General features: G+C 39.8%; 2 protein-coding genes across 3 annotated transcripts in view; both read left to right on the plus strand.

Annotated features, from left to right (window-relative positions):
* Positions 1-736: 736 nt before the first annotated feature.
* Positions 737-98,733, plus strand: LOC133421669 (alpha-1,6-mannosylglycoprotein 6-beta-N-acetylglucosaminyltransferase B-like). The gene is made up of 17 exons (XM_061711386.1): positions 737-918; positions 2,338-2,450; positions 27,812-27,956; positions 33,287-33,396; positions 38,005-38,081; positions 39,666-39,833; positions 44,468-44,632; positions 47,088-47,257; positions 70,592-70,723; positions 71,869-72,002; positions 72,764-72,903; positions 77,218-77,373; positions 77,483-77,629; positions 77,725-77,841; positions 85,490-85,564; positions 96,969-97,231; positions 98,001-98,733. The coding sequence occupies exons 1-17, from the start codon at positions 851-853 to the stop codon at positions 98,197-98,199; spliced, it is 2,379 nt and encodes a 792-aa protein (XP_061567370.1). The 5' UTR covers positions 737-850; the 3' UTR covers positions 98,200-98,733.
* Positions 98,734-136,834: 38,101 nt separating this feature from the next.
* The window catches only part of LOC133421913 (SEC14-like protein 1), a 16,487-nt gene continuing 9,142 nt past the window's right edge, over positions 136,835-144,179 (plus strand). Inside the window, exons 1-4 of one of the 2 annotated variants that reach the window (XM_061711710.1) lie at positions 136,835-136,994; positions 137,404-137,531; positions 143,287-143,436; positions 143,695-143,826. In XM_061711710.1, the coding sequence (XP_061567694.1) occupies positions 137,469-137,531; positions 143,287-143,436; positions 143,695-143,826 (345 nt within the window). In that variant the 5' untranslated portion in view covers positions 136,835-136,994; positions 137,404-137,468. The remainder of the gene's footprint in view (positions 136,995-137,403; positions 137,532-143,286; positions 143,437-143,694; positions 143,827-144,179) is intronic. The other variant, XM_061711711.1, reaches the window with a different exon arrangement.

The raw sequence follows: 144,179 nt of genomic DNA on the forward strand, positions 1-144,179 counted from the left end.
GCTCAATAAACCCAGCAGGGGAATCTCTGCCATCTGTGGGAAGAAATACAACTCCACAGAGACCCCTCCCCACATCCCACAGGATCCATAGCAGCCATTGTTAACATCCCAGCACCACAACAGGACACACTTGGATGGTTCTTGACTGTTATGGTTAATTCTGTTCAACTACAGAAGAGCTCGCTGGGACACTTCAGTGATAGAACAATAATACAGTACAAAATTAGATCTCCATTTTCCAGGAGCCTGGTAGGATCATGTCAAGAGGGATAATTTACTCACTTTATGCAGCTTCTATCATCCTGTGTTACTCCTTTTATAGATCTCCCTTGTATTGCATGACTTATAAATGCTTGAAAATCTACACTAAATCTTGATTGAGGCTCTTTTTTAAATTGGAATCACTGCTCTGTTCCTTCGTCCCTGATCTATGGTACTGTTAGTGAATAAATCAACTTTTGCATTTAAGAATGAACCCATAGATGGCGCTACGGGTAAAGTAACCACAGCCAGGGAACTGCTCCTGTACTGGGAGCAGAGATCATCCACTCTGTGGATTCACTGAACTCAGTCCAGAGACACCACTGCTGTGTCCACGACCACAACACATGTGACTGTCATTTGTTAAGTTATTAAACAACAATCCCCGTGTGATTCCCGTCTTCAGAGTGTTGGGGGTGAATGAGCCACTCCAGGGAGGCACCGGCAGCGTTCCCGCTCAAGTTGCAGTTGTGGAGATCAGGAGTCGCTCTCTCGGATCCTCGCCTGAAACTTGCGTGCGCGGCGCCGGCGGACACTCGGAGATGAGCGCGATGCCGGTCGGAGCCGGCGCTTTCTTCACGCGTGGAAAATGATTGCGGTCATCGGCGAGCTTTCCATGATGGTGAGGAGATGCCCCGTCACTTTCAAGCCGTTCAGGTAAGCGCACACTGGGATTCACGCGGTAAGGCTGATTTATGGTTCCGCGTTACACCGATGCAGAGCGTACAGCGTACGGTGCGCGTCGATTTAACGCGGAGCCGTAATTCAGGCTTTACTTGGAGGGATATCTCCGCAGCCACTTATTATCTGAATCAGTCCGTTAAAACAAATATATATTTTATTTTAAACTTCATTTTCCTGCAGTCCAGCCTTTCTGGAAGCATTTGCTTCATTTACATAAATACGAATAATTAAATATACCATTAAATACGTTTCATCAGCCTTGTATTAAGTTGTGAAATGACAACTTTCTCTGGTTTATGAATATCATCAGTTATGATGATGTCATTGCGGCTTTAACTGATGGATTTTGACTGATCAGAATAAAAACACATTCATATGAGTATAGCCAAGGTTTTCTACTTTAATTTGATTCACTTTGATACATTTTTTGCAGCATCAGAGTATTGTGATTGATTGGGAAAACAGGGCACAGGGCGAGCTCTAATCAAGCTTTGCTTACTCAGCTACAGTATTGTGAAGAGCAGCAGTGAAACGGGGAGAGCAAACCAAGCAGGCACATCATTAAAACTCCTGTAAGCTAAACTTAAGAACTCCACCTCACTGGTATGAGGTTTCAAGTTTCCCGTGGAGTTGTAGCTTTTGCACTGATGTCAAACAAACCTTAAGTGCTCCCAAGCTACTTTAAATGTATAAGAAGCCAATGAGAAACTCACACATTCATATTGCATGGAGTTCAGTGGAGGGTACGGAGAAGATGTCTTACTGTGTAATCATGGCTGTGATTTCACACACATGCTTCCGTGAGCAAAAGCAACTTTTCACTGTTATCTCATATATTGGATGTGGCACTATCAGGCTGTCGGGCTCCACTGATTGCAGCCTCCCTGATGTTGTCAGCCTTCAGCTTTATAAAAATAAATAGAAGAATTAGAAAATGTGACAATCTGCCCTGCAGGTCTGGTCCATGAAAAAAATGTTCTAAACATTTTCTCAGCATGACTCTCTGACTGTGCGGATCACTCCACATGGTTTGAGATCTTAGGAAATATTTGCCATGTTCACCACTTCCCCCAAGATGCAGCTATTTGCCTGTGAATTAATACTTTTATTTTAGATGTTTGCCACCTTAGCTCAGTGCGATGCAGAAAACCTGACGTTGTAATGATTCAATTGAGATGATCATGTCATGATTTCTGAAGCCTGATTAACAGTCCTAACTTTGAGGAATCTGTCTTTGAGCTCGGCTGAAACTCATGTTGACCTTCTCCCGCTGTGAATTTATACCAAATGCTTTTATTTATCATTTTATTTTTTCCAACATCTGCTTGATAAACTCTAACATTGTCATTTTCTCTTTTGTGACTTCCTCATTCATTTCTCTCCCTCTTGCAGGATCTTTGTAGTGGGCGTCGGCTTCTTCAGCCTGTGTTTTCTAATGACCTCTCTCGGGGGCCAGTTCTCGGCCAAGCGGCCCGGGGACTCCCCCTTCACAATGCGAGCTGAAGGTAAGCCTGCGGTCGTGCATCAGAGCTGCTCGGCAGCCTGTGACTCCAGTGCTGTGTCCTACGGTGGTAATGAGCAGGTTGGAAACACACTGGGAGCTTCGTGGGGATGCATTGATTGCTGCTATCCAACTGACAGACCTGTTCACTTTTCCCATCAGGAGTGCAATGAGAGGGAGGCTCGGGGCATGTTGCCTGGCTGGCTCCTTTTATTTATTTATTTTTTTAAACCTACCTCAGTCCCTGGTATTATTTTTCTCTATTGCTCCTCCATGTCGCAGCCATGCACTGATAGAATTACCTGAAAGGGCTTCACAGTTTATTTATAGTTTATCATTGTCGTGATATCTATCAGTCTGCTATGTTTCTAAGTTCTATGCATTCACTCCCTGAATATAAGTAATATATTTTGCCAATTAGATAGACCATTACTGCCCCAGATGCTGAGCATGTGGGTAAAAAGGACAGATTATTACATATTACTCTACAACCTGGGGCAATAGAAAGTGTGTTGTGCTGCACTTGACAATAATGTGCAAATTACACAATAAAATAAAATAGAAGTAGACTCAATATGACTGAATATAAGTTCATTATGAAGACTTATCTGATACTTATCTTCACATTTAATACCGTCATGTACGCGTCGACAATTAACAAGGAAACTTCTTTGTATCGTTAAAATATTCTAATGTTGATCGAACTGTCTACATGCTTTTATTTTGTATTACTTGTGTTGTGATGGTGATTTTCATGGCCAGTGTTTGGTCTGATTAACTCATTTTCAGATTTGTATTCATCCATTTAGCAAAAAATGTAAATGGTAGAAGATGTTTTTCTTCAGAGTAACAGAAAATGTTTCATGGGTGCATTAAGACTCGCATTTAGTTCCACAGCTGCACGGCCTTGGGAGTTAGTCATAGAGCTGTAATGGAGGTGAAATGGGTGCAGTGTGAATTTGCATTGTAGAAAGGTGTTATGGGGGTGCGGGGATGGCTGCAAATTCCATGTAGAGGATGAAACCAGTTGGTTATGGGGAAGGTGAGACATGGCCCGGTGGGCTATCTAATAGAAATATTTCTTTTATTTGCATTTTTTTTTTTTTTTTACAGCACCATGTTTTATTCAATGCTGAGTGAATAAAGTACTCCTGCTGCTGGCTGTATTGAAAAGGGACTCTCGTTAGATTGCAGGACGCCATAATGCTTTGTGAAAGTGCACATTGGAGAAGAAGTACTTTATCCTTCATATCATCACGGTGAATGCACAGCTGAAGAGTGGAGGCAAAATGAAGAGGGCATCACCAGTATGTTTTTATAACCTGATCAATGTGTGACTTCAGCCTTGGCTTATTTGAGCTTGTCATGATTGCCGTTCCCTGCTCCTTCAGTAACTTCCTTAATGTAGTTATTCTCCTGACTATCTCCTGGTTTTCCTTTGGATATCCCACAGTATATATACATATAAAAAAAAGAAAAAAAGAATTTGGAATAGAAATAATACATTTATTTTTTTATTTTTACTTTCTAGCCTATAGATCACTGTCTGTGATCTATGTTAGCAGCCAACTTAATGGTGACCAAAAACACCATATAATGAAACTGATTAAATTCTATATCAGAAGTCACATGTTTGTTGCACTTTTCAATAATAGTACCTTACCTTAATCCTCTTTGCCCCGTCTGGAGCATAGGGCCTCAGTTAGGTGTCGCCATCTGCTGCGGTCTCTAGCGATGTTCCGCGCCTCATGCCATGAGGTATTGGCGTGTTCTAGGTCCTTTTTGACTCCTCTCCTCCACGACAGTCTGGGTCTACCCCTCCTTCTCTTGCCCTGGGGATTCCAGTCTAACACAGCTCTTGTGATGGATGATGGTGGTTTTCTCAATGTGTGTCCTATCCACCTCCACTTTCTACGCCTGATTGTGATCTCTACTGCTTCCTGCCCTGTCGTCTCTAGGAGGTGTTGGTTGCTGATCTTCTTGGGCCACCAGATGCCTAGGATGTAGCGTAATCTTGAGTTGATGAAGGTTTGAAGTTTATGAGTGTTCAGCTGTGTTAGACCCCAGGTTTCGCACCCGTATAGCAAGATGGTCTTTAGATTGGAATTGAAGATCCGTAGCTTGGTTCTGAGGGAGATGTTCCTGGCCCTCCAGACTGGTTTTAGTTGGGCAAAGGCAGCCTTTGCCTTACCTATGCGTGCCTCTACATCCTTGGATGTGTCTCCATCACTGCTGATGACGCTCCCTAGGTACGTGAACTCTTTCACTATCTCTAGCTCTGTATCTCTGCAACACACAGGTTTGGCATTCCCCAGAGTTTTTACTCGCATCTCCTTGGTTTTGCTTGCGTTTATGACCAGACCTACTTGACCTGAGCTGTGTTCTAATCTTTGCGTCTTCTGTCTCATCTGGCTGATGGTATGGCTCAGGAGGGCAAGGTCATCCGCGAAGTCTAGATCATCTAGCATGGTCGTCAAAGTCCACTGAATCCCTAACCTTCCCTCTTTGGTGGTTTCTCTCAACACCCAATCCAGCGCCGTTATGAAAAGCAGCGGGCTCAAGAGGCATCCCTGCCGCACTCCAGTGGCCATGTTGAATGGCTTTGTCAGGTCTCCTTCATGAGATACTTGTGCTTGGAAGTCGGTGTAGAATACTTTAATCATGTTGATTATCTTTGAGGGGATTCCGTAGTGAGCCAGGATGTTCCACAGTGTAGTCCTGTCGATTGAGTCGAACGCTTTCTCGTAGTCTATGAAAACAGCATACAGTTGTGAGTTCAATTCTGCAGATTGTTCCACGATAATTCTTAGGGTCGCAATCTGGTCACTGCACGATCTTTTAGGTCGGAAGCCTGCTTGGTTGTCTCTCAGTTTGGATTCCATGGCGTTTGCTGTACGGTTGAGAATTATCCTACAAAGTAGCTTACTGGCAACTGAAAGGAGCATTATGCCCCTCCAGTTCTTGCACTGAGTCAGGTCTCCTTTCTTGGGTATTTTTACTATGGTGCCTTTCCTCCAGTCTAAAGGTATCTTTTCTTCCTGCCAAATTCTGTTAAGTAACGGGTGTAGAGCTTCAACCGAAAGGTTTCCTGCCGCTTTCCATGCCTCTGGGGGGATCCCATCAGATCCTGCCGCTTTCCCATTCTTGAGTGATGAGATGGCTTTATCAATCTCTGCTTTGCTTGGTGGTCCAGTGCATATACCTAGCTCTTCTGTTGGAGGTTCCACTGTTGGTGGATCCAGTGGGGGTATGCGGTTGAGGATTTCTTTGAAGTGGTTTCTCCAGCGATCCATTTGTTGTTCCTTTGTTGCCAGCAGTTTTCCGTCCTTGTCTTTTACTGGTTTGTTCATTTGCCTTCTTTTTCCACTCAGAGTCTTGGTGATGCTGTACAGGGTTTTCAGGTCTTGTTTGGAAGCAGCATCCTCTGCTTCTGCAGCCTTGTCAGATATCCACTTCCTTTTGTCTCTCCTGCAGCTTTTCTTGACTTCCCGATCTGCTTGGTTGAAGTGTTCCATGGCATTGGTCTTCTGGTTCCTGGTTTTACAGGTGTCGATCTTCGCTTTCAGTTTGCGCCTTTCTTCCACTTTCTCCCACGTGTCATCACTCATCCACTCCTTCCGCTCTCTCTTAACCTTTCCCAGCACCTTTTCACATGTGCTTGTATATGCTTCTTTGATGATGGACCATTCCGCTTCGACGTCATCCTCTCCTTCCTCTTCTTCCTCGTCTGAATTGTAGCGCAGTGCATCAAAACGGTTTGCCAAGGTGAGTACAAATTTCTGTTTTATTTCCGGGTTCTTCAGCCTATGCACATTGTACTTAAATGTCTTCTGTTCTTTCCTCCTACAGGCAGCGAGACGTATTCTACAGGGAGCCAGGAGCAGATGATGGTCCGAGCCAACATCCGCACTTCTCTTTATTCTGCAATCTTGTAGAGTTCCTCGCCATCTTCTAAAAATCGCTATGTGGTCTATCTGGTTCTCATATGATCCATCAGGTGATCTCCAGGTCACTTTGTGGTTCTCCTTGTGTGGGAACAGTGTGCCTCCTATTACCATGTCGTTTACGGAGCAGAAATCAACAAAGAGCTCTCCGTTGTGGTTCATGGTTCCAACCCCGTGTTTCCCCATCACTCTCTCGTTGCCGCTATTTGCTGATCCCACTTTGGCATTCATGTCTCCCATGAGGATGGTGATGTCTCTCTTCTTGCGCTTGGCCATGGTTGCCTGTAGCTGTTCATAGAACAATTCCTTCTCTGCATCGCTTGCATCGTTGGTGGGGGCATATGCCTGTATGATAGTCGTGTCTTGACAGCGGGAAGTAAACCTTGCTATGATGATTCTCTCTGAGATGGGTTCCCATTCCTTCAGGCTCCTTGCACTTGTCTTTGACATAATGATCCCTACTCCTCTCACATGTGTTGGGTGCTCTTCAGGGAGGCCAGAATATATGATAGTTTCTCCGCTTTGTAGGGTCGTCTTGCCGCTTCCTAACCATCTTGTTTCGCTTAATCCAACTATTTCTATCTTCAGTCTTCGCATTTCTGCAGCTACTTGGTGAATTCTTCCAGCTTGGTAGAGGGTTCTAACATTCCATGTTGCAATGTTAGTACGGTATTTGGGGGACAAAAGCTTCGGTCCATGAGACGTCATTGGCTGTCCTCCTCCAGGGGTGTCATCAGAACTGTCAACACGCCTCTTCCCGCTCTGAGTTTGTGCTCTAGCAGGTTGAGACTTTCTCACTGAGGTTTTCGTAGCATATACTTTTTTCCAGAATAAGGTTGCTAGCCTTATGTCCAACCACTGACCATAATTGGTCGGATGTGGGGGGGGTGGAGTTGGTTTGTTAGTCCTCTTCCCCAGTCCTATTGCCCTCCAGGTAATGGATTAAAGACTCACACCACATGAGACCAGGCAGGTTTGGGGTTGTGTACAAGCTGCCCCGGCACGTCAAGCCCAACCAACTCCTGCTACCATGTAAGTGGTAGTCGCACAGGGGATCTACCACTACTGGCAGCGCGAGACAGTTCAATAATAGTAATGCATATCAAATGTTTCCCAGAGTACATAAGCCTTAAAACTGATGTCCGCAGGTTTTGGTGTCTTTGATCCCATTTATAGATGAACAGCACCGATGCACCAACAGTGCAGCGAGTTCTTGTTTGGAAACCTTCTGCAAACTCAATCAACCACAAAGGAATTGTCTCCAAAATTAATTAGTCTGGCCATGAAGATTGTAAATATGTAGATTCATAATAACAGCCCTGAATCTGTGATGTGGAACATAATGTGACAATGAGAGAGGATTTTCTCCACTAAAGCCTCTATTTTAAGTTGTCAGCTGCAGTTATTACAAAGCAATGCTAAAATAGAGTTCTTTTTACTGCTCGTAAGAGACCAGCAAATCAAAGGAACTCCGAAAGAAGTTAAAACTGCTGAGAACCACGTAAGAGTTATTTATTTTGTTGAGTTTGTGCTATATGCCACTAAAGACAAGCTTTTTCAGGAGGATCAAGCGTTTGGACGGTTGTCTCTCAACTTTTCATCACCGCCTGGCACATATGTTTTGCATGTTATTCTCTGCAGACACAGACACAAGCGGGGAAGAGAGGCAGTGATGCTCCTATCCATCAAAACCCATCCAAGGACACCAGTAGTTGCCAGCGTGTTACACTGTTATTTCTTTTCAAATGAGGCGAGAGTAATCATTTCATCCCCGCTGACTGCTGATTGTCCCAGAGCCAATCAGTCAACAGCGTGTCGCTGTGTGGCCGTTTGTTGTGATTGATGTAAAGATACTGGCTAACCGATGACGTGTCATTGTTAAAGATTTTAACAGGGAATCATTGCTGAAGCGGGTAATTGCAGCAGGACGTCTGGTCGTGAGGTATATCAGGTATCAACCTGGGAGACCGTTTCAAGGATCTTGTCCATTTATAGACGGATCTGCTCCAGGGTGAGGTGGAGAGGAGAAGGAGGAGAGGGGGCTGGTGTGAGACAGGAGAGCTGTCTGATTAATTAAGCACTCACAGCCTGCAGTCAAGGGAAGCCATCCAGCCTCAAGCTCATTAAACACTGCCTTGCTGCTAACCAGAGAAAGAGAGAGAGAGACCAGTGATGCAAATGCTCATTTTCTATGCAAGTCTTTGTGTTGATGTTCATGTTTTTGAGAAAGGATTAGGGGTACTGAAGTTGGTATAATGAATGAGTTGGGATGCATCGCTCAGTGGCGCAGCGCCTTGATGGTGTTCATAACTGAACCCACCCACCTTGTCTTTGCTGCTGAACACTGTGCAGAGATGCATCAGCGCTTGCTCATGTTGTTTCCCTTAACAGCAATATGTAACAGCATAAACAAATGCTAAAAATGTTGTAAAGCCTTGGGAAACACCAGAATGGCCGGGTCGGTTGTTGTTTTGCAGTGTTATACATTTCTTTCTTTGACTGTATAGACCTGTAGCATCACCCATAGGTTTTATGAGGAGAGGTTTTGAGTCCCAGCTGTCAGAGCTCTGGTGGAGGCCTCGTTGATTGGACAGACAGTAAAGTTGAGATCATATCTCAAAGGATGTGCCTCCTTTATGTGCTGCAGTAGAGGGCCATGGGGTTGTGTTTGGATACAAGGCTGCGTCCTGATTTTGAATGCATGCATCCCCTTCATTATTTCCCTTTGAAGGTCCAGTAAACTAATGATGAGGAAAAGTATGTCGAGGGACAGAGAGAGAATATATGTCTACAAGAGTGGCAAGCTTGAAAGGGAGAGGTGTTTGATCCTCGATATCTTAAAGGCTCCAGAGGTGCACTCTTGCTCTTTAATAGGCTCTTTGAAGACCACCTTCATAGTCTGTCCTTTCGTTAAAGGGGTCTCAGTGCAGCTTAGCCATAAAGAGAAAAATAAACCAGGGCTGCTTTAAATTTTTACCCTGCTCAAAGGAAGAGTAAAAAGTGTTAACGTGCTTGCTGCTTTTTTTTTTCTGCAAATTGCTGCATATCTCTCAGATAATTTTTTCAAAGTCCTTCCCTGTAATTGAATCCATACCTTTGGCCTTATATATTTACTGTTGTGCATGCATGTTGCCTCTGAGTAATTCTCTATCAGAATTCTGAGTAATTCTCTATCAGAATTACTCACAGGAGAGCAAACGAAATAAAATGTGGTTTTAATGGCTTGTTAAGCTGCTTCAGAGCATCAGGTGCAACAAGGAGCATCGTGTGGCACATCATTCTCTGCAGCGTGGTGAACATCAGAGACGTTGACGGAAATCTTGTATTTCATGGCTCAGCAACCTTCACCCAGTGACGGATGAGAATGAGTCGTTTTTTGACATCGCTCATAACAAGGGTGGGGTGACTGCGGGTCCCCCAAAGCTGTGAATGCCAACTCTTCGTTTGAATGAAAAATTGGTTAAATAATGCACTTGAAATGGGGGCAATTTATCTTCAGTGCAGATATTATGAATAAAATAAAGCGACCTTTGCCACTGATGGAACTTCGAGAATTGAAGAAGTGGAAATGAATGTGCGGGTGACTGTTTGGCTCTGTGCCAAAAGAAAGAGGGGTGTGAATAAAAAGGGACAGTTTGTTGTGGACACTTTCACAATCTGCCATGGCCTGGGGGAAAGGTCGGAGCATTTCTCATAAACTCAGAAGCAGGTACAACAACACTGACAGTAATTTTAGTTTAGGTGGGCAGTTTATACTTCATAGAGTTTAACAGCTGACATGTTTCAGAGTTTCTTGTCACTTTGTAGTTTATAGTTTTGTTGCATTTAGCTTGTACTCACTCAGTCCTTTGGTATACAGTATATACAGTCTTGTGACACACACCTGGAATATTCAGGTGTAAGTGTTAATACAATGCCAAGAGGGAAAGACATAAGCAGTAGGGGTGTAACAATATATCGTGCCACGAAATTTCGCGATACAAAAACTTCACAATACGTGTCGTGGAGGTGACAAAGTGTATCGCGATATTGGGTTATTAATATTAATCTATTGTGTTGACTAGAGACGCGCATCTGACCGCGACCGCGCCTCAACCCGCGGACCAAAATCTTACTCCGCTCAGAAGTAACTAGTCCCATTTTGCGGTCCCGTTTTGAGGTCTGAACCTTTACTTTTGTAAGTCTGGTGTAGGGTTAAGCCTTACCTTATTAGATTAAACCTTTTTCTGGTCGTGAGTAGGATAAACACGGGGACAACTTCTGCGTGAGTTCCAGTGTACTTCAATGTCCGCTCAACAGTGTAGGATTTTAGAACATCAACACAGCACCTAGTGCTGTATCACTCCGCCCAATCTAAAACATACTAACAACTACAGATTAACTGACTAGTGTAATTATAGTCCCTGATTTACAGAATATAAAGAATATATTTATAAAATAATGAACCCTGAATTACCAAACTAACCTTCTTAACACAAATAAATCTCCTCTTACACTTATAAGGTGAGCATGAATCAATCTTTTTTATACTGTAAAATTGTATGTATTTGTTAACTTTTATTTATTTATTTAATTGTAGTTGTTTAATTTCTGGAAAAGAAAAAAGTCAAATCATACATGAGGGAAACTATTCAGTTTGTGGCAAAATATTTGTACTTGTATGAAACTGAAGATGCATAATGCAAACCTGACATTTACTTTTAGTTCAGTTTGTGGAAAATGGTTGGCCTGGCTTTCTCTTTAAAACTTAAACAGTTATAAAGCATTACAAACTGTAAAAATAGGGCAAACGCACAGCATTGTTTTGTATTTTGTGTCTTTCAAATAAAATACATTTTTTTCCAGTCATATGTTCCTCTATCAAGGTTGTTAAAAAAATACTGCTATAATATCGTATCGTATCGTTATCGTGACCTCAATATCGTGTATCGTACCGTATCGTGAGATTAGTGTATCGTTACACCCCTAATAAGCAGTGGTCTAAAGAAGCAATTGTTTCTGCACATCAATCTGCAAAAGGTTATAAAACCATTTACAAACAACCTGGAGTTCATTGTTCATCTGCGAGAAATATACTGTAATTTACATGCAGGAAACATGTAATGCCCATTTTAATAAGGTGGTGTTCAAAGAGAAGCTAACAAAATTTTATTAACATTTTATTGGAAGCCAATGAAGAGGTGCCAGATCAGGGAAGAGGGGAAGGAGTAATGATTGTGAGATACATTTTGTTGCTGCAGGACCTGGACATCTTGCAGTCATTAAATTGACTATGAGCTCCCGTATATACTAAAGCTACTTGTCCATACTCTAAGCCTTGGTCAAAGTCTGGACTTCAGTTCAATTAAAAGACAGTGGTGGGACCTAAATAGCACTGTGCCTAAATGTCGACGTTAAACACTGTTGAAAAGAAGAATGGTGCAAAATTCATCCACGATGCAAGGTACTGACACAATCTTACAGGAAAGAAATACTTGAAGTTTCTTTTTGGCTTCATGTTTCTTAAATGATTTATGCTGAGGTGGAAACGGTTATATATTGTGTTTTGTCTAAGGTTTGCCTAACACTAACACGATAATCAGACGATTTGGAAAAATGTTTTTCTGTAAAAAAACAATAGAAACAAAAGAAAAAAGCATGGGTTTAAAAGAGGTGTTTAACACTTAGACATGAGCTGATGCACAGATGGTACTTTATTTCAGTTGACATACTTTTAACATGAATCATACATCTGTAGTGTTTATGCCCTGGGTTATAAACAGATCTGCTTGTTTTAGTCTTCAGTAGACCAAACTGTTGAGTACTACTGCTGCTGTTGGTTGCAATTCATCCCATCAGTTAATTCATAGGAATAAATGGAAACTTTGTGGCTATTAAGTCCTACAGTTCTATTTAGGACTTTGTAGAAGGAGCTTCTGATAGTGAAATGGTTGTCAGTGCATGTAAAATAAACAAAAGCAACATATCTAAAACACACAGAATGCAAGATTGATGGCAGTTGTATATTTTTCTATCAGACTTTACAGAAGTAAACTGTAAATTGGGTCAGGAAAAAAATCTTCCATTCATGGTTGAAGATGCATTTTCTATTCTTATTGTTTTTTGTTTTTATGCAGATTTTTCATACACATCCGTTTTTGTGTGTAAATAAATAAAGAAAAAGAACGAAATAGTGGAACTCCCATCTGGGAAAATGATTTGACAGTCAGAATTTCCACACTTTACACTTTATTTCCAGGTAGATTGAGTCCTGTTTTTGAAGGTGCATTTCACACGTTAACATTTGAAGAGTAACACTTTTATTTTCCTGAAGTGTTAGCTTCAACACTTTCAGTTTAGAGGCTTGAGTTTAGCACCCTGGGATCTCTCCTCCTGGATCCCTGGTTACCTTCCTTAACCAAATGTGCTACAGCCAGTCACGTTAAGCAGATATTTTATTTGCGATGGGAAAAAAAATAAATCTTTGGAGGCTCTTGACTGCTCTTTTAGCGCCTGTATTTATTGGTAAATCAATCATGTGCTTTTTAAAATGACAACAAGACAGCCTGGAATCAGTTTTTTTGACAGTTTAGGACAATTCTAAGCCTTTTAAAAGTCAGTAGGAGAATATGTTCCCTTTACCTCTTAAAAGTGCTGTGTCAATGAAAGTCTTGCAGCAAAAGCTTGCTAAGTGTTTATCGATTTGGAAGAGGCACCTTTTGGGGGTTTGTGGTGCTGCCTGAAAAAACAACTGCAAAGCTAATGTTTTTCATTTCGTGAAAATGCCACAAAAGTTACTATTTATCACATTTATTTGGAAACGAAATTAACATTTGTACCGTGAAGAGTTGGTAACGGAGTCTAGTTTAAGTCAATTTCCAGAAAACTTCAAAGTAATTTCCTTCAAAACAGATTTATTTTTTAAATTTTAGCTGGTGTTTAGTCAAATTTAATATAATATTCATATATAATGTTGTTTAAAACTACACCTTATAACACCTTCTCCTTCTCCACCTTATAATCCACTATATTAATAGATTCGACCAAAACATCCGTATAACAGGATGTAATTGACACTTTCTGTTTCATGCTTTGCTTTGAAACCAGGTCGATACTTCATAAATAGTATTTTTATTTCTTTTTTGTCTTCAGTTGAATGTACTTAAGGCCACCACAGGACCCAAAACGAGTGTAATTGTCTAAATACACAGTCTATACAAGCAGACTGTGTGTTGTATGCTGTTGGGAAAAAGATAATTACGTGTGTCGCAGATCGAATTGCAGTAGCTTGCAGTTTACACCTGCTGTGAAGTAATAACGTCAAAAAACAGCAGTGTCTCAGATGTGTGCAGTAAAACAAAACATTACGACGGTTCTAGCTAAGCAGTCTATCTCCATATTATGTGCAGGGAAAGGAGGTTCACTAAGGAAAGAAGTAGATCAAGGTTGAAACTGAAGGCAGATAGAGCCATGTTTGTTTTTTTTTAAAAAAGGTGCAGGTGGCTTCCCTGTTTCTAGGTTGTTGAGCATGATAAGAGGTGGGAGCTGCACACAGGATAAGTGACAGAGGTTTTTGGCTGTGATAGCTTCTGGATCCATAGGCTCCCTCATAGATGCCAAAAAGAGGAGGGCAATTCAGTTTCAATCAGCCTTCTCTGTGATGAATATTTATATTGGGAGCAATGAGGCTTGCTGAGGATAGCGGACGTCCGAGCAGGAAAAAATGCACAATTTCTTTACTAGTGCTGAGCAAAGAGCAGAGGTCTGGTCCTCATGAAGAAAGCTTGGGATGTTTTTTTCTGTTGCTTTCAGTGGTCTAATTAGGAAGAAATAAGGGAGAAATTCTGAATACTAATCATATAAAATATGCTGCAGCAATCAAGAGCTAGGTTGAAATAAAAGTTACTTCATGTGGAAATTTGAGAAAGACTGATATTTATACTTTTATAGCATTGATGTTTATTCTTTTTTATGTGACATGTTATCTATATTTAAATAACCTATCACATGCATACATGTACATTGTGGAATCTGCTGCAGTCACTCTCCCAGTCTGCTGCAATTACCTCTGGAATCCCCGCTACCTTCACTTTCTACATCTTTTCGACTTCCTCTTTCAAACCTTGGCATTTTTCAGCTTATTCTTGATGGTGCTGTCACTTGAGATTGCTACATCTATCACTTCTGCTTTCTTCCGGTGTTCCATTTTTCACTTCCAGCCAGAGGCGGATCTAGGGGGTGGCTACTTGGGCTCAAGCCCCGAATGTTTTTCCAAAAGCCCCGGATCTGATAAAACAAAACAAAACAAAAAAAATCGTCTGGTCTAAATGTTCAATTCGGCGCAGGCGCGGCGCAAACACCGCGGCAGGTCCGTCTCTCGCGCCGCCGAGCTCGGTGGGGAAGCGGTCGCTCTGGGTGCAGAGCGCAGACCGCTGCCGGTGTTCTGTCGATTTCTGCTGCTTCGTCGAAAAATGCTACCACGGCATAAACAGATAGCGTCTGTCTGTCGATTTTTGCTACCCGATCAGAAAAAGCTCCCTAATGGTTTTTTTTTTTTTTTTTTTACCTTTTGTAGAGATACAATTTTACTGTGTTTTACTCTCTAAACCACTTAATTTCCCCCCAAGTGGTACTTGTCTCTTGCCAGGCTGTTATTGTAAATAAGAATGTGTTATATAAAGGAGAATGACTGAATGAATATCAAATAAAGCATTAGAATAGTTTTTTTTCCTCTTTATCGTATAATGTTCACAAAATGTAATGCAATTAATGTCATGGGTGTATTTTGAAGGATCAAATACTCAAACATCCCATATTATCAATTTTAAATCAATATTTCAGGGGTAGCATAATTTGATAGTCTAGTAACATCCTATCAAATAATGCTCCCATCACTTAATGCATTCAGGTAAGATACTAATCACCTCACTGCCACTGCAGGATGAATCTCAGCATTCTTATACCTCAATTCATCCATTTTAAATCAATATTTCAGGGGTAACATAATTTGATAGTCTAGTAACATCCTATCAAATAATGCTCCCGTCACTTAATGTATTCAGGGCACGGGAAGCATCTAAAATGATCTCTGCTGGCCTGATACTGCGCCACAAAATTTCTAAAATTATCTAAATATCTTAAAACATTTGCCTGCGCCCAAATTGAACATTTTTTTATTTCACCGTGCTGCGCTGTGACGACATCTCGGCGCGTCCAAAAGGAGAGAAGGTGGTGGAGGGTGAAAAAAAACTTGCAGGTTGTAGATCAGAGACGATCAAGATTGAAGAAAAAATAATTATGCTGTGAGTCTGTGTGAGGAGCTGTGGGATATAAGACTGCAGGCCTATCGTGACCTCAATAAAAAGGGACAAAAGTGAAGAGAAATCTCCCAAAATTTGGACATACCAGGTGTATTTAAAAGTGGTAGAAAAATTTTGGTAGTGGTAGAGAGCTATTGCAAATCGAGCTGTAGGCTACTGTACGTCCAAACGAGTGGGAAAACGGCGCCAGACCGGAAAATCTTTTTTTTTTTTTTACTTTTTCTGACGAAAGAAACCAGTTGAAGCAGCTGCTGACTATATTTTTATTGTAAAAAGGTCTGAATTTGTTGTCCAGTGCTTTTTGTTCACATTTTCACCACCTGAGAAACCCCCCGGCCCCGCCCCGGGCTAAGCCCCGGATCTCCTGACATCCTAGATCCGCCCCTGCTTCCAGCTCAGATGCAGCACAGATGATTTTGGAAACTATTCCAGCTACATTATGGTTAAAGCATTTCATGTTTGCTGTAACTGCCTGAGTCCTATAACCTGCAGTGATTATCTGGATTGGACATCTTTTGAAGGGAAAATTGAGGGGGGAAATTAATTGTCAAGCCCACCAAAGTCTCCTACAGGAAAATCAGAGGGTTGCTTTCTACAAGCTGAAGTTCAGTAGAAGCTGGGTGATGCAGCAGGGCAATGATCCTATGCATCAAAGTATATCCACCACAGAAATGGCTTTAGTAAAAGAAGAGCTGCGTCTTGGCATAACTTATGCAGAGCCCAGAACTGAATCTTCATAGAGATGCTGTGGAATGAACTCGAGAGAGCAGTTCACACTTGGCATCCTACAAATGTTGCTGAGCTGAAGCAGTTATGAAGAGGAATGGTCAAAAATTCCTCCTGAAGGTTGTGCACATGTGATTCCAGGATACAGAAAACATTTGCAAAATGTCATTGCTGCTTAAGAAAAAATGTTTCATTGGGACTTAGATGGGGAACAAAACACTTTATATGTCACATTAATAGAAAAAACAGCACATTTCAAGTAGTTACATCCTTTTTTTGCCTCTGTATATTCTTTACTGACAGTCCACACTCCTAACCCAACCTTGGGTTGGAAAGCCTGATGATAACAGCATGAATTTAATTTCTTGGTAAACTTAGATTTTTAAGTTTGTTTGTTTCTTTCATTTAGTTTTTCCATCTGACTTTTATTTTTATATAGATCTTATGTTTTGTTGTGTATGCATCTGTCAGGCCTGCATTAAGATCCGGCTTTATATTGGTAGCCTGTAATATAAGGAAAGGAGGTCATAAATTCGTTTAATTAATTAAGGACATTTTTAGCTCATTATTTTTAATCGCTTAATCTATTTTTAATCTCTAACTTTACTTTTTCTGTTTGTGAGTTGCCTTTATTATGAAATTGGTGTTTGTGTGGTGGGTTTCTCGTGCTTGAGTTGGGGGTGGAAAACAATGGTGAGTCCCACCTTGAAGTGGACACTGATTGGCTGTTACTGTGTGTGGGCGTGGCTAACTACGCTGGTAGACTCCCGTTGTAGCTGGACAGGTGAGGGAGGGGGGGAGTAGCGGAGAAGAGAGGTGAAAATGGAGCAGCATGTGAAAGTTGATGGTCCAGTGAATGGGGAATTTACATTTCTAAAACGCCCCGACGGCACCTTTGATAAAAGGTAAAGTGATTTATGTTCTTTTTGGAAAGGACTTTGCTCACCACCGAAGAAGCTCAAGTTTAGCCACATACAGGGCCGTTCCGCCCATAGGGCAGGTTAGGCAAATGCTAGGGGCGCCAGCTTGCCAGGGGGCGCCATGCAACCAGCTGTTTTTTTTTTTTTTTTTTTTTTTTTTAATAAACTTTTTAAAAATTAGAAATGAATACACTAAAAAACAACAACAGTACATATACAGCCAAAAGTCTTTAAATAATAATGAAATCGTTTTTTTAATTTTAATTTCTGCCTGGCTGCATCCTTCTGCCTCTCTGGCAGCCACAATTAATTTTGCTGCGGTCCCTCACCTCAACTCACTCGCGTGAGTCTACGCCGTAGACTCTGCGTTGCTGTAACGCAGAACCATAAATCAGCCTTAGCCAGTTGTCGCATCAGAAGTGGAGCCAAAGCAGGAAATATGTTTTGTTGTAGTTTTCTGCCCAACCCTGGATGAAACCATCATTGGTAAGCTGTCATTATATTAATTATTTCTGATAACATTGTCATGACCCTGAATATATGGCCTGTTGCTGTTTGACCGCCGTGTCTTATTGTGTTAAATACATGTCGTTGCACATTGTAAACTGTTGTTGTGTAGGTTGAACAGTGTGTCTGAATTGATCTATTCAGCGAATCCGACATCTATGGCTAAGATGAAAACTTAGCCTTAAAAATAAAAATATCCCCACGATAAGTCATAATTATGAGATAGAAAGTCAAAATTATGAGATAGAAAGTTATGATTATGAGATAGAAAGTCATAATTATGAGATAGAAAGTCATAATTATGAGATATAAAGTCATAATTATGAGATAGAAAGTCGAAAATATGAGATAGAAAGTCATAATTATGAGATATAAAGTCATAATTATGAGATAGAAAGTCGAAAATATGAGATAGAAAGTCATAATTATGAGATAAAAAGAAATTATGACTTTTTATGTCATAATTATGACTTACCGTGGGGATATTTTTATTTTTAAGGCTAAGATTTCATATTATTTTTTTCTTTTACTGGCGGAAATGGGCTTCCATAAACATCACTGGATGTCATTAGATTTTTATCTCCAGTTTGATACTTATATCTTAAAGTCTGCATTAGGCTTTTAATTAGGTTTGACATAATGACTGGTAAATCCATGGTGCTGAAACCTCAGGTGAATGGTTCTGACCATGTCGCTGCTGCTGTTGGAATTGCGGTTGGTTGGGCCTGATCTGTGGCATTTTTTTAGCGATTATGTTTTAACGGAGATGTTTAGGCCTCAAGGGCCCATCTAGAATGCTTCACCCCCCTTAGGCTGGGACCCCTGCTCCGCCCCTGACCTTGACAATCATGTGCATTTAAGTAATCCTCACGTTTTATTGTTAAACTTACTTCTGATTGTCTGCTGAAAATCTAGATAATTGTTGGGAAAACGGGAGCGATGCTTACATGTTAGCCGGTCAATGGATATAATGCTGTTGTTATTGTTGTTAAAATTGTTATTGTAAGATGTTGTGGGCTAAATTGAGGTTTTTACAGGGTATTTTGTATATAGTTATTATTGGTAGTAGTTGTTATTATTTGTGTGCAATACCTTTTACTTGACCTATTTTACTATTTGAAATTTTGTTTGTGTTTGCACTTGTTTCTTTATTTAATTGCTGCTCTGAGTTGTTGTATTACTTATTTATTATATATTTAATTATTTAATACATCCTAAAGAAATTGCCATTCCGTGTGTGTGTGTGGTGGTGGTGGTGGTAGTGGACGGGACGGGACAGGAACGGGGTGGGGGGGCGCCAGCAAATATTTTGCCTAGGGCGCCAAATGGGTCAGGAACGGCCCTGGCCACATAAACGCAAAGCCCCCGGTCATGAGCGCAGCCACAGCTTACGTTAGCAGCAATGGTGTTGCCACAGCAACATGAGAAAAGTTCTCAGCAATTTTTAGGTGAAATTAAAAAAAGAGATTAATTACAGATCTTAATTAATTAATCACTCAATTTTTTTAATCGCTTGACAGCACTAAAATTTGTCAGGGTTTTGACATTTCCCCCAGTTTTGAGTTTTCAGTTCTGTCCCTCCTGTTTCCCATCTGCCCTGATTGTCTGCACCTGTGTCTCGTTATCCCCTGTGTATATCTAGTCTTGTCTTTCCCCTGCTCCCGTACTGTTTGCTCCCTCCATGTTCTCCTCGTCAGTTTTCCTGTTTGTGTTCCTAGTCCAAGTTTTGATCCTGCTCAGCAGCGTTTTTGGTTTTGTCTTTGGTTAATAAATCCTGCTTTTTTGCGAACTCCTGCCTCCTGCTCTCCTGCGTTTGGGTCCTCAACAAACACCAATCGTGACAAAAATTAATTAACGTGGCCTTTTTAACAGTTGAATAATTCAGTTAGATTGAATTCAGTTAGGGCAGCACGGTGGCTTAGTGGTTAGCACTGTTGCCTCACAGCAAGACAAATGTATTATCAAGGCACTTCAACAATACAGTACATCTCATTCCACATTAGTTGAATTAATAAAAAGCCAATATAATAACGGTAATAACTATTGCTTCGCGAAAGAAACCAACAGATTGCATCAATAATTTTCTTGACAAAATCCCCCCTCCTGAGCAAGCATCAGGAGAATGTGGAATGGAAAAACATCCCTTTAACAGGAAGAAAACTGACAGAACTAGAATCTGGAAGGGCCGGGCGGCCATCTGCCTCGACCTGTTGGAGGTTGAGAGGACAGGAAAGAAGAGAGAACAGCAAAAACAGCAGATCAGGAGCACCTGCTGGGAAGAAGGAACATAGAAGGAACATGTTGTTAGTAAAGTTATGATAATGTTAACATCAGTCTTGTTAATAACTACAACAATATTGTCATTAATGGAGATGGAGTACAAGAGATGCATCATGGGTGGTCCCCAGTCTAGGCCTATAGCTGCATAACTAAAGGATGTTTCAGGGCACCTGAGCCATGTCTAACTGTTCCTAATTTTGGCAATATTATGAGGGTGAAAAAGGCGGTCCAGGAAACCTGTTTAATATTCAAAATAAAGGACAGATTCTGGTTAGAAAATAACTGCCAGGTTTCTAACTGTAATACCAAAGGCCAAAGTAATGTCAGCTAGATTATCTATATAGCCAGACAATATGTCCCTGAATCCCTTCGCCTGGTATCATCGACAGGTATAACTGAGTATCATCAGTATAGCAATGGATATTCATGAAATACTGTCTTACTATATATTATTACCGAATAGAAGCAATATAAGATTAAAATAATCTGTCCAAGCACATAACCCTGCAGAACTCGGTGGCTAAGTCTGGTATGTGAGGACCTTAACCAGTCTAATACAGTACCTTAATCCCAATAACATGTTCACATTTCTGTAGTAATTTGTAATTTCTGTAAAATGTTGTGATCAGTTATAATATATATAACAAAAAGAAAAAGAGACATGGATGAATTGAGAGAACTTTTTGACTTTTTGAGTATAAACATAAAGAATTATTAACCAGAATCAAACAGTGAATGTTTTTCTCCATTGAAAAAAAAAAAAAAAAAAAAAAACTTCACAATTACAATGATGAAAGAGCCCTCTAAAAAATCAGAGGCACTATTAAGAAAATTGATTTAGCATTTCCGCAGTTTAGAATGTTTATTTTACAATAAACTTTGGAGTAATAAAAAATATGAATAAAATAGGCTTGAGAAGAATTTCAGTTAGTGTAGAAAAACATTAAGTCTGCAAAGCTCAATGCTTGTTGTAACAAAAGTCTTCAGGTTGAACTGCAACACTATCTATTCAGGGTACTGGAGAGGAGGGTCCATCGGATATTCAAATCTCAGATTCAGGAATAGCAGTATGCTTTTTGTTCTAGCTGTGGAATGATGGAGCGGCTGTACGCCTTCAGTAGGGTCCTGGAGTGGGTGAAGGAGTTTGTCCAACCAGTCTACATGCTTTGTGGACCTGGTGAAGTCATTCAACCATGTCCTTCAGGGACTTCTGTGGGGGATACTCTGGGAGTATGCGGTGCCTAAATCCCTTATGTCCTGTCTCTGTATATCTGGTGTCAGAGCTTGGTCTGCATTGTCGGCAGTAAATTGGAGGGTGAGGGTAAGACTTCGGAAAGGCTGCCCTCTGTTATCGATTCTGCTCATTACTTTTATGAAATTAATTTTTCAGCTCCAGCCGAGGAGTGAAGGGGGTCTGATTTGGTGCCCTCCAAATTAGGTCTCTGCTTTTTGCAGACTATGTGGTTCTGCTGGCTTCCTCAGGCCATGACCTGCAACTACCGCTGGAGCAGTTCTCAGTGAAGGGGCTGGGATGAGAATCAGCACCTCCAAATCTGAGACCATGGTCCTCAGCTGGAAAAAGGTGAAGTGCACTCTCTGGGTCAGGGATAAGCTCCTGCCACAAGTGGAGGAGTTCAGTAGCTCGGGACCTTGATCGATCGTGACGGAAGAATGAAGCAGGATATTGACAGGTGGATCGGTGCCGCGCCAGCAGATGCGTCAGTTTGTTGTGGTGAAAAAAGAGCTGTGATTAAAATGCAAAGTTCTCGAATGAGATTGTGGATACAAGTGGCCTTTTCCTGCAGGGTGTCTGTGGTCTGTGGAAGAAAACAGATGGACGGACGGGTAACGGCCAAGAAGAAACAAAATGGAGCTCATTTGAATGCTTAAGCTTGTTTAAGGGTGACAAAATGAAACTTATAAATAGAAAGTAACAGGCCCAGAGTAAAACATAGTGGTGGTGGTTTTAGGCTGCAGGTCTCCTTTGTTCCTGCTCTGTCAGGCCTGTCTAACCAGGTGTTACTGATGTTAGATAAAAATGCTCTACTTTGAGTAAAAAGAAAAATAGAAATTAGATGAAAAGTCTGGAGTCTTTCAGTGACCTAAAGCACATATTCTGAAAATACACATTAAGCCTTATTTATGAAATGTGTGCTTAAGGAATTTTGCATAAACTTGGTGTGTTAATATGGTCTGTAATTACAGATCCCTTTTAAAACACATTTTTTAAACATAAAGAATAATACATTAAGATAATGTAACTTATTTATTTGAATTGATGGTAATTTCTTACATATGGGAGTTTCAGATTATGTTTCTTAAAATGTTGTTAAAAATCAATATATCCCCTGGCTGCCACAATGCATTGTGGTATAAGGCACTTCATCAAGCACTGACAAGGCTTTTTTGTTTGTTTGTTTTGTTGTTTGTCTCAAACTTCATACAGTATCAAGCCATTTTTGCTTCACTTCTTGAATACTTTGGACAGATGATGCAGCATTTCTCTCTTGCTGGGCCCTGTCACACTTGTAGGTTACTAAATAAAATAATTCCTATTTCCTCCACTTCAGTAAATGATCTCCATTGCAACATTTACAATGTTTTGATTCCTTTGTATCTAGTTTTAGTGCCATGTTCACAGGTGGACATGCAGGTTGAGGATACACTTTTACACACCTCTTTATATGGTGTTTCCTGAATGGGCACTTATGCTAATTAATTCATGGTGGGTAGGTGTTGCCAGTCTGTGATTTAATTGGCATTCACATATCGATCAAATGTTTTGCATGCCGTTTGTTTATCCAGAGTAGCTTTTCAGTAAAGAGAGGATTTATGTCAAATTGTACTCACAGATGTACAAGAACAAACTGCTTTGAACTGGCCATTGCAAAAAGGAAATCTTCCAGCCTAAGAACTTGAATGCAACACAAGGGAAGTGGGACAGAAACTAGCAGCAGGCAGGTGCCAGAAGCTTCCAGATGCTCACAAGCAACATTTACATGCAGTTATTCCTGCCAACATTTCTGCAGGCAAGTGCTGGTTAACAAAATATCGGTCACGAGTTCTGTCCAGTAACCTTGGGCATTTTAGGAAAATACTGCATACTATGCAATTTATTATATTGAATATATTCCAAACTTGAAGTTCAGTTGCTTATTATTCTGACTTGGTCTCTAAATCATGGCCTTTTAAAGATAAATGTGCTTTTTCTGACTCTGTTTGGAGGTTTTAATGAAAACTCAGCTATGCTGAATCTTTGATAGTAATGAGAGTTTTTTCATGTAATTTTGTATTAATCTTGAATTTGGTGCTAAAAGGTCTTGCATGAACTGCTGAAAGACTTCTCTAAAAGCACAGGTAAATCCTTCTTTTCAGACTGGATCCCACACAGTCAAAGACATGCATTTATCAGCACTTAATAAAGACCTGAAGGGCAAGCTTCACATGGCAAGAGTCATTGCTTTGTAGTCATAAAAAGGAAGTCTTCAACATAAGTTCAACGTAACATAACATAAGTTACTGGGGCTGAAGGAAAAAGATCTAACCTTTATATATCGACTCTCTGGTGAATACTTCTGAATGAATATAGGGCTACAATACAAATTGTGATCTAATTAAAATTAGTTCTTATCATTGATTGTTCTGTGACATGTTCGAAATTGAATCATTAAAGGAGATTATCTTCTGCTAAATGAACTTTTACTAAGCAGCTGATGAGGAATGACACAGAAGAAGCTCTGGATTTGAACGTGGCCACCATCATGTCCTCACCAAATGTCTCCTTAGAGACAGGCAAGAGCAGGAATAAAGGGATGTCTGACGAGCCGCTGATTGCATTTATAAGGCTCAGTTCTAAACCCACTTTGTAAGATGGGTGTTCAGTGTCAGTAATAGTGATTTACTAGCACAGTGTCTGTAGGGGCCATTACTGTAAAGAATGGAGTCCTCCCCACACATCAGCCAAGAGGCTTCTTTTAGGCTGCAACGAGATGACTGCAACTCAAGAAGGATTCTCAGAATGTATCAATTTAAGGTGGTAAACTGGTTATAGAGAGTTAAATATGAAAAAATGGGATGTTCTTTAACAGGGTTTGGGATATTTCCCCCCATAAAACAGTCTAATCTCTCCCCATTTATCATTAGCCTATAGCCAAAATGTGCTGTTAAAAACAACTCCTAAGGAGGTGCAGAACCAAGTTAGGACTAATTCATTATTTGTGAGTATGGTGTGAACATTTGTTGTCTTACTGCTGAATTATTTAGAGACTAAGGATACGAGAATGACTGAGCCAAAGAAGCAAGCACACATGCAATAAAGAAACAAAAATTCATGGCGCATCTGACTCAAAAATTCACTTTCATGTTTTTTTAAAGAATATCGTTGCATCATTGGTGGTGAATGCTCTTTTTTTTTTACGTCTAAAATACACAGCACAAAGAGTGGAAGGAGAAGGAGTTGTTTATTTCTTTCTCTCTCTTTATTTAATTTATTGGTGATGTAATACAATTTTTTTTTTTTCTGAGGGAGGTGACTTTTGTCCGGCTCATGATTAATGAACTCTGACAAGCAAGTAAAGTAACTGTGCACACACTGCAGTTTCAGAGGCCTGCTGAGATTGATGAGGAAAGGGTTAAGCTTCATTTTCACCAACAACAATGTAAGGCTGTTGGTCTCTGCTATTATTTGTTTTATTCTCAAGGAATAAGATCAAAATAATTCCCTCCAGAGTTTCAAGAGTCACATTTATCAGAGTCTTTAGATTTCCTTCATCAGAATCTACTTAACATCTTGTGCCTGAGGCAAAAAGCTAATTGTGTTCGCTTAGCAGCTGATGCGGCCACATGTTAGTACTGGTGATTAGCTCTGAGCTCAGCGGGAACAAAGAACATGGCACAGGGTCAGGAAGGATTTACTGGTGATGCATTAAGGTACGTGCTAGGGCCGTATTGTCTTCAGCTGGAGGCTTAGTAACTGACCAGGTGTTGTTTATGGCACCCTTCTGGTTTATCCCTAATCCCAGACAAGAAGGGAAACAGTGAGTGGTATTTGTTGATTCCTGTGTTTTCTGGCATCTCTCAGGACACTACTGGGTTTAGTAATGAGACAGATGAAAATTGTGTTTAAAGGTAAACCCCAGTCATTTTTCACAGTACCACTATCTCCTCCACTGCCGTGCTTGACAGTGGGAATTACATCTTTTTGATGAAATCTTGTGTGTTTTTAATCAAACACGGGCACTAGGCATTCAGGTCAAACAAAGACAGCTTGGCTTTGGTCTCACTTGTCAGTAGGACATTTTTCCACATTTCTTAGGCCGCGTTCAGACTGCAGGGAAATCTGATTTATATCTGATTCCTTCTCATATCCGATTTTCAGGGCTGACTGTCCACACTGTTTTTAGCAAGTGTCCATATCGGATCTGGCTCTGTTCAGACTGGGCCACATCATCGACTGATCTGACGGGTTGCCGTAGCAACGGTGTCGGAGCGGAGGCTTCACCCAGCGCGTGTATTGTGTGACGTCATTTAATTGCGACATCAAAAACAATAACAATATGGAGCCAGCTCACATGCTGTTCCATACCTGTAAAGCTGGGCATACACTGTGCAATATTTTAAATTGTTTGAGACTGCCCCATCTCACTCTAATCCTCCCGTCGGACCTCTGTGTGTACTGGAACTCGAGGCTGGTTTTGGGGCAGGAGTGGGCTGTGGCGTCCTCAGGACGCCACAGCCCACCCGATCAAAGGTAATGGGGATCCTTTATTTTTTTATAATTTTATTTTTTTTATATATATATATATATATATATATATATGTATAAAAAAAATATATATAAAAAAATATAAATATCAAAATATATATTATATAATATATTTCCGTTCCAAAATGGTCAGGTTAAGTAAGTTACCATGGTAACATAGGCTCTGAACCTAACCTGGTAAGGGGTAGGTTTTGTTCAGGTTTTGTTCAGATAACCCAGTTATGTTCCGGTATTTAAGCGCAAGTTCAGGAGGGCTGCTGCAAGTTACACATAGAAGCCCAAATCGTCCGTGCAAGCAACTTTAAGTGTAATTTTTATTTTATATAAACTTAAAACATTTAAGAATATCACTACAATATTTTTGGTTAATCAGTTACGAAAAACATTTTGGGTTCTGTGAACTTATTAGGGTTTACAGTGTATGGATGGAGAAGGTAACTCAAATAAATCAGGGATTCTGCTGAAAAACGGTAGCGCTCTCGCAAATAGCCTACTCATCGGGGAAAGATAAAATGTCATACCGTGGTCTTATCACCCTCTCACGGTGAATTTTACGCGGAACCATAATCAGCCTTTTTTCACCGCACCACGCGTCCGTGCGTCTGTGCGACCGTGCGACCGTGCGTCCGTGCGCTCCTGAAATAAACCCCTAAAATAACTCTTAAAAGAGTAAAGCGACAAGTAAAAGATGGGTGATTACTTGTAATCTTCCTACGTTTGTACTTTCTAAACAGAAAACAAGCTTATTATTCGGTGGAATACGTGGGGAAATAAGTGGGGAAAAAACCGAACAATTAATAACGGTGTGTGTGGTGACAGTGACACAATCAAACAGTAAACAGCGTGGAGTGAGCGGCATGTGGTGTTACATGCAGCAAACATGTCAGATCATTACTTGGATGTGGGGAAAAAGCAGAAGACACAAGAAATGATCCAGGCTGAGTTGGATTTGGGAAACCGCTTGGTGATGGAGACGGTGACGGGACGCACAGTGCAGCAGATCGGGGAGAGAGCGCAGAGAAAAGGGCCCTCTTCTCTTTTTTCAGATTAAATGCATCCGAAACCAACTGAGCGGGTTTAGTCGTCATGGGTTCAAGTAACCTAAAGATGAGACTTTAACTCAGTGTTTGTTGAACCTCCTTCTTGGAATACCCCCCGGGCGTCGCGTAGAGTGACGTCACGGACAGTCATATCCGATCTGAGTGTTTGGAGCTGTTCAGACTGAGACGCATCTGCCCAAATGCGATAGTGATCGGATATGAAACTACCTCCCGGAGGTGGTTTCGATCTGGTTTGCAAAAATTGGATATCATGCGGTTTGGGACTGTTCGGACTTCAAAAGAGTCATCCAGTTTCAATCTGGACGGGCTAAAAATCGGATATTTGCCTGCAGTCTGAACGCGGCCTTAAGGTTTGTTTGGATGGCATTTTTTTAACCTCAGTTGTGCTTCATTTTTAAACAGAATAGTCTTACTTTCTTGCAACCTTTCCAAAAAGTGCCATTCGTCATGATTTGGTGCTTTGTAAATAAAGTTGAACAGAAACAAACTGAACTTGTTCAGTCTTCTTCTTGTACCGTCATTGACTTTAATTTTGATGGGATGAGTGAGGCGTGTAAGGTACACTCCTTGGGTCTCTTCTTGGAGTACATTTGCTAGGACAATTTTTTCCATTTGTGAATAATCTTTCTCACTAAAAAAATACAACATAAAACACTTTTATGGACGGCTGCTGATGATCAGATCATCAAGCAGTAATGCCTAGCAGCACCTGTTTCCAGCTCATCCTCTTAAATCCTGCAGAAACACGCAGGAATACTTAATACGGCGAATTTGATTCATTTCTTTAGCTGAATTTTTCTTAAATAAATGACAAAACTGTGAAAAAGTTACATGCCATTTATTTTCTGCTTCTTTTTTTTTTAGTTCTTGGTGGTCAAGAGTCTCGTGGGGTGCTGAGGAAAATCAGTGACATGCTGGAGGTAATCATGAAGAGGATGGACACTCTGTCCAAACTGGGCAACACCACTGACATCCACAAACTTGATGAGCTCAGCACAGCCTTGGACCGGTACGGTATCACACCTGCAAGCATGCTGCTGTGTTTGTAATAAGGATATGTTCTGTGTGGATGTAATAAGTATACACACACCTCATGTATATGTGTTACAGCTGTGAGATAAATAATTAAATACATTTTTGAATCCTCTGACACTGCGGAAAACTAACATCAAAAGCAATGTTATTACTAATCTTTGGTGTGAGATTGATCTTTTAAAAATATCTCCAGCCTTATAACATCTATAACATGGATTCTTTTTTCTGAAAAATGTTACATCCAATTATCAAACTGCCATTTAAAAAGTTAACATCATTTTCAAATGTAATGTTTGGTAGTTTTATTAGGACTGAAGTTGACTGAAAGATCGTAAAAAAAGTATTAATCTGTAATTTGTTTATGGCACTTTTTGGGAGAGGACTTTTTGTCTTCTAATGACCCAAAATGGTTAAAAAGCAACCACAAGGGTTAAAAAAGACTAATTCTGTCCATGATTTAATGAAATTAATGTTTTGTTGAAGCATCCTTTGGCTCTATTGTAGTATTGATAACAACAAGGATCTGCATCAGTTAAATTGTGATGTTGTACCTACAGCGTGGACAGGTCTGTGTGAACAGAAAGGCAAGGCCAAGTATTGAGCCTTGATGGATCTCATCAAAGTAGATCAGAGTTGTGCAAAATGGCTTAATATTGCCAATACTGTCTCTAAAAACAGGCTTGTGTTAAAACAAACTGTAATCCTCTTCCTGGGCAGTTGGAGAAATCAAAGAGCAGGTATCTTGCTGGTTGAATCTTGCAGCCCAGAGTTGTGTGCTCTGTGGTTTCCTTGGAAACAGGTCTTCTGCACTGCTCGCACCTGCTCTAAGTTCAGTGGAAGCTCCCTCCTGTTTGCACTTTGCTGTTAGTTTTCACCCTCTGGGCTCCACCTCCCTCTCCTCTCCTTTTGTTCACAATCAGGAATTATCCTCTAAAAATGAACTATAATATCTGCACCATTACAGAGAAATATAAATACTGTACATCTCATAATGTACAGAGAGATAGTGTAGTAGATGTGTATCTGGTCCTACTGCAAATTATGAAAGCTGATATAATCTCAGCTGGACGGACTTTCTGCTTTTCATATACTTGCAAACATTTTTGTACCCTGGCTCAAAGTCTACAAATGAACCTCTCTGTCCACAGTTTGATATTGCACCTACAATTTAATTTTCTCTCCAGAAAGCCCCGTGGATACACTCTGAGCCACACACATTTAATTGGCCTCTCAGGGACTCACCTGGAAATGTTGCCGGGACAAAGGCCAAATAGTTTTACTTAGGTGTGAAAATATCTCACCTTGTCTGGCCCAGGGTCAGAGTTGACCCACGATATTAAAGTGAAGCTTCAGGCAGAGCACTTTGCTCACCTGATATATGGAAGAAAAAAGTAATGAAGTTCACCTCAATGTTCTTCAGTACAGTAGCTGTTCTGCTCTCTCAGCTGAGCAAGATTTGGCCGGTTCACCGTGGGGAAAGCTTCTGTGTTTGTATGTTTTGTAAGTACTTTACCAAAAGTGTACCGGTAAATAGTAATTAATTTGAGCTGGTTCGCGCAATCTAAACTCGAGAAGATGGTGTTTGGCTAGCTCTGGTCTCCCGGCTTCTGCATGGGAAGAAGGTAAATAAAACTGGGCTTTAGGATTATGTTAAATTATGCATTTAGATGCAGTTGGATTGCTTTACCCCAACACACACGCACACACGCACGCACGCACACACACGCACGCACACACATATGAAATGATGATAAATGGTAACATTGTGAAATCAGACTTTTATCCGCCTGTGGACCACAGCTTCATTCCTTTTGGTGAATTTCTCTACTTCAAGCATTCAGAGCTATTTTAATGAGCAATTTAAATTCAGACATACCACAATGCAACGGTGCTCATTAAAACAATTCATTTGAGTGTGTGTTTTCATGTAAAACAGCAACGATACATTGCAGTACAGCTGCTCCGTCACTAAGGATTACTTTATTACAATACAGACTGCAGCCTTTATTAAACTCTGGTGCTGATATGCAAAATTTTGAGGTCAGGATTTACATTTACATTTAGTTGTTGCGTGTGGTAAGTAACGCTGAGCTGAGGAAACCCTTAATCCCACTGCAGGGAGTACAAATATCCAAATGAAGGGACTTACGGCAGAAACTTATGACAGCAATTAACATAACAAGAATGGACAGCCTGTAAATCCCTCTAATTTACACCATTGGCTGAAACGGTTACTCTCTCAATCAAAACCACTTATGAATGTTCTCAAACCTGTCAAACATTTGATTGTTTTAGCTCTTGAAATAGGAACATTTAGTTTTTCTTTCATGTTGAATGTCTGACACAAAGAACAAATTGAAGACAAGATTGTTTGGGCATATGGGGAACCGTTATCTGCTGCTTTCAGTAATTTCTGTTACTAAATAATCAAAGGATCAGCTGATAATCAAAATAGCTGTTAGTTGTGCTGAAAGCTGCACTAATTAGCCATTTAATAACTATTTGAGTCGACAGCAGTTTCATAAAATGCAGCACAGCTTTCCACATGGAGCTGTCTAACTGCCTAGACCAGCCCTTTTATGATTTATTTATCTTCAATAGCAATAAAAAAAACTTGTGATGCTACAGCACATTTGGAAACATTTGTTTTCTTTCCTCTGAAAGTGTTTTGTGAAATAAAAAAAGATTTAGATGAACAGTGTTTGCTTCTTGAAAATCAGTTGTCTGGTTGTGATGATGTTTCCAGTTAAACAATTATAGCTTCCTTTAATTTCAGGACAGATAATTGCGACTATTTTCAGAATTAACTGTGACACAAAACCAAAAACGAATACAATGGGAAAAAAAATCAAAAGTGGAAAAAAAGACTGTGGTGAAACGAAAGTGCAAAAATAAAACACATCCTGGGCGCATTTATTGGCAGACTTAACTTAAACGGTTACAGATGCTTTTGCAACAACAACAACCTCGACATTTTTCATGTTGAAAGTCATGTTGAAGCTTCCTGGCTCAATTTTTGGCAATTTTCCCTGTCATTCATTTTCTTTTAAGCTTCTTCCAAAGGCTTTCAAATGGATTTAAAACGACACAATTGTCAGGGTTTGACATTTCCCCCAGCTGTGAGTTTTCAGTTCTGCCCCTCCTGTTTCCAATCTGCCCTGATTGTCTGCCCCTGTGTCTCGTTATCCCCTGTGTATATCTAGTCTTGTCTTTCCCCTGCTCCCTGTCTGTCCGTACTGTTTGCTCCCACCATGTTCTCCCGTAGTTTCTGGATCCCTGGTTCTGTTCTGCCTCTATTTTGATCCTGCCCAGCAGCACTTTTGGTTTTTGCTGAATAAACCCTGTTTTTGGAACTCCTGCCTTCTGCTCTCCTGCGTTTGGATCCTCAACAAACCACCTTGTGACAACAATGGAACTTCTGCAAATCTTATCTCACACCGTCCCCCTGTTCACAAGGAGATTGAATGCTTTTATGATACTGTCCGAAATTAACTCTTTGATCACTTGCTTTTTTTTTACTTCACCTTTTTATTCTGTCATTGCTATCAATTTCCTTATATCCACTGTGCATCTGTGCACTAGGCTGTTTTGAGAACAGTTGTACAATCTGCTGCATGTGAAAAGTACCTGGAACAAAGGAGTAGTACCTGCTTTCAGGAAAACTTCCAGTGTGCAACTAGGCAATCTACCATACATAATTACTGTAATGAAATGCACCACATTAGTGGAAGCGTTTGGAAGAGGTCATGTGACTGTTCTTCCGTTTCTGCAGTGGTATAGTTGTTCTACGACGGGCCATGACAGCCGGACCATTTTGGTGTAAGTTTCTTCACGTACTATGTAGCTGTGAACATGACCATAGTTTCATCGCTGCTGATGTGTCAGATAGTGTGGTGAAGTCATAAGAGTCATAGGAAATGACCGGGATGGAAATCAAAACACACTTTGGGTGGTTTTTGCAGATAGCATAGATGGGAAATCACAGGAGGCAAGTGGTACTTCCAAGAAGCCATCCAATTTTCCTTCAAATTAAACTGAAACTGATATTTCATTGTGAAAATACTCCTTGGCGTTTGCTGAAAGTGTTGAGGTAGAGCCGGTCAGCTGAAAACTGTGCATATTTTCTCTTTCAGCCATTTTATTTCATTTATTTATTTATTCATTTTTGTGCTGTTGGTTGCACACTTAGGGTTTGATAAGCACATACTGTGACACAATACCAACCCCGTTCTTTTGGGGGGTCATGGGTCAGTGTTGCCTCCGAATGGGAAGGTTGCCTAATCGATCCAAAGTCCTGTTACATGTAAAAGGGTCTATGGGCAGGAAAATGAACACACAGTGACGTATGAGTGTAAAAATCAAAACACGGCTGTGTAGAGACTGAATAATAATATAATACATCCTGTTATGTTATTATTGAATCCAGTTCATTCCAGTTCAGTCTGAGTCAGTGGGTGAATTTAATCAAAAAATATCGTCCAGCTTAATACAATTATTTTCTTTTTGATGTCTGCTATCAAAAACATATGCTGCTGCATTCCTAAGTGATCCTTGTTCTTCATAAGTCCCCTTTTTCTGTACATAAAAGACGTCTTTTTGGTTGCTGTTAGATAACTTTTATTAAATTTACACAAGTATTTAATTTGCAATTATTTCTGAGTATAATTTGAATTTAAGCTATGCTTTCAAAATTCAGAGCACAATCGGTTCTGACACACACTGATTTTAATCATTTTTCCTCAAGGGCGGGATGAATTTTTAATTATGACAAAATTTCCTTCCTGAACAAAGTTTGAGATAATTTCCTGTTTCATTGTATCCTTTTGACGTGTTACAGATGTTCAGAATGACTTGGGAGCGTAAAACTGCAGTATCATTTACATTTCAAACGCCCTCCTCCCTTTGTTCTCTCTCTTTTATTACACACATTTCCATAAAGGCATGCTTGATTGTTTTGCCACAAGCTTTTAGGTCACAGAGGTCAAATGCGGTGAATTATATCCGCCACAAACTTAACTGTCTTCTGTTTCATGTCCCTCACCGGACCAAATTAAATGTGCAGAGCGACTTTATCTAAACAAATATGTTCTCTGCCAGTGTTAAAAAGCTGTTTTCACGCCTCAAGTTCCTTTTAATAAGCATTTCCTCCCTTTATTGATGCTCACAGAAAAGGGAGGGGAACGAAGAAATGCTCCTGGTGCTGAAATAGACATATGGCTTCCACTTTCTTTTGAAGATGCCTCACTGCAGCTTGAGTAATTTGAACATGGTTGTGTGTTTTCTGTGCATGTGAACGGGGATCAGGATTCAGCCCATAGGACTGGTGGAGAGGATCCAGGCCATAGCCCAGAACATGTCTGAAATGGCAGTGAGGGTGGAGCAGATCCTGCAACGGAGCATGGCCGGTAACAGAGGTATGCACTAAAACACACTAAAACACGCAGGGGGATCCCTCACTACAGCTGTGGCTTTTCAGCCAAATTGTCAAACTCTGAAGTAGGGCTGTTCGATTAATCGATTTTAAATCGTAATCGCGATTATGTAATTAGAACGATGTTAAAACGTGAAAATCGTAAAATCGATTTTTCACTTTTTATTTTTTTTATTTTTTTATTTTTTATTTTTTTACCTTGTCTGGACACATATTAACGATTGATGGAAATACCTCTCAATAACTGCGACAAGTGCCCCATCGGAGAGGCTCTTTAGTGTAGGAGGGGGCGTTGTAACATGCCACCGGGCATCCCTCAAGCCAGATGCGGTAAACCGGCTCGTGTTCCTTGCAAAAAAACTTGCAAATGTGAATAGCAAATGTGTGACTGACATTACACACCTCTACCTCCTTCATGGGTTGCATTATTATTTAGCATGCAAAGACCCAGTTTAGTTTAATTAGAAAATGTCTTGTTTTATTTAATTGGAAATATAACTTACTGTATGTTTGCAAGTGCTGATTTGCTGATTTTTTTTTCAGAGATAAAACTTTATATTTTATTATATTTTTTAAAACTTTTTTCAACTTATTTTACAGAGTTTTGCACTTTATTCATTAATTTTTTGTTTAATAAGAGCAAAGTTTGCACTTAAAGCCCAATGGGGCAAATTTTCAATAAAAAAACAGCATATTTGAAATAATTTCTTTGCATTTTGTCAATTCACAAAATAATCATAATCGTAATCGAAAATCGGATTTTGAGAGAAAAAAATCGAGATTTTATTTTTGGGCTAAATCGAACAGCCCTACTCTGAAGTGGTTGGACACATTAATGCTCTTGCTGGTTGATCACGTACAGTCAGGTCCAGACGTATTTGGACTGTTTTGTAACACTTGTATAGCCCCATACAGAGTCAGAATGCATCTTGACACTTATGTCAGCAGTCACATCATCCATAAACACCAGCACCACAACACTGCCTCCACCATGTTTGACACTGGACATCTTGAATCATGAATTATCCCATTCCTTTGCCTGTTCAATGGATCTGAGTCTTTTTAATTGCTTTCTGACTAAACCGTGTTTCCTGTTCTTGGATGTTGCCAGTGGTTTGAACCTTGTAAACCCTCTGCATTTACTTCAATGGTGTCTTTTGATTGTGCATGTTGTTTTATTCACCAAGGAAAGACTTGTGTGATTATTCACTTTAGTTGTCTAAAATGTTTTTCCACCATATTTGCTTCATTTGTCTTGAAGAAACAAGGGAATCTACCTCATCTGGTCATTTGACTTCTTTTAATCAACTGTTCAAAGCACCATCCTAGGAAGTGGTGGTAATTTACTTAAAATGGCTGTAATTCTTAATTTGAGAATTTCTGTGAAAGCTCCCAAATTAAAGTTGAAAGTCTGCAGTTTGTTTACATTTAGATTGTTTCATTTCAAATCGATTGCGTTTGTGTCAGCCTCGAGGATCTCTGGTGCAACAAATACACAGCACAGCATAGTTGCTGCCATATGGTAGAGTACAGTCTCTACTGCAGGACTTTAAATCACAGTGATGAATTACTTCCTCTTTAATGGGATCCATTGGTTATGTCAACTCTCTTTAATAGCTTTACTGGGCACAGAGGACAAGTCAAGACGCTATGACTGAATTTGCAAATTCAGCTCCTCTGTATGGCCAATGTGCAAGCGACAGGCCACAGTTTAACACGTTGTCTGATTAAGACATGTCAGATAATGCTGCTGTTGTCATAATGTTGGATATCATTAAAATAAATCAGGAGACATGAAAAGTTTTGGCAGCAGCAGACAGTGGCATTTTTCATTGTGAGAGGTCTGTCGTTATCATGCTAATCAGACTGGCTGGCAATTATTTGTCTGTGATTGTGCTCTTTGACACTTGGCGGAATGCTGGTGGAGGAGCTGAAGCTCCGTTTAATTAGGCTTACTATGCTGGGCTTCACGATGAAGCAAAGGGAAAAGGAAGGGGAGCAGAGAGAGAGAGAGAGAGAGGAAAGATAGTCTGCTGAGTAACAAAGAGAGAGGAAAGATGTGAAGAGTGGAAAAATGAGGCAAGAAAAAGGAGGGATTATTGCTATTTTTATGATTTATGTTGATTCAGTGTATGTATTGTAAATTCATTGTGTGGGTTGGAACAGACTTGTCCATTCAGCAGGGGACACCGAGCTTTTATACAAGCTTGTTATCTGGCCTTAATGTCTAATTTACCTCCACTTACCCCAAAGGAGGATTTATACTGCAGCGCTAAATGCAGAAGCCCAGAGCAATCATTGTGAGGGCAGTAGATCACTGATCTTTTATTCCTTTCATACATGCTGTTTATACAGATTTCTAATACATTTCCACCTTATGCATCCAGTTGCTCCAGTTGTTGTTTGTTGAAATGGTTCTAAATCTTAACTGGACTCCTTCGCCGGCCATAAGAAACTACGTGCCTCAAATGCACGTTTGTTCCCGTCTGCAAACCTCTTTGTTTTCTTCCATTAAATGAATCCCATTCTTCAGTTTAACATACTCCCACGAAGAGTTGGATAAGATCAGGATCCATATCGTTCTTTTTCATCTGAGAATATATATGAGATATGTAGAAGGTGTTTGTTAACACTTTCCTAGACCTAGCCGCCCCCACAGACTGAGTAATGGGGGATGAAGAGGTTTATTTAGACAAATAACAAGTCCCTGGTTACTATGAATGACAGCCACTATTTCTTTATGAAGATGGGGGGGGAAAAAAAAGAAAAATAAACTCCATTCAAGCTTTTATGTTACAGCGGCCGGCAAGAAACCATTCCTCACTTAAAGCAACGTGACCGCTGTCTTGGATTTTCCAAAAATGTCTGTGGAGAAACCACACCTGAATCTTTCCTCAGTAACTGTAGTCAAGCATGGTGACGGCAGCATCATGCCTCTGCAGCAGAGCCTGGAAGACTAGAGGAAAAGATGGATGCTAAAAATATGGTGCAATCCTGAGGGAAAACCTTCTCCATAGTCTTCAGCATAATAGAGGCCAAAGTTAACATTTAAAGAGAAAGAAACCTGAAGCAGACTGCCAAGAAAGCACTTAAGGAAAACACTATGAAACCCCAGGAGTGACTCAGCTGGAGGCTGGACCTGAAATTGGAAAATGGCTGTGCACTGACACCCCAATTTCTCCTCACTCTCTCTTTAAAGTTCCTTGGAATGGCTTTTGTTGGGAATCTTGATCTTCTGAACCCCTTTCGTGGATAACCAGTAATTGTTTGAAGGTGATGCAGCTATGTTAATCGTGCAAACCCATAAGGATGCATTAACATCATTGCCAGATTGTGGAAAAAACTAATAGAAAAAAAGTCCTGCAATCATATAGACGAAGGCTGAGTTAAAGAAAGAGAAGCCAAATTGCAGCCCACGATATTTAAACAGGCAGCAGTGATTCTGAGTGCAGAAATGCAGCTTTACGGTGAGGGAGCATTTGCAATGGGGACAGATTTTTAAGGGAGAACAGCAGGATATATATTAGATATATCTTTGGAGCAGTCGTGTAGTTAAATCGCACAGGCGAGCTTCTGATTCGTGGTCCTACCGCTGGTGGAGCTTCTCATCCGTGTTGCGATTACACAGTAGGCAAAATCTAGACCCCTGCTCTCTCCTCTCTACACTGGCGTGCAATTCCTTTTTAGGATTGATTTACTGTAAACATTTTATGGCTTGTTTTTAAAGTCTTGGGTGGGGTTGCTCCTCCTTACCTCACAGAATTATTAAAGATATTCTCGCGAGGAGGGCTCTGAGGTCTGCTGATCAGTTGCTCCCTGTTGCTCCAAGATGCAGCCTGAAAACTAAAGGAGAGCGTGCTTTTGCAGTAGCAGGTCCAAAGCTGTGGAACGACTTACCGACCCACTTTACAATGTCAACAAGCCTGGGCATTTTAAAGCAGCACAATGTGACTTTGAGCTTTTGTTGAGTTTGGCGCCTCCTTTGGACAAAAGCGGTAGTGCTTTACCAGTAGTGTGGCAGGGTTCCTACCATCCACCTCCAAGTTACGTAGTGCCAGTGAAGGCGATACAGACCCCTCAGACCATGACAGAGGTGTCATTAAACCTGTTGGAAGTTCATGTACCATCACAATGACTCTGGAAATATTATATTACGGTGGGAAAGTTACATAGTGCTGCTTTAAATCAGTCAATTCTACTGTCATTTTAAATAGTTTGTGTAGCTATAACACTAAGTTGTACAGATGTATAGAAGGTCCAGGAATTATTTATTTGTAGCGTATATTATATGTGAGGGCCTCGAGAGCTCTGATAGTTTCCAAGGACTAAATCATGAAAGGCGTTACTATTTTGGTTTCACAAAGCGTTTGGTATTTTGGACATACCTCAGCACGTTTATCTGACCTTGCCGTGTATGTTCGAGGTGTCAGCCTAGACATTTCTGAAAAATACAGCTTTCATTCTTTTGCTGGGTTTCCCTGGCAGGTGCTTGAAAAATGTAGCCTTTTGTAAGTGTGTGTGCCTGACCGTTGATAAACATTATGTATATACACAAATACTGTATATATTTATATATATATTTGTTTTTTAGCAGTTAAGGACAGATCCTTTGGACAGTGTGACATTCCCAAGGATCCCCGTTATCCAGACTGCTCCAGCAAGATGGATGTGAGTCTTCATATCTCTCTGAAATGCAAACTGCTTCACTGGCATCATCTTAGTGAAACTTCTACAATATACAACATATTGAAAGATAAGAGTGTTTACAGACAACAGTTTAACACATGTACCGTAGGCTGTATTAACACATACACTGTATGTAGTAAAGTGTGTGTGTGTGTGTGTGTGTGTGTGTGTGTGTGTGTGTGTGTGTGTGTGTGTGTGTGTGTGTGTGTGTGTGTGTGTGTGTGTGTGTGTGTGTGTGTGTGTGTGTGTGTCTGTGTCTGTGTCTGTGTGTCTGTGTGTGTGTGTGTGTCTGGAGTAAATATACACATATTAGGCCTTCATAATATGTTTGTCAGTGTCACACATCAGGTTGTACAAAGGTTAGTACCTCCCTGTGTGTGTGTGTGTGTGTAAAACCATAAAGAAAAGGCCTTACTAGGCAGGTACAACCTCAGACCTACAACTTTTTATAACTTTTTCACATAAGGAATTTAGAAAAGCGAAGCCAAAAAGGAAAAAAAAAAAATGGTCTCAGTTGTCCCGAGAATACTTTTGAGAGGCTCACACTCACATTCAACTTCACATTCAACTTCAGCAGAACTTGCTGTCCAAGTCCTGCGACTACACAAGGCTTGACTCGAGCTCTGCGACGTTTCTGCTGCAGCAGTGTTTTTGCTTTTCTCCAAACATGCTGCTGGACCTCACGGCCAAACAGATGCACCGTGGCTTGTGCACATTCACTGTTGCATACCTCAGTCCTACTTCCCTTTTCTTTTTTTTCCTGGCGACCTTTTCAAACCAGCTGTACTTATTCAGTCTTCTTCTAATCGTGCTGTCATGGACTTTAACTGTTAACATGCTCAGTGAGGTGTGCAGGGTCAGTGATGTTATTCTTGGAGATATTGCGTGTTTCTCTCAGTGTTACAGGGTCTGACCTTCAGGTAAATTCTCTAATGCAGCTACTGTAGTCCTAAGAAGACTGGCTGTACTGGATGCTTTCCTTTTTGTAGATATTTTTTCCTCACTGTGCAACACTGAACTCAAAATTATTTGGAAATGGTTTTTGTAATCCTTTGCAAATTGATGTGTGGCAATAATTATTTCTCTAAGGCCATTGCTTATGTTTTTCCCTTTGGCATTGTGGTAACGCACAGCTGGATGCTTCAGACCAGGAAACAGCCATCTGCACATCTGCCGATGTGTATTTAATCAACACCTGGCTGCAACTTACCTTCTTGATTCTTATGGACGCACTGAGACTAAAAATTAACTAAAAATTGCAAAGTGAAAAAAAGCTAAAAGCGGTATGCTGTTGTATATAACTAACATCCTCGAAAATCATATGATTTTTTTCTAGCACACCCACACCTCACGAGTATGAAGCCTCAGAAACTCTCAGTTGATGGGGACCGCACGCATGCGTTTTCATGTCTTTTCATTTTAGGACCCATTAGACTAATTAAAGTAATCAAAGCTGCATCAAATTGAGGATGAAATCAAACACAGATGGAGAAGCTGGTTCATATTGTAATTATGTCCTAAGTGTTCACATCATTTGAAATAACAGTTTGGAGCTTTGCTTTCCAGTGGATGCGTGTTCGCTGGACCTCGGACCCTTGCTACGCCTTTTATGGCGTTGACGGCTCCGATTGCTCCTTTCTCATCTACCTGAGCGAAGTGGAATGGTTCTGCCCCCCGCTGAGCTGGAGGAACCAGACCGCTACACCCACCCTGAAGCCTCCCCCCAAGAAACAGGTGAGATAACATTTCCACATCATTAATTTTATTTTTGCAATAAAACAGTTAGTTGGAGGGGGGCGGGCACAGCGGCAGAAGACATGGCAACAGTGTCGTAGTGCAGACGAGGCAGCTCAATCCCTGGAAAGCACAGAGACCAGAGAGATAGTCGTTCCCTTTTCACGAGAGTTCATGATGAGCTGCTGCACCAAAAGATAGCAGTTTTCAGCATGTGCAATAATATGGGATGATTGTATAGGTATGAAATGATTTATGACTAAATTGGTGTGGAAATGGAATAAAATAGCAATTAAAAAATGTAATATTGAGAATAAGAGATGCACAGATGCTAGACGGTGCTTTGAATTTCAAGGGATTCACAGGCCCATCTTTGCCGAGCAGCTGATTCCAGCAACGTCTGGGTACCCAGCTGTACATTCTCTCTCACAGGGTGCTTGTTGTCACCCTCAGTTTCCACCGCTGTTTGCTTTTCTGCCTCATTTAAGTTTGCATTTTCAGTGTCAACACATGATGCACTGAACTCACAGTCTCTCCGCAAGGCCTACCCCACAGTTCCCCTCTGCCTCCCTCTTGACTTTTTCCCCAGAGTTATGTGCAGCTGGCGTGATGAGTCCTGACGGGAGATCTCCCAGCAGCTCTGCCTTCTGCTCTAATTGCCAGCCTGAATTTACTAAGGCTGATCCCAAGTCTCCACCAAGGCGCTGTGCATCTTGCTTTGTTGTATACAAGTTGCTCCTGGGAGCAATGATGCATCTGCATTGCGAGACTACGGTGCAGCCCTGCATGGTGATCTCACCTTTGTGAGGATTTAAATTTCTCATAATGCATGTGTGTTTGACAGATAAACTTTCAGTCGTGGGTGTCAGCCTTTCTCTCTGCAGTAACTCATTGATTAATCATCACATACAGACTTTTTGCTGTAATGCAGAGATTACAGTGAGGGGAAAAAAGGAAGGGGAAGATGTGAGCAGACTGTTTATGAGGTAAATCCAGGATTCCCTCAGGCAACCAGTCAGAGAGGTCTTGCTCCTAGGTAGAAACAGATAACATAATATGACAGGCTGTCTTGGCTCTACACAGTTTTAAACCCTCCCATAAAAAAGCAGTTCTCTCATAGAAAAACAGATTTATAATGTCTGTTTTGTTCTAGTCATTTTGGATCATTCTGGTTCTGCTTCAGGCTGAAATTTGTAACCCAAATACAAGGTTGTCCTTTAGTCTGTTTGAGATGTTTCCTTGCATCAACACGTCTGATTTTAATTAATGATCATCAGCGTGTCATCAAGGTCTGCATAGGTTACTGTTACTGGGTGTACTGAAGCAGGGGCAGGTCTAAAACATGCACGGCAGTGGGCCCTGCGGACCAGGGTTGGAGACCCCTGCGTTACAGGCTATTTATTATGGCTCATACTTTGTGCACAGGTCAACTTGCAGGATGCAGGTTGCATAAATGTGAGTTTAAAACAAACCGTTAATCACTTGAATATGTGTCCAGCCATGGAAACACCAGGAACAAGTCTCCCGAGGGTCATTTTGAGTTATTTACAGATTCTGAAGGTGTAGTCTATAAGCTTTCCAACGATGTCTTAAACATGACAATCTGTCATTGAAATCCAAGGGGCTCTAGCTTGCTAGTCTGACGCCAAAAAGTAAGTGCAGAAAATTACAGTTCCTTGACTGACCACTAGGAGCCCCAAAAGGGAGTCAACCTCAGTTAACCACCATGAAACTTGGTTACACAGCATTCATCTACTGCCTTCATCAGTGGCTGCTATTTGAGCTAGCCAGTGAGCAGCCTCCAGCAGCACCTGGAATGGGCAGATGCTCCAGTTGAGCTACCGCCAAGGTTGGCTTGCACCGTTTGGGACCGACTAGCAGCCTGGACCCCAAGGCTCCACAGGAAGGACTCAAAGGTTGCCATCACTTAGCAGAGCGTCAGCTCACTGAGGGTTTTGCTGTTGCTCAATGGTAGCTCACCCAGTCCTTCTTCTTAAACTTTGGCAGGACTCATTTCAGATGTTTCAGTTGTAAAAAAATAAATTAACATAGATAGACTAAAAAGAGTCTTCAAAAGCTCTCTTCAGAAAACCTATGGGTAATGACATGGAGGTTTTTTTTTTAAAGTTTTTTGTACAGTTCTTGTTTAAAAGGTTGCATCTGTGAGATTTGATGATGGTGGGCATTCCCATTCCTACCGCTCAGGCATGAAACTTTGCGCACCTATAATCTGATCGTCATTTTGAACAAAGGACACATGGGTGACAGGACAAGGGGCACTTAAGGGCCCAGTCATCTTAAAACTGTGACCAATACTCCTTTGGCCCTGAGCCTCAAAGCGCCTGCATCTAAAGCTGTCAATAACACTTGACATACATGACGTATGTTAATAGTTCTGCTCCAATGATATGTATAGCACAGTGATGAGTGTTTGAGTAATTACGCTCTCAGAGCTTGTTTTTAGTTTGTGACGGGAGCTGGTTTGAAGTGTGGTGATGACTTCACCGATTATAACACAGCAAATATCAATTCAAATGAAAAACAAATGATTAATACACTACTTCATGCCTTACACACCAATAGTCATCGCTGCTCATTGTTCCATGTTGGTTGACAGTTACCGACACCGCAGCTCTTCTGGATACCAGCACCGGCTACGTTTGAATGCAGCAATAGACCCAGGCCCATTCTTTTGTTGTTCATCTGTGCATGTGTCGTGTTCACCTTCGTAATGTTTCATGGGAACGATAACAAAAAACAAAGCTTTTCTGGAGTCAATAAAGCATTCACATGGTGACGATTACCCACTTTTGCCTGTGTGGATGAAGTGAAAGGAGAGACTATTTCTCAGTGCTGAGATTTCTCTGACCAACTGTGATAAGTAAATGGCATTATAACACATTTGGTGATATGTCCTTGTTTGCTTGCTCTGTGACAGTCTGAGATCAATTGTGTCAGTCTTTTTACCGCTTTTGTTATCGCAGCGATGCATCAAAGAGTATAAACCGTGTCAGCTTTGAGTCTCACACAGAGACATTAAATACTTTAGAGATGTCAGACTTGGCTTGCACTGCATAAAGTCATCGCTAAGGTAATAAATAAAAAGACTTTTTGTCTAGTGGCCAGACTATTTGGTACTTTTAAGAATTCTAGTCAAGAAAATGTTTCTTACACCAGAGGTAAAGACATTTTTGATTAATAAGAGACAATTTGACTAGATGTAAGAATATCCTTTGAGGCTCCTTTCTAGAGGTGCTCATTCTGCACTGAGGTTTATGATTAAAGAGCTTTTCCTTGCACCTGAGCTTGTATCTGAGACGTGTGTATTCTGACTCTCGTCTTGCAGCATCAGGAGACAGTATCTTCCTTCAACTCGCCTTTTTCTCTCAAAGGAAACAAAAATTCCATATATCCAGTTTAAATTGTCACTTAGTCTGGCTGCAAAGCCAAACCCCAGTATGTGGGACCAATTAGCACTGACAGCCACAGGGACCTGTGCTTAACTGGGTGTTGTGCAGGGATGCTTTGCTGTAATTTTTCTTCTTTTTATTTATTAAGGGAGTAAGGCAGCAAGGTCGAACAACATCACCGACCTATCTATTAGCAACCAGATACACTGCAAGAACCCACTTAGAAGACTATTGTAGACTTTCTTTTACTGATTTTTAGATTTTTGATTAATAAAATATTTGTTAACCCTTTGACAAGGTTATTTTTACTTGTAATAAAACAATTTTGACCAGATTTATGGAATGTTAAGCCTATTTCTGGAGGGCTGTAGATGATTTCATGAGTCGGGTAGGGGGCATCACCTGCCAACTTGTTTATTTGAAATGCCTGCTATTTGTGAAAAAGAAAAATCTAATTTCAGATCTGCATCGCGTCTAAAACTTTGTGGGATGAATGGATGTGCAGAATGATGGACATTGAATCCCCAGTTTTCCTGACCGAAGGGAGCTAGCTTTCCTGCAACTTCAATGTAGCCTCTGTTACAACAAACCTGCCTGTGTGCGGCGCCGCTCGTGCGTCATGGTGGCCGGCGTCGGCTCAGCTGTGCAGAGACGCAAAAGAGGGCAAATCTCACCAGCGATTAGATGAGATGATGCAGGACAGTTGTTAGAGAGTGATAGCAAGTGACAGTACGATCCGTTCAGTTGCTTTTATCATCCTTTAGTGTAGCTTTGTATCTGCTTTATAGTCCAGTATTAAAATGTTACCTTAGATGTTAACTTAGCACACCTTGTAAACATTAGTGACTCTTCAGTTCAATTCTCCACTGGTTCTCTTCAGAGTTATTTTCTCGCTGACAGCTGTCGTTTATTTGGATCCTTTCCTGGTGTTGTTGAGGCCTATAAGCTCAAAATCACAAGGACGTGTGTGCATTTACATTTTCAATCAGTGTAAATACCTCATGTGTGGATTATTGATTGTTAATCCTGTCTTAGTTGGATTGTTGCCCCTTTAGCTTATTTTTTATTTCTTTTTCTACATGTTTCTACACTTTAAGTCACAGTGGTTGTTATATTCACATTGCACTTTCTCTAAAACCTCAGCTTGTGAACAGAACGTAGCAGACGCTGTCCATTCTTACTGCAGGATTCTGTGTAGTAATTGTATCATTTCCTGTCATGCAGGCTACTTTCCAGTCTGATATTGGGACTCTCCTGGAGCAGGTGGGCACCGGGAAGGAGTCTCTCAGCTTCATGAAGAGGCGCATACGCAGGCTGGCGGCACAGTGGGCCGCCGCTGCTCGAAGGCTGGATGACAAGCTCCGCAACCACTGGAAGGAGCAAAAAAGGGTGAATACGAGGAGCTTTTAAACATACAGACAATTTGGCTACACTCACTAGGGGACCCACGCGTCACAAATCACCGTGGTGGCCCATATTTTCAAGTTGTTGAGGTCACAACAGATCAGCCGGTATAAAGTCTCAACAGATTTTCCTTCTCATTTCATTTAAATAAACATGGTGGATCTTGGAGCACAAAGCGTTTTGGATCAAAAGCTGAAGATAAACGCAGACCGTCTTTTATTGCTCACGAGCCGGGCCACTAAGTTACTAGAACGGCTGTTTGACATTTTCTTGGTTTAATGTTTTCTCCTTTTATCTTTGGCCACCTGGTGTCAATCACACTGCTGAATTAAAGGCATTTGAAGACAATAACAAAGAGGAACATCTTACAGGCGTTCATTGGCTTTGGCACCCTTTCACCGCTGACATTTACAGGAGTGTCAAGAAAGCTTTCCTTGCTGGAGCACGCGTCTGATGGAATAGCCGTGACATTAGATGGTCCCGGTGTATGTGCTTAAACCTTTACAAGGTGCAACGCCGTTAATAAAGTTAACCCAGTGAAGCCTTTTGCAATTTGAGAGAGAATAATGCTTTCAGAGTCACTTTTATTATTGAACTGTGCAGTTTGAAGAGCATATACTTGAATTTACTCCAAAGCTCCCAGTTTTTATGCATTTTTGTGGATTCTCTGTGTCGGTACTTCTCTGGCTAATTTCCCAATGAGTTTAACGTTTTAATACATTTCATTATGCACAGGTCTAAAACCAGTTTTGGCTCTGAGAGCGGGTTTCACTAGGCGTTTTTACTGTTCTCCTGAAATCTGTCAGCCCTCCTACAAACTTCATCCTTTCCCCAAATGATTGTTTCCTGCATTCTGGACAAAGTGCTTTTGTTTGCTGTAATGGTGTGTTTGACAGTGATGCTTAATGTCCGTCGGTCCGCCCCTTCAGGCTTGGCCCGTGTCGCTCAAAAGCAGAGTGCTGTTAAGGAAACAGAAATAGACGAGTCAAGGAAGAGAGATGTTTCACAGAACGTCTCTGCTCAGCCTCTCGCTGTCCATCCGCTTTCTTTACTGCTTTGTTCTTCCCGTCCTCTGATCTGTTGGTGTTTTCACTGCAGAACCATTTCCCATTTTCTCCTCTAATTCATCTGACTGGAGTTAGTTGTGAGTCATTAGTGATTTAGCTGCTCTGTTTACTATCGGTTGTCGTTATGCTGGAAGCACGAAAAACAAGGTATTTTGGTCCATGGTTAAATAAGAATGGTTTGCAAGTGCATTAATGTTTTACTGCAATCCAAATTAAATGCTGTTAAAAGGGTGTAAAAAAGGGTTCAGCTTGTATTAATTTGTTTAAAAAAAACCCACCTGCTTTGCTATTTCTAAGCATTAGTGGCAGATAGCTTGCCTGCTGCAGAAAACACCAGTCAAAGACTTAAAAAGTCCCTTTGGACGCTTGCACACGTCTAATCCTGCTCCCGAGCTTGATGACAGAGTGACAAAACAATCGTTCACTGAGGAAAAGTGCACTTTGCAGGCCGGACTACTAATTAACTAGATGGCTGCAGCACGTGAAATAGTGTGTAAATGTAGCCGTAAATGTCACTATAGACAGTTCTGATGCTGAACTATGGGGCTTTCACTCTTCAGCACGAGTACCAGCAACTGATTTGTATTTTCCACATTTCTAACTATGACCAGCCTCAACATGACTATTAACCAGCTTTACGTAGTAAATGGATCATCAAAACTAACTTCAACTCTCTCTGCAAGCCCAGCTCCTCGACAGCTGAGAGGAAAATATGCATTTCAGCTACTAAATGCCATTTTTGCATAGTTCATCTTTCCTGTTCAATGTGTGCGCATGGAAAGTCGTGATCTTGCATCGTTGCCGTATGGCGGTGACTAAAACAGGATAACTTTGCATGAAAGAAACGCATGAGTAATCTTGGCTATTACGAGTGTGGGATGGCAGATGAACAATTTTCTTTGAAGGACAAATGTAACTGAGAAGTAGAAAAAGAAAGTGCCACCATCTGTTGAGAAATCTTACTTTATCAATTATTTAACAGCCTGGGGATTAGCTCCATCTCCATCAGCAATTAAACTACTCATGTATCGCTCTGCATATCAATTAGCACTCCATGGGTCGATTTTTATTTCAGCTTCATGCAGACTTAGGCTTGTGTTAGTGCAAACAGGCTGTCAGTGGGTTTTTTTCTCTCCATTCAGTAGATACTCAATTATTTTAGGAATGTGACATCACTCACTGTTGCAAAATATAATATCCTAAGTAAATGCTTTTATGTGTGACAACAGAGGCCATTGCAGCTGAAATGCAACAGTTAAGAAAACCAATGATCCATGCAGAGCAGCAACAAAATGTCTAGCGGTGCAGGAGTCCACGCTTCTTTTCTCTTCTATTTCCTTTTCTGACTTTTGTCTTTATCCTTCTGCATTTAGATTCTGGTCCATGTCGGCTTTCTGACAGAGGAGTCTGGGGATGTTTTCAGTCCCAAGGTGCTGAAAGGAGGTCCTCTGGGTGAGATGGTGCAATGGGCAGACATCCTAACGTCTCTCCATGTGCTCGGCCACAACGTAAAGATCTCAGTTTCTCTCAAGGAGCTGCACGGGTAAGCGGAAACTGGGGGTTATTATCAGATTTTGATATTATTTTTGGACACAATGGCATAAGTGCTGCAGTCACTTCTTCTTGAATGGTTTGCTCTCATAAAAGTGAGTTCAATTACTCGTCAGATTCTTCCCTCACTGCAAAGGCTTTGCTTTTCTTCCTGGATGCTGTGTAGCATCCTAGTTTGGCCGCTGTGGCCCACACACTGTTATCTGTGCTCACACCTTCACAGATATGATTTTTCCACTGCAGAGTCTACGTTTAAGCTCCAGGGCTCCTCCTCAGCCTCTGCAGCTCCTTCCTGCTGCTGCTCACTGGAAGTGAAAATGAGCTTGTCATATTTCATTACAGACACAGCTACTAATGCTTCACAGCGTATGCACATATGCTGGAGCTAGACAATACTCTCATCTATTTATTATTAAGTATTACATTTATTTTTTTAAATTGAATATATATGTTCTCAAGTCTATCTTCCTTTGGCCAGGAATAAGTGCTATCAAGCTGTGGTGAGCAAAACAGCCCTTTTAAAGAGAGGGGTGAGGAAAAGCGGCTCCTTTTTGTTAGTTTAAAGCACATAATCATATTTAGAACCGGCGTCAGTTTTGAACTATTTTACTCATAGAAATCTGTAAATTGTGCATCAGTGGGAAGAATCTAGTGCAGTGTTTCCCAATCCTTGTCCTCGGGGCCCACTGTCCTGCCTGTCTTAGATGCTACCCTGCTTTCAGCACACTGGTACAAGTATCATCAACAGAGTTGGTCAGACCTTGATGACAAGCTAATGAGGACAGTTAATTTGAATCAGGTGTGTTGAAGCCGGAAAAACATGTAAAACATGCAGGACAGGGTGCCCTGGTGACCAGAATTGGGGAAACACTGATAGTGTCCAGTGCTGTTGTACCCTTTCTTGACCAACTTGAAAATGCTGCAGGTGCTAGACTGGTGCCAGAGCCAGGTCAGAGCTATTTCTGCTCTGGAACCCTATAAAAACTTGTTTTCATGTTCAAAGACCCCTAGAGATGGGCGTGCACACAAGCCGGTACTCCAGGCCAGTCTACTACACTTTTTAGGTGTTTCCATGCTTCAAGACACCTGATTCTAATCACTGGTCGCCATTAGCATGTCATCAAGGTCTACACAACTCTGTAGGTGACACAGCCATGTCTGTCAGGGTTGTACTGAAGCAGGGAAACATGTCAAATATCCAGCAGACTGGCCCTCAAGTAAAGACTTGTGTGCATCTCAGCCTATAGAACAAAGTTCTTTTGAACCTCTGAATTTCCTGAGAAGACCGCCGTGGACACAGATTACATTACTTATTAGGTTTCTACCACCCGACCAATATCTAATACTGCCAGTCTGCATTTCTAAAGATCGTTGAAAGCTCCAGTTGGTGCTCATTAACGCTCTTCGCTATCCTGACCGACACTTCCAATTGCCGACTGGTTTTCGATGAATTCTTCCACAAACAGACTAACAGCTGTAGCTGCCGATGTAAGTGAGATCCATAAACATCAGCAAGTGATACTGGAACACCAAGTTATGTATATTAATGAGGAAGCAAGTGGTTATTGGATTCTCTGTAAAATGGCTATTGTAAATGCTGCTTTATGCAGCACAGCAAACGATCGTCAAGAATGCTGACTGGAGTTTTTTAACTCGAAAAGTTTTCTATGTTTGTACACTTCTGTTTCCAGTTTACAGCCATGTACAGTAGAAGCACTTTCCCCTCCATTCTTTTCTTTCGACTCGAGCTGTCTAGAAGCGACAGTGGATTATATTTTATTCTATATACAGCAGTTAAAATGTTTAAGTCAGATTCGGTGTCTCACTGCACCATCAAACTTTATATGAACTTCAGTCAACAACCACAGGGCCGCTGCTAGTTTATTTGGTTTTGGACCCCAGTTTTCTTGCCTCTGTACCAGCGCTTTCTTGGCTGTCAGATATGAGGAACTGGTCCTAAATTAGGCGCTGGCTTTAAAACAGTAACCACTTTCGTAGTAAAGGCTCTTATATAAGCAATTTCTAAAATATGGCTGCGAGAAACATCATAGTGTCCCTTTGATGCTTAAATGTTGGGTGTAGGGAATTGGGATAAAAAGCTTTTTTGGGCAACCTTCATGCACAAAATCGTCCTTGTCAACCTATTTGGTTGATAGTGCCGTGTCTATGATTCTTTTTTTTTTTGTTGACAAAATCTGTTTGAATGCACCACCGTTTTCTGTAATGCAACAGTTAAAAAAAAAGAGAATAGTTCAGAGTGCACAGGTCCTATCCATCCTTGGAAGTGGTTCTGCCCTGGCTTCATACCGGCCTGAGAAACAAACGTGTACAAGACAAGAATTGCCGTCGTTTTTTCACCATTAATGACAGAATTTTTCCCAGTTATTGAACACTTTATCCACTGCTGCAGGGAAGAGGCCATGAGCACGGCTGTGTTAGAGCTGCGCCTTTGATCTCGAATTTCAGACTCGGAATCTGCTTTGATAAGGCCGGCCCAGAGAGATCAGTGAGGTGGAGAAGCCGCTTTGGGATCCCTTCAGCTTCCCGTGCCATTGTTTACTCCACTAATTGGTGCCGTGGTGTGTTGTGCCACTGGAGCCCATCACCGCTGGGAGCAACATCAGAAATGGTTAGAAGATTATAGTAGTTTTGAAAGAGAGTAACAAAGATGTGTTGGCCTAGACTAGAGTGGATCCTTTCAAGTGCCTGGATACGTGTGCAGAGTTTGTTTTGCAGTAAGAGAAAGCGATAATTGAGATATCACTGTAGGTGTTTGTATGGGTGCAGTGGTATAACATCAAGGCAGGTTGTGTATTTCACTCGTATGCAAATTAAACTGATGGCTAAGCTGCAACAAAGTGATTATCAGGCACTGACTTCATTCTAACCCACAAAAAATATGAACACCCCTCTTTTTATGTCCTTTGGAATAAGCATCCATAAACATCCTTTTTCTGTGACTCTTGATGAACAGAAAAACAGAACATTTTTCTTTATCTCGGCTCTTACTCTCCCACACACTATTAAATTGACAGATCGTTATGTGGGTTGCGCTCCCACAGATTCCCTCAGGCTTGTATCTATTTACATTTGCTACCCTTCACTTTTCTACCCAGGCTTTAAAGGACCTTAATATCGTCGGATGACCTGCTGTGGTTCTCATGCCGACAAGATTGTTGATATGTTTGCCGTTCCCTCTGTTATGCAGTTTAGCCACGCAGGGAATTTAGTTACAGCAGGAGAGAAGCTGTTGTGTTGCATCACATAATTGCCTCTGATTGGCAACATTCATTCCCTCACGTGGCTTCACTTAGCAATCAATTTGGTCTGCATCCTCCCTTCACTGTTCTGCTCACACAAATCAATTATCCTCACATGTCACATCTTTAGCCAGATTTCCTTCTCAGTGGAAAGATGCAAGCTCCACTTAAGTGTTTTTCTTTCTTCCCCCAAATTCAGATTACTCTCTAGGGATGCAGCGATCTTCACATCTTCTTGTAATCACACTTACATTTTGGTAGTTTCCATTGATTTTGTAGGTACGTAAATGATTATGCTGATTTCATGTACAATATAAAACCAGCATAATGAGCACAATTGGACCTTCTCCAGCTCATATTTTAGGAACAAGCTTTGAATACAGCGTAACCATGGAGGCAGATTGAGTTCGTAACGCTGATGCCGGTGTGGAAGTGCCAGAGCGTGTGGTGGGGCATTTTGTGTCCCATCAGTTAAAATGATTTTAAACCCCAATTTTACACATAATTACTGTAATAAAAATGTGTTTTTTCTTTTGAATTATGGCTGTATTGAGCTTGTATTGTCCTTGTGCTGTCAGGTGGCTGGCTGTTACTACTGAGCATCTTAGCACTTTGATGAACAAGTCTTTTGACAAAGACCCAACAGACCATAATCATTCTTATTTTAAAGATTGGGGAGAGCAGCTGTCCATTACGAGCAGACGTCGTGCGCTAACTGATTGTTGGCTAAACACAGCTGTCATTCCTGAAGTTGACTGACATCTGCAGCTGTTCCCGTTTGTATCCGGTGAAGGAGCCGGGGTTCAGGGGGGATTATTTTAGTCTGATGGGCCACGATCTAATTGTCTGACTGCAACAGGCCTGAGCGCGGCAGCTGAAGGTCCAACGATCACGGGTCTTTGGGCTGCTCAGTTCGTCTTTGTTTAAGCGCTGACGCACTTGTTTGCAATGGAGTTTTGGTAACGAAACTTGAAATGAGAATCTTTGGACAGCTTTAATAAGAATGTAAAGTGATTTTTTTTTTTACATTTAAGAATGTAAAGTGATATTGATTAGCATCATTGGTTACCAAAAGATAAGTCAGCCAAGCTAAAAGCCGGGGGACTGCCAATGGAAACTAGCTCTGTAGCTAAAATTGGGTGCATTTGCATTTTTAATTCTAAATGTATATGAATGTACACTGTCCCTTCCCAAATAAACTGAATTGAAATTTAAATTAAAATGGCTAACTGTGATTGACATGTTGGCAAATTCCAGTTGGCTTACCAGGCCATTCTTCCAAATTCACAACATTATTAGGCTTTGTACAAGGTTTTTTGAGGGGGTTTTAAGAGAGGCTTTAAAACCTCTCTTCAGACGTCACAGACAGTCTTGCTCAATGTTGTGCAGTCTATGGCTTCATGTTGTAACATGTTGTAGAGAGGTGCATGTCAAGCTATGGCAGAGTTGTAAGGTAGGGTTACTCGCTGTGATATTTGGTTGATTTGACATTAAAAATTAAATCAAACTTAAGGCCTGAAAATTCTTCATTTATTATTATATATTATACTGCATGATATGACACTTCAAATTATTATTATTCAGTAACTTTTAAGGCATGTATTTTTTTACTAAACTTAACACAAAACTGTCAAGTTTTCCAAAGTTTAATTCAATTTAGGACTAAATAAAAGTTTCAGACTAAATAAAAAAAATTCATGCCAACTTTGCCCAATTATTTCAGCTGTGGCCAGAAGCCCCTCAATGACCTTGATATTACTTGAATAAATTCCTTCATGTTTAGCACAAAAAAGGAAAGAATCCCTCCCCAGTGGTCAAGTGGAGCCTGTAACTGGTGAGCATGTGTAATTCATGTCATTAGGACAGAATATTTGGCAAAAATTATTGTCCCTTTAATTGTTTTTTGCTATTTTTACTTGCGTTACGTTTGTGATCATTTAGAGTCAAAATTTAAATCATGATTAAAATTATACTGATTTAGGTTTGCTGACCTCGACTGCTTAATTGAAGACGACCTCTTCAAACAAAGTGACAGTGTAATTTTGAGTCAGCATTTTTTGGACGTCATATCCTACAGGAATAAAAAACTTACTACTTATGTACTATGTTCCCTTTAACGTTTTCTTACGGCATTTTGCTGTTCCCCTGCCCTTTGCGGTAGGATTAGTTTTAAGAAAAGCAAAAAGACAGATCTATATAAAACCATATAAAAGAACATTTAGAAAAGAGCAGTTTCTGCCTGTATTCATGGATATACCGTACTTGAATTGATGTTGAAAATGAAATACACCTTCGACATGAACTCTGTCAGCAGCCTAATGCCTGTACTTGTCTCGGGCTCAGTGGTGGGGGAGACGCGCTGGGAGGACGTCTTAGGGCAGTTTGCAGCGGGGCAACGACAGCTGTCACTTCTGCTCGGGGATCTCCCCTCATCTTCTCTCAGAGTGCCACAGGTAATTAGCCTGCATCGGAGCGTGGCCTCACGACATTGAAGCGAGAAAGAAGACGAAGAAGAGAGAGTAGCCCGATGCTGCACGCTGTCAAGGACCGAGACTTCCATTAGCAGAGTGAAGGAGTAAAATAAACACACTCTCCTACATAATGGTGTTGTCATCCAGAAATGATCGGAATAAAAACAACAGTTTCCTTGTTGTGCATAGCACCTGAAGCCCCACCATCTCTCCCAGGATGACTCCACACTCTGTTCAGACGCTCTCTCAGTTCTCAGATCAGTTCTCCTACAGCTGTGTGCAGAATGTGAGTGCGACTTGCTTTAACACAAGCGATCTGCAGAGCACTTGACAGGGCTAATTAACTTTGCTGCTTCATCATTTCATCACTTTACTTACAACAAACACAACAATGTGGCTCAACTGTATGATTATCAAGAAAGAAAATGCTTTAGAAGAAGTCAGATTGGGGGTCAAGGGTGTCTGTAATCACCCAGCTCACACTTGAACACTGGAAGGTATGACGGATGCGTGCAGGCATGGTGATGTGTGGAACACAACTTGCAGGAGGGAAATACTTTTTGTCTTTTTTGCTGTTCCCTTGAAGAACTCTGTCACACTTCAGTTGTCAGGTTGTGCATCTCTGTAAATGCTGATGCGCTTGTAGCCTGAAGCCTTCTGACTGGAGTTTCTTTGGTTCTAGATGAAAAGCAGAATGACAGCATTGTTAAAAATAACCAGTGTGAGATGACATGAGGAGGATTTTTCATTACGTTAGGTATTTTAGTGTATTGATGAAGCAAGGAAAAACTGCAGCTGTGATGCATGTTGGAATTATTATTATTAGGGCCCGAGCACTTACAGTGCGAAGGCCCTATTGTATCTGTAGGAAATGTGTTTTTTTTTCTAGTTTTTCTCGTTTTTCTTCCGACAAAATAAGGGCCTTTTTGCCCCCCTAAACGTGCCCCAAAAGTCACCAAATTTTGCACCAAGCCAGGCCTGGCGAAAAATTTGATATTTAATGGGCGTGGCCTAATGGCTCAACAGCGCCCCCTAGAAAACTTTGTGCCTCAAGCCCCACAATATGGTTTGACGTACATGCACGAAAATCAGTACACACCTGTATCATGTCGCAACTTAAAGAAAAGTCTCTTGGCGCCATGGCCGAAACCGAACAGGAAGTCGGCCATTTTGAATTAATCGTGTAATTTTGGCGCAATTTATGCCATTTCTTCGGCCGCTTCTTCGCCCGAACCGTAACGTGCACCCAGGTGTGTTATACATCAAAATGTGTGTCTCAATGCTGTGACAATGGGCATTACTTTTCTCAGTCAACGCTAGACGCCAAAAGGCGCGCCCCCCCTTCATCTGATTGGTCCATATTTGATAGTTCCTACTTTCTGCCATAACTTTTGAATGGTTTGACATAGAGAGTTGTGGGTGGTGTCATCGGACTCGGTTTTGGGTACTTGACCTTCATTGGCATTAATTAGCCCCGCCCCTTCTTCTGATTGGTCGATATTTCATAGATCCTATTTTCTGCCATAACTTTTGAATGGTTTGACATAAAGAGTCATGGGTGGTGTCATCGGACTTAGTTTTGAGTCCTTGACTTATTAAAACTGCAAGCGCGAGGACCCGTTCATCGCTGCTTGCAGTTTTAATTATACTTATAATTATTTGGATTATTATATTCTTTCACAATGGATTTCTTTGGACCATTGTATATTGAAAAGTATGTTGTTATCCAGGGTCTTGGTGTTTTTTCACATTTCATTTTACATAAATACACATGATTTTTTAAAGGCTAAATACTCTTCTGATTTGAAGTCTAATTGTTAGTCATTAGGAACAACAGTAACTCTGCCGTGAATTTAAACACCCAATAATTCAGAGTGGGGCCAACAACTGCTATGGCATGTGGTGGCTAAAAGCTGCCAGGGCTTTGGCATTAATGTGCTACCAAAAACTGTGAAAAGAGGTTCATAGGATGAGTCTCCATGCCCGAGCAGCTGTGTGGACATCACCAACTCCTATGCCAGGGGTCGGATGTGTAAAGCCCACCGACGCCGGACTGTGGAGCAGTGGAAATGTGTTCTGTGGGATGAAGCAGGCTTCTCTGTTTGGCAGTCAGATGGGTCATGAGTCTGAGTTTGATGGATACTGATAGAATGCTACGTGGCTGACAGCGAGTGCCAAGTTTAGTGGAGGAGGAATCCTGATATGAGACTGTTTTTCAGGGTTTTAGCAAGGCCTGATTACCTCTTAATGTTCCAGCTTACCGGGGCAAAAGAGGAAATATTTCAAAAAGACATAGTTTCTGGTGGTGTGATGGTCTGATCAGGCGTCTTAGTTCTTCAGCAGCCTCGAGCCACCTGAGGAGTCATGATTCACCATTGTCCCCGGTTCCTCCCTCGTCAATCTAGAGCGCGTTGTGCTGCACCAACACAGATATAATGTGCCCCGGGGTTGGTGATCAACAAGGGGGAAACGTCTCACAGGGGGATACCCAAACTCTCAGCAGCCGTCGCTGGCCCACTGAGCTGAATCCCCTGAGCAGAGATGGGGGGTTCCAGCTCTCACCAGTCTCAACCTGAAAGGATGTGGGAGTCTGTCATTGCCTATAAGGTGATGTTAAACTGATGTACCAAACATGCTCTTTGAGGTATTCGGAAACAGAGGTAAAATCCATATCTTTTTATCAATTTACTATCATGAAATGACCATCAAATATCAGAAATTAAAAAATAAAATGACAACAGAAGTCTTTGATGGTCCATTTGCAAAACAAACGCCATAGCAGTCCATCTTATTTTTGAAATAAAAATAGTTATGCTTCATAAGGTCTTCAAAAGTTAAGTCACTTACTTAAGTAGCTATAAGGATTTAAATTAGAAAAAAAGGAGATATAATCATGGATGGAAAATGACTCACTTGTGACCCCAGCACCTAGTGGTTTTTCTGAGAACTGCATGATATGACACTTCTGAGTTGGATTGTTTGATTCAATTGTCAAAACCCGAGGTTTTGTGACTGTTAATACTGTTAAATTCAATCTTTTACTGGAATGTGTTTTATCTATGTTGGCGCACAGGACAAAATACTGCTGCTTCACAATGAGGATACTAACATACAGCGACTTGAGCTTTCCTAACTCTGTTTCATACCTGAATACAGAGCTGCAGCGTCCTCATTCATGCAATCCTAAAGCCGAGCTGGAGTACTGAGGCAACAGGGGTTGGGAGGCATTGCGTTAAAAGATTTTTGTAGTTGTTTTTGTTGGAAATATTGCATTCAGTTGTAAGAAAGGTGGTAAAAAAAATAGTGTCCTAGAGATCATGTCTTGCTAAGTGATTATGTGGATCTCTTTATGTCTGATTGCTCATTAGCAGATGTTGTAGACATTTGATGCTGTAGATATGGCCACAGACCACAGATAAGGGGCGGGTTTAGGGAGGGCAGTGAAAGAGTATGTGTTCTTTTGTCTGGTGAATCAAGAAAGACTAGTGGAAAGAATTACAGGTTAATTCAACTTTTAATCATGTCAAGCACAAGGTTTTACCGGTCGGAGGTACAGTTGTCTCCGGCCGGGGTACACTTCTTTCAGACCGCGTGAGTCGGAGAGAAATGCACGCCGTTTTCATGAGTCCAGTTGACTTTATACTCTAAAAGGAGGATGTTCTTTGCAAGTGAATTTCATTGGTGGAGGGAATCAGTTACGGGAAAGAACCCCCGAACTTTGTCACTTCCAGCTCTACATTTCCTTTACTGTCTGTCTCCCATCTGAGGTGTCAAACCAGACCGCAGATCAGACCCCCCGATGCTAAACATCTGTTTCTGCCCATTGTCTTCTCTCAACAAATTGTATGTGTATTGCTAATTAATTTAATTGGAAGAGCCAGCTTCAAGGAAAGTCACCTTAAGGTGTCGCCTTTTTCCCCCGTTTCCTCTCCAACAATATGTGTATTGTATTTCACTTCTAATCTAATTTAAACCTTTTGCTCTTAATCAGAATGAGATTACTTTGAAGAGAGAGCTTAGACAGTTTTGAGCTTCAATAATTTCATTAAATCCTAACAACTTCCACTCAAAACATGATTAATTCATGTTTTTCAAATCAACCATGTAAAAATGTCCACTGGGATATAAAAATATATGTGTTGTTTTTGTACCCCCTTTCTTATAAAATAGAACACCCTGCTTAGCTGTATAGACAAAACAGAGTCCCAATCCTGCAATATTAAACATGACCACCAGATGTGAAGATACAAGTAGAGCAACAGAAGAGAAAACCCACAAATATCAAGAACCATACATACAGATTAATATACAAATACATTCAACAACAATCATAAATTTAAAGCTGTGGAAGTCTGAATATTCATGTTGTAAACCATTGTACATCTCCTAATGGATGAGCATTTCACAAATAAACCAAATAAATCAGTATAACCATGTGTAAAGTCCGTTATACATCCCAGTCAAAAATGGGTAAATCCAGGTGTCCAGGTTTACGACAACAAAAAAAAATAATCCATTGTTCTTCTGGAGACGAAAGCACACCCACTTCATGATCCCTGTATGTCTCAGAAAACAGAACGGACAGGTTGTACAGTGATATCTGTCTATAATCTTAGTTGAGCCTTGCCCCTTTGTAACAACTTTAAACAACAGATGTTAGTTATTAGAAAAATGGCATGCAAGTAGTTTGTATTCCTCTGACGTATTAACATTGTCTTCTATCATTGTCTACTATCCCCCCATTTTTTTTTTTTTTTTTTCAACAGGCATGGGCACACTTTGGACAGATAACCATCTTTTCAAACTAATCCCCCGAAAAACATAAAATAAAATATAAAAATCGTAAAATAATATCCAACCAGCTCTATGAAAAAGTATGTAAAACCGATGACCCATTGGAACAAAACAGTAGGAAATGAGTGTGTGCAGTATACCCATAATCACCCCAATACTGCAACACCAGGCATCCGCAGAAAACCTCGGCCTTTCAGCACCACAGGCTGTTCCCAGAGCTGTAAGTAGATAGACCTTCGCCAGTGTCCAAGCATAGTTTCGGCAGATACAGTTGCACCTTTTTAGAAGAAGACCCGGTCGTTATCCATCAGTCTTTTCTTTGTCAGAGTCTTGTGCGAAAGCCCACCTCGTATTCAGATGAAGTTCATATCATCAGCCGACACAGCTTTGTCGTCTCTGACCTGAAGACGGACAGTGCTGCACATTGAAGCAGCGTAGGAGATGGATCTGAAGTTGATTTCTGTACCTGGTTCTGTACCAGGGGTAACTTTCCAGTCAAGGTCCCACAGAAACCAGTGCAGCTCTACTTAGCACACTGCACACACCACATTTCTCTGGGTCATCAATCCTCCACCCTCTTTTTTTTTTTCTTTTTTTCCTACTAAAATCAAAAAAAAAACAAAAAACATATAACATCTGCATAAAATAAGAACAACCACAGCCATTACAATACAAATTGATACCACCACACCTTTCCATTTACCAAAACATTAAGAGAACAAATCTCCAAGAATATTCTGAATAACCAGACACACTGTAAGGAGGCTTCTCCTCCCTTTCTGGCCCCTTAAATTAGGGGGGGGGGGCTCTTGGGGGTCATTGTTTGTCACCTCTCTGGCTTTCTAAATGTTGGTGGGGGCGCTTCCCACCCACTGTGACGTTTCCCAAAACAAAACAAAAGAGGACTGATTGTCAGTCCTGGAGAAAAAAAAAAAAAGGGGGGGGGGGGGCTCGCAGGGGGAGAGAGCGCAAATTAATGACAGACATACATTATACATGACAAGCAAAACAATAATAGACAACAAAATTCTGTTATTTGACATTTCTTTTCATTTAAGTGTGTCCTTATGTGTTCAAACTTTACTTATGATCTGAAGTAATCGAATCTCTGACTACTTTAAATACTTTTAACACAAGTAGAATGTTTTAAGACATGGGAGTCGCTTGTTACGGGTAGTTTAAGGCAATCCAATAACTAAGGCAGAAAACTGCTAATCTCTGTATATGGGCCCAGGATTGCTTAGACTTCCAGAAACAAAACCTCCTGTCTGCTCATCGGTGTGGTTAACCACTGCAAACGTCATTCCAGATGAGGTCCCAAAATCATCTGAACTTCAGAATCATAAACAAAGTTACCCAGCCGTGCACGGACTTGACACACTCTATTCATCAATACGTTAAGGCATTAATATTATTATTCCCTATGGTATCACGTGTACACATATGTATATTTATATTCCGATTCCACTATAGTCTACTTCTACTAAGAAACCTACAGTCGAACCCTACTACCATGAGGTTGACCAGCAAAGCGAGCTCCACATTGTCTCTGCCAGTGCCCCGGCTGTCTACAACGGAAACACAAGTTCTGACCAGATCGTGTATTGTTTGTCTGTCTTCCCCGTCCCCGGAAAGGTACACCACGCATAAACGAATGTGGTCTCACCCCAGAGTGGTGGGGGTGTGTATAGAATTCTGACTGTTGAGGAGAAAACAAAGGGTCATAGTGGGGGGGGGCTTGAGATGTCGGGAGAAAGGAGGAGGGAGGGCCAGGGTGGGGGTCTCTAGTTTGTAACATCCGCTTCTCAGATCTTTCATCATTGATCTCATCCCTAGATTCCCCCAGTTGACTTTTCACCAATACATCAAGCCATAACTCCCGTACTCTCAGGAGATAAGCTGTGTCCCTCTCCTCTTGTGATATCGTGAACTTTAACTCGCTTAAGAAACATTGACAATCTGAATAAAATGTATCTGCCTTATTTACAGCCTTGACGGCCCGCCTTTTCTTCAAGATGGCTGCTTTCTCCTTTTCCAAACAAGCTGCCTTTAGGCTCTCTGCAGCTTGTCGAATAATTGATGTAAATGTGTCTACCTCAACAGGCCCTCCTTCTGTGTCGGGGAACAGGCCACGCTTCTGCATTTCCTCAACCCATAATACAAATCTGCGTCGGGCATTGTTACGATCAGATTTGGGAACCTTTTCTAACCACCTGGTCAGAGTCGAATACAGAATCGATTCAAAAGAGCCGGATTCACACTTCGACCACACATCGATCATTTTAGTACACGTGGTATGTCCAGCTGCAAATGGATTAATTTCCCTGGATGGAGCTGTCTGATAAGAAGTTTCAACACGAAGTCACTCCGTGTGCTCAATCATTGAGGGTAACCCGACTCTCCACCAGCTTTATTTAACAGCTGGATACATCACCCTAGTAACATACCCTTTTTTAACTACACCAATCCCCAAAAAAAAAAAAAAAAATCCCCGACAGTGTATCCGATCTGTTCAGGAGCAGCAATTCTGTTCTCATATAAAATGAGTTCATACACTGAACCATCAAATCAGATCGGATAAACAACCACCCACAAAAACAAACAATTATTTATTTATCTTACTAACTACTAACAGCTGACCGAATTAAACCCGGATTTTTTTAAGTGCTTCTCTGACTTCCCCAAATTTAAACAGAAGGATTTACACACATACAAACGCAGGCGCGCCAGCAGTGATAATACAGCGAGTGTCTCACACCACGTTAATACAGAAAAATACAGCGTTTACAGGAATTTCACCTGGGGACTCTGAAATACACCGTTTACAGGAATTCCACCTGATGGACTCCAACCAACATTATAAAACTAAACTAAAACAGAAAAATACACCGTTTACAGGAATTCCACCTGATGGACTCCAACCAACATTATAAAACTAAACTAAAACAGAAAAATACACCGTTTACAGGAATTCCACCTGATGGACTCCAACCAACATTATAAAACTAAACTAAAACAGAAAAATACACCGTTTACAGGAATTCCACCTGATGGACTCCAACCAACATTATAAAACTAAACTAAAACAGAAAAATACACCGTTTACAGGAATTCCACCTGATGGACTCCAACCAACAACTTAACTAAAACAGAAAAATTAACGTTGTGCATGACATATCAAAAGACAAAACCTATTTTTAATCTTTATGAGCTTGGGAAGAATTCAATCAGACAACCAATATTAATTTGATAAATCCAATGTGCAGAATTCCTACTCATCAGCGGTTTCTGCTTACCTTATTTTGACTAGTCAGGTTTTGGTTGTCTGCATGAAAACTTCCTCCAGGTCTCCTCTCCAGAATTCCACAGTCAGGAAACAACCAGATCACGTTTCAGGGTCACCATTGAAAGATACGTGTTCTTTTGTCTGGTGAATCAAGAAAGACTAGTGGAAAGAATTACAGGTTAACAACTTTTAATCATGTCAAGCACAAGGTTTTTTCCGGTCGGAGATACATTTGTCTCCGGCCGGGGTACACCTCTGTTAGACCACGTTGGGTCGGAGAGAAATGCACGCCGTTTTCATGAGTCCAGTTGACTTTATACTCTAAAAGGAGGATGTTCTTTGCAAGTGAATTTCATTGGTGGAGGGAATCAGTTACGGGAAAGAACCCCCGAACTTTGTCACTTCCAGCTCTACATTTCCTTTACTGTCTGTCTCCCATCTGAGGTGTCAAACCAGACCGCAGATCAGACCCCCCGATGCTAAACATCTGTTTCTGCCCATTGTCTTCTCTCAACAAATTGTATGTGTATTGCTAATTAATTTAATTGGAAGAGCCAGCTTCAAGGAAAGTCACCTTAAGGTGTCGCCTTTTTCCCCCGTTTCCTCTCCAACAATATGTGTATTGTATTTCACTTCTAATCTAATTTAAACCTTTTGCTCTTAATCAGAATGAGATTACTTTGAAGAGAGAGCTTAGACAGTTTTGAGCTTCAATAATTTCATTAAATCCTAACAGCAGAGAGGTTATTTTGTTGAGTTATAATGAAAAGAGCCTATTTTATGAATCATCCTATGTTTTACAGTGTTTTTTATCAATACTTTTTTTCACAAATATTCAGGACAAGGCATTAACGATGCGTGACTAAGGTCAGAGTTCATCTGCAGAACTTATATATTGCAGAATAAATGTTAAGCTGAAACAAAAATCAGCTAAAAGGTTACAGTTTTCCCATTTTAGTTTTGTTCTCCAAGTCAGCAAACTGCGTTTTTAGTGAAACCGGAGGAAACTAAGGAAATGATGTCGGCTAGTTATGTTGAAAGCTCAGAAAGACCATGGCGAGTCGAGCATAATGAGACTAATGAGGATAAATGAGCTGGTTATTTTGCAGTCTCCTTTACAATACATAAAAGAAATGGTTAAAAATCCAATTTGTTCTTTGATTAAAGCTGTACCCAGCTGTTCATTTCAAATGTGTTTCCAAATCTAATTTCTGTTTATGTTGAGCCAGATTTGGCAGATTGATTTGGTGGAGCAGCCGTCTCCCGTCACAACAGCGACAGCCTCTGAGATTTTCTCTCCACCTGCAATTTTCCTGTCTCAAGTAGTCCATTAGCATGCCAGACCCCTCTCCCTCTGCCAGGCGGGCATGTCATTCCTCTCACACTGTGAGTCCTCTCTCCAGCTGCCCTGCAACCCCAAGCCTCAGCACCTCGCATACACTTGTCATTTCCCTCCCTGCAGGACATTCATGCCCTTCCCTTACAGAAGTGATGCGCCGTCGCTGTGTAGTTCCCCTCCTTCGTTTGTTTCTGCGGCTCTCTCTCCTCCACAAAACTGTTGAGTTGCTATGGTTCCAGTGGCCAACTGTGAAACAGAGAAATTCTGTGCAGTGGTTGGTTGTCAAGTGGAGTAAATTTATGCAAGTCCCCTCACCTTTCCCTTCTCTCTTTGCAGTTTTCCTTTTGAGCTGTCCTCATTTCACAGATTATGCTTCCTCTCTAATGTCTAAGCAGGTTGGCAAAACTCACCTCCTCCTTTCTGTGGAGCTCATTTTCACACCCAATTTGCATGTGTGGGATATAAAACCTGTTTTCCTTCTATTGGATGTGTAAAATATACATTTGTCTTACTAACCCTAGAAAACAACATTAGGCCTAATGTTTCTGCAAAAAATATGAAAATGTGATTATAAATAAACAACTCAGGCTGCATTTTAGGAGTGGCTTAGTAAGAGGGAAACAACAATGAGTACTTATCTGGACTGTTTACACTGCTGAGGAAAACCATAATACAGCTAAATGTCATCCTTAAGCAATGACATGTTTCATTGATGTCTCTACAATAGTCTTTAGGGTCAAATGGAGAATATATCATGGAGAAAGGAACTCTATCGGCTGCACAGACAGTACCTGAGGGATAAATCATTGGTGGGTTTGGTCACAGGATTTGTTGATAATGATAAAACGATTAGATAAGGCCGGCCTTATCCTTTAATCTCACGCATTTGCCGTGAATGTTTCAGGGATATGGGGAGTTTCCGGCGTCTTCATGTGTATGCATACCGTTTGTGTGCAAGAGAGACCTCTCATTTCCACACTTCTGGCTCCTTAATTCACTTTAATCCCGTTACTCCTTCCTTAAAGTTTCTCTGGATTTACATATATCCAATTAAACCTCTGAACAGCAGATGCTTTAGTCTGAAAGGAGCAAGGCCACGCTCCCTCCAGTGACTGTAACACATCTGCTCTCATATTGAAGCATCAACCTAGGAAAGCCACGATTCAAACTTTGACTCCACATGTGAGAAGTTGCTCATGAAAATTGCATACGAAGCTTTGGTCAGCAAATCTGCAGAGATGGGAATCGCATATGCATTTCTATACATCGCAGAACACGTCTAGTGTGTGTGTGAATACATGTTTGAGTTAAGGCCTGTATATTAGAGCTATGTTAGGCTGTGGGAGGTAAAGCTGCTGTCTCTGGCCTGGCGAGCCTCCAGAGGCCGACACCGTGGTCCAAACTGATATTTCATTAAATATGGTACCAGTGGCGGAGCCAAGGGGTGGCAGAGGGTCTAGACAGGGTGGCGTGGGACAATATCAGTGCAGTATGAGGACATTTTTATGTCTGTGTAAACTTCTTTTTGCTGCTCCTTGGAGGGTTTTGGGGAACACATTAAAATTTAAAATAGGTTACACTGGTGCATCCCTATGGAAGATGTTAGGGCCACTGAAGAAAAAAAATATAATTCTGAGAAAACAGTCAGAATTTTTGTCCGAATTCTGAGATTAAAGTCAGAATTCTTATTAACAGGCCGACTGAACCGTCGCCTTTGGCGGTTGGTCCCTGGTTGAAATTTAACTTGGTCAGATAAATTTAACTTGACTTGAACTTAAAAATAAGTGAAAATATCACCGGTGGGCTGTGGAAGGTTATTTAGCAACAGAAGTTTGCAAGCTCACTCTCTGCACTCCCGCCTGCGTGGTCTCATCCACACAGCAGCAGGTCTCGCAGCAGGGCAAGGGCATAGCTAAGTATTTAAGGGGCCAAAGGTTTTTAAAAATAACACTCCATGCCTCATTTCAATGCACCCGGGTGGCTTTTGAGCAGAGTAGTCATTGCTTTTTATTATTTATCTAATTTTCTACCTTCAGGTTTAAGCTTCACACCAAACACCTGCAGAACTAACGATATTCTCAGGAGCTTCTTCTGTAGTGCAAATGAGTAACTGTCATGCTGATGCAGTAAACTGATGTAGCCCCAAAGCAAAAGAAGTTTGGGACAATGTACAAGCTTCAAATTAAGGGGAAAAAAACCCCTCTGTGATTCTTACATTTCCCTTTGCCTTCTGTCTCCTTGTAAGCAATTTTGATAGACGCTATGGGCTCCGGACCAAACACAAGAAGGACCATCCTGACTGTTATTAGCAACTTAAAAGCCAGTCTCTGGGATGGCAAAATGCTGTCAGTGATGTCAGTGCAACACACATGAGACCATACTGCTGCACACTTTGCAGGAATAGTAAAAAAAAAAAGAAAGAAAGAATGGTAAAACACTTGATAACATACCGTAAAACCCAATTTGCCGCCTGTCCGAACTATCCTCTGGGTGTAGCAAAATATTTTTTATATTAAACGCCCATCCCAAATAAATGACATGTGATTGTGCTTGAATTATGGCCTTTCCGTCAGACGGACTGTGTTGTATTCACATGGGTGCATACACCCTGGATAAAGAACAGAAATGCAGATACTGAAGCCTTTTCAAGTGGAAATCTTTGTTTGTGCAAGTATTGATATGTCTGGATATCCAAACATCCTCTGAAGAAACCAGCTGCTTTACACTCTCCTGCTCATTACTACTTTATGGGAACCCAACACCACAACCTTTTCCACAAAGCTGCAGTGCTGACAAGATACATTCACCGTCCAAGAAAAGATCCATAAGTCTTTTTTTCACAGGTATTTTTATGTGTGAATGTTGGCTTGTTTTTGACCCATGTAGCAAAAGAAGAAGTTTAAGATTGTGGATTTTTGACCACAAATGTATGAGGTGCCGTGAGGGACATGATTCTGAATAAGCGTTCATAAACACATATTTACATACCATACTGAAAACCTCACACACACACGTGAAATCTCTCACACACACACTGGTGAAATACTCTCACACGTAGATACGTAGACCCAAGCTCTGCTATTTTTGCTCAGATAAAACAAAAATAGTAAAAGTTACCATTCAAAAAATAAATTTACTTCATAAGAATAATACTAATGGTAATATAAATGAACAATATCTAACACTAAAAGCTGAGAACAGTGAAATGAAAAATCACAGATCTGTTACCTCCTGCTTGTCCCACTGATCTTCAACTAGAGAGCAATGTTCTTTTTTGGCTTCCTTCCTGAGGCTGTTAGGCGCACCACTGATTCCCAGTCTCCACCTGATGATGGACTAATAAACTTTAACATTGGTCAGTTTGAGAGATGCTTGGTTCCTTTGAGACCTCACGGACCACTGCACACCTGGCTCTTTGAGCAATATTTATTCTTTGGGGACTCGTCAGGAAGGTACCCAAAGAATTGAATTTCCTCCATTTGTACACAACCTGTCGGGTTGTTGATTGCTCACATACAGTGACAGAGGTGCCAGGTGAGCATCAACATGTCTTTACTTTAAAGGAGATTGCTTTTGTTTATGCTGTGATACAAGCACCATAAAGCGATTTGACAGTTCTCAACATTAAAAGATTATGTTATCATATTTGATATTCGGAGTCTTATTTTCAGCAGCAGCCCGTCCTGTGTAAAGCGTTACAATCCAAACCTCTCTGTGCATGCCGAAGCAGCCTATCTGCATGTTAGTTAGCAAGGTTCATGGCTGTTAGTGGACATTCAGCGTGGAGCAGCAGATTTGCAGTTCAGTATTTGGTTCAGTATACACACAAACTTCACGTCACATCTTACTCCAGCTGAGGTTTGACAGAGTAGCACTAGTAGAAGGTTCAAGCTGTAATACAGACAAGCTGAAAGCTGCAGCAGCAATGTAATGTAGCGTAAAATGTGAGAGCCACATGTAAACTGTAATAACGTAACTGTAATTTAACCACATCCACAGGGAGATGACACAGAGATCAGCTTCCCACTAAAGCACAATTCCAACCCCTAGTGGTTTAGTAAACATTTTATAAAAGATGAAAATGTTTCCCAGTGAACCAGAACTAGTGACCAGCTTCTATACGGTAGCTAGAGAAGCTAGTGTGATGTCAGTTCAATGCAAAGACTCAACAGAGGTCAGCACAGGTCAACTAACTCTATCTCTCTCTCTATCTCTCTATCTCTCTCCATATGATATATATCAGATAAAACACATTGTATAGTTTGGCAACTTATACCAAAATGCGCAAAAATTACCAATTTCTTTGTAATTGTTTGTTTTTCAAAAACGTCTCCAGACGCTGTTTTACTGTTACGCAACAGGAAATCTGTCTTGGTAAATATAGATTTGAAATTATGGAGATCCAATAGCTTTATGCAGAGTTTAGTTTTCCTGACACGAATCCAAAAAGATATCCACTCTCAAACTGGAATAATGTATCAAACATTGTGTTTCTTTAAAAAAAAACAATCTATAGCTCTTTATTTTACTCTGGAGTGGTAACATGTATATTTCACACTTCTGTTCTTCTGTTCTAACACATGTTACCTTCCCTTATCTACTCAAATAAACCTTGCAGGCACTCATTTTAAACCATTTTAAATTAGGTTGGCCATTTTCAAGCTGGAATCTTAAAAATAGGTCTCGTCTCGGAGAGTTAAATCTCTGGCTTTCTCAGTCAGTCAGTTAGTATGTTAACCAACTGATTTCCAAAGTTGCTTCGGTCCGTTATTTTGCCCTGTATAAGAATAATCTCCCTCTGGATCTTTGGTTTTTTAAGCCTGACTTTCCCAACAGCTGCAACATATCTGTAACATATCTGTAATTTTGCAGTAGTTGCTGTAGGAGGTCTTTGTCTCCTTTATTTATCATGGAATGGCTTTTGGTTTTTCTGCTGATTTTAGTTTTTTTTTCATGCTGCCTTTCTCTGTTTGATCTAAAAAAATCCTTTACACATCCAGTGTGTTAGATGGACAGATTTGTCTGTCTCTAGAAAATAAACTGTGCTGGAATGTGTTTTCTCAGACTGCTATCTTGATTTGATTGAAAGTGGACTGCTCTGAACCAACGAAGTATCGGTCATACCAGACAACACATTCACATCCGCTGCCTTGCTCATTCTGTAACCTGGATGTTTGTCTGACGGCTCTCCTCTGCTGTGATCATGTTTGATCTAGGTGACTTAGGTTCTTATTGTTTTTTCTTTTTCCATGCAGCAGATTCTTAAATCAAAACGGGTACAAAGCATTCTGTCCCCTCTGAATCACAGCACTTCAAATATATATATATTTTTTTTAAATCTGCAAATTGAGACAAAAACCTCTTTCATTATAGTAAAAATAATTGTAAAGAAGAAAAACATACAGAAGGTGCATTTCTAGGCACTTTGAAAAAGAGCATTTCTGCATTTCACTGCATCAGATGACATCATGATAAAAGCAGCATTTACACCAGCAATGCTTGAAAGAAAAAAAGAAATGTCTTTTGTATCTTCCTGACTTAACTTAGTTAAGTGTGTAACGGATCGGGCCGTGTGTCTGAGCTAATGTGCGGTTACAAGCGTGGGTCCCGGCCAATTCTGCAGACAAATTGGGGGACTCCCCATTGTGAGGCGGCGCTCCCTGGCGGCGCGGAGCTCTGTGATGTTTGGTCGGATAGCTCTGCCGTCTCGCTGAGAGCACCGATGTGCCTCGCAATGTGACTCCATTCTTCCTGTGCCTTTCCTCTGTTCCTTTCCCCACTACACTGAACTCATGCAGATTTCATTAGCCATGGATTTGAACTTTCCTATGCAAGGACAGTATTCACATACATTCCCTACAAGCACCTTCCCACAATTATTTTACTTAGTTTAGTATCAGAGTAGATTGACTGTTATATAACTGCAAAGGAACACCAATTAAAAGGAAGTGACCACATTTTACATTTTTGACTTTATCTGAACTAAAAATCTAAATAAAATAGTATTTTTTGCTGATTTGGACATTAACATTGTATGTATGTATGCCTTTGTGACTGGTTCATTATAATGATTACTGTAATCATTGAACTCATGATGGACAGCTCTCCATTAGGTCTACTTGTGCGTAGGCGTTTTTTTTCCAGAATAATTGATCACGATGAAGTGCAGGATATAATCTAGCTGAAAGTGTTTTTGTTGTTGTGACATAGAGAGTTTGTGCAAGGTTTTCTTTTCTCCAGATATGTCAAGCCTTGTCATCAATGGGAGCACTTGCTCTTATATGGTCTTTTTCCCCAGTATGTCTATGTTGTTGGGCTTTAGGCAAAGTAGTTGCTGCAGTATATTTTTATATATATATATATATATATATATATATATATTGTGTGTGTATATATATATATATATATATATACATAAAATGATAATGATGACAACAATTCTTCAAAGAAAGTTATAGCAGCTGACCAGTTATTGATTTGTTCTTGGCATGGCTTTATGAAATCCTGCTGTGGCATGCCCAAGAATTAAAATGTAGGACTGCCAGACAGCTGAGAGATAAATATCAGGCTCACGCTAGGATTTCAAAACAGATTTTTTTCTTTTTTAAGCTGATCAAGGCCACCATTAAAATCCTCCTCTGCTCAACCTTAAATTTGAGTCATTTGCTAGTAAAAGTAACCTTGGACATAAAAGGACATCAAATATTTTAACAACACATTTCCAAAAGTTGACAGTGGGTGGCCATTGTAAATCATATTAGAGCCTGTGCGTCATTTGTTACAGTTTCATCAAGTATGCGCTGCATGGTGAAACCCTGTGGGCAAACTTGAAATGTATTCACTGATGAACCAGACATTTGGAAGATGAGAAAACATTAGTGTCAGTCAGGCTTCTTGCCAAGTGTGAAATATTCCCTGAACCAAACTGAAGAAGCACGTATGGCAGGAGATTTATCTTTAAATAAATTAAACAAATAAGCCCCAAACCCCTGGTGGTTTTCAATTTCTGTAAATGTTCAAGAAGAGGATGGTTATCTATGTTTCTATCCCATGTAACCTCATATGCCTTGAGGGCAAATCGCAGCCTAAGGTTAAAAAAAAAAAAGATTTAGTAAGAGATGGTTATTGTGCCAAATGGGAGAAGATTACTGACATTTGCAGTTATATCCCAGGAACCTACAGGATCAAGATCAAGAAAGCAGTTATGAGCTTAGTCTGAGGGGATAAACCAGTCCTTGTTTAATGAGCCGCCAGGAAATTTTGGACAAAGGATCAGACCATATTTTTAAAGAGCTCAACTGAAATATCCAGAAATAACGCTTGAAATAAGTTACAGCTAGAGCACCGGAAAGTTTGGGAAGCTGCAGTGCCTTTAATAAGTGTCTTCTGCAGTGTCTTCAGAAAACCAAAAAATGAACCTCACAGAAATCCCACACCGGAGACCTTTAGTACAGGTCATTCTTAATCCTCTATAATATTGCATTAAAACGGTGCTTGCAAACACGACTAAGGGAAGAACGACCACTCACTCCAGCATGAGTGAAGCGGTCTGACTCTGAATAGGTGATGACACAGGGAAATCAAGTTGAGAAGGTGTTGAATCAAGAGACATTAATATCAATTTAATCCAGTTAATTTTGTAGTCTGTAAATCTTTCAACTAAAGCCAGAGCTTAATTGAAATGAATTATTGATACCAGAAAGGAAATGAATAATGCTGTCACCATCACGGAATAGTTTTTAGTTATAACATCTCCTGCATCCTGGTGTGATTTAAAATATAATGGAAAAAAGGCCCCATGCCAGATGGACCTAGTCAAGCAAGTGATTGTATTAGTCATCATATGGCATGACTCACAAAAGCCATCACACTCTGTTTTGAATGGAACTCTGGGATAACTGCGCTGCTGCTGGTAATCACTGGCCAGGGTAGCGGTGCTTCTCCAAACTATAGTTCCTTGTGTTTTTTTGCTTTTATTAAGATTGTTGTGTCCCGTTTTATATAGCTACAAGGTCAAACTAAGCTCGGCTTGCGGGGACATTGCACACAGAAGAGCTTGGTGTATGTCCTCTTATAAAACTTTGAATCTATTAAAATAGATTTTTCACTGAAATGTTGCATTTTGTATTGTGCGTGTTGTGCAATGAAACAATGGAAGCAAATGTGATGTTTGCAGCTTTTTGGGGGTCCCCCCAGGAAGAGGAAGCTGCCCCCTGACAGGGCCGCTGCCCTTCGATCTCATCTACACCGACTACCACGGACTGCAGCAAATGAAGCAGCACATGGGTCTGTCTTTGAAGAAGCACAAGTCAGTCTGTTTTTCTTCCTTTTTTTGTGTGTGTGTGCATATTTCCTGTCAAAAAGTTCAACTTATTTTTGTCTATTAAGCTATAAGCACAGCTTTTGTTTATTGTGTTCCTTGTGGCTAATAGTAATTGGCTTTCAGTACCGGCTCATTTTCTGGCAGCGGTACAAACTCCTCTGTGCATCAGCAGAATCTTCCCATTCCAATTTAGCCTCTTTAAACACTGATCAATGGCCCAGGTGCTGGCTCCTGACTTGTTCACGTCACTACATTTTTCTTCGAGTCGCCAAGTCTTTCAGGGCATCAGAGCTTCGTTTATGTGCTAAGAAAAATGGCTGCAGCACACAAGTGCCGTATTACTGTTGCAATTTTTATCGTAGAATCTAACTGCTCCAAGACACGACTTTTGTTCATTGACATTTACTCGTGCTGATGGAAGTTTTTACACTTATTCCTTCAGCTGGGTAAAGCAGCAGCAGAAAATCATCCTTTTTCTTCTTTTTTTTTTAATCCAAACAAAGAAAAAGAAAGCAATTGGCTTTTATTGCAGTCTGCAACTCTTGCCAGTAACAAAAAGAGATGAGAAAAAAGAAGTTACATCAGTGTGGAAAATAATAACCAGGGGTGTAAAAAGTGGTTAGAATGCATATTATGTCACTTCTTGTGGGTTCTTTCTATCCCATTACTCAAAAAAAATCATAAAGCCACACTGATGAAGCTTTTCTCGGGCTTCTGAGGAGCAAATACTTACATTTTTCACAATTATCTATTTTGATTACCCTGATCCCTTTATGCATGACAGCAGCAAAGTCATTCTCCAAATTGAATTAGCATGCGTCCGAGGCCCGCTGATTGAGCAGTTCTCCTTGGCTGTGAGTGACAGACCAATACTTTTTCAATACTTTAAGCCCAGGTACTCAGTACAATTGCAGACCTTTGATAAATCTGTTAACATTCAACCACATCAACTGATTTTTGACCTCTCTGTACATGTATTCACTACTGATAAAGTGCTAATAAGTCTCAAACCTTCTCTAACTGTCATGTTTAAGTTTAGACCCATCCAGGTTCTGTCTATTTAACTGCAGAGGATTGTTCGGTGGCTGTCTCTAAACATTTAAATGATAAAGACTCTGGTTTTCTCTCAGGTGCCACATCCGAGTGATCGACACCTTTGGCACAGAGCCGGCGTACAACCACGAGGAGTACGCCACGCTTCACGGCTACAGAACCAACTGGGGCTACTGGAACCTGCACGGCCAGCAGTACATGACCATGTTCCGTATGTTTCTGACGCACATTCACACGTTGCATTTTATTGAGGCTGATGGCTATAAATAATAAAGTTTGTTTTGATGCATGCATGCGGACAGGTGTACACGCTAGTGCAGGCAAGCGAAAGTGTAAATAGATTCTGGGTTTTAAAACGGCACAAGCACAGGCTTAGAGCCGCCATGTAGAGACTTCGCTCATAGCAGATGTGCATTCACAGATGTTTCAGGCTGCCTGCTTCTGGCTGAGCCCTGCTGGGCAAGCTCAAGCAGAAACACACACACACACACACACACACACACACACACACGCGCACATACAGAGTCATGAAAGATTCAGAGAAACTGATGGAAGATTAAAATTTCAGCAACGATGTTCAAGCCCTCCGTGTCCAAAATTCTGTTCTCACGAAGCCTGACTTTGTAAGAAGTCGGCTTTCATCGGAGAACTGTAGGAGCTGACCGGAAACACGGAGAAAACACAGAAGTGTGTAGATTTTGTCTGTGTTCACGGGAATCTTGTCTGCAAATCATTAAGGCAACAGTCCATAACTCCGTCCTGCTCCGTTTTTCTCCTGTGCGGTTGAATGTCTGAACATTAGGATGCAGAAAGCCTCCTCACTCTCAACATATGCACCATCTTTAGCTTTTTTTTTTTTTTTTTTACGCCTTTAAAATCCACACACATCTCCTTTCTTGCTTGTCACTTTTTTCACGCATTAAATGGATTTGAAGCATTGTGTTTCCAATTAACTTTGTTTGTCCTTGGCAGCCCACACTCCAGACAACTCCTTTATGGGCTTCGTGGCAGAGGAGCTGAATGACACGGAGAGGATGTACATTCAGAGGAACAAGGTCAACAACATGGCTGTTGTGTATGGCAAAGATGCCAGCATGTGGAAGGCAAGTGTGGCACAAGGAATCTTGTAAAAGTCAATACATTGATTGGGTTTCTGTGGCATTTTAATTTTATTAAGCTAATCGTTTATAATATTGTGCTGTATTCATAAATTACTGAATATGTTAAGGTTCATTTTAATTTGGGATAACTTCTATTAGCTACACAAGATTTTATTATTGCTGCAAACACATTGTCCTCCAGGAATCTGCCCTCAAGCAACATGCTAGAGGAACGATTGCTTTTGTTTAGAGTAAATTTTCCCTTGGAGCTTCAGCCAAGGTTTCTCGTTCTCACTGTTGCTTTGAAGTGTATCGCAGGCTCCCTCAAGGTTTGCTTTGCTCGGTTCTGCCTGGGGCTTTGTTCCTGTCCTGCTGTAATTTTACCTTTTTCTCACAACAAGCTGAGCTGAAGAGTAACGTTTGCAAATCAGAGAGACTGAAGTCAAAAAAAGCCTGTTGTGCAGAGGTCTCTGTGGACAAACATTGAGCAGCACGTTGAGAGCAGCATCCTCCTCTAACTCGGCTTAGGGTCCACATTAGAGATTTGGGATTTGTAAAGGTCTTAAGGCAGGATAAATGACACATTCTCAAGCACATTATTCCTTTTTTCTCTTTTGCCTCAATTGATTTGTTTCTCCTGTCTTTTGTTTTATAATTTGTACTGCTCTTTATTATTTCATGGCTTGATGCATCATTGATGGATCATCACAGCTTCAAGTAAGTACGCTTGCTTTTCACTCGGTTTATTGATTTTCCCAAAATCCAAACTTTAAACCAAGAGTTTTACTTGTCTGACTGGCCTGAACAACAGCTCCAGAGCTTCAGTGTTGTAAATGTATTGTTAGAACACATATAATATACTGTCTGTTGTCCTTTTATATTACAAAATACACTCACGGGTTAACCTAATAAAGTGGTGGGTTTATGTATATACACTTGTATAAATACCAGGTGGATCTAATAAAGTGGTTGGTGAGAGCGCATGATTGCATCCATTAAAAATAAATGCACTTATCCCGAATCCAACTACGGTACCTAAACTTCAAATTTCTTGTTATGTCAGACATGGACTGCAAAGCTAAGGGTAAGCTTGTAAGTAGCTATTATCCTGAACATTTTAAACCAACAAGAACCAAGTGTATATGTCATTTGTAAGTTTAGAGGCTTTAAACTGTGAATACAAAAAACTCCATCATGGGGACTGCAGCGATAAGAGGAAAGCTGGCAGCTTGTGTATACGGTTGCATTTCAATACAATCAGTATGTTATTTATTGAACTGATGAGCCTATAATCCGGGTATCCAGGTGTTTTTTTTTTTTGTGGCTGTTGTGCCACTGTGGTTGACCACATTACAAACGTGCATTGTGGCAGACTGCATTTGTCTCCTTACCTCACTTTAATGTGTTGCCATACAGCTGAGGCTTTCAGCTAGATGTCTTGTAAAGCAAACTGAGCAATTGATTTGGGTCAGATTTATCTGCTTGTGGCCAAGCTATCCATATTTTAACAGTGCAGTGAAAGTTAAAACATGCCGACAAATGTGTTTTGAAATTTGACAAAAAAAAAAGTGTATCTGGATACTCGATGCCCCTCTAACGGGGTTTCACCAGGCCCTTTACCAATCTGTGTGAAATGGGAACATGCCCCCTGGTGGTCGAACCAAGGAAGTACAGTTCTTTATGAACGGGTTACAATGCTAGCGTTGCTGTCATAGGAGTATCTGGGTATACTTGTACTTGAAGATACAATTTCACTAAACGTTCTCTAACTAATCAAACAACTGGAAGCCTTTTGGTTATTTCGATGCTAGCACAGCGTAAAGGATCTCTTTTAAATCCAGTTGTATGATTTGCAATTTTTCAGCTCATGCGAGGCAAAAAATTGCTCTGAAACGTACTGGAAGAAATATTTAAAAAACTGTCTGAGATTACGGCGATTCCCATAGTTATGGTCAGCGCAATCAAGTTTTGAAGAATGCTTGGAGTTTTTATTTTGGGAGGGGGTGCACGCGTGTAAGAATGCCACCCGAATTTATGTAAATAAAATACACAGTTTTATTTATTCTATAACAAAGGAAAACACTGTAGTGGCCATTGTCTCTTCACAATATTCATGCTATATTAAATAATTTGTTTTAGTGACGTATAATAATAATATAAAATACAAATAACAAAATCAAATGGGCCCCTTGAACAGCAGTGGTCTCATTCTGCTCTTAACAAAAAAACAAAAACTAAAATTGAAATAAAGTACAACACATTCGGCCCCAAATTGGCACCTTAAACTGTGGTGGTTATTCCGTGTGTGTGTGGGTGTTTGTTTAAGGGTGATGTGTGTTGTGACTTAAGTCCCCTACGCATTCATGGAACGCTTGAAGCTGAAACTCAGACCTTACCTGGCAACAGAATATTCTATTTTCTGATTTGCTGATAGGTTGACTCGTGTGTAAGATGGGCTGTTGGGATTTCTGTGCCACAAAGTTAATGTCCCAGCATAAGAAATGCCGTGTGTGGTGTGTGAACTTATTGAAATGCGTGTCTCACGCTCAATCCTTGACAGAGACTTGACAGCCCTGGTTATGAATATGTTATAAGAATACCAAACCAACATGTGGATATCTGCGTTTTCAGCTCCAGCCACCCTGAGATAAAAGACAATTTAACAAACTATATGTGATGATCCACTTGAGTGCCATAAGTATAAATAGAGCAAGGAATAAAACTCACATAATGACCTACAAATTCCATCACACTATTTTAATTATTCTAATCATTGAAAAATGTAATTAATTTAATTCTCATACATTTTTTTCAATTAACATCTAGTCACAGCTGTTGCTCACAATTGTGCTTCTTTGCACAAACAAACAACTGGAAGCCTTTTTGTTATTCGTTCCATGTTAGTTCGCACAGGATGCTGCTCGTCTTAAACTGGCATATCTGAAGGATTGATGCCTGCACATACGTGTGTGTGTGTGTGTGTGTGTGTGTGTGTGTGTGTGTGTGTGTGTGTGTGTGTGTGTGTGTGTGTGTGTGTGTGTGTGTGTGTGTGTGTGTGTGTGTGTGTGTGTGTGTGTGTGTGTGTGTGTGTGTGTGTGTGTGTGTGTGTGTGTGTGTGTGTGTGTGTGTGTGCGTGCGTGCGTGCGTGCGTGCGTGCGTGCGTGCGTGCGTGAAGTACTATTAGCGTCTTTAATAGAGGAGCCGCGCGCAGCAGCGTGTGTGTGTGTGCGCGCGCGCGTGCATAATATAAGATCTGTCACGGAATTAAACTATAACTAAAAACAGATTGTCCTAAGGCAAACACAGAGGATGCACGTTAATTTACTTTATTTTCTCTGTATAACAAATTGCTATATAATTCTTTTGCATTAAAAGGGCCCAGGTACAGTGTAATCATTAGCTTCCAAAACGATGATGTTTGTGCAGGCATCAGTAGCCTCTGCTCATTAGATCTGCTTCTGCTTGCTTGATTTTTATCTTTGGGCTTTTTTCTTTTGCCCTTTCCCAGTGGCTGTGTGTGTGTGATAGTGATGAATTAGTTTGGCTCATTTAATTGGTCAATGCAGGAGTGAGGCTGCGGGAGAAGTGACTTACAGTGTGTAAAGTCAATATGGTACAAATTAAAACAAGAATGAGCACGTAAAAGCACAGCCAGTATCGTCAAATATACAAGCAGATTAAACTTGGATAGCAGTTTCAGTGCAATCTGTTCATTATATAATTGTTAGAATATAAAACTACAATAATAAATACTATTTGAATGAATACTCTTATTAGTCTACATGCTTTACATCTTTTTTTTTTTCTTAGGGAACCGAGAGAGCAATATCTGCTCTGCAAAGATGCCAAACACTAAAATCTGTACCACAGCATTGTCCGATAAGAGAAACATCTTTGTAATCCAGAACAGTTTTCACCAATTGGATAAAACGTAAAAGCTATCTTCCTTATATAATATAGGCCACCAAGATAGCTCAAATGCATCGAGGAATGAACAAAAGACCTCTGGGCATGTCCTGAATGATCCCTGGATGCTGTCTGGCAGCAGATGCTCTGGGTCCTCCTGTGACTTACAGGGACCGGCATATGCTGGCACAGTTGGACCGAGCTCTGAAACATTCGGGGGCTCGTGAAGGGCCTCGGGCTTTTTGTTATGCTCCTTGATGAAGATCAAATTTGTCTTTGGTTTTAATGTGATAGCTGATTCGTTAATACAGGCACAACACTAAGATAAGTCTAGTTGACAGGGATTTTGAGGACTGGAAAAAAGGCAAAAACAACTAACCATTTTCCTCTTCTTCTGCCTGACTCTTGTGTATATCAAAGGATAAGGAGAAGTTCCTGGCTATCCTGCATCGCTACATGGAGATACATGGGACAGTGTACTATGAGACCCAGCGCCCACCAGAGGTGCCTGCTTTTGTGAAGAACCATGGCCTTCTGCCTCAGCAGGAGCTGCAGCAGCTCCTCAGGAAAGCTAAGGTGAGCTTGAATTACCAAGGCTGTTATTGCATGCAGTATTTACATTCAACTTTTGACCTGGATGAGAGGGATAGTCAATACACTTGTAATCATCTTTTGTTCCTGCAAGCTCTTCATTGGATTCGGCTTTCCATATGAAGGACCCGCCCCTTTGGAGGCAATAGCCAACGGGTGCATTTTTCTGCAACCTAAGTTTAACCCTCCCCACAGCTCTCTCAATCACGAGTTCTTTAGAGGGAAGCCCACCTCCAGAAAGGTAAATACTCACAGAAGGAGTCATATTATGCCTACACTGTGCAAAAGTTGCTTTCAAGGCTTCCTGTGACTGTGAATTAATTGATGCCCCCACAGGTGTCCTCTCAGCATCCCTATGCAGAGCAGTATATTGGCAGGCCACATGTCATCACCATCGACTTCAATAACTCTGAAGAGTTTGATGCAACCATCCGTGAGATCATGAAGATCAATGTAGGTTGTTTTTTTTGTTCATCTAAACTACACACTGCTCATGCAACAACAAAAAAAGGTCCTGTAATATTAAAGTCTTCCAAAGTGCACATAATGGTATGGGTGAGAGCATAATCTCCTCTCTCACACTATGGTTTGACCCACTTTTGAAGCCTTAATAAAGCTCTTAATTTCAGTATCTGACATTACAGCAGAATGCTTAGCTGGCTCCCTCTCTGCTCTGTGCACTTCTAATTACTTGAAATATTGAGTGACTCAGTAGGTAAACTGAGCCCACACCTGGGTTTACACTGCAGCTTTCCAGAGGCCAACCCACAGGCAGTGAACATTGTTTGCAGCACATCATATTAATCAATCGCACTGTTCTCAATCTGTCACCACAACAGCGCAGAGTCACTGCCAAGCCTCTCCTGGCGCCAAGATGCATGCATACCTGCCAGATGTGCCAAATAGACCTTCTGTTTCCTGCTGATAGAGGCAAAATGAAGTATAGTGTAACAGTTATACTGGTAAATGCTTAAAATGTCAGTTCAAGAGGACCAGAATACAATGCTCCTCATACAAATAGAAAACTAAAAGGGCAGTAGTCTATCCTGTGTAATTGTTACAGACAAAATGTCATTTTATCATTTTTAAATGTGGAGGACTAAGATGATTCCGTCCACTTAAAGCCAACTTGCTTTTATTAGATTTCAATATCTAAGCGAATTTATATTAGATAAGACTGATTTCCTTTTTATGTTTGTGTGACAAATATGATCTCACAGCCAGAGGTTGGTCTGCTTTGCTTTACACGCAGGCAAAATCTCCCTGTATCACATCTGAATCTTAATGTTTTTTATCAAACATAACCCAAAAGAGATGCTATTTCTCAAGAGGGGCAGTGTATGTGACATTGCCTGTAAGCAGTAAGTTTTTTGAAGTCTCCGTTGCTAAGCAACTGGTAACTTGGTTGCATTTTTATTTTTGAGTGGACATGTTAATTAATGACCCTTGGATGTGCTGTTGGGTGGATCGTATTTCCACTGGACTGAACCGAGGAAGTTATTCCCTCCTGCTCTCCGGGTGCAAAGCCAAGCTCAGCAGCAGCGGTGCTACAGTAGCTTCAGTTCACCATTCAAACACTGAAGTGTAAAATACCAAACTGTTTGTTGAGTAGACAAAGATCACTCTCAGTTAACAAAATCAGAGGTATTCTGATGAAGAGCATAGCTCAGAGAGGACTCAGTTCTCATAAATTGTATAGTGTGTAGACTGCTCTCATGTGTCACTGTGTCCTGAGATTGTGGGTTCAAGTATCATCATACTTTTCTTGACACAGTGCTGCAGCACAAACTCTGGACTGATGTCCTCCGGTAAAGAAAATTCAGTGGCTAGACTGAGAGAGGATCTTGATTTTTGGCAAAAACAGGAGAATAAGTTCATTAATACTGACTTTTGAATGTATCCATGGCTCACCTCAGTGCTGAGCATATGGATAAAGGAAACTTCACTGGAAGTTAACAAGACAGGGAAGAGAAAGTTGAGGGTGACATCTGACTCTTAAAGGTCCCATATTATCCCTTTCCTGACTTTTAAAGGTTTAAAATAGACTCAAACTTTAATTTGCCCAGTTTCCAGGCTGTCCAGCTGCATGAATGCAGCTGGAGCTGGTGCATGAATGATTAAGCATTAAATAAAGGTCCTAGAATAAACATGCAAGGAACATCGGATTTTGTTTTTCCCGAACATTTCTCAAATTTGCAGGTCGTTCGTCTTAAAAAAACAAAAAACAAAAAAAAACAAAAAAAATGTTGTTTAAGTGCAGAGTCTGGACCAATTTCGGCTCTTATTTAATTGAAAGGATGAGCAAAATCACCAGGGACCACAGAAGAATGTATTTTGCAAGCACATTCAACAATGTATCTCAATGTGTGTGTGTGTGTGTGTGTGTGTGTGTGTGTGTGTGTGTGTGTGTGTAATATGCTTTTTTGTGAAGCACATCTTTGTTTATGTTATTCTTTGGAAAATAAAACTTGTTTCAGACATGAATACACCATGTGCTTGAAAAATTCCCTTTTCTGTGACATGGAGAAGATGGAGAAGATGGCGCCGTTGTGTGTGGCTGGCCGTCTGCCCCTGTTACTTTTTCTTTGTATTGTCCTGTTTTGGGCGTTTTTTGTCCATAATGTGTCACCGCTACTGGTGTATGATCGTCTGGCCCTTTTAAATATCCGCAATTCTGTGGTCAAGCTACCGATCCAGGACTTTAATGGACAGCCAAAGACGCCGCCGCCGTTGCTGGCGTCTATTCCACCGTGCATATGGCGTTCATCCATCGGGTTGCTACGCAACGGCCGACGCAGGAGACGAGGAAGGAGAGGTGGAGTAGTGTGTAGGCTGAGAGCTTACCTGGCCTCGACATCCACCCATAACTATGGTCGTCAACCCGGCTACAGCACGCAAGGCTCCACGGATTACTGCTATCGATGGCTGTTGCCGGCAGTCCCGGAGGCCGGGTATCCGCTCCCCTGTCACCGGCCCGTGAGAATCCACAGACGGGGCTGTGTGTTGGAGAATCTCCGCCCGATCGGTCGTGCCTCCCGACAATCTGACCAGTGTTTAATTCGCATGGCTCTGGTGAACACTCGGTCCATGGCTAATAAGACTTTTATCCTGAACGACTTGTTTGCCTCTTCTTCCCTGGATTTCCTTTTGTTGACGGAAACCTGGCTGAAACCAGGTGACAACAGCGCCTTCTCAGAGCTCCTCCCACCTAGGTGTTCCTTCTTCAGCTCGCCTCGACTTTCGGGTAGAGGGGGCGGGGTTGCTGCTGTGTTTAAGGACAGTTTTAAATGTCGGCTTCTCCACACAGATACTTACTCCAGTTTTGAGCTACAATTATTTGTGTTGGAGTTTGCAAGTCCTGTGTTATGCGCTGTTGTCTATCGCCCTCCCAAATATAATAAGGACTTCATTCATGAGTTTTCTGAGTTTTTAGCAGACTTTCTCCCCAAGTATGACAAACTACTGATTTGTGGGGATTTTAATATTCATGTTTGTTGTGCTCCTGATCAGTTCGCCACTGATTTTAAAAGGCTTTTAGAAACTTTTAATTTAATTCAATTAGTGGACAAACCTACACATCATCTTGGGCATACTCTTGACCTAATTATTTATTCCGGGCTGTCAATCTCCCTTTATGAGATTTCTGAGACTGCCATCTCAGATCATTTCCCCGTTATTTTTGAATTTCTAGCCCCTTCACCAGTCAGCAAGCCTCTCATTCCATCCCGCCAGCGTCGCATCATCACATCTTCTGCAGCTGAAGAATTTTCTGCTGCATTCAGGGACAACCTATATCAGGGATATAGGTTGAATGACATGGTCCCCCCTCTTTGTCCAGATGAGTTTCTGTCCTCCTTCTACACCACTTGCTCCGGGATTTTGGACTCTGTGGCCCCTCTAAGGCAAAAAATTGCAAAGCCAAGAACAGAGCCATGGCTAAACGAAACCACACGGGTCGTTAGGCGGCGGTGCAGGCAAGCAGAACGAAAATGGAAAAAGGACAAACTACATGTGTCTCTGGAGATTCTAAGGGACTGTCTTGCTGAGTTTCAGAGAGTTGTGAGGGAGGCAAAATCTCAGTTTCTCTCTGATATCATCTCCAGAAGTGGCCACTGTTCCAGGGTGTTGTTTAGTACAATCAACTCTGTTATAACCCCACCTACCTCTCCTGTGACTGATTTCTCAACTGCTACTTGTGAGAAGTTTCTCAACTTTTTTATTGATAAAGTAAACTCTGTCAGGCAGGCTACCAGCAATTATTCGGGTACGGATTTATCTGCTTCCCCGGCCCATTCCGCTGTATTGGACCACTTTCAACTGGTTTCTCTCTCCTCCCTTGCTGACATCATGAAGTCTTTGAAGCCTACTAACTGTCCTCTGGATGTTATTCCGGCCAAAATTTTAAAGAGTTCTTTTAATACTGTTGGGCCCAGTCTTGTGATGCTTATCAATGCCTGTCTTAATTTAGGAGCAGTCCCAGCTGCCTTTAAACATGCCGTGGTTAGGCCCCTTTTAAAGAAAACGCATCTTGACTCCTCAGTTTTGTCAAATTTTAGACCAGTCTCTCATTTGCCTTTTCTGTCTAAGGTTTTAGAAAAAGTTGTTTTTACCCAGTTAAGATCATTTCTGGAGAACAACTCTGTTTTTGAAAAGTTTCAGTCTGGGTTCAGGTCTCGTCACAGCACTGAGTCTGCCTTGTTAAAGGTGCACAATGATATTGCCCTGTCTGTTGATGTCAAGTGCCCTGTTGTCTTAGTGCTGCTAGATCTCACAGCGGCTTTTGATACAGTCGACCACACAGTCCTTCTGTCACGCCTGAAACATTATGTTGGCCTTCACAGCACTGTACTCAAGTGGTTTACGTCATATCTGTCAGATAGAACCTTCTCCGTTATGCTTGGTGATTCCTGCTCCTCCAGTGCCTCCCTCTCATGCGGCGTCCCGCAAGGTTCTATTCTAGGCCCACTTCTTTTTTCATTATATATGTTGCCACTTGGGTCCATTATAGCCAGACATAACTTATCATTTCATTGTTATGCAGATGATCTACAGATCTATCTGCCACTGAAGCCTAAAGTCACTAGTGCACAAAGCTCCCTGCTGGAATGCATTGCTGACATCAAACAGTGGTTGGCACGCAATTTTTTACATTTAAATGAGGACAAAACGGAGTGCATTTTGTTTGGTGACACCGTGACGGCTGACTTTGGCTCTTTGTCCGGATCTTTTAGTCCCAAAGTTAGGAATCTGGGAGTTATTTTTGATAGCTTTTTAAAATTTGACCGACAAGTGGACAATGTCGTGAGGACAAGTTTTTATCAATTGCGTCTTTTAACCAAAGTCAAAACATTTTTGAGCCGTCACGACATGGAGAGAGCTATCCATGCTCTAGTCAGCTCCAGATTGGACTATTGCAATGCACTTTATGTTGGCATTGCCCAATCCTCTTTTAGCCGTCTTCAGCTGGTACAAAATGCAGCTGCCCGTCTTTTAACGAACACACCCAGACGAGAGCACATCACCCCGGTCCTCTATTCCCTTCACTGGCTGCCTGTTCGTTTTAGAGTTGATTTTAAACTTTTAATGTTTGTTTTTAAAGCTCTTAACGGCCTTGCCCCTCCTTATTTATCGGAGATTTTAACAGTGCGTGAGCCTGGCAGAGCTCTGAGGTCCTCCAACCAACGTTTTTTGGAAGTGCCCAGGTCAAAGCAGAAGCGCTGGGGTGACCGAGCCTTTTCAGTTGCCGGCCCCAGGCTCTGGAATAAGCTCCCCTGTGAATTACGCACCATCTCTGACCTTGGCCTTTTTAAATCTAAAATTAAAACTTATTTATTCAGGGTGGCTTTTAATACCCAGTAGTGTGGCGACACTTTTTATACTTGATGTTTTTATATGTTCATATGTTTTATTCTTGTTTTATTTTGTTGTATGTTATGTAAAGCACTTTGGTTCACCTTGAGGTCGATGTAAGGTGCTATACAAATAAAGTTTACATAAATTTCAGTTGCCCTCAGGATTTAGGAACAGATATCACACTATCAACCTGCAGTTGTTCATGGAATATTTAAGGCAAATCTTTGCCTCCCAAGACCTGCTTAGTTCCATAAAATCAATAGCAAGATGCCTGTAAAATGACCTCCACCAATGCAGTGTGGATGAAAATGAGATGTTACAATCATTGGATCTGAGGTATGAAATCCAAAGCAGAAAATAACTTTACTGAGAAAGCTATTCCAGCTTTTTATGATGAGACAAGAGATTTGAAAAATGCACAGTTATCTGTATAAGCAGTTAAATGTCCGTAGATAGACGCTAAAGCAACATGGAGATAAGTTCATGAGGAAATGTGTATTTTCAATTTTTGACTTGTACTCCTAATCATAGTTCGATACTTTTAATTCACAGACTGAGAATTTGTTGTCTTGGTGTCTTGTAGAACTGCCCAGCTGCTACTGTCCACAAACAAAGAATACTGGCAAACTGGCTTATATTCTCTAGTCGTCGTGTGTGCGTGCGTGCGTGCGTGTGTGTGTGTATTTATTGCTTTCTATTTTTTCAAATTACCATCAAGGCACAGATATTGAAACCATGATGTATTGTGGGACATGGTAGTTCTGGTCCATGTACTTGTTTATAACAGTTTAATAAGTTGCATCGTCGTAAGTACAAAATTCTGTGTCTATGTTCTCGCAGGCCACATGAAATTAGATTAATCTAATTAGAATTAGATTAGCCACAGGCCGTGAGTTTAACATCAGATATGGATTATGAATTGCTGTTTCATGATATTATCAGTATTGTATTGTGGTGAATCCTGGGATTCCCGACCGCATTCATGACAAAGCAAATAAATGGTAAGTAATATGTCCGTCACTCAAATCACAATGACATTTTTTAGATAAAATTTTCAGTTAAGACACTAACTTCTCTTAAGCACAATGCTATCCTAAACATATTCATAAACATGTGTATTTAATAAACACACAACAACCTTAACAACCCAACTGGGCTTGTGTCCTTGTGTACTGGCAGGTAGAGGTTTAATTCATCATATCCTCTATGATGGCAGGAAGTACTGAATGTCCTTCACATATTTATTAGGCAAAGGAATCAGTTTGGGTGTATTAGTTGGACAATCATTCAAAGATTGCTTTTTTGTGGCTGCATTCAAATCTCCCTCCATGAAAGATTTTTTTTCTCTCTTTGACTCAGATTCTATTATATAAAGATGCCTAAAAGGCAAATTGCATTGTGGAATAACTGATGAAGTGCCAGATACATTTCATTAAACGCAGATGAAATAAAATATTAAGAGAGTGCTAAAAGGAATACAACGATAAAAGGAAACATTTATCAACTTAAAAGCCTGAGTGCTCTTGTGGTCTGATAGTAAACAGTGAGATTTTAGTTTATCCAACACAAGAGACATTTTGGAGCAGCGGGGAACCGGGGAACCCCACAGGGCTGGATCTGTGCAAGCGTATCAATTATTACTAAATTCACAGAACCACAAAATGTTTTAAAATGCAGTCATTAATTTCAATTTGTCTTCAAAGAGATTCAACATACAGTCATTTGTCCAAAATAAGTATTTCTGTCATGTTAATGTTGTTGTGTCAACATGATTGTGTGAAATACGAGAAAGAAGAGAAAATATTATTGATCAATGCTTTCTGCGTAAATTCTGAAACATTTCCCTCCATCAGAAATTAAAAATGAGCAGCCAGAGGAGCTGGACTACACCACCAGAGCCCTAGTCCTGGATGAGCTGCGCGCCACTGCAGTTTTTTTTCATTTATTGTTTGATACATCGATCGGCTCATCACTAAACAATAATGACATTATTTTTGTTGTTGTCGAGTGTGATGTATGAAGTCATTTATTTTAATGTGAAGCGTGTGCCATGATATAAGCCTTCCACAATTACACTAATGAATATGTCAACTTGGATTAACTATCGAGATCCTCGGTTTCTGTAATTACAATCGTTTGGTTCTACACACACACACACACACACACACACACACACACACACACACACACACACGACAGTGTCTTCCTCGAGTTTTCTCTTCATCTGCCTGCACATCTGCGTTCACAGGTGGAGCCCTTCTTGCCCTTCGAGTACAGCTGTGAGGGAATGCTCGAGAGGGTTCACGCCTACATTCAGAACCAGGTGGGTTTTAACACTCAAATCAGCAGGAGTGCCAGGTGAGGCTCGTCTGTCCTCCACTTCGAATGGAGGGATGTTTTCAGCATGCTTCTCCTGTCCTTCAGTTTTTTATTTGTTTCAAAGCAAGATAGTCCAATAATCGCCAGGTTGAACTTTGTGACACTTGGAGAGGTACAGCACGGGCAAAAGACCAGCCATAGAAATCTGGTGCTGATCCAGATAACTTTTTATTCCGATGTGTGAAATATGGAATTGGCATTGGTGGAGGACACACTCTCTGAGTAACCCTCCTCAATAAAAATGATTCTTCTGGTGCATATATTGCCTCCCAGCAGAGTCGGCTGGTCATGAGATTAATTGTTCATTGACTTGTGTCTGGCTCTGCTGCTGATATGCTTTTTCCAAGATTACCCAATAGTTTATAAAAGATCAGTGCGGTGCAGAAATTTATAACTCAGACAACCACAATGAAATAACTATTATCTAGTAACTGCAGTGGTAGCAGTGATAGGGTTTTCTGTGAGTTTTAACCTCCATTTTTAATGCAGGTCGTGTCTTAATTTGAGCCTAAAGACATAACTTGCTGGTTCTTTATCCAAGCACTTCATCTGACTTATAAGGAGTTTTTAAATAAATAATTACACCATTTAATCACTATGTGTAACAGTTTAATACTGCTGTATTGCCATTTTTACAAATGACATAGATACAGCCAGAGCTCAACTCTAACAGCTTACTTAACCAGGATGCTCCTCGTATTTATGAAACACTCATGTCGCCCTGATGTATTTTTTATCCTGCATGCTGATGTATATTCTCAGTCATTCGATTCATAGTGATCCCATTTGCTTGCATTGAAGGCAACTCAGTGTATTTTCTTGGTCCTTGAAGACATTTCACCTCTAGTCCGATAGGTTTCCTCTTGACTGGTGTGGAGTTTCAGGCTAATAAACTACTCATCTGGGGGTCATTAGGGCCCGTTGTCTATTACGCACTGCTTAACTGGTCAGGGCTGTGAAACTGCCTAAGGACCCCCTGGTCAAACATGTGGACATTACTGTCCTCAAAATAGTGACCCTTTATCCTTGAGATATAGGTGTGAAGTCTTGAGCTGAAGAACTGGCTATCTTCTGTTGTGCCATGCGTTTGTGGTGTTGTTAAGTTTCTGTATAAAGGTCTGAGGACTCCTCACTGCCTTGGACTTCACATAAAATGTTGTTTAGTGCCTGTATAAGTGTTTTGTCCTTGGTGAAGCAGTTTATATCTGGAGCTGTTGTTTGGTTTGAAGTGCACAGGACTCTTACTTAGAGAAGATACTTGAAGCACTTCAAAGCAATACTTGTGTAAAAGCATCTTTTCAGAAAATGACATTGATAGATGTTAAAGTTGCCTTTTAAAACATTAGTTGAGCAAAAGTTTCAAAGAATCTGACAGTTACTGGATTTAAGGATTAAACATTCATTTGACCACTATTGCTTTCTGCATTAGCATTACAAATGATTGAGTCACATCCTCATTTTTTCAAAGATATTGTAATGCAATTCTTTATGTCTGTTGCAAATCGAAATTCTGGATGGTCTGGAACGTCTCATCCCATACATCATTATCAAGTGGACAATTAAGCGAAGCATGCAGGGGTATTTTAACCATGCAAGTTTACCCGTGTTTAACCGTAACATCTGGATATAGAATATGTTTGCAGCTTATGCTTTAAGAAAATTCTATCCAGTAGATGAGACTCGGGATCAGAGATTACAATTCCATTTTCGATTCTGCTTAACGTGAGTGATGACATCATTCGTGCCCACTGGAATCGAAAAGAGAATCGCAAACGATTCCAAGGAATTGAAACACTGACAACTGGTTCTGAACAATCGGTTCTCGATTCCCATCCCTAGAAGAGACTTATTTGAGATTCCTTGTGAATTGTTTAAGTGTCTGACGTTTAAGTATTTATAAATGTATTAGTTTGATATATGTTATTGGGTTTTGAGTAATTGAAATGTTTTAAATATTCCATTGTCAAGAAGTTCAAATTGCTTATCAATACCTAAACTTCACCAGAGTGTAAAGTTAGGACCTGGTCCCTGTGCTGAAAGCTCTGGGTTGGTTGTGTCAGTCTCATTATACGGTGGAGAGGGTAGGTGGTTATTGAGTGTTTTTCCAGGTACATACTAGTACATTCATCATTATGTCTTTCCTGCTTTACAAACAGTAGACTTGATACTAAACCAAGGAGAGTCTGAACCTCTACAAACCTGACGAGGAAATAATCCTTGCTCGTATGGATAGTAGGTAGTATTTTACATTGTGTTTGCCCTTTCCAACCTGCTCTTCTGGATATAGTGTTGTGCCACAGAGGGGGTGCTGGTTCAGTTATCCAAGAGTTATTAATGATTGTCGGAGGACAATCCTTAATAATTAATAAAGTAGATTATTTATCAAATTGAATCTTCAAAATGACTTAAAGGGGACCTATTATGAAAAACATGTTTTCTCTTGCTTTAACATATATAAAGTGGTCTCCCCTCAGCCTGCCAACTCAGAGCCTCCGATGTGTGAAAACACACCCACAACTAACTCCGCTGGCCGGATCTTCTGCCATTTTTTGTAGCGGTGTATCGCGTCATTCAGGCAGCCAATCAGCACAGTGCCTCATTATCATAGCCCCGCCCACTCAGAATCCCTCATAGATAAGGAGGTTAGAGAATGGGAAGATAAAGACATGGTTTAGAGGCTGAATTTCTCATTTATTTAGCAAAAATAATCAAAAGCTTGTTTTTAAGACATTCAAGGCCTGTTTAAAATGCCATAATAGGTCCCCTTTAATCAAAACGGGGCACCACCTGATGTAATTAGGAAAATGCAAAATGCAAAAATCAGCCTTAAGGTAAATTATTCTACAGAATAATAGTGAAGGAAGGAGAGTCCGAGCACAGACCTTTGCAACTAGCAAATTTCACATAATTTCACATTTCAAATTTCACATAATCACATAGTCACCACCACATAGGACTATGGCCCAACAATAGTCTTGTGTTTCTCACCATTCCAAACAAAATCTGTTATTGGGTCATTTAATGTCATTCAGCTGTAGATTTATAAACAACACGGATATATGATATGTCATCTGGAAAGGCTTTTCATTTTGACAAGGCCAATTCTGCAAAGAAAGGAGAGGGAAACAATCCGTCTTTTTAGTCGTTCTTTGAGGTTTTTTATCAAGGGACTGATGTTCTCTGTGTATAACTGATTGATATTTTGGGTGACCTTAATTCCTAAATAATTTAGCCCAGATGAAGCACAATGGAAGGGACAAATATACTGTAAGATGGCTCAGTATTTCTGGTATTTCCCAGGGCTAATATTTCAGGTTTTCCTAAATATACTTTATTCATGAATTAGACCAAATTCTTCAATACATCTGGTTAAAGCTGCCAGTGAGTTGGGGGGATTTGGTAATGTCACACAAATATCACCATACAATAGTATTTTATGTTGACTTGTACCAATAGTTTCTCTCTGAATATCAGGGTTTTGTCTGATTGCCTAATGGCTGTATAATCACCGCATACAGAAGAGGAGACAGTGGGCTTCTTTGAGCCGTGCCTCTTGTCACTTTAAAGATCAGAACCCTAACTGAGTGGTTTATACGAAAGTTTGATCCAGCTCAGGAAATCATAAAATATACCAAAAAATAAAAGTAAAAAAGAGAGCAACAGAGACTGATTTTGACAGCCTGTACGTTGGACAGTTTCAAGCTTTGGGGGGGGGGGTCTGTTTCCTTGTATCTTAACTGACGGCTGCTTCCACAGGGAGGAACTGTGAGAGCTAAATATCCTGCCTCTTATTCAAATCCTAGACACTCTGGAAAACCACAACTAGGCCAGAGCAAAGAGGTTGGGTGTTGAGGAACAGAGAGGGAATATGTTTATTCAAAGAAAAGGAAAGCACATCGTTTTCATTAAAGATTCCCCCCAATTTGCATTCTGGTCTATTTTGAGCAAATATGCTTTTTTATGTGTTGAGTAATCAAGGTGCACGGAGGAATTGCTGAGTGGATTATATGCTGCAGGACTGGTGAAGTAATTGGGCTGATTATGTGACCGTGGATCCAAGATGCAACTACTGCTGGTTCCTCTGCACACATTCTGCTATGGACCAAACTTTAAGGAGGCTGGACACCTATAAGATGCCTGGCTTTCCTGTTTGTTGGAAGAAAACAAATGTATTTTATCCATATTTGAAGTGTCTTAATAGAGAAAAATATAAAACTAGATTCAGTTAGAACACATTAAATATTCAAAATACAAGGTTGGGAGCCCAAAGGATATGTGTACGTACGTTTGCTATTCAGTTGAATCTTTGCTGAAAAGAACTCTGCTCTTTTGTTGACATTAGACACGAATTGATTGAATTTGTAGCCAAGCCAGAAATCTTTTGATGGAGTTGCTTTTAATCCTAGATCATTGTTCCTGTCCATATTTTTTTCTTCAAAGGTTTCGAAGTGATTTTGTGTCATTGTGTATCATCCTTGAACAGATGCACACAACTCAAAATCTTCATTTCAAATTGAAAAGGGTTTCTGTGTTTTCACCGTCAGATAATATGCTCTCTCCTTCAAACTTTGACTTCAGTCCTTGCTTCCATGAAAAACAAAACAGCTCTTTTGTTGTTGGCTTTTTTATTTCTGTGAAACATGTCAATCAAAAATCTTAGCCAACTGAATAGGTACAGTATGACACTGACATTACAGCTTCTCTGTGGCAGCAGTCATGAAAATGCATACGTTTTCTTACGAACTGGTTTCGTTGGCTCATTTGTAAATAGCTGACCATTCAAAATTATAGACGCATTTTGATAAAAGTCTCTCCAAAATGAATCATAAATTAACTCAATAATATTTAAAACGCTTATGCAAATACAAATCAGTTTGTGTGAAAAATGTACAGGTCAACATAAATATATTAAATCCCAAATTACATAAATCTATAAGAGTACATGTGGCCGATCCTCACCAAACAAAACCAGAAAGGCCGTCATATGCTGATTTCCATCATCGATGTAGCATGAATTAGACAGGGGCAAAGGAAATTAAAGCTGCAAGCAGCGATGAACGGGCCCTCGCACCCTTGTGCACGTTCAGGCTGCAGTGGAAGCGCTTGTATGACTTGCATGTAGATTCTTCAGGCCTGGACATTTAGCGGATGACACCAGCCACGACTCTCTCTATCAAACCATTCAAAAGTTATGGCAGAAAGTAGGAACTATCAGATATCGACCAATCAGATGAAGGGGCGGGGCTAATTTGCACCAATTAAGGTGAAGGAGTCAACACCGAGTCTGATCACACCACCCACGACTCTGTATGTCAAACCGTTCAAAAGTTATGGCAGAAAGTAGGAACTATCAAATATGGACCAACCAGATGAAGTGGGGGCGCGCTTTTTGGCATCTATCGTCGCCACGGTAACGCTTTTGACTGAGAAATGTAATGCGCGTCGTCGCAGGATCGAGATGCACATGTTGATGTATAACACCTCTGGGTGCACGTTACGGTTCGGACGAAGAAGTGGCTGAAGAAATGGCATAAATTTCGCCAAAATTACACGATTAATTCAAAATGGCCGACTTCCTGTTTGGTTTCGGCCATGGCGCCAAGAGACTTTTCTTTAAGTTGCGACATGATACAGGTGTGTACCAATTTTTGTGGATGTACGTTAAACCGTATTGTGGGGCTTGAGGCACAAAGTTTTTTCTGTATAGACCAATCAGATGAAGGGGGGGCGTGCTTTTTGGCGTCTAGCGTTGCCACAGTAACGCTTTTGACTGAGAAATGTAATGCGCGTCGTCTCAGGATCGAGATGCACATGTTGATGTATAATACACCTGGGTGCTGCACGTTACGGTTCGGGCGAAGAAGCAGCTGAAGGAATGGAATAAATTTCACCAAAATGACATGATTAATTCAAAATGGCCGACTTCCTGTTCGGTTTTGGCCATGGCGCCAAGAAACTTTTCTTTAAGTTGCGACATTATAGAGGTGTGTACCGATTTTCGTGCATGTACGTCAAACCGTATTGGGGGGCTTGAGGTTTTCTAGGGGGCGCTGTTGAATCATTTTGCCACGCCCATTAATGCAAACCATTAAATTTTTCGCCAGGCCTGGCTTGCGTGCAAAATTTGGTGACTTTTGGGGCACGTTTAGGGGGGCAAAAAGGCCCTCCTTTCGTCGGAAAAAAAAAAAAAAAAAAAAGAAAAGTAAAATTCCTACAGATACAATAGAATAGGGCCTTCACACTGTAAGTGCTCGGGCCCTAATTATGTGAATTCTTTGGTATTTTCTGGATTTCCAAAATCCTTAAAATGTGTTTTGATATTAATTTTTGTCACACTGAGAGACAAGAGACACAATACAATTGAGCAGATAACACACAATTATACTTTCTCATGACTTTATTTAACACACTCAGTTATAATATTCAGTAATATTCAGTTATGCAGAAAAAAGTAAGTGTTAATAGTTGGTCAAACCACTATTGGCAGCAGAGTGAGATGTCTAACTGTCCCTCTGTCCGTCCATCTGTGTCGGGTTTTTTTCTAACCACTCTTTACAGGACTTCCACCCAGGCACATCAGTAGTCTGATGTGAATGAATCCATCATAAACCCACAGTGGCTCTACAGGGTTAAGCTCTAGGTTCCAACTGGGCGACTCAGAAGAGCAGATTTTCTTTATTCTTAAGCCGTTCTGTGATACTTTGATGCTCAGGGTCATTGTCCTGGTGAATTAGCCAACCCCAGAAAGCCACCTTTTCTATTGTACTGTAGGATATTTTGATCGACTTGGGAATTCATTTCCCCTCGATCATGGCAAGTGGTCCAGACCCTGCCTGCCCTGATATTGGCTCAGATGTCTCTATATAAAGGGCCCTCATGAGCCTTTATTTCACACAGAGAGGCCAACACCCTTGCACACGATCCCTTTTTTGGTAAAGTACATGTACATTTCATTCGTCACAACTTGTTCAAAAACTGTATACAGATAAAAATAAAACACAACCACAGCTTGGCCTGTAAAACTTAACCAATTTTACATTTATTTTCCCTGCTGATAATGTCAAACACGGTCCTCACAATGATTAGTGTTGAATGTATTTAAGACTGCAGAACGCTTGTGTTAAACACAAGAACGTTTCTGTTGAGTAATAGCTAGCTCAGCAAATGTCCTTTCCCAGATTAGTGACAACCAAAATGCAGATTTGTTTCTCTCAACAAACTGCACTCTGACATCTACCTAAGAGTATTAGGGTCTGAATTCTGAGAAAAAGTCAGAATTCTGACTTTTTTCTCAGATTTTTTTTTTTTTTCTTCAGTGGCCCTCATAGCAGTGTGATTCCAAACCTATTTCCCCCATAGGTTTATTCACAGAGGACATTTCTATTTGCTGCATTTCAGTCTTTAAAACACTTTATTGTAACACATATTTGGCCTTTAGGCTCCATTCAAGCAAAGTTTATCAGGCATAAACGTAAATACAGGGGTGTAGGACTAACCCCCCCTACAGGTGGAAGCCGGGGTGGAGGTGGGATTGACAGAAAGCTAGGTTGAGACATCTGAAGGCATGTAAGAATGCAAACTTCATGCTCCTTAAATAGGTCAAGGAACAAATTGAGTAACTGGAACGAACCATTCAGAGGAGAGAATAAGCAGGTGCACTGCAGAGATGGCCTGAAATAACTCCCAGGGTCGTGTCATTAGTGCCACTGACTGTTTAGATATAAAACTGCATCCACCATAGGTTTGAATAAAATCCTTTTCATCGCTTGTCCTTACCACTTAATTACGTTCTGTGGTCTTTTATTTTCACAATATGTAGATACCTGATTACCCGCTTTGTGTTTTTAACCATGAGTGTGTGAGTTTTTATACATTGGTGTTGACTTTATTCTCTAAAGCACTTTGCGCTACTGTGTATGAAAAGGGCTATAAAGTTTTATTTGGTTTGATAAGTTTAATTCAGATACACACACTCTAGGGATGAAATCTGACTTCATGAAGCATGTTTGAATCCAGGAGTAGATTTTCAGTACAACGGAGATTCACGTGTAAACCCACCCACACATTTACACACCGTGTTTGTTATTGTAACTTACATGAAGTTCAAGTCATAAAAATCAGAGATCAGAACATCTGTGAGTTTTACAGATGAAGTTCGAGTACGAGAAAGCTTCCAACTTCAGAGGAATCACACAAGCATTCGTCTGGCTTGACGAGATTGTAGAAATGTCTTTGTGACTGCAGATGCCTCTTTCATCAACCACTGAAACTAATGTGTTGAAAAAATTCAGGAGGTTTCCAACTGATGACCTGTAACAGCAGCTTTTAAAAGTCATATTTTTAAACAGTTCTATTTAGATAAGAAGTTCTAAAGCATAAAACTCTTTTTATCAACAATGACTGCGAATACAATAAAGAGAGGAGAAGGGAAGAACTAAAAATGTAAGGATTTGCTAAAAAACACCACATATAAATTGCATACACATATGGAAAGTTTAACAAGGAAACGTTACGTCTTTTTTATTATCATTATTTGTTTATTTCATGTGTGTGTCTGCCTGTGCGTGTGAGATGTAGGATGTCATCTGCAGAAGTGCAGAAGAAATGGGGGGATGAGAAGCTTGGTTATTGCCTGCGGCCACAAGGAGCCTGTTTAATAAACGGGCCCAGAGGCCAGAGGGACGTGTCAGAGAAATGTTATTACCTGGGTTTTATGAATAGCCCCAGCTGGACGGGGGATCTAACCAGGCCTCTCTGCAGAGCCAGAGTTTGCTTCCACATCTTATTTGTTATTGGAAACTATTGCTGCATCCATATCTGTCCCTGGAAGACTGACAGGAGCTTGTCAGTTTTGATAAGCACTAGTTCACAATCCTCTTTCCAATAAAATGAGGGCCTGCTGGTAAATAAAAACGGAATCCACTCATTTGCAAATGTCTTCATTTCTACATTCAGATGTTAATGGTAGGACGAGGTATTCAAATGTTGACGGCAAGTTGATCCACACAGAATATTGAAAAATGTATGCTCACTTACAATTTGATATAAATGATAAATTGTTTAAAAGCTGGCCAATATTAAAATATTTGAAAAGGCATGTAATCCATAATGAATAACTAAAGTTACTTGAACAGTTCTGATTTATTTTAAATACACACATATATACATATAAATGTCCAAGAAGAAGTTTTTTGATATTAGTTCACAATTAAAAACCAAAGTGTCTCAATGCAAAATTGTACACATTAGTGTCATAATTGGTAGAAAATAATATATTTAAATGATTCTGTGTTTGTAGAATAACATATCAAGAAAACCAATATTTAGATGCACAGTTTTCACATTGACAGGCAGCAAAAAGAAACAATAACAAATAAAAAGTTTTGTTGAACATTCCTGAAAACCAGTAAACCAGATCCATAATTTGCTATTTGAAAGGAACATATGATGTTGACTAGATAAAAAAAAAAGAAAAGTCGACTAAATTTGAGGTTAATGTTTTGTTGAGCCTTTAATCAAAATACCACAGGGGTTACAATACAGAAGGTGTTGCTGTTTTGTTGTTTAATCTTGTTCAGTCCTGTTCTGTATTACAGGTATGGTGCAGACTCATCCAGGTTACGCTAACTCTCAAAGGCTTGAAACAGGAGAACTGGACTTTCTTTTCTTTTGTACTTGAAGACATTTCACCTTCTTTGCTGAAGGCTTCATCAGCTCAAATCGACTTTTGTGGAGTTTTGAGCTTATAAACTGTAGAAGTCATATGTAAATCACTGAGCCTCCCTTCACATCTGTGGCTCATTAGAGTCTTTTGTATACTGTTGGCTGTTTACCTGGTTCTGGTTGCAGTAATACATGTGCAACTGCTTGTGAAACCAAGGCTGCATAACTACAGGTTTGAAATATAGTCTTGATGTGCCTGTGCACCTTTACTTATTCAATTCCATCTTGCAGGGTATATTCTCATGAAGTAAACTTCTGATGTCAGTTTGTGATCCAAAGCGTGCTTTGAATCAAACTCAAGAAGTAGAGCCCTTCACTGAACACATCAGCATCAAAAGTTCATCAGAGAGGATAAAAAAAACAACTAGCTGCCATTCATGGACTGTGCTGTGCATATTGAGGAGAATCTAATACTTAATTCATCCATCCATCCATTATCTATACCCGCTTTATCCTTTGCAGGCTCACGGGGGGTCTGCTGGAGCCTATTCCAGCTATTTTCAGGCGAGAGGCAGGGGTCCACCCTGGACAGGTCGCCAGTCCATCACAGGGCATCTAAGACCTAATAATTAACCTTATTAAAAACACATTCAACCAATACCTGCTTTGTGATTTAGACCAACTCAAACCGTCCATCACCGAAACAAAACAAAAGGAGCACAATCCCTTCAAGATACCACTTTAAAGCTGCCAATCTACAAACTGGGATTTTGTCAAGTAACCCAAGAAATTCAGGAAAAAAAACCACCACGGCACTAAACAGGGGAGGAGAAACAGATTTTTAAAAGTGCTGTGTTCAGCGAGCCACTATTCAATAATGTGTGTGTTTTTGGTGGTGTGTGCAGCTCTGTGTGCTGTGTGTACCTGATTGGATTAAAAAGAAGGCTGAGCGTGCAAGGTGGACAACCCCCAGCACACCCCAGCTTTCTGCATAGCTATAATGTTTGGGCGTTTTCATGAAGTCCAGTGTCCTTGTTCCAAACCTTTATTTTTTTGTCTAGCTTGTTTGCTTTGTTTGACTTCCCCTAATCTCTGTCAACATCTGTGTCTCATCAAACTGCCTGGCTCTGCGATATTTGCATAATCTGGTAGTACCGTATGTTCCTAACAGAGCTCTCTGTTCTCAGAGTGCAGGTTTACTCATAGGTATCCACATGTAGATCTGGAGGACGGGTCTTCTGCTATCAGGAACTATTACTATGGAACCAACTTCCAATCTGGGTTAAGGAGGCTGACACCCCCTCCACCTTTAAAACCAAACTTAAAATGTTGTTTCTCTCTTTCTCTCTCTGCCCATTATTCAGACTCTTGTTTTCCTTGTGCTGGTTTTGGTTTTTGGAAAATCTTTCATAGGGAATTTTTTTGGTTGGAAAATAAATGACCATATTGGTGATTACGTCGGCCTCTCGGCCTCCTGCATTTGGATCCTAAAAACCTTTGGAACCTCAACCACTTCTGTTAACAGCTGCCTGTTTCAGGAAGTGGATCAAGCTACTCCTCTCCACCTGCCTCCTACATAGACTGCCACAGTATCCTGCAACTCTGTAGCAATAGCATATCAGTTATTCTATATGGCACGTTAAATGCTGAATTATGACTGATTTTCTCTATTTTACCTTTTGTAGGATTTTTGTTCTCCCGAGGATCCATTTCCTCCTGTAAACTCCTCTCAGGCTTTCCTGCAAAGCCTGTTTACGCCTCTGCCCGACTCCAAAATCCTAACATGGTCGTCCAACGCCAGCTTCTTCTCATCATGGCCGCCTCTCCCTGCCCTGCGACTTTTGGCGTCACTGCAGGGCCAATCGTGTGTGGAGGCGTGTCAGACTGAAGGGCTCATCTGTGAACCCGCCTTCTTTCGTTTCATCAACATTAAGGAGGCCTTTAACACGTACGTTTTTGTTTTTTTCCTCTTGTCTCTCTTTGTTTCTTGGGATCATTTGTTAAATGTAATTAACCTTTTTTTAATTGCAGAAGAAATAAAAGGAGTTTTTACAGTTGATTTCTAAATGTGACAGAATCAGTTGTGAAGTCGGAAATAAAAAGACACTACAAGGGCAGTTTTTTACAAACTAAAAATCCAGTTTTGAGTTTTGGGCACTTAAAAGTAGGCAGAATGCACGAATGATGAATAGTTTCAACCTTGTTTGTACTTCTAGTTTCAAAATCACGCAGCAGTTCAAAGAAATAAGGAGCGGTTGGCTCTGCATTTCAAAGGTTAGGCAGCGATGGATGGATGGATGGATGGATGGATGGATGGATGGCTGCCATTGAGCACTGAGACGTTGGATGTAGGGGAGTCGATGTCCTGTGTGTAATTTTGTTGGAATAAAACAAAATGGTTTGGATTATACTCTTGTTTAGTGATAATAGAAGATGGGGGGCAATTTAAAGGGTCTAATTAAATTAATATGTCATAATATGTCCTATTTGCCAGGAGCATGTATGGATGTCAGTAATGTGGTGGTCAATGGTTAGGTCATTGTCCAGGGTGAGTCTGAGAACCTATTGACCTGCTCTATTGAGTTACCATTGGATCTAATGCAGACCGGAGACTATAGCATTTGTTCATAGATTAATGTAAAATATAAACATGAATATTGTCAAAGCAGTTTATTTATACTTGTTTACATGATTATACCTCCACCCTTTGTGCCCAGGCTGGAGTTCCAGTGTGAAGGATTAGAGTCAGAAATGAACCACATCCTCCCTGCCTTCTCGGTAGAGCATGCCGAGTGCGGTCTGCAGCAGGACCCGCTGCTGTTCAGCTGTGCTGGCTCCAGCCCTAAATACCAGCGTCTCTGCCCCTGCAGGGACTACCGTGATGGACAGGTGGCACTGTGCAGAGACTGTTTATGACCACACCAGGGTCTGGTGGGAGGAGGCTTTTTTTATCTGTTGTAAAAATCTCAAAATATCCTGATGGACTCCCTTTGCAAAGGTAACTTTGTGGTTTAAAAAATACCAACAAACAAAGCTGTAACTCATAAACGATGACTGTGCTAACTTACCTCTGATCAAGGACTGGCTGCTAAAGAAGGTAAAGTGTTAATAACTTCTCAGGGAAATGCATGATTGTACTTTGAGTCTGATGTGTTGAAGCCTCAGTTTACATTTTCACATGGTTGCAGTAAGACAACTATAACAAAATAATGTGCAATTTGATGGACAAAGTCCAAAAATCACATGCAATTAAGCATACATTTATTTCAATTGCTAGATGCCTGAATTTCTCAAGTGTTTTTAGTCAATGTTGTGTGCATATTTACAGTATCATAGTGAAGTTTGGATATTTGTACCAGATGCACCCAAAGCCATTTACACCATGTTCAGATGTACTATTTTATATGTCCTGTGATAAATATATTTGTACATAAATGTTCTATAATAAAACAGAGGGGAAAGTTGCTTTGTTAATAACATGGACAGATTTCTTTTTCTGCATCACATTTAAAAACCCAAAGTATTACATTCATAGTTTGTCCTGTTCATTTTTCACAAATGAGGGAAAGTTATTACTTTGACTCTGATTTATATGTTACCTGTTCAGTAAAGCAGTCTGACACAGAACGTTTGGAGCGTCACATATCATATATAATTTCCATATAAAGATTCCCTTTAAAAAGAAAAAAAAAAGAAAGAAAAAAAACCTGTCCCTTTTTTCTCAGGCTTAGATGAGATGGAAACTGATGAACAAATAAATAATAACAGTTATTAAATGTATCCTCACTTTCCTTAATTGTAACTATGAACCCAGGATGTTTCGCTTTTTTTTATTTTCCCTTTTAGTTAAATTTCATATAATTATAATTTCATGTTTTTACATTTGAGTCCAACCACCTGGTTCATATTACATTATTATTAATATTTTATTTCACCTCCTCCCTAGTTGCTACTAAATTGATGCCATACCAGGTTTTTTTTGGATGGTGTTGCATACCTTTCATGCAAAAATTGATTAATATCAATAAATGAACTGAAGTTGATGAGAGGAAAAGGTGAAATATCTTTGGTTTAGCGAAGTAAGACTTTCAGCTGACCCAGAAGCTGCCTCTTAATGCACTTAGTTACGGTGGGGTCTCATCATTCACTGCTGAATGCTTTTGCCTTCCTCTCTTTTATTTTCTCAGCCAAGAGACCCTGACCTGTGTGCTTTTTTCCCCCTGTTTAGGAAACATAGGAGACAATATCCTGAGTGTGTCGTTTATCATGCAGCAAGTCAGTTATCAGGGCAGGCATTAATGCAGAATTCAGCCTCATGTGCTGCAGCATTAATTACAGAGGTAGCAGACAGCCAGTATCGACAACGGCCAACAGAAAAAGTTACGATAGAGGTAATCATCTGCTATTTTTCTTTTAACTTGAGGTTTGTGTATAAAGATTTTATAATTATTACTCTGGAGGAAATTAGCTACATTTTTTTCTAGATTGGTTTAACAAGTTCATTTTCTCCTCAATGATTTTAATTACCCTCATATTCATTTATTTTTTGATTTTATTCTGTGCACTGACGTTGGGAACATTAATCCTGTTAACCTTTACTGATTTTTGTGTTGACGTTAAAATGAAATAAAATAAAAAAAGTGCTATAATGAAAACAGAATATAAGTATGAGCATTTAGCAGTTGCTCTAGTTATCATAATCAACATGTTTTTGTGATGCAAGAATCCTCGTGAAAAGGAACGTGAAGTGCTCTTTTAACAAAAAATTGATGGTAATCTGTCAGTTAATAAATATAATATGATATAATACATACATGCTCTGTATAATTTTGGAAGCTAAAATCATCAGGTTTCATACAAATTTACTTCTTTAAATAAAGCAATTAAGAATGAGATTTATGTAATAATGCCAATAGACCCAACATACTTTAAATACAAAATGAAAGATTTATGTATGACTTATTCATGAAACTAATTTGTTTCAAACACTTAAGAACCAGTTGCTTTGGGGCCACACAGCATTTCAAATTCTTGAAATGTGTTTCATTTTATTACCACTCTCTACCCAGAGACTTTAATCTGGTTTTGCAGCACAACTGCTATAATGAATTACCATGACTGTAGACTGTCCTTGTGGTCTACAGATCAATACTTTGGTGTATTTAAACCCAAACACCATTACTTCATGCACAATTGTACAAGTAATTTATGCATAAAAACATGCATACACAGACATTGTATTGAGTTCAAGCTGGAAAAAGGCTGAAGGGAAACAAATCATTAAGAAAGAGAAGAAGCTAACTAACATGAACCATTTCATTCATATGATACCGACTCTTGGATATTATCAATGTCTAGGTATTTCATACCTCATAAAACATGGGAACTGAAAATAAGACCAAGGAAAAACAAGCAAACCACTAACAGAAACCTCAGCATTCAGCATGATGTTAAGCTCTGTAAAAACACACCTCATTTACAAAAGAGGTTTTAGAACAGTAATTCAAGTCTACCAATTGCAGTTAAATCTGACATCAATGTTACAAAGTTAATGAAAAGATTGTCCCAGTCGGATACAACAAAAATAAAACAGGAAAATTCAGTTCTATGTACACTACACCTCAATGATTAAACTACTAATATGGACTAAACTCACTGAATAAAATGATTAAAAACATTAATTCCAGGAGATTAATGTCCTTTTACTTGATCAGTCAATACTATTTCATCCCCTCCTTGTGTAAGTAACATATTTCTACATTAAAGTCTCTGCCATCATAACCTTGAAAGATAGAACATTAAAGAAATGAAGAATAAAACATGTCTGGAAAATAAAAAGTTAGTTATGTGATGTGAATAGGATATAGGGCGAAAGAGATCATTTTTGAAATGAGTTAGAGGCTTCTTTGAAAACCACGGTCTGTTTAAGTATAAAGCAAGTTTGCAGAGCCATCAATGATTCATTATTGTTACTGAGTGCATGGGAAAAAAGGTCTGCCTCCTTGCCAACATGCCAGCTGTAAGTCTATAAATCTCAAAGGACATTACAGATGTAATCATCTTCCTCTACTTTGTACTAGCCGGACTTTTATCAAGGACTTTTAACAGAAAAGAAGGCTGTACATGATTAGATACATCCTCTAACGAACACAGGGGCTAACCCAACTGTACACTAATACAAAGTAAATATGACTCCCAATTCAGTTGAAACCAAGAACTGCCGTGCACTTTCTCAAACGTTTAGTATTATGCAATTTCGATCCCTGTTCATATTGATCAAGCACAACACTACAGTCGTTTCTCTTGGATTGTGACTCAAAATGTATTTTCTGTGTGTTGTTGTGAGCATCGTGCTTGGCCTTTCCCTTCCACTACTTCAATATGCTGTAATTGATCAGACATGTGACAGCCAGTCACGCGTCACGGCAACAGAGACAACTGGAGGATGTTTTTATTGTTGAACTGAATAACGTCTCAAGCCTGGTTCATGCTCAAGATTCAAGATTCAATCTTTATTGTCACATCATATTACTAAGTAACATGGGTAAAAATCTTGGTTGTGCAGGCTCATCATTGCAGTTAAAGCTTCTCTGTTAACTGGATGCAAAAGGGAACGCTGTCGCCTCAATGCTGCCGTTTACCTTTCTAAGTTCTGCTTTAGGGGTTTGTGCCTCAAAAGAAACTTTAGTTGGAAACATTAGAAAACATCAAATTTCTGTCAAATGTCAAGATCTTCCGTGAACTCTCGTGAAGCTTGTTGATTGAGTGCTCACGTCCCAGTTTGTTGATGGATGTGGAACAGTCCTTTTAAAGAGTCTAGCATATAGGACAAAGCTGAAATGTGAAGTACTGGAGAGGATGGACTACAGTGGACCGATCACAGCTTCTGTGATTGTAGTCAGAAAAGTCTGAACATTTTCGATGTGTATGTCAGCTGACGTGAGGGTCTTTGGCAGTCGGTACACATCAATGGAGAGGCTGGGCGTTACACCGATGATTCAGTGAGAAGCATTTATCAGGCTTAAGGAGGGGCAAAGCTAACCCCACATGGAGATGGATGCATGGGCTTGGTTCATGTATGCTGGGAGTTTAGAGGACCAATCTGCTTGCTTGAGGAGAAAAAAAAAGGGTATTAAAATTTTTTAATTTGTTAATCAATCATTCACATCTCAAATTAACAACTAGGTGCCCTGAAAGCTGGGTATATTCAAATTTAAGTCAGTTTGGAACCATTATTAGTCAGGAAAAGCGTAATATGGGAGCTTTAACAGCATACATTTTTCTTTCCCTTCATATTTCTGGTCTCTTTCCCTAACCCTTTTAAACTCAAAATGAGTTGGGATCGAGGATAAAGGAGCAGTGTGGTGAGTGAAGAGCAGGCAGAATGAAAAAGCTTTGTTCTGGTTTATAAAGGTGTTGTCAGTAGGAAGGATTGCACTCTGCAAAGGCTGCACAAGGATGCTAGTTCACCAAGACGGCATTCTCGGTTACACATATAACATCAGTGTTCATATAAAATTACTGAGAACCAGTAATTCATGTCTAAATTGGGAGAATTTAAAGCGACACTACGTAACTTTTCCACCTTAATATCATATTTCCAGAGTCATTGTGATGGTACATCAACTTCCAACAGGTTTAATGAACCTCTGTCATGGTCTGAGGGAGTCTGTATCACCTTCACTGGCACTATGTAACTTTGAGGAGCATGGTAGGAACCCTGCCACACTAAAAAACTACAAATCGTTACGACTTTGACTGCTTTACGGCATACGTCACTTCCCCCTCCTTCCCGATTCGCAGTCGAGACGAAAATGGGCGGGGCGTGGAGCTCAGAGCTCAGCAGAAGCTGTTGCTGCGTTGTGGCTGCAGCAGCTCCACACAACAGACCAGGGAAAAGACCCTAATGGTTTAACTTTTCAACGGTTTCCTGCTTGGAGGCAGAACCACGCAGGCCAAGTATCTGATATAACAAAGTAAAAGAGTGAAAGAGCCGTCGGCTCGCTTTGGATCGCGGCTGTAACGACCAAACACACAGTAAAGCATGATTTATGGTTCTGCGTTAAATCGACGCAGACCCACGGCGTAGGGTACGTGGCGACGCGCAACGTACGGTGCGTGTCGCCGCGTACCCTACGCCGTAGGCTCTGCGTCGATTTAACGCAGAACCATAAACAGCCTTAAACCACAAACACAGACTGGCGTCGGATCAAAACACGGGTTTTATTCCCCACTTCTCCAGTTAAACGCAGTTGCTGGCCAGCTCTATGCGGAGCAATTAACCCCAATCTTCAGATAAAACTAGTTTGTTGAGGAAAAAATATTAACTCTATTTGTAGCTGCAGAGGAAAAAAATAATCTCACGAGGAAAACAAAAATATTGCTCACGCCTCTTCAACATAATATAGCAGTCAAAAAAAAGAAAAGAGAAGTAAGAGGGATACAAAACATGTACTGTATGTTGTACTATTATACAAATTTATTGAAACACATGGCTCTTCAGGGATTCAGGGATCTCTTAGGGATTTCATATGGATCCAGACCGTTAATAATCATTATTTTCTCCATATACCGCTCCCTGGCTTCCTTGTTTAAGGTATCCCGGTAAATTCCAGTTCCTTTCCAGCAGTTTAACATCTTTTTTTTGCGTTCCTTCTGTTCACTTGGTGAAACAGAAAAGCGTCCTGTCTTCTCTCATCAAAACAAATGCTCGCGACGGGATAGGAGTTTTCCGGCAGTACGCGCTGGTGCTCATGGGAAACGTAGTGTTCTTTCTGGTAAAACACTACCGATTTTGTCCACAAGATGCCGCCAAACTCAGAAAAGCTGAAAGTTACGTTGTGCTGCTTTAACTGTAGCTATGTTCATTTTGTTGTTATCATAATGTTATTATTCCCATCCATTCAGAATCAGATTTAGGTGACAATTCAAAACCTACTTTTTGTTTACTTTTTTGTCTTTGCTCAGGTTCAAGCTGGATCAAACAAAGCCTTATTCATTTCACTTTAGGGACCAGAGAGTTGACTGTTTAAGCTAGTCGATGTAATTGAACTCAGTCTTTATCTTTAACCATTGAATTGACAGCTATTAGCTGTAAAAGTAATTGATGGTATAGTTCAATGGCAAATGTTGGACATGTAAACAGTGAAGTGATTATATTTGACAACGATCCACATGGAACTGATCAGCCCTAATCCTCACATCAATATGTGACGCTATCAGAATGAAAATCACATCTGACGAACATCACATCATATTAAATTGAATTATATTAATTATATATTAAATATTAATTTCACATTTTTTTTAAACTTTAACAGTGAGTGTTTTTACTTAAAAAACGTGTTTTTGTCACTTAGTCCTTCCAGAAATTGTGTGAAACTACTCAGTGTGGATGTTGAAAGCTACGTAAAATCAGCTTTCAAATTGATATTTTGATATGCAGATTTGCTGCAGCATTTGGAAAGTCATTATTGTGTGAGCTGCTGCTTTACTGAAGCCAAAACTATTCACCAAGATAAGAGGATTTTAACGAGATATGTGAGAAGACAAAGCTGGAATTTGCTTTTTTTCTTTAATGGTATTGGAAATGTCTCTTTGACTGATGGTAAAGACCATTTCATAACATATTCTTTTCTATTCCCAAGTGTATTATCTCCAAACAGATAGTGAACTCTCTCTTGATCCAAAGAAGACGAAGAAAGAAAGATGCACGTATAGCTGCAACAGGCATATATATATATATATATATATATATATATATATATATATATATATATATATATATATATATATATATATATATAATCTGTGTTCTAAAGAATTTATTTTTGAAATTATATAAAAACCCTGACTATACTTTAAGTAAGAGGACTACTGCATTCAGTGTCTAAAATGTTTTACATGCTGCAGATCAAAAGTCCGGACTGGCTTCTCTGGAAGTGATTGTGACTAAATTTAAACAAGATAGTCCGTCAGTGGATCAGTGTCTGATTGTTATCTGCTCAAAGCAATTCTGACAACAAAACTGAAAGTAATAAAAATGATTATGAATCTTATATTTATTTATGTTTTTTTAAACAAAAACTTAATAAAATCTGACAAATTACCATTAAATAAATATACACAAGACAGTCCATACACTGACTTTACTTGCTGTCTTTAAAAGTGCAATGATCATATGTTATTTATAGCTTAGGTGGTTTTTCAACAGGCAAACATTTTTATGTAAGCACAAAATCCTCCTATAGTTATTATATTCTTTTGGTACAAATGTTACTGTGGAAATATTTAGCCTGGTTGAAACAGTGGAAATGTCAGACCCTTACCCCTTTAACCTGGACTGGCGTATCCCAACAACTAAAGAGGAGGCAGAAAAGAAACCTACTATGAAAAAAAAAACACTTCAGATTCAGATATTGCATTGATAACCTCGTATTTTATAGCGGTGAATACAAATAACATTTGATGAAACAATTTTGCGTGCCAAGATTTAAAAAAAAAAAAGGTTTTGGTACACCATTGCATGTCACTGTCTCTCTTGCTCTCCGCACTGAAAACATTGTTTAATAGACTTCATAAAGGTGACTTACTTTTCTAGGAATTCACTTGTAGGTTTTCTGAGAAGTTGTTTTGAAGAGACAGACACAGCTGCAGCTGGAGTAACAGGGGCAGCTGGAGTAACAGGCACAGCTGCAGCTGGAGAGACAGACACATCTGCAGCTGGAGTAACAGGCACAGCTGCCGCTGGAGTAACAGGCACAGCTGCAGCTGGAGAGACAGACACATCTGCAGCTGGAGTAACAGGCACAGCTGCAGCTGGAGTAACAGGCACAGCTGCAGCTGGAGAGTCAGACACAGCTACAGCTGGAGAGATAGACATAGCTGCAGCTGGAGTAACAGGCACAGCTGCAGCTGGAGTAACAGGCACTCCCCCTGTCATTCCATTATTTAATTTAGCCTTAATAAACAGTGGGCAACACAGGTAACTGCAACCATGCATGATTGTAATGCATAAGAATTGTTGTGTCACTGTTGGAAAGCACTTCCCATGAGATGTTCTAACTTTTTCTTTCTTTTTTTTATTGTGTAGATATACTTACTGTCAGATTATATCAGATGATATTTCGCTTACACTTTGTGTTCAGTTTTTACGGGTTTTTGTTCTTGAGGTGAATGAGAAGTATTTCTTTTTTTTTCTTCTTTTTTTTACCTCCACAGGGTCCTTTGTATTGAACTCACAAACCTAATTGCTTCTTGGCCCATTTCCATTTGGTAGGTTTTTCCTGTCTTCAGGGATAAGTGCCTTGATTTTGCATCAGAGAAAATACACTGCTTTTTTTTCTCTTGCTTTCATTTTTATGTCAGTTTAGTCGTGGTGCAAGTTTCTCATTTTGTGACATTTAAGTATTGATTTATATCCGACTTTGTAAAAACCCAAGTGACAACCTCAGAAGTGGTAACTTGAAGTAATGGAGATTCAATACTGTTACCATAGTAACTCATACCTATTCCTACCTGCACAAGCAGAGAAGAGATTTTGCAGACATGTAGGTCAAAAATCATTCACAGAAGATCTATATATGACTGTAGCAGGTCTTTGGATCCATGAGACACAACTCTGAACATGTATATTTAGTTACTTGATGATAAGTTACAGTGTTTCTGAGCACTATGAAAACTGTGTTGTATATTCATTGTTTCACTGTTTCATTGACTTCTGTTTTCAGCCTGTCCTTTAGTTTTGGGGATTTAGTTTTCTTTTTTATAATTAATACTATGAATTTGTTTCAGTTTTTAGTATTATACTCTCCCACCTCAACTTAATATTTTGTTGCACAACCTTTTGAGGCAGTCACAGCAATCAATTTATTTATGTGGCTCTCGATCACACTTCTGTAGCTGTAGAGAGGTATATTTATTTTTAAACACTTGAAAGGCGTTCTTTGTGGTCACCTGGATAGGGATATTTATATACTTGAGAGGAAGCTGTGGTTATAGCTTTTAACCAGAGCTTGTAAGACATGCACGTACTTTCACAGATTTTTGGTCATAATAGATCTGCATATCCTGGTTCATAAAGTGTGGCTGAAACTCTCCACCACCGAGTTCTTCACGTCTATAACAGTGACAAAATGTTTAATGTTTCTTCTTCAAGACCTTCAATAAAAACTCTTGACATTTAATTTGGAAATTTTTCAGGGGTCTGACTTGCTTCCAAATGACAAGTAATATAAAAGCCTTTTCCACTTTGCTCTCACTTTTCCTCCTCAAAATGTTTATGTAAACTTTCTTTATAAACATGTTTATGACCGTTAAGAGATGATGGAAGCCATCGTTGTGATCGCCCAAACTTTTCATATCACAAAAGTCAGCTTAAATTGCGTCAAAGGTCTTTTGACTGAAACTCTGTTTCTTGGAAACCTTTTATGCACAGTCATAGAGTTGAGCTTCATAATTTACAATAACTACATTTACAGTCTAAAGCCCTTCGTGGTGTACCCCTCTGAATGGAGCACAACGTAAGATCAGCAGGTTGGAGAGGTATATTGAGTTTGAAGCCAAGCTTTAGACTGGGTTTTAATCTGGCTATATCGCCATGGTAACTTATGCTGAGCTGAACTACGCCACGGAAGGGTATCTTCTCAGTTTTAGATGTAATTGTCTGTAAAATCTCATATCTTTTCACAAAAACATATTTTGAATGAAATCATGCTGAAACATTATTTAAATATCATCAGGCGTAGGTGATGAAAGTTGATGTTCCCACTTTTTAACCAATACAAAAATGTTAGATTGTTTTTCTAGATGACATAATGTATTTTGTGGACCATTTAGACCACCGCATTATAAGGGACAATATCAATGAACAGGTCACCATCTTGGGCCATGCACAAGACCGGTTCTCCTTCACCAAGCAGCCGATCAGTGCTACACTGCTACTAGCAGACAGAGTCCAGCAGTACAGCAACCCTGAAGTAGCACTGACCACCACCATGGAGGTTTATCCTCTGCTGAACAAGTTGAAAACTGAACTGGGCCTCATCTACAGCAATCATTAGTGGCTCTGTACCTGCTCTTCATGGGGAATAATCTTCGGGACACCTCAGAGACTGTGGCTCTGCTTAAGATCACAACTCCTGCGACTACAGCTCAATCTGAGAGGTGCTTCTGCAGAGAATCAAGACCTTCCTCAGGAACACAATGGCACAGCATCATCTTCATGCATTGGCCATGCTCTCTGGAGAAGAGACTTGTCAAAAACATCCCTGACTTTAAAGGGGCTTACACATAGAATGCGCAAAGCGGCGGCCGCCGCTGGCTTTCCCATTCATTGTGTATGTGCTACTGCCATGCAAGGGCGGCGGGCTCTGCCGCCGAGCTGCCGCCGAGCTCAGCGGCGCGGAAGAGGGCGCAGGCTGCCGCGGCGAATTGAACATTTTTTAATTTCACCGTGCCGTGCTGCGGCGACATCTCGGCGCCTCCAATAGGAGAGAAGGTGGTGGAGGGTGAAAAAAAACTTGCAGGTTGTAGATCAGAGACGATCAACCTGGAGGAAAGAATTATCTTGGCTGTGAGTACTGTATGTGTGAGGAGCTGTGGGATACGAGACTACAGGCCTATCGTGACCTCAATAAAGGGACAAAAGTGGAGAGAAATCTCCCAGAATTTGGACATACCAGGTGTGTTTAAAAGTGGTAGAAATGTGATATTCTTTTGTTCTTTTAACAAAATGTTAGTTTAAAATAAAATATAGCATTCCCATGTCTCATATCAGGATCAATTGAATCATTTATCAATATATGGTTATGAAAAGACCACGTGTCCAGTGGCGTCAATTCAGTCGAAGCTAAGGTATGGCAAGTTTACGAGTCATATTAACTAGAGTATCAATCAACACGTCCAGCAAATACTCATCACAGAAGTCTGCTATGTAGCTTATGTGTGGTCAAGAAAATTGGAATTTTTTCAAATGCAGTCTCACTCACTGCAAAAACTCAAAATCTTACCAGGAATATTTGTCTTATTTCTAGTTAAAATGTCTCATTTTTAGTAAAAAAAAATCTCATTACACTTAAAACAAGATTCATCACCAGAAAAATTACTTTTTATTTGACCATTTTCACCTGATTATAGTAAATTTTCACTTGAAATAAGTAGAAAAATCTGCCAGTGGGACAAGATTTATCTTCTCATTACAAGCAAAAAAATCTTGTTCCACTGGCAGATTTGTCCACTTATTTTAAGTGAAAATCTACTTGAAACAGGTTAAAATGGTTGTTGTTTGAGTCTTGTCTTAAATGTAATGAGATTTTTTTTTACTAAAAATTAGACATTTTAACTAGAAACCTAAGACAAATATTCTTGTTAAGATTTTGAGTTTTTGCAGTGTATAATAACTAGTGAAATCGATCATGTTGTCCTGATTTGCATTTGTAGTTATTCTATATGTATTAAGTAATAGAATAATCAATACAAATGGACACAGAGTAATTCCATAAATGTATTTAAAAAAACAAACATTTACATTTCCCCTTGAAGCCGAGGTGTGGCGGCTGCCTTACCTTGCCATACTGAATTGACGCCCCTGCATGTGTCAATACTTTTGTAAACTGAAGCACATACTTTACTACATGTACACTCAGTATATCTAAAAATCTAGATGACTGACATGAGCTAATAAACAACAACAAATGTTCAGAAAGGTTTTTTAATAAAATATGTTTTTAACTATTTACAGTGGATGACTTGAAGAAAAAATGGAAAAACTTGAGGGACAGATATAAAGGAGAGGAAGGGAGGGCAGGCGTTCAGTTGCAGTGATGGTCTGCTGAAGTTGGTTGTGATCCTGCTGAGGCTCCAACTCTCCCCAACAGGCTGTCAAACTGCTCCCTGTTCAGCCTGAAGTACCTGGAAGATCATCATGGAGCTGGAGCTCCCGAACGAGTCTGTATTCCTCCAAATCCTGTCTTCATGAGGATTTCATCCCCTCCTTGCTGCTTCTGCTCGTCTCCTCGTCCTCCTCAGAAGAAGAACTAAAGCCAGTGCTTTTCTTTGAAGCAGGGACAGATACATGTTTCAAACCGAGCTGTAGGCTACTGTACGTCCAAACGAGTGGGAAAAAGGTACCAGACCGGAAAAACTTTTTTTCAGTCGCCAAGCAACTTGCAACAAATATGTACGCGATGCGCGCATGCGCGCGCCCTGCTCTGCACCCACCCGGCGGTGTGCGCGGCGCAAACCGCGTTCTATGTGAAAGCCCCTTAACTATAGAGTCATTGAGAATTTTGCTTCTCTCAAGGATAAAGAGTAACTTTATGCTATTGTTATTTTCATGTATTCAAATACAGATGTGATATACTTTAGTACATTATTTGCTTTTTGATATATGTCCATTTGGACATATATCGTAGTGGCAAGAACCAGCCACTACACCAAGAACATAAAGTGTCTCCCAGATAAACCCTTTTGACGGAATATTCATGTTGAAATAACTCCTGATGCTAATTCTCAGCTGAAGGAATATATCCAAAACTTGCTTGTAAAATCTACAAAATAAGTAGGCTATAGTTCAGAGTTGACTGGTGTGTGCCCGAATAAACTGGACCACATGTGGTTACTGGCCCAGCTGGAGGTTGGGGTAAATTGTGGATTTCATATTAATGGCTATGGTCTGTGGAAGTATTTTTGAATTCATAACTTTAAATTCAAACAAATAACTTAAATCTATTAGCGTTTATAGATTAGATTAGGTTACTTCCCCTAGATGATAAACTCACGTTTATTGCACGCTGCGCAGTGTAAATGCAAGGCATATGATTGTCTCTCAAAGTTGAGGGGAGGGAAGACGACTCAGGTTATTGACTCAGTTATTGAGTAACATGATGGCCTGGTGACTGTTAGGTTGACCTCGCTGGCTTCATCAACATCAGAAGAGTTGGCTGATGAATGAGATAGAGCCAGTGGCAGATCCACGCTGAATAACAATATGATTTATGTAGCGACTTCCCCCAAATCGCCCAAATATGACCAGCAGTCTCCTTCTGCCTTTCCTGCAGCTGTGGTCATTGGCTGCAAAGAACTTCTTTGTAAGACTCTGCAGTTTGTTAGTGACCCAAATTTTGTTTCTTGCAAAGCGGCGGCCTGTCATCTAGTATCCAGTTGCAGATTACCGTTCTGTAATTTGCTGATTTATGGCGTAGACAGCTCTGAAGATGAGGACCTCCTCATCCAATCCCACCCACGACCCGCCACCCCGCGTCAGTTCTGTTTACAGTCGGCCTGACCCATTAAGTACACCCTCGGAGGCGAGTAATTAGTGGGGTCAGCTCGATGAGCCACCCGATGTCAGTTAATGTAAAAAAGAGGGGCGACACGAGATCTAGGTGTTAAATGCGGGAATGTGCCAATGTAAAAGGGATTTATGTGGGTCGATCACATCACTTGTTCTTCTCAGATGTCCATGGCATAAATTTAAAGTGATGGAACAAGTGGATGCTTAAACAAGGATACTAAAGTGTTTTAAAAAAGGGGAACAAAAATGTAATATGACAGAAAAGGCCCAGGAGCAGGTTGTTTATTGGATTGAGCATTTGTTAACATTCCCATGGTGTGTTTAAAAAACTATGTGCTGTTCTGCAATCACATGAAATCATTTCCTAAGAATCCAGACCACCTGACAAGTTCCTTGTTGAGAAATTGGGATAATTTTTTTTTCTACACTACACTCTTTCCTGCATCAGTTTGATATGTTTTTACCAAGACTCCCCTTTTATTTCCTCCACATTTTTTTCTCATGTGTTTGTTTCTAGTCTTTTTCAGTTTACGTCGATGCTTTAATGTCGTCTGTATTCTTTAAGACTCTGGTTAGTAATCTCCTAAAGAGGGGTTTTTGTTTGTTTTTGAGATTCTGAACACCGGTAATAAGCTTCCCTTTACCTTAATGCTGCTTTTTTAATGCTTCCCTCTCCACCTCTCCACATTTTTTTTTTCTAATTTCACTTTTCTGTGGGTGACGGATGGAGATTAGTTGCCATCTGCCTCTGCTGCACCATCACTTCTCCTGTCAAAATAAATGTGTCAAAGATAATGACAAAATGAGTGTGTGTGTGTGTGTGTGTGTGTGTGTGTGTGTGTGTGTGTGTGTGTGTGTGTGTGTGTGTGTGTGTGTGTGTGTGTGTGTGTGTGTGTGTGTGTGTGTGTGTGTGTGTGTGTGTGTGTGTGTGTGTGTGTGCGCGTGTGCGCCTGTGTGTACTGCATACTTGTATTTTTCTTCATGACAGCAAGTATAAAAATAAAGTAAAATAAAAATAAGGATTTTATAGAGATGAGTTTGATCATGTGATCATATATGCAGTTTTTGGCATCATATTGTTATAACAATTCAAATGTAAGTTAAGACGTGATTTTACGAATTCCTTAAATTATTTTGAGAAAATAATCACGTCACTGTCAGCTACCTTACCACCGTCTCTGCCTCTTCTTTAAGCTCCACAACAATTCATTGAGAAAGAAAAAAGATAAATAGTTATACAAAAAAGAAAAGAAACATTATTAGGCTATTGTGTTTTTCTCTCTACCACATACCTTTTCAGGTAATTGCCCTTTTTCTCATTACGCAGATTAAATCTTTCATTTCATCATTTGTTTTTTTTCACTCTTTTTTTCTTCCTTTCCTGCTCTTTTTTATCTTTTTTTTGCATACACTACTACTTCCAAATTGCCTACAGCTTGCAGGGATGATGGAAATGTCATTAAAGAGAGTGCCCCAGGAAAATGTGTTATGACCATCAGGAGTTTTTCACTAAAGGGATTTGTTTTTCCAGATGTATGTTTGTTTTACGCCTCTTTCTGCAAATGAAGATCTGAAGGGACACTATTCCTCCTGAGGATACAATACCCTTAAAATGTATGTATTTCCAGGGAGATACGGTTAAAATTGTGCTTTTTTGCAACAGAGAATAATCAGTGTATTTCTCTGCTGTTGGATGGTTGAGTTTTATCATCAGCTATGGGGAACTAAGCTTAATTTCAAGTAGCCCACACACTACATGAAATCAGTTGTTTTATATTCAAAAATGATTTCACATCCACTAATAAATAACTTTTATTCACTAAAATAAATAAGGGACATCTATTGAATCCTATCATCAATAGTGTTTGACCTGAAGTCAAACTCAGCCATCTTATAAGGCGTCTGACTTGTGCTTAAAGTATCATTATTTACATGCATTGCCTCTGGAAGGGATGTTTTCTCACACAGACTGACAAGATGTCGGAGGGAATCTTAATAGCCTCTAAGAACCTGTTTCCTTCAGCCACAGACTCCTGTTAACCTGAACAATGACCCTGGAGCTGACGGCACATTTCGCAACGCCAGCATTGGTAGTCATTTCAAGCCTGGGTTGCCTGTGTATACGTTTCCAGACTGTATAATTACCCTGGTGATCAATTAATACACCATAAATATTTTGTTCTTTTCTTTCTGTTGGTCTTTGGTTCAGGGGCAGCACGCTGCATAAGCCCAAATGAGGGTAAATATTAGAAGAAATCACGTGTGGAGTGAGCTACATGTATCCTTGGGTTTAAAAAAATGACTAAAGTTGCTTTCACACAATGATCATGGAATAAAAACGCACCGTCAGCATCCCGCCTCCACTATCCAACTGAGCATTCACAGGAATCCAAGGAAGGTACATGGTTCCATCCCCAAAGTGTGTTTTGATTAATTCAAGATCGTCCCATTCATCTACTTCGTGGTCTACAATCAGCAAGTCGTTACTGTCTCTGGTCACTGACTGCTCCATTCATTTGGTACAAAAAAATGGCAACAAAATAAAATCCGACCTGCTTGTTCCTGTGAAACACACTCAGCAGGACTGGCTTATGCTTCCCCGCTGCTGCTGGAGTCTGCACTGTTGGGAGGAGAGCGCTTCAATGGGACAGAGACACACTTGTGTCTTTTTTTTCTTCTTTTTCTTTTTCTGACTCTAGCTTGCTTGTCACAGGCATTGACAGCTGACCTGAATAGCGTATCTCACCATAACCGTAGTAGAAATATTTCATCACCTGTGTGAAGTTTGCGGAACATCTTAGACTCCCAGTAACACCTTTCCACATCACCGATTCGCACAGGACTCATTTTGGCCCCATTATGGCTCTGCTCCTACAGACCAGGGTCCGACAGCAGAGTGAAATGTTGCAGCTTTCCACCTCGGTGCAATTCATACAGCAGACTGGAGTAAAGGGAACAAATGGGCAGTGCGAATGGGGCTGCATATAAGCTATATAGCTTATACTTGAAAAACAGAGGAAAACAGCCGAGATCATTGGTCTCATCAATGTCTCATCGATTTTCTGTGTAATATATTTACATTCGCCTTATGGCAGCTGTTGATTATGAATATTAGAATATACAGTTCACAAAATGGGTTACACATTGTTAATCAAATTTTAGTGTGAAATGCATAATTACATAAAACAGACATTTTACCTACAAGATAAAGACAGTAAATCAAATCTTTTTAAAAAAAAATAAATCTGTTAAATAACATTTTGTTTCAGGGGCTTTTATAACATTCAAAATTCCTGCTGAAAACAGAGGAAAGTCTGATGTATGAGTAGTATAAAAATAATTTTCATAAGTGTCGGATGAGCATTTCCTTTTCTAAGTTCATGAATTTCACATTGTCTCTGTATTCATTCCTTCAGTGAGGCATATCCTGACTGAGTTTAGAGCACAATGGCAAGTCAAGAAGCTTCTCCACAATCCTTCTCCATCAATGAGTCATCCTCTCTCCTCCGACGGCCAGCTGGCAGCTGCAGCTACCAACTCCCATCCTGCTGCCTTAATACTGAATTTATTGAGCTGAGGCTGAAGCTCATTGCTTATGTGAACCAGTCTTCCTCAGTATTCAGTAAAAAAAATAAAAAAGCGGTGGGGACTGACAGAAGAGCAGAGCTGGCAATATGTGGTGCAGGTCAGAAGACCTGAGACGCTTTTTTTAAATTACAAACATCCTATCTGGACCAATGTTGTAGAGACTAAAGGGAGCGGGATGCAAGCGATGTCCACATTGTTTATAGACGGTCCAGCCCTGCTGACCCTCTTGACTGATTGGACTGTCAAGCTGAAATAGAAGTGATTGAGAAGGTGAGAGAAGAGTGAGGCACTGGGGATTTGGTGGAAAAAGACTGGCCATCTTTCAGAGATAAAGAATCAAAGGAAAAGGAAATATAGACAAAAAGATAAATGACTGAAGACTAGAAATTCCGGCAGAGGGGTTGGAAGATGGGACTGGTTTTATAGGTTTCAAGAAGGGGTAAAGTGGAGCAGAGAAGCAGCTGGTGTACCAGTCAGTCTTTATTAGGGCTTCTACCTACAGCTTAAAGTGATTTACAAATGCCATGCTAAGAATACTGAGAACTGAGGTCTCCAAGGGAAAGAAAGCATTTATACTTGGATCCGTGTTGTTTGGAGCTTCTTGTAAGGTTTACAGATAAATCAAAGATATCATGCATTTCTATAGCTATCCTGCTGCATGGTTTTATGAGTTATTTTGTGAATTATGGATTAATGCAGGAGGTGCAGGAGAAGATTTTTTTTTTTAATTCTAAATTTCAGCATCATAGATTTGGTTCCACAGACGAATCCACAGTTAGAGGAGATCTTTCAAATAATTTTCTTGACTAGATGGCTGTTTCGGGCGGTCATAATAAACATGGAAATATTACTTTAGTTTATGTATTTTTTATTTATTTATTTTTTCCTGTGAGAGCAGTTTGCTGTTTCTTATGTTTGGTTTAAAAACTGGAATGGTTACAGGACTGCACATCAACCTCATCAGTCAATTTCACCATTATGTAAATTTCAACTCCCGTTCCGGTGGAGATTGGCGGGTTAGTGCAGACTGTGCTTCTGAAGTTTGTTTGGCATTTGTCCCTCTGTCAGCGTTTATGCACTGAGTCATTAAGAAGTCACTGGACTTCCTGTCTGAGGAAGTTTGTTGTGTGTTGTGTGTGGAACGCTGATTCATTCAAAATTAAATAAATAAACAAATACTTAAATTATCAAATATTCAATTAAATAAATTGATATGACAATGAAATAAATACAAAATTAATTAATAAAATCTTCATTTTTTAAATTGCAACCTTTTTATTTCATCAATTTCAAGTTATTTCTTATTGGTATATATATTTATTTCATGGCATTTTTATCTAATAATGGGATATTTATTTATTTCATGACATTTTTATTTTGTAATTCCACGTATTACATTTCATGACCTTTATTTAGTTCATCATGACCCTTATTTATTTCATGTTCTTATATGCAAATGAAGGGGTGTGGTTTTATGTGTGGGTGTGGAAGAGGAAGAACAAAACTTAGCAAAATTCGGGGCAGACTCGAAATTTCACTAGATGTTTCAGATTGGAATACTGTCAAATATCTGAGACTAAAAGCAGCTCAGACGTACAGTATAGGGAGAGGCTACCAGCCTCACCGCCCCAGAATCCCTTTCCAAGACAAGACCACTATTCCCAACTCATCCTGACTGCTGCTCGCCGTGAGCTGTTCGGGTTGGGTTTTTTTCAGAGTGAGTTTCAGAGTTTCACATCGAACTGTTTTGCAGACTATCAAAACTTTATTTCAGACTTTCAAAACTTTATTTAAGGTTTTAAATGTTCAAACACAACATTTTCAAGTTTTGAAAAACATGTTATTTCAGTTCCAGATTATGGATTATGGTATTATCTAATAGGGGACCTCCTTGTGTGGGTGTGAATGTGTATAGGAGTATCATGATGTGAAAGTCTATCTGAATGTCAATTTACAATGTAAACCTTTAGCATTAAAATAATATTAGATTACTTTATATGTAGATATGTTATATATATATATATATATATATATATATATATATATATATATATATATATATATATATATATATATATATTATATATATATATATATACATTCATAAGACTCGGAAAACCGGATGCATATCAGTGTAATTATGGAATATTGGAGAAGGGGTAGGATTAAATAAGTTGTACTTCCTCCTACCCTTTTCAGACATGTTAAATAAGATTTATGTGTTATGTGTATTGTTATGCGTGTGCATGTATATAGATATAGGTGTGTGCACATTTGGTATAGATGTATTTATTTTGTGTACATTCAGTTAAAATAAATAATAATAAGAATAGATTCATTTATTTATTAACATTTATTTACAATGGATTCTTTACGTTCAAAATGTGTGTATGCATGTGTGTATATGTACATCTATTTGTAGATAGATGCATAGATTCATACTAAAGTTAACGTTTTTATGCAGTAGTTTTGACGTGTCTGGAATGAATCAATAAATGAAATTGAAAAAATGAAACAGCAGCTCTACTTTGAATTAGTAATTTATGAAGTTTTTATCATTTCCATATTTCTTGATATCAGAAAACTAGTGATGTTTATGATAATTGTGATTAAGGTCAGTGATCGAAGGTCTTGTGCTCGACCGAATCAGACGTCCTTAAATTGTGTACCCTTCCCAGACTTTTATTGAGGGGCAGATCAGTAATGTTGAAAGGTGATTCATAAAAAAAAAGTTGTGTGTTAATGTATTGAACAAGGATAGAAAATGTTGAAGCATATGCCCTTCTGTGAAACAAAGTCCTTACATGTGATATCACATCCGCCAAAAAGATAAAAGTAGCTATCTTCAAAATATTGGGGAATTATTGTATATGAAAACATGTTTACTGTTTATTAAATAGAGAGCTTTACTGCAATTTTTTCTTTTTCATTGTTTTAAGGTCACGCCTGAATTTCACTCGTAATACATTTGTGACGCAAGATCTGTTTGTAGTACAGAAAAAGAAGTTGTGAGCGCAGCTAGATGCGTGCTTGTACTTTGTTAGGGATAATCAGACAATTACTCCTCCTTTAGTAGAGCTCTTCAAATGAACAGGTTTCATCTTCAGCATGATGACAGTGTTTCAGACTCAGCTGAAATAATTGTAGAAAGGCAAAAAAGGCTGGATGTAATGTTGCTGATAAATGTCAACCTGTACATCGGTGGAAGATTATTAGATGTAATACAAAACATTTCTGTCAGTTTTGCTTTGTAACGGTTCAACAGCAATAAACAGAAAACTGACATTCTACATGGCATACTTCAGCTAATCTCATTTTCCAATCATGTTGATCTTTAAAAATGAGTAAAATAAAGAAACACAGCAACAAAGAATCTTAAACAGCATCAGGTTTTCCCACTTAAGAGGTTTTTTTCCGTCATGTTTGCAGTTCAGTTGTTCAAACTTTCCATTTGTAACATTTGGAAAGCCCCTAACACCAAGAGTGAAGAAAAAAAAGATCATTTGAATGATTGCAGCTGTTGTCTTGTTATGACCCAGATAAGTACATTTACCCTGCTATTTTGAAGAATATGATGTGATTTATGTTAGTAATTTGTTTTACTGAAAACCAATTTCCATGTCTTCCATTTCAGTGACTGCCAGTCGCAGTGCATCTTGAACCTTCTCTAAACAGGGTAGGTTATTCACACTTCTGCTGCATATCACACGCAGCAGAAGATGTGAATTCCTCATCCAAGCTCTGGAAACTGTCCTGGCTCCAGAAGGACGACCCTCTTGGTGGTATTGGTCAGCCACGGGTCTTTTTGGTGGGCTCTGGCTGAGGATCAGTCCTCTGGTGGGGATGGCCCTGGGCTGAGCTGGGACCCAGGCCACCGCCCCACAGCAAGTTCCTGCTGAAATGTTTTAGTCTGCAGCAACTCAAATCATCCACAGTGAAACTTGAGTTTTTCTAACTATATAAGGCGCAATACAGGATTTAGTTAAATATGAATGAGTTTCAGTGGTATCCTGGTTTTTCGAGCCTCTCACCTGGAGCTGCCCAATTCTGGTCTTCAAGACTCACTGTTCTGCATGTTTTAGATGTTTCCCTGCTTCAACACACCGGATTTGAATTCATGTTCATCATCTGTTTGTCAAAGCCTGCACAAGTCTGTTAATGACACAGTTAGTCGTTAGTGTTGAAGCAGGAACACATCCAAAACATGCAGGACAGTGGGCCCCACGAAGAATAACACTGGTCAAGTCCATCTGGAAACAAATGGCTCAAATTGGTTATAAGTGTAGTCATATTATATATATATATATATATATATATATATATATATATATATATATATATATATATATATATATATATATATATATATATATATATATATTAAAGCAGGTAGCTAACCAAAAGACTGCACTGAATAGAAGTTTCAACTCAATCCCCATCCCGAGCATGTTGAGACAGATAGAGCTGCCTCAGAACCAGATTAAGAAAGAATGAGTATTTTCCTCTTCTTTTTGCAAGAAGGGTTTTTAAAGTGCTCCAGTTCCCCAAACTTGTATTGTATTATTTTTATTTTATTTTTCTACAATTTTCTTCTATTATTGCAACATAATGAATAATACTATACATTTTTAAAGCATGGCTACATGGCTTGTATTGTCATTGAACACACAACAAATACAAGGAAACTGTAATCTGAAACACAATAATATTTTGTTAGAGCATATATATATATATATATATATATATATATACTTTAAGTATTTTTGAATTATAATTTATTTAATAGTGTTCTCTATGGTACAACTCAGATGTGTTTCCTAAACACTGCTCTAAACGCTCACTTGGGTGACATTGGATTGTATGTTTTAATTAGAGTGCCGTGTTACTGTGATTCATCGCTGGTTTAGTCTCCCACTTTAATTGGTTTACATAGATCTGATTTGAGGTGTATTTCAAAGAAAAAAGGGAAAAAAGCCTTCTTTTTATCATCACCTTCGGACTTGATGAAGGAAAATCTGAGATACCATCCAGAGAAAATGGGATCACTGTGTTATCCTTAAAGAATATGTTCTTCAGGCATGTATCAAAATAAGGTATAGGTTTGTATAAACAATGAACAAGAGTTTTCCTTTACTGTGTGGACGATCAAGCCCTCCAGATACCAAACAGTGAATAAATCAGAACCTGGTTAATATTTTTGCATACTGTGTCATAACCTTGTCAGTTTGGGGCGAATAGTCTGAAAATACGTTATTCTGCAAATTGTTTAAACTTTTAGAACATTGTGACATCAAAGACCCAAATCAAAGTAGTTGTACAGTCTCTCCATCTTTCAACAAATAACAACGCACGTTAAACATGCGTCCATCATCCAGCGATATTAGTGGGATCCAAACTAAAAACGCCTATTGGTAGGATTTCTTGAAGGACATTTGGCTCTATCTACATAAAAGTGGCATAAGCCTGTCATTAGCATGACAGGACACATATCAATGTTTATGACTGTCACCATTTTTGTAGGCCGATGTAAAGTTGACACTGGTTTGCAGACATTACAAAAACAGAATCATTTAATAATCATGATGGCCAAAAATGCCCAGGCTATTTCTGGTCCCAGTCCAGCCCTGCCTAGATTTGACTCCATCCTTCTCCCTCGCGTCCTTTTAAAAGTGCTTCCAGCCAAAAACTGGCAGTTATAGTGGGTGAATACAGAAGCTAAAACATTTGTATCCCTATAGTATTAGATGGCACAGACACTGTGTCATATATCTCCGTTAAAAACAAGTGTACAAGAAACATGTTTTAGTTTGGAATTGATTTTGATTTTCTCAAAGACTTTTCTTTTCTTCTGGTCAATTATATGTGAAATCTGCTGATTTTCAACATTGAAAGTGAACATAACAATTAATTGAGACATTTTATGTCTTGTTAATTATGTGTTCAGGTTCATGTTTTTATATTTGGACACTACTGTGCAGAACTATTTAATCTATTTGAAAGATGTATTTTTTATGACTTGATTAGGTGAAAACTATATAATATTAACATGTACAATAGAATCAGTAGAAACAAAGAGACCATAAAACGGCTGATCTGAGCTGATGATCCCTTAGTTAAATCTCCTGAAGAAGCAGCTCTTCTTTCCGCAGCTGTCTACAAGCTAAAACTCCAGTGCACCCTAATTTGAATATAAAAGGGCAGTGGAGGTAGACATCAACATGATGGTGCTGAGTAGGGTGTGGAAGGGGCCGTTTTTCATGTTTTGTCTTGCAGCCCCAAGCCTTACAATCTATCTTGATAGCAGAAAACTAACACATTAGAGGTTTACTAATGAGTCTGTGTTACATTAACACTAGAGCTGAGTCAGAACTGACTCCAGCTGCCAACTGTGTAAAACTCTGTGTACTCTTGCGACTGTGACTGTCCGTTAAATCACCAATTTCAGCTCATCCACTGCATTTGTGAAGCCACGCGTTAACAGGGGCTCACTCCCCTTTATGTGGACCAACTGGGCAATATACTTTTAAATGTTTGACCTTATAAAATTTTCTTTAAAAAAGATGTGCCTGGCTTTATGGTACCCTGAAGTCCCCACCAAGATAGATGGTACCCTTTCATTCTGAGTTCAGGATTTATCTTCAAAAATGAATTTGAAAAAACTACAAAAACATTTTTGGAATTGTCATCTTTCAACAAAGGATGAAAAACATAAATGTATAAAAGCAGTCAACTCATGCTTAAAACCACTCTTTATGATTTTTGATGATAAATATTTGTATAGTTGTATTTAAATCTTCAAAAACATTAAATTTTTGTCTCAAATGTATTCTGTTAGTAAATAAAAACTAAATTAAAGTATATTATTATATTACTCAAAATGACTTTTCTTTTTAAACGTTTAACCATCCTGATGCTCAAAATCATGACGGTAGGTATTATAATAGATAAGTGTAGACAAAAGCATGTGGACAATAAAAGCAGCATGTGACATGGTATTATTTTTGCTAATGTAGTTTTTCACTTGCAGACATTTGCATGCAAAAAATTACTCATCGTATACTAGAGCAGGGGTGTCCAAAGTCGGTCCTCGAGGGCCGCAGTCCTGCATGTTTTAGTTGTTTCCCTGCTGCATCAACACACCTGATTCTAATTAACGCTCGTCACCACCTTGTCATCAAAGTCTGGATAGTTCTGTTGATGACCAACCTCCTTGTATCACGGTTTGATTAAAAAAAAAAGGGACAGATCTAAAACATGCAGGACACCGACCCTCGAGGACCAACTTTGGACATCCCTGTACCAGAGCGTTTCAGTCATTATTGTTATTTAAAACTTCAGAAACTTTAACTGTCAAAAAAGTATTTAGTCAGCCACCAATTGTGCAAGTTATCCCACTTAAACAGATGAGATATACAGTCGCCTCCATAATTATTGGCACACCTAGTTAAGATGTGTTCTTTAGTTTCTAATAAATTTCGTTTTTTTCTTAATAAAATAGGACCACAATGAAAAAATAGTAAAATCCAACCTTTAATTCAAGTGCATTTATTCAGTAGGAACAAAATCCCACATTAAGCAATAATTGTTTTACATCAAATCATGTGTGCCACAATTATTAGCACCCCTGATGTTAATACTTTGTACAACCCCCTTTTGCCAACAAAACAGCATCTAATCTTCTCTTATACTGTTTCACAAGATGGGAGAATACAGAAAGAGGGATCTTCGACCATTTGTCTTTGCACAGTCTCTCTAAATCATCCAGCGACCTGGGTCCTCTCCTCTGCACTCTCCTCTTCAGCTCACCCCACAGGTTTTCAATGGGGTTGAGGTCTGGAGACTGAGATGGCCATGGGAGGAGCTTGATTCTGTGTCTGGTGAGACATTTCTGTGTAGATTTGGCCATATGTTTAGGGTCATTATCTTGTTGAAAGACCCAGTGACGACCCATCTTCAGCTTTCGGGCAGAGGCCACCAGATTTTGATTTAAAATGTCCTGGTATTTCAAAGCGTTCATGATGCCATGCACTCTAACAAGGTTCCCAGGCCCTTTGGAAGAGAAACAGGCCCACAGCATCACCGATCCTCCCCCATACTTCACAATGGGCATGAGGTGCTTTTCTGCACACTCATCTTTTGTGTCACGCCAGACCCATTTAGAGCGTTTGTTGCCAAAAAGCTCTATCTTTGTCTCATCTGACCAAAGCACACGGTCCCAGTTGAAGCCCCAGTGCTGCTTGGCAAACTCCAGGCGTTTGCGTTTATGATTGTGAGTGAGAAAAGGTTTTTTCCGTGCATGCCTCCCAAACAGCCTGTTGGCATGTAGATAGCGCCTGATGGTTGTTTCGGAGACTTTGTGACCCCAAGATGCTACCATTTGTTGCAATTCTTTAACAGTGAGCTTTGGAGAACGTTTTATTTCTCTTACCATCCTCCTTACTGTGCGTGGTGGCAAAATAAACTTGGGTCCTCGTCCAGGCTGGTTTACCACTGTTCCAGTTTTTTTAAACTTCTTAATAATTCTTCTGGCGGTAGATATGGGTAGGTGTAGGCGAGTGGCTATTTTCTTGTAGCCATTGCCTGACTTGTGAAGGTCAACACACATCTGCCTTACTTGAATGGTGTGTTCCTGTCTTTCCCATGTTGAAGAGAAATGGCCTCTGTGTATATTTATACCTATTTATACCCCAGGGAAACAGGAAGTTGTGAATTACTAATTACAGTACATGTTCCTACATAAACTGGTCAACTTTGTAAACTACCATAGAAGTGACAGAATACTTTAATTAATTTATTTCTAAGGAATTGTTAAGGGTGCCAATAATTGTAGAACAGGTGATTTTATGAAGAATATATATTTCTTAGTCAGGGAATTTTTTTTCCCCCTTTAAAATTCACTTGAGTTGAAGGTTACATTTTTCTACAATTTCCAGTGTGATAGTATGCTTCTGCAATAAAAATTGAATTTATTTTAAGGCTTTTAACACATCTTAACCAGGGATACCAATAATTATGGAGGGCACTGTACCTGTAATTTTCTTCACAGGTATATCTCAACTATGAGAGGCAAAATGAAAAAAAAAATCCAGAAATTCCCTTATTATCTGATTTTTAAAGAATGTATTTGTAGTGGAAAATAAGTATTTGGTCAATAACAAAAGTTAATCTCAATACTTTGTTATATACCCTTTGTTGGCAATGACAGAGGTCAAACATTTTCTGTAAGTCTTCACAAGGTTTTCACACACTGTTGCTGGTATTTTGGCCCGTTCCTCCATGCAGATCTCCTCTGATGTGATGTTTTGGGGCTGTCGCTGGGCAACACGGACTTTCAACTCCCTCCAAAGATTTTCTATGGGGTTGAGATTTGGAGACTGGCTAGGCCACTCCAGGACCTTGAAATGTTTATTACGAAGCCACTGCTTCTTTGCCCGGGCAGTGTGTTTGGGATCATTGTCGCGCTGACAGACCCAGCCACGTTTCATCTTCAATGCCCTGCTGATGGAAGGAGGTTTTCACTCAAAATCTCACGATACATGGCCCCATTCATTTTTTCCTTTACACGGATCAGTCGTCCTGGTCCCTTTGCAGAAAAACATCCGCAAAGCATGATGTTTCCACCCTGGACGTGTACTGGCTTTAGCAGGGGGAAACGCCTGGTACTGCAGGATCTGAGTCCCTGGTGGCGTAGTGTGTTACTCCATTTTCTAATAATTGCTCCCACAGTTGATTTCTTCACACCAAGCTGCTTACCTATTGCAGATTCAGTCTTCCCATCCTGGTGCAGGTCTACAATTTTGCTTCTCACATCCTTTGACAGCTCTTTGGTCTTGGCCATAGTGGAGTTTGGAGTGTGACTGTTTGAGGTTGTGGACAGGTGTCTTTTATACTGATAACCAGTTAAAACTGGTGCCATTAATACAGGTAACGAGTGGAGGACAGATGAGCCTCTTAAAGAAGAAGTTACAGGTTTGTGAAAGCCAGAAATCTTTTTTGTAGGTGACCAAATACTTATTTTACTGAGGAATTTACCAATTAATTCAGTAAAAGTCCTACAATGTGATTTCCTGGATTCTTTCCCTCATTCTGTCTCTCATAGTTGAAGTGAACCTTTGATGAAATTACAGGCCTCTCTCATCTTTTTAAGTGGGAGAACTTGCACAATTGGTGGCTGACTAAATACTTTTTTGCCCCACTGTATCTGTTTCGGAAAAACTTCACTTTACATTCAAACCTATAAACTGAGATCTTGAACTGATATTTGAGAATTTCATATATCCAATTTATGTTTATATTTATTTTTTTGTATTTATTTTATCAGTAACCATGATGATTCTATAGATTTTTTGATACTTTGCCAGTGTACTGGCCTGGAGCATTAAGGTGTGTGTTAAGGACACAAGGAATGGTATCAGCAAGGAATTTTGAAAAGCAATTGTGGAAAATGAGTCTATCACTGTACAGTAAAAAAGATAATTCCCTACTGGAAATATACCCGAGAGCAAGTCTCTCAAGGTCAAACCATGTATTGCTCCATAAAAAGAAAAGGAAAAGCATCTTGATTTTACACCAAAATCTTTTCCCAAACAAATTTGAGGTAAAAAAGAAATCCTTCATTTGAGAAATGGTCACATATTTCAAGCTTATCTATGAAGCTCGCAATAATACTTTGTTCCGCTTTTGATGGACTTTTTGTTTAGGATAGAGATTTTGCTGTAGAGACTAACTCATGATCTGGTGATTCCTGCATAAAAATGAGACGTAATGAGTACAGAAAGTTGAAGAGGTGGACTAATCACCAGAACAAATGTGGAATGTAAATCTAAAAAAAAGGACTCATGATCCTTATCGATGGCCAAAACCAAAATGTTCTTATCTGCAAAGCAGTCCAAAAAAGAGGAAAAATCTTCTAATTTTGCAACTCATGAATACGTAGTTTCACACATAGTATAGTAATCTTGCGTGTAACATTTAATTGGGTATCCATAAAATATATCATTGTTTGCGAAAAACAAGTTTTTATTTTGTTCCTTCAGGAGAGTGCATTTTTCAGACAGAAGCTTTTGTGTTTCTGTCATCATTACGTCAGTTTATATTTTATTCAAATGTTCCTCATATATTTTATTTCACCATATCAAAGCTTTATCTTTATAGTTCTTCAGTAAATTTAGACACTTCAACAAAATATTCTCCTAAAATGATATTTAATCCTAGGATATTTTTGATTCACTGTTCTTCTGACCAGGACTGTGCTTCCATGAGCTTCCAGGCTCATTATGGCTACTTAGCTGAAGGAAACATAAATGTAATATACTTTAGATTTGTGTGTGTGTGTGTGTGTGTGTGTGTGTGTGTGTGTGTGTGTGTGTGTGCGTGCGTGCGTGCGTGCGTGCGTGCGTGCGTGCGTGCGTGCGTGCGTGCGTGCGTGCGTGCGTGCGTGCGTGTGTGTTTTGGTCTCATTTCTTGCTTTGCATCACTGCTGGGTCTGTTTCTTTTCCTCTGCAGCCTCTTTAGCACAATGTTGGAATGTCTTCCTCTCTGATGCAATTATTTCTGCCCACTGCCAGCACATAACATGATTTGCTGCCTTACAGTGATTTTAGAGACCAAATTTCCAGTTTTCCTGCTCTGCTTGATCTCTCTTTGAACGAAATTGCGCTACAAGAATCTCCCCTTTTTATTTCTTAGATGTGAGGCAAGGGATTTCACAAATCACTCTTCAGTTTTCTTCTTTCATTCAGGATTTAACCCGAGGCTGTGTACTGGAAGCTGGTACATTTTGATGTGGGGCTTTACAAAGGGTGGATAGGATGTATTTCATTACTCCTCACAAGGAACCATGGTTATTGGAAAGTATGATGCCTCTGATGGTTGAAGAGCTAGATATCAGACACTATAAGCTTCAACTTGTCAGAGGGTGGTGCAAGAATGTAATACCTCACTACGTGCTGATATTTCTTAAGAATGCTTAGGTGAAATGAAGAAAAACAAACTTTTATTGCAAAGACAAAACTTTAGGTAACATTCACTTTTTGCAGTATGTGCACTAAATGCCTTCTGTTCCTCTGTAGCCCACTGCTTCTGAGAAAAATTGAGCACTCATGTAATTAGACTGCTGTTTTGTGCGCCCGAATGAGTTTATGTTCTTAATTAGGACAAAATGAAAAGTCTGTTTATACCAACCAAGAGAAATGCAAGTTCTTAGTATGTTTTCATCTCCTGCAGCTTTAGATACAAGAATATGCTACAGTAAGTAAAAAGCATGGTATCGATATACTGGCTTTTGCCAGAGAGGAATACAAAGCTCAGAATAAGAAATGAAATGAGAAAAAAAAGAATTTCAGCTTAAATAAGTAGTAACTAGATTACTTTTCAATTAAATAAAATCTCTAGTGTCAACAAGAATTATATGGTTTAGACAACATCAACAAAAGGTTTTGTTTTCCTGTGCTGAAATATGAAATAATACACTGAAAACTATATAAATAAATAAATAAATATATATATATATATATATATATATATATATATAAAAATTGGAAGTGATTTTGTATTTATTAAAAGTAATTTTCATAGACCGACATACTATGAACATTTGAAATTACATATATAAATTTTATAATATCTGGACATGGATTCATGGATTAAAATCAGGTAAATAATCCTGAATGAACAATATCCCATGGCAGTTTACCATGTGCCATTATTCCACTTTAAAACACACCCATAATGCAGAAGGATTGCAACAACAGCGGCAATAACATTAAGTGATATCATCAGTCTCTGAAATGTTTGTGAAATTAATGTTGTCCTGCTCTTCTTTGCAGTGTTTCTGAAACTCAACAAGACATGCAGACATTTGTTTATACACAGCTCTTTTGATTGCAGTCTGGACTGGAGGATTTTTAGTTGATTTTATTATTTGTTTTAAGTCATTGTCCGGTTTCGTGAGCCCAATTCAGACAAGTGTCTGTGGTTTCAGATATAGCTTCATGTTTGCCACTAAAACACTCTTGGATTCAGAGGAGTTTGTGATCAACTCAATGACTGCAAGGGGCTCAGTTCCTGAGGCTGCAAATCAAGCCCAAATCATCACGGTCCACTATGCTTGACCTATGACGTGTTTCTGCTGGGATATTTGTTGTTTTTTTTGCCAAGTTCGGCACTCTGAATTGTGGCGGAGCAGTTCCACTTTGGTCTCATCTGTCTGAAGTTCATTACTCAAGAAGTCTTGTGGTTTTTCATAGATGCAACTTTAGAAAATTACCTTCTATTTTCTCTTCAGAAAGAGAAATCTTCCTCCCAGGAACCCTTGCAAACCTGTGAAATATTTCCAATTTGTAGTGTAATAAGCTTCCATTTAGCAGCCTAAATTCAGTTTTTTAAGTCTGTGATGTAACTTCTGGGAAGATTGCCAGATGTCTCGAATATGTAAATTATCTTTCTGACTGTAAAAGAATTTGGAAATCTTTTCCAGATGGTTTGGCAGTAAGAACTGCTTCTGTAAGACTGTTGATGATAATATACACCTAAATTCTCCAGACCACCAAACCGCCACCATTTCTGCTTTTGCAGAGCGCATCGCACTTGCTGATGATTGATTAAGTGCAATTTCTGAGCAACACATGCGTGCAACTTACCCCCTGAATTGCTATGGAAGAAATGAGGTTGCAGTTAGAGGTTCTATTTATATCCTCTGCACTTGTGTCTTCCTTACAGCAGCCCACACATGCACGCATAGGACTACAGACACATTCTGGGAATGCTCTGAATTTTAATGTGACATTGGACAGTGAGATGATGTAACAGGCTGAGATGGGTTGGTCGTCCGTGTGCTGGGAGAGGTGTTGTGTGTGTACCAGGAGACTCACACAGCAATGGGTTCAACTGGTATGAGTATACATTATCTCCTGAGTTTATTCCATTACTTTGCCTTCAGTCTCATTAACCTGGCAGTGGCTGCAAGAGTCTTGGACGGTGCATGGCCTAATTGTCTTAATTACTTCAACTGGCTGCACCTGTGATGATTTAACTTCTGATCCGTGCAAATTGTTCTTTTTTCAGTTTCATAGTTTCATAAGCATATTCTATATCCGTGTTTCCCAACCCTGTCCTTGTACCCCTGCCCTGCAGGTTTTACATGTCTCCCTGCTTTAACAGACAGACTTGTGCAGACCTTGATGACCTGATGATGATTCTTATTAGAATCTAGTGTGTTGAAACAAGGGCACATCTTAAACATGTGGGACAGGGGTGCTCTATGATGCACATGGTCTGATGAAAACATTAACTGCGTGTCATCACCTAGAATTAAGAAAGCAGATAGGTAAGATCTTCCCCCCTGGAAAAAATAATTGTGTTTTTTGCTTTTTATGTATTGATCAAGGCCACATTTACACATGGATGTCTCTCGTTTACAAAAAATTGATATTTCCCCCTCTATGTTTTGAAAAATACCATCATTTACATCAGATCGTTTTCAAAATCCCTTCATTTACACAAACCCGCATAAATACGCTGTTAAGGTGCTATGAGCAGCCAAACCTACAGGGGGCAGTGTAACGAGAAGCATAAAGTCATGCTAGCCAATCGTAATCTTGGAAAAAAACATCAACAAATGACACGAGTAACTGCAGTAGCCAAACAAATTGTAAACACAGGTCGCACACATGGCGCTAGTGACGTTTCTGTCGCATAATGTGACGTTTTGAAATGTTCGTTTCCCTCTGTTTAAAAGCAAACGTGAAGATGGAGCTTTTGCAAATCTCCACTTTAGTTGGAGTTTTCAGAAATTATCGTTTTTGGTGACTTAGAGCTTCGTTATAGTTCTATTGTGTTCATTATGTCTTCAGATAGATATCCTAAAGTTTCTTTTTTCCAGACAAAGTTTCGACTTCTTACCTTTGAGCTTCGTTTTCGTGTAAACGAACAGCCAAAACGCATGAAAACACCACTGTTTTTGCTACGTGTAAACGTAGCAAAAAAAGGGTCTACATGTTTTTCATTTGGCAGCAAGTTATTTAACCCCAGCAGAGACAATGGAGAACTTTTCAGTGTATTCACAACCATGTCAGAGCAAAAAGCCGTGGTCATAGAAGGGTTGTATTTAACTGACCAGCATCAAACAATATCACTGAGGAAAGTTGTTAAAACACATAAAACTGGGCCAATCTAAGGCAACGGTATATGTGAGGGTGTTTTTTTTTCTTTTCTTTTTCTTTGAAGACAAATTAAGGAAAAAAATTAACGCTCACTTTTAATTTCGTGTGAGAAATATGTTCAAAGGTTGGAACAGTAATAAAATTAAGGGAAACTAGTAGAAAAGGGAGAAAAAAAAAACTTGTCTCATAATTTATTTATTTGGAAGTATATCAATACCAGTGTAACTTGGAAATCAGAGAGAAATGTTCTATGTTCACACTGCCAGCTCTCATTTATTCATTTAGGTTTTCTTGGTATATCCAGGTTGTGTGCACTTTTAATATATTTTTTTTTCTCCCTAGAAGTGCTTTTAAATGGATTTGTAGAAAATGTATGACCCTGGGTGATAGAAGATGTTTACATCAGCCCTATGCATGCTTTACCAAAGCAACCACGTGAATTAGGGAATGTCAGCAAGGACACAAAGAACGGATTTGATCACTTCCAATAAAGGCTCAGTGATGAAGATCGGGTTCTGATCGGATATGCTTAAAACCAGATTTATATAATGAGTACATACATGACTGGTTCTTATAATCTACATAGAAGATATAATTATGTTCTATTGGCACTCACCTTGACTACATCGTCCTAAGTGACAGTGTCAGGGAGCCTGGTATGCTGCAGTGTTCAGAGCCTGAGCACCAATCTCCTCAAGCAGGCCCTCAGAGCTCTCTAATGACACCAGGTACTCTGCTTTCACCTGATTTCTGAGTAGAACAAAGATGCAGTCGAGCACAGCTCATGCATCTTCAAGCACAGCAGCTTTGGTCAATCTGGACCTGTATCATATCGGCCTTCCTCTCCTCACACTGAACTCTCTTTGCTCTTGTGAAATCAGCCTCTGACATGCTTCCCCCTCGCCACACCTCTCACTTGAGCAATGGCAGCTTTGATCACCGGCACAGAGAAACACACTTTTGTTTCTGGCATTTCTGCACATCCGAGATTAAATCAAATCCAGAAACCTAGGAAACTCGCTTCTCCTGCGGGATTAGGTTGTGCAATGGTATAGACACCAAACGGGCCGGAATTGGAGTACGAGGAGTCGAAGGCAGTGGCCTGAAGAAAACTAGAGGCCATCAGGGCATATTTACTCTTTTACATTACTTTTCTTTATAAGAATTTGCTTGGAACATTAAATCAATGTATTTTCTTCATGCAAAAAAGGGAGAAAAAAGTAACCTACTTACTCCTGATGCTAAGAGAATTTGTATATATTTTTTTCTCTCAATAAAGAGAGCGATACAGTGTTAAATGTTTTCTTGTTGAATGCGCTTAAAGTGTTCTCAAAATATTCACCTTAATATTTAAAATGCATTGAAAATATTCTACCCCCTTGTTCAAGAGTTATTCTTTATATAATTTCTTTAAGCTCACTCTTTCTCTCTCTGTCCATTTCTTGACAGTGAACAAAAAATGATAAAACATCATGTCTTGACAGACCAGCCTCAGGGTTACTTTCTTCCTGAACACCTCCATTTATCACCAAACAGAAGAAAACTGAACTTTCTCACAAATTCTTCCACAAAATTTCAGCATTTCTTACCTCAACCCAGCGCCTGCTCAGCTGGTGACCCTCACATTTACTGTGAGTTTACTACAAACATCAATTTTTAATCAAATTAAAGCATTTAATAATTAATAGAATTTGAAATGCAGTCCCTGCTAGTGCAGGACGGGCATCCTTTGTTGGGATCCGTAAATCATTTAACATTCTTCTAGAAATAAACAGACACACACTTCAAGGGAGGTTCATGCTGACATAGTAAGTTTGGTATAAATTGGGAAGAGGGTCCTCTGAATTTTAATATCTGATTTTATTCTGCTGAACAGTGACGCTTCGAGATAAATCCTTTCGTGAATTATATATTCCTCACAGATCAGCCAGTTTTTTTGGGGAGTTTTTTTTTTTAACTTTTTCTATTTTTTGCTTTGTCTACTTCACTTCCTCAAAACTTTTTTCTAGAGAAAATAAAATAAGGTACAATTTCACCATGCATTTCACTTATTCATTTTTTTAAAGTTATATTTAAAACAGATGAAACAACCGATTACCTAGTTCATATTTGCATAATTAGCTTTATGCTCATTCACTGGAAGTGATATCCTCTGTGTGTGTGTGTGTGTGTGTGTGTGTGTGTGTGTGTTCCTCGTAATGTAGAACCGAACTTTATTTAGCAGAACATTATTACTTTATTAGTTTTGCTCAACCACAGTTGGGAGGACGTCTATTTCTGCCCTGCATCACCAGTGCATGAATAAAACACTGAATGCTTGAATCACCTCCACTGCTTAATGGTGTCTGAGGTGTGATGGGTTATTGTTGGCATTAAAAAAAACATGTCCAATGTGCTTCAGTCATTATTTTTGTTAATTAGACGAGAGAGCTGAGAGGATAATAAAAGGAATGCTGAAGTCGAGGAGATGATGGGCTACAGTAAGCCAAAGGGAGATAAGCAGCAAACTCAAGCGCACTCATTTTACTTAAGCAAAATGTTGCTCCTTCAAACATTTGGGACTGTAGGTGATTTATTTTAGTCTGAGCAAACAGATGAGTCATTGTGATATTCTCCGGCTGCACTGCAGGGTACAGCAGGATATGACTTTCAAAGTGATCATCTTTGTCATAAGAAAGCAAAAGAGGATTTTTATGGTGCTTGATCACAACTAGAGTATGAAATGGAAAAGATACACCCACTTTTATACCCTTACCCATAACATCCAATCAGGAGAAAAAAAAGGGGATACATTTAGCAGAAAGTATCCTCGGGAGGTTTTGAATTTCGGCCTATTCAGCTGATATGTTCCTTTCTTCTGCTCATGATGATCTCACTTTCCTTTTAATTGGGCCTTTGCTACAGAAGTCAGTTTAAAAGAGGCAAAATGCCTTTGAAAGTACCAAACAGTCACTTCTTTGTTGTACTTTTGTGAGAAAAACCAAAACTGCAAATTTAGCTAAGACACGCAGACAGTTGGTGACAGCATGCTCTGTGGGCAACAATCTCTGTGCCTGAAGCTGATAAGGGAGAAAAACCTCCCATTCTTAGGATGTCTCCTGCTAGATCAGTTACTTCAGATAGGCTGCCAGATCCTGATGCTTTGAATTTACCTCGCAGACACCGCTTCAGGCATCTCAGTGTGGGACCAGCTGCATCTCCTCGGGGCAGCAAACATGCAACACAAATCTTTCCAAAATAGTATGAAATAGATTTGTGCCAATGATCACATTCATCCATAAGCAACTTAAAGTTCTGCATCATGACAAGGCCAAGTTTCAAATTAATTTGTTCAATTGTAATCCTAAATAAAGCAAGATAAAATCAACCTCATCTGTCCTTTCCTTTTGAACTTACTTTCGTTAGTTTTGCACTATTGACTCAGAAATCTCTCTCCCCAGCCCTGATTTAATGCTGAGAAGCTTCCTTTTACAGAGAATAAAAAGTCTGACTTCTGGTATTGCTCTAAATCCATGTTTCAGCATCATACTGCTAGTAAATAAGCATTGTGCTGTGATGTTTACAACAGATCTATAAAAGTTGCAAAGTGATGTACTGTATTTGAACAAGCCTCTGCTGGGACGATCAAACCATCTGAGAGCGTTCGTCAAGGCTTGATCATAAAGGTCAGACCATGAAGTCTGACCTTTTGGACCAAGAAAACGACACTCAATGTTTCTTCTTTTTACTTTTTTACTTAATAAATACTTACATTTAAGGTAGAAAAATAAACTTTAGTCATTTTTAGCTCAGTGGACCCACTGTAGCTGCAAAGGTTAAATTTAGTTCGTGATGCTGTCCAATATTTGCTCCATGGTTCCATGGTCTCTTACTTGGTCATTTTCTCTTTAATATTTTTTTTTCTGAGTCCTATTCACTTCTGCCACGAGATCAACTGAAGGTCTGCGTGCAGGTCTTTCGTCTCAAGTCACCTTGGATGTTTTTTATCTGCAGTAGGGATGGGAGATTGTGACAGCTACATGACACTTGTTGAACGTAAGCAAATATTACTTAGAACAAAATTGAAACTGATATTTGAAGATGTGCAAAAAAAAAGTATTTAAAAGGCACAAAGACCTTTGTAAGGCTCCAAACTTCCTCATTTTGATGTTTTATACCAACAATGTTGGAATTAAATTCAATGCAATAACATTACATTTCTTCAACCTTGATTGATGTGTTTTTTCTTTTCTTTCTTCTTTTTTGCTATTTTTTCAATCTTCCTTTTCTTGTGTTTTGTATGGACTTTGGCAAACAGCTTTTATGTACCACTTTCTGAAGTGGAGTTTGTTCCAGCCTGTTTTCCCTAAATTCCCAAACTAACCTGAAACATCACAACCTGCAAGGTTCTTCACAAAATACGATTAAGGCTTCGTTTTTTTTTACTCTGTAATACAGCAACAGCTGTAACAATTTAAATGGCATCAGCATAATATAAAAACACACACAGAAAAGACATATTCCATTGTTTGTTCAGTCATATTTCTGGCACTTCCTTTCTAACATGCAAGCTTCTTCATCAAAACAAGTTTGCTGTTAGACTCCAGCATGACCAGACCTCATGTCTTCTTCCATTTACACTAATTAACCTCTGATTGGATCCCCAATCTTCCTTTGTATGCTGTAATAAGACCTCCCTTTACTTCCTCTCTCCAACTCCTGCTATTTCTTATTTTTCTTGCATATAACAATACTCTTGATTTCATTTGTATGTCTTTTAATTTTCTGTTTCCCATGTCCAGATCATTTCAGTGCCCAGACTTGGATATAATCAGTCCTGCTGCTCTAATCTTTCTCAAATTTCCAATATTATGTTTTTGTTTTGATTTTTTCTTCCATCCCAACTCAAGGTAAGAAAAATCCCCACAAGCTCTCCAAATCCTTATTTATCCTTTCATTTTTCATGGTTTTGTCACTTTCACTCTGTTTTGGATGGATCTGTATGAGTCTTTATAAATTCTGAGTGTTCGTTTTCTAGATGTATGTAAACCCTACCTCTACCTCTTTGTTTTTTTTTTTTGTTTTTTTTTTTTTTGCTTGTAGTTTTCACCTGTCTCTTCTTTAAAAAAATGAAACTTTCAAAAGTACTAAAGTTCATGGTGGAACAACAGTTATTGGCACATTTGGACTTGACTTGACTACAGCTCTTCATCAGCCTCCCTGTACCGACTCATTTAGAAAGCCATAGTTGAAAACTTATCCAAGTAGTCTGATATAGGCTATCCAGTTTTTAATTTATCTGATATATAAAGTTTTTTTTTACTGCCCACTTTCTCTCTTTCAAATTTCTCACAATATTCAACATTGTTTAGCTTTCAGTCACAGTTTACTCATCAAAGACAGGCTCTCCAATGGAGAATAGCAGGATAATATAGGAAAGGAAAATAATAAATATAAATATAAATGTAAAAAATACTTTGCGAGAGCTTTCCTCGGAAGATCAAATCTAAGTCCACCCTGTCTGTACCCACATGGGGTAATTAATAAGTTATATTATCAAATAGCCCTGAATAGAATAAATAAATAATAAATTATAGTAAATAATACATTTCTTAATACAAATGCATTACAAATACTGTATCATTCTCTCATACTACCATATATGACTTACTGTGTGGAGATTTGGGGGAATTTATACAAAACAATCATAAATCAAATTATTTTGCTTCAAAAAAGAGCAATCAGAGTTATCAACAGAGCAGATTATCGGAGAACAAACAAATAAATTATTTATTAATTGTCCGATGCTTAAATTCAATGAACTTATTGATTTCAAAATATCACTGTTGATGTACAAGGTTTATAATAATCTGTTACCACACTGGAGAAGCTGTTTCTGCAAAGACAAAGTGTATATGAACTGAGAGGAAGTTGTTCACAAAAACAAAGAACAGAACGGATGCCAAATGTAGATGTGTTTCAGTTTATGGATTTAGTCTGTGGAATGTTATGGACATGGAAATTAAAGAGTGCAGTACATACCAAATATTTAAAAAAAATACTGAAGAACAAGATGCTCATAAAGTATAATCATATTGTATGAGTGTTTATGTAAGTGTCAGAACTTAAATAGATAATTGGTCTATGCAGTATACTGAATGTTATATGTAGGAGCTGACAGATATTGATAATAAAAGGGTAGGCGTAATAAGCTAAGCTTCAGCCTACACCTTTTCGGTCTTGTTTTGTTTATATATTCTGGTCTAATGCAAGATTAGCACATGTTTATTTGTTTTCTTTTCTTTCATTTCTTTTGTCTTTGAATTCTTATTTTGGAAATGACCGAAATAAACAAATAAAATAATAAAAGTCTATGTGAAGTCTAGATTTATAATTTATTAAAATGTGTCTGACTCAGTTAACAATTTTCTTTTTCTAAACTTTCTTTTCTACTTTTACACTGTTGTGCGCTTTTGATAAAAAAAAGGAAGGGGGCGTGGCTTCCGGTGACGCCAGGAAAGGGGCGGAGCCAAGCGCGTCTGCCGTCTCACTTTTTCAGGGACTTATTTTCTTACATTTATTTACTTTACATGAAGCAGCGGTGTTCTTGTTCTCCTAGGTGACACCATGGAAACATTAATAAACGGACTGCCTCAGTGAAACACCAGCTTTTCCGTCTGAAACTGAAGGTAACGTAAGTTACGTTCGCCTCATTTTTTCTTCGCTATTTGTGACTTTTCCCACGACAAACTCGAGGCAAACTAGACATCATTTATCTGTTTAACTCTTTTAAAAAACAGTTTACCTCCACAAAGCTTTATTTTCTTTTTACCCCTTAAATCTATATAACATTTTGGCGCAAGAGTATGTTCATTTTCAACATTAACTCTAAAGCCTGAATTATGGTTCTGCGTTAAATCGACGCAGAGCCTACGGCGTAGGGTACGCAGCGACGCGCAACGTACGGTGCGCGTAGCCGGGTACCCTACGTCGTAGGCTGTGCGTTGGTGTAACGCGGAACCATAAATCAGCCTCAACTTTTCTCACTTGAATGTAAAGAAACGCATTAAAAACAGAAATGCCCTCTTCCTCCTGCAGGCCCTGATCGGTGTTTGTCCCCCAACACTTGTTTCTAATTGAACAGGTTGTGCTGAGGTCCAACGATGGTGCAGGAGTACCAGTCCCCTGTCCGGATCTACAAACATCCGTTTGAGATCATAATGGCGGTGAGTGCAGCTGTTGTACAATTGTCTGTGAGAGCTCTGCTTTCACTCTGGCGCTTTAAAGAGGGTCAAATATTTGGAGAAAGCCTGTAGTCTTTTTTTATGTCTGCCAAGTCCATAATCCTCATTCTTGATACACACTTGTGGTTAATGCTTGGTGGCTTTAGAGGCCCAAAGGGAGACTGAGAGATCATGTTTTCCTGCAGAAAGAAAAGGATCCAGTACAGTACAAGTGTCTGCTTCAAAATATTACATCATGTTAGATTAGACTCCTCTTTGTCACTGTACAAAGTACAGGTGCAAAGCCAGTGAAATGTGGTTATCATCTAACCAAAAGTGATGTATGCAGAGAAAGTTTCAAATAAATAAAATAAAAAATGGATACATCACATCATAGTGACACAACAAGCTGGATATGTAAACTTAAACTGTTAATCAGAGGTGGGTAGTAACGAGTTACAGTTACTCTGTTACATTTACTTGAGTCAGTTTTGTGAAATTTTGTACTTTTAGGAGTAGTTTTGAATCGCTATACTTTTTACTTTACTTGAGTAGATTTGTGAAGGAGAAACTGTTACTCTTACACGTCAATCTCATGACATCACTGAGTGATTCTTGTGGAAAAATGTTTGCTTTTACATGTTTTGTCACATTTACACAGACTCAAACACACACACACACACAGAGAGTTTCTATGAGTTCATGGCTTGTTCTAGTTCTGCCTTGTTAAAAAAGAAAAGTACAAAGGCTTGAAATTTTGTGCTACTTTTTTTTTTATTCTGTTATTATTTTATTTATTATTATTTATCAAAGTACTTGAATTTACTTTAAGATTATTTTAATCTAAGCTATTTTTATTTATTTTAATTTATTTTATTGCTTTAATTTGCCTGGAGATGATTATTTTGTACTTTTGTCTGTTTGAATGGTTGTGTTAAAAAAAATAAATCAGATGTTACTCAACAGTTACTCAGTACTTAAGTAGTTTTTTCACCAAGTACTTTTTTCCTTTTACTCAAGTAATTATTTGGATGACTACTTTTTACTTCTACTTGAGTCATATTATTCTGAAGTAACAGTACTTTTACTTGAGTACAATTTTTGGCTACTCTACCCAGCTCTGCTGTTAATATGCTTTCTGTTACCTGAGGAGAAGATATTGATACTGAGGCCAGGTCGGGGTGGCAGAAGGATAACTGTATGTGCTCGGGGTGAGACGTGTGCTTGATGACGCTCTGTGCCCTACCAAAGCAGTAAATGTTCTCAGTGGTTGGCAGAGTCAAAAGCGTTGTTGCTTTACTGACCTTTGATCAAATTGCTTTTTGATCCTCCGGACATTAGGTTGGCAGCTTGATCCAAAGCTGTCTTGTTTGCACTGTCCATCCTTTCTGAGTACCTGGAACTAGTATTACAAGTTCCCAAACGCATTGTTTAAAATCTTTTTCGGTATTAACTCCATTTTATTGACTCCTGCTTTCATTTGTACCTCGTAGTTTTATTTTGTTGGGTTTTTGTTCACCTGTACAGCACTTTGGTGGCCTTATTTCATTTGGTTAAAGTGCTTTATAAAGTTTTGATTGCTTGATTTAAAAAAAAAAAAAAAAAAAAAAAAAAAAAAGTTAAGTGTAAAGGGTCTTTCATTGTTCTTCTATGGAGCTGAAAGCTGAAGACATCAGAGCTCTGATCCCTGTGCTGCCGCCGTGCATCCGTACCCTACTGAGGTGCCGTTTTACACCCCTTTACTGGATAGAAGTCCACAAGTATCCTTAAACATGTGAGTTTTCCTGAGGCTCTTCAGGTATGGTTAGGTATGATCCATGCCGGTAGTTTGAGCAAACCGTGGGACTTTGAGTATTTGAACACTTATTTTTTCAAGCAAATATACTTAAAAGGGACCTAGTATGGCATCTAATGTCTATTTTAAACAGGCCTTGAATGTCTTTAAAAACAAGCTTTTGATAGTTTTTTTCTACATAAATTAGAAATTCAGCCTCTGGGCCATGTCTTTATTTTTACTGTTTCTAACCTCCTTCTCTGTGAGGGATTCTGAGGGGAGGGGAGGCTATGTTAATGAGGCTCTGTGCTGATTGGCTGCCTGAATGACGTGTAGCAGGGCACAAAGCCTCGCTCTGGCAGAAGAGCCGGCTGCGTACACTATTAAAGCATGTCCCATGCGAGCGAGTGTCAGCGACAAAATCAATTCCATTGCTTTATTTTCTATTGGATTGTCCTAACTGGCCGCGAGTTTAACAGTTTCAGTGTGGACAGAGAGCGTCCGATGTCACGCAGCTCGACGCGATAGTCAGTCGCTCGCATGCAGTTATGACACGGTGGAAACGACTCCCTGGGATCTTAAAGCCTGAATTACGGTTCTGCGTTAAATCGACGCGTACCCTACGCCGTAGGCTCTGCGTTGGTGTAACGCAGATCCATAAATCAGCCTTTAGTTCCCTGAAGGGGGGAATGGGCCACCTCGTCTTCACACTATTTCACACGGGAAGATTTAAGTGAATTCCAAACAGGGACACCACAGTTCTTTACTCCGATTCCTCATTTCATTTCTTATGTTACAAGACAAATGAATCATGTTAACTGTAAAGAAATCACAACACTGAATGTTCACAAATGGAACCTTTTATTGTTAAAAAAAAAAGATAACATTTGTACACAGTATATACACCATATACACTACTTATATACACCATACACTGTTTATATACACCAAGTTGTATATAAATAACATTTATGCACTATTGCTGGCTCAAGGAAGGACCGTGCATCTTCTGAAGGTGTTGTTGAACAGCTTCAGGTGCTTGGAAGATCTGAAACCATAAACAGAAGAAAAATGTATTACTAATAAGCTAAATACTTAGCCCATGCTAAGATCATACTTGTAGACAAATATAAATAACATACAAAATTAACGTCACTTACCGCTGACTCGTGTGCAGTTGCCGGGTCCGTACTGTTGGTACTGATCCTTTTATGAGGGTAAGTGTCGATGCAAAACCTAATTTTTACTGTCCCTCGTTGATGAAACAGCCACACCTTACACCGCTTCAAAACAATAGCGGAGTTCTTGTTCCGGCGGAGTTAGTTGTGGGCGTGGTTTCACGCAGTGGAGGCCGACCTCTGCTGCTGTCGTGACGTCACGACGGGAGCAGAATCTGAACGGCTCGTAGAAGCCACATGACACTGGAGGGCTCATCCGGGCGGCTGTACAGACACTGCAGAATTTGGTTGCTTTCCTCCTTCTCTGAGTTGGCAGGCTGAGGGGAGACCACTTTATACATGTTAAAGCAAGAAAAAAACTGTTTTTCATAATAGGTCCCCATTAACTCTGAGTAAGAATGGACTGACTGAAATAGAAATCCAGGAGTTTGAAGGCGACACTGTGGTCGGTGTGCGTGCGTCCCTGGTGTTTTTGGTGTTGACATAAATTCTTACCATTTTCCCAGGAAGGTGCTTGGATAAACAAGCTGTTGATGACGATGTATCAGTTCCCCAACAGCAGCTCATAGGTCATGTGCTGTACCGAACAACGACCTGGAGTCAAAGGTCACCAGCCTATAACTGTAGAGCCAAGCTGCCAGCATGTCAAACCCACACACATCAGCAGGAGGCCACACGTCCAACGAAACACTGGCCTGCACAAACACAGCCCACAGGACAACACCTAAACATGCACCTAACAAAAGTGTTTTTATTTGAAAACTGTATAATCCAAAAAATGTGAAAAAAAAAAAAAGGAGAGAAACCAAAATTTCAGACTGCATGGCCCATGATGTCTAAAATCTTTTTGTCACTGCCCTGATTATTTATTCAAAGAGTGATGCGTTCACATCATTTTGCTGACGAGATCTGATTTCTCATGTCAGAGGTGCTGCAAATACCGCGTTAATTAAAGTTGGGGGTTAAGAGACTAAATAAGTGTAGGTACAGCTCGGGTGGCTGGATATATTTACTATGAGGTGGTTTTGTGATGTTCCAGATTTGCAGTTCCCTGCAAATCTGAGTGGCTCACTTAACAAAATGTTTTGAGATCCAGGTAGCCCCACACAGACTTCTGTCCATCACTTATTATTTCCCACTAAACGTCAGCATGCTCTCTGTTTTCATGCAAACGTGATATATGATAAGACATCAAGAGCAGTGGTGGAAGTAATGGGAATCATTTTAATTTATTCAAATGGGTATTTAATACCTAATTACTTGGTTTATGTTTTTATTGCACATGTGAAAACTGTCTAATTGTGGACAGTTTAAAGCTCAAGTGCGATAAAGGTGGTTTGATTTGACCTACTGTCGGTGTGCCTTTTTTGTAATGTGTCCTGTTCCTCGAGGTTAAACTTTAAGCCAGAGGTTTATGTAATATCCTCAGCGAGGAGCAGACCTGTGACGCTGCGGTGGCGCTTTACTCTCCAACTGTGACTTCTTTACCCCCACCATCAGAACTAATACAGCTCACTCAACTTATATGGTTTACTTCAACTCAAGGTTCATTTAGAATTTTCACAAAACATTTTATGAAGCATTACAGCTCTAAAACGTTTACTGCATCTCTGAGGGTTGGTCTCAAAACAAGCCTCGGAGGAATGGCAGCTCCAGTGAGAACAGATTCAGGTATTGGCAAGCTAAAGGAGACCGGAGAAGAGTCTCCCACCCATTTATGTCTGAGCTGTCTCGTTAGCCTCGGCCTTATCCTGCCTCTGACGGATCATTACTCTGTGTAACAGCCCTAATCAGCGTCCTGGATGTCGTCGAATGAGCACCCAGACATATTATAGTTGTCCCTTTCACGACACCTTTAGATGACTCTCCTGGGCACCGGATCTTTCTACATTCTCACAAAAGCGAGCGGTGCCTCTTGTACACGTGTATTTAATAAATAACACCAGAGATAATTAAGCCCCACAACCACATTCATGAGATTGTTGGAAAGAATTTGTCAAAGATCATAAAGTGAAATTTAGTAACTGCTGTTTTTAATTAAATATAATAGATATCCAAGTATTTTGTGTCCTGTTATATCTTTGTACTTGTAAGCGAGAGCAATAGGCAGGAAAAAAAATCAAATTGTCTGTCGTCGGTGGCATAAATTGTTTTTGTTTCACATTGTATCTGTTACGCACCACCAGCCACTGCTGCCTATTGACTACACTGACATTTCTGATTCATTTTCATAACGTATAATTTAATCTTATTGATTGGATTGCCCCTCAGCTGTGCGACGAGTGTGTGAGCTCTTGCGTGCGTGTATTTCTGAAAGACTATGCAAATGGTTAGAATTATGCAGCCTTTTGAGTTGAGCTGATTTTTTTTTTTTTGTAACAAAAGAGCCAAAGTAGCAGTTGAAATGTATATTTATAACTGTACACTGATCATTTATGTACGTAGAAGTGAGCTCTGAATAAATTGGCCTAGATGGTCATATGCTGTGAGCAGTAAAACGAAGCGATCGCTGCTTGTGGGGAAAGATAAAAGTGGCGCAGCTGGAAGTTGTCGCTCTGCACAACCGTGTCATTTTCAGTGAGTTGTTAAAGGTGCTAAATGTTAAGTGTGTCCTCGGCTGACGCCGAGATCACATGTTGCTGCTCTGTTCAGTCAGCAGATTGCTTGACAAACACAAGTGACCTTAAACACTCACTTCTCCAAACAGAGAGCTGATGGAGGATGAGGCCAAAGCCCACAACGAGCAGGAGGTGGAGCGTGAGAGTACCAAGGACAATTTTCTGATGCAACTTTTCTTCCCTTTTAGGCGTATGAGAGAAGGTTCCCGAAGTGCCCTCTGATCCCGGTGTTTGTGGACAGTAAGATCCTCAACCAGCGCCAAAACGAAGACGGCTCCGTGTTGGTAACAGAGAGGCGCTGCACGATTGATGTCGATGCCCCCAGACTTCTCAAGCGGGTACATCTAATCAGAGTTTTAACAAAATAAAGGTCATGAAACTGCCGCAGCAGCTGATGTGATTAGGTTGTTCTTCCAAACAACAAACAGGAATGGAGTCAGTAATAATCAACTGGCGTTTTATGCAGTTGTTGCATTTGATTGCATTCATTTTTAATCAGTGTTTGTAAATGTGTATGTATAAAACATTAGCGGCCACGGCAGCCAGAATGCTCTGAGCTACTCTTGAGAGTGGTTTTTGTTTTTTGTTGCATGTAGATTGCTGGCGTGGAGTATCTGTACTTCAGGCAAAAGAACACCCTGAACCGCAGAGACCGGACGCTTCACATTGAAGTCCACAATGAGACCTTTTCCAACAGAGTCGTCGTCAGTGAGTTCTGCAGTTACACGGTGAGCCTTGGAGACAAACATGATCTCCGGTGATTAGAAAGGCAGTGAGGGGTTGTTGGTTTTTTTTATTGTTGTATTTTGCATCATAACTTTCACAATTCCTAACAATCTTTGGATGGCAGGGAACCCTCCTAAAGGCCATAAAATGTGTAAAGCATGAATTATTCATTTTCGGATCATCTCATGATGTGCTCAAGGCTGTAAAAAGCTAGTGTCGCCATGTGTGTGAGTCAGTGTTTATCAGAGTAAATCTAATAACCTTCTGTTAGAAGCAGTATTTTTAAACACCCACCAGCAGTATTTTATAGATAATCACATGACCTTAACTAAAACCTGTGCTCCTTGGCATGTGT

Source organism: Cololabis saira, chromosome 21 (genome assembly GCF_033807715.1).
Source record: "Cololabis saira isolate AMF1-May2022 chromosome 21, fColSai1.1, whole genome shotgun sequence".
Lineage (NCBI taxonomy): Eukaryota > Metazoa > Chordata > Actinopteri > Beloniformes > Belonidae > Cololabis > Cololabis saira.

Coding starts and splice junctions, on each gene's coding strand:
- LOC133421669 (XM_061711386.1), top strand. CDS start 851: ATGATTGCGGTCATCGGCGAGCTTTCCATGATGGTGAGGAGATGCCCC. Junction 2,451..27,811: donor CTTCACAATGCGAGCTGAAG/GTAAGCCTGCGG, acceptor TTTTTTTTTTAG/TTCTTGGTGGTCAAGAGTCT. Junction 97,232..98,000: donor ATTAAGGAGGCCTTTAACAC/GTACGTTTTTGT, acceptor CTTTGTGCCCAG/GCTGGAGTTCCAGTGTGAAG.